Below are 121,896 nucleotides of genomic sequence, written 5' to 3'. Positions count from 1 at the left end.
AGCTGCAGCCCTCCTTTCTTTTCCACTATGAAGCTTCCCACCCCTCTGCTGCCTTTCTGCCTCTCTGCAAAATGCAAGTGATGGTGGCAGACTCCCCTGCGACAGCAAGCTTGAAGAGACTTCGCTTGCGTGGTCGCTCTTCATTTATTTCCAAAACAACTGGCTCGAGATCCCTCAGCTAGTGTGTGGCTGATGAGGGTCTGGAACCGAGACCTACCTAATTCTAAACCCAGCTCTTTCCACAGTAACCACTTGCTCTTTTAGGAAGGCTGAGCCTCTCACATGCCTTCAACAGCCTGGCCAGCAGGACACCAGTGAGAGGCAGGGGCACTGTGATTTGGCATAGTTTATTATTACAATTAGTATGCATATAAAACCATGTAAACTCCACAACGTAAACTCTTTATCCTCTAAAATAACCAAAAAAATCTGTGAAGTTCCAGCCAGCACCCTATTTTAAATATTTATAGTTTCACAGAAAGTCATAGTCCTACAAATAGAATCATAATGCATTTTTTAGGTAAAGGATTTTTTTTGGTCCACATTTTCTGTTAAACACACATTTTCCTCTTTGGCAAAAGAGGCAAATCTTCCATAGTGAACTCAAAACAAACAGATAAAAAGCAGTGAACATGAGGTACAGCTGAGGTCTGGGCTAATCTGGAATTAGAGACAGGCTGATTTTGTAAGAAACAAAATCAGTTCAGTTCCCAACCATCTCAGTAGAAAAGCTCTGTGTAGATTTGGCCTCGGTCCCTTTTGTAAGAACATATGTCAAATAACTTTGTGTTTCATAGTCACAATGTGTTATTTCCGAATAAAGTCATCAAAAGTGTGGGCGTGTGACCTCAGCAGTATTTTTAATCTGAGGTACAAAAGCATCTGACACAGTAATTCAGGCTGTCATCATATGCCACCTTCATTCAGTTTGTTGGGAAAGCAGTTTTGGTCGCCCCGGGCTTTGCAGACACTTTGAAACAGTGGATTTGCGCGGGAAAGCCACACAGGATCTGCTGGCCCCGAGGTGAGGAGGAAGCAAAGTGGGACAAGGCCAGTGCTTCCCGAGAGCCAGACCCCCAGACAGGGAGACCCCCTGCGGCCCGCAGGACCCTCCTGCCCTGGCCGGTGGGCGCCCTGACTGGCCACCGCACATCCCACCCCAAGTGGAGTCTAAGGGACCTGCAGCTGCCGAGGTGTGACATTGTGCTTTGTTGTAATCTACAATCATAATCGCTAACAACCACCGGGTGTGTTTCTCAAACTTCAAGTAATTTCATTCCTTCCAAAAGAATGTTAGCAATGCTTTTAGTTCTAGTTATCAAAGGAAAGGAAATGAGCCACAATAACAAGATTAAGTTTAAACAGACCTGCTGCAAACACATCAGATAAAATACTTAGAGTGAACATACTATTTACTACACACGTTTTTGCAACAGCTGCATTCTCCCACTTAGCCTCTGCAGAAGTAAAATCTGATAAAGCAAACTTAAGTTACTTTAATTCATGTTAAATACAACTCTGTACAGATTGCACATTTTACATCAAAGCAGCTCAATATCACAGTAAGAAATGAAAATACCATCTGAAAACTGTCATTTTCCTAGCCCAGCGAAACCCAACAGACTCTTGCCCTAAGGGCAAGAACAAAACCAGATGCACTACTTTGTAAACAGTATGAGAGGAGTCCCCAGGACTCCACCGCAGGATCCTATGAAATCGCAGGCACACCCGGGCACACACGCGCGCGCGCACACACACGCACACTCGACCCCGTCTCCCGTCTCCCTGGGCCGCACACAGCCCGCCGCTCGGTACCGCAGCAGGTTGTTTCACAGTGTGCTCACAAGAGAGCGGTCATGGCCGTGGGGCTGAGGGGTCGAAGGCAGTCTCGGGGGGCCGCGTAAGCGGCGCTGGCCGCCGGCTTCGCCCGCGGCTCCTGGTAGTCGGGGTGGGCGCGCTGCGCGGCCGGGCCGCCGGCGGCCGGCTGATCGTAACCCGGGCGCTCGGCAGCGGGCGCGGGCCGCGGCGGCGTCTGGTAGGGCGCGCTGCCGGCCGAGAGCGAGGGCGTGTGCGCCGGCCCGGGCCCCGGCACGCGGTAGCCGCCCGGCGCCGAGAAGGTGTGCGCCCGCGCCGCGTGCCGCTCCACGATGGGCGTGGCGTACTCGGGCTCGGGGTGGGGCAGGGGCAGGGCGTACTCGTGGCGGCCGGCCGGCAGGGGGCAGTCGTAGTGGCGGCCGGCCTCGGCGCTCGGCGCCGCCTCGTCCGCCTCGGTGTCCATCGGGCGGAAGGTGGAGCCCTTCCTGGTCACGGTCCCGGTGCCAATCATGAGCGGAGGCTGGTAATCTGAAATCAGAAGCGCAGGAGACACGCCATGTGCGCGGAACGCGGACCCCGGGCAAGCCGGTGCTTGCGGGGGAGGAGCTCTGCGGCACCAACTCGGCCCAGTGCCGGCCGCACAGCGGGCAGGGTGCGCCCAGCGGACGGGGTGCGCAAGCCCGAGGTGCAGAAGGCGCAGGTGCCACACGCAGGGCCCTAGGCAGCCTTACTCTGCGCATCGCAGGAACCTAGAGAAGGCAGAGATGATGCTTCCCCACACCGCGGGGTGCGAGGGAAAGTACCTCATGGAGCTCTCCAGCTGGCTCTTGAGGTGGCAGATTTTGGAGGTGGAGGTAGTACTATGAGGAACGGGAACGGTGATTAAAAACCTATTTGATGTGGGCAGAGTATGAGGGACATGGGGTGATGTAATGGAACACGAAGACCAGAATAGTAGGTTGGGGACTAATGATGATGGCAATGATAACGATAAAACTCCCATTTACTGAGTCCTCACTGTGTCGGGCACTCTTCTAAGATACTAAGATATCAATGAGTGAAGTCCTCAAAAAAAGTACAATGAGGTAGTGACTATACTCCATTTCACCAACGGGAAAAGAGAAGCAGGTTGAGATGAAGTAACTTCTCGAAGATCACACAGCTAGCAGCCAGTGGAGCCAGAAGTTGAACTCAGGTCCCAGGTGTGCGCTGTTAGCCCGAGGCTCCACCATGGAGAACACTGAGTGCCTTGCTAGCAAGTTTGGTTTACTTTTTAGAAAGCTATTGAGGATTGTAAAGAAGAGACTGGCACAGTTAGAGGTAACCCGGAAGCCGACTAAAGAGGGAAAGATCACAAAAGTGAGAAAAAAAGAAAAAGTCTAATTCACACACTAGGGATCTGGCAGCAGCCTTGGAAAGGCCACCCCTTGGAGACACGATTCAGAGAAATATATTACCAACAGTGTAGGGTGTGAGGAAAGAGAGGAGCCAAGGCCCCTTCCCAGATGTTAAGCCCAGAAGCCTGGGATACATAGTCGGGAAGCCACTTGAAAGAGAATGTATGGAGCAGTCATGGGGAGGGTGAGGAACGATGGATTCAATTCTGGACCCACTGAGGAACTGTTGACACTCACAGGTAGAGGGGTCCAGCAGGTGAGAATGGCTGACTTCTCGGGGACAGGGAGGGAAGTCTGCACTTAGCAGCTGAACAGAAAAAAAATGCAAGGAAGGGCTCTCTACTGGGCGCTCTGCAGCAGGGGATGGTGAGGCTGCTGAGAAGACAGACTGTGGCTAAGTGGGGGGAAGAGTGAGACCCAGGGGCTCCCACGGTCAAGATGCCCGAGAAGGACCACACAGTGGGGGAGGAGGACAGGCTGCACCAGAAGCTAAAGAACAATGAAAGGAAGAAGAGGCTAGACAAGGGGGTCTTCCCTCCCCTTGTTTTATCTACAAGGTAGCACTAGAATTGTCAGGGGTGGGGGGTGGGAGGAGGAATAAGAAGATGGATTTTGGGTGGAGAGATGCTCTCTTTGCCCTGAAGCGGCTCCAGCAGCCTTTCCCTGGTAGCTTCCTGACTTTGACATGCACCACCTGGGGACTTCTGGGTCGGAAGGCCCGGGCATGGCCTGAAAGCCCCCATTTCTGGCAAGCTCCCTGTGCTGCTGGCCCTCAGAATGCACTCTGGGTAGCGAGAAGCTAAGCAGTGCTCCTCAGAGTGTGGTCTGCAGATGCCTACCTATCTGAGAACTGAGACAGGTCTGCAAAAAGACAAGTACACAAATTCAGAGCAAGTGTTTAGAAACTCACAGCAATTTGGAGGTAACTTTATGTCCACTGAATCTAATAAAAGAATTAGACTTTATATTTTGTATGTCTTTTTTTAAATGTCATTATTACTCCTAATTTATACAGTGGACGCTGAACAACAGGGGCTTGAACTGTGTGTGTCCACCTACAGGTGGATTTTTTTTCAGTACAGTGTAGTACTGGAAATGTATTTTCTTCTTAAGATTTTCTTAATAACATTTTCTCTCGCTTTATTGTAAGAATACAATATATAATGCATAACACATACAAAGTATGTGTTAACTGACTGTTTATGTTATTTGTAAGAATGGAATCAACAGTAGGTTGTTCCGACCAGCAAAAAGCTATGAGTAGTACGTTCTGGGGGAGTCAGAAGTTACACATGGATTTCTGACTGTGCGGGGGGCGGGGGACGGCATCCCTAACCCCCTTGCTGTTCAAGGGTCAACTGTATTGTATTTTACAAAAGTATTAGTTCTTGATGGATTAGAAATAATTTTTTAAAAGGCAAAAACCAAATGGATCCTTCCCCAAGAACCGTTTGAGAAGCTTGACTCTCAGGGAGGGCTACTGAGGACACAGAGGCCATTCTAACACTGGGCGGCTTCTTTTATCTCCTAGCTCGTCTTCCACAAGGGCAGGAGCTGTGCTTTCCAGTCCCTCTTAGTGTCTTCACCAAAACCTTAGTGACAGATGACTTCAGGGCTTCCAGATTGTCGTGGTACCGGGGGCCACTGCTGTAGCTCCGCTCTAGCTCCTGTCGGTGACTGGCCTGGCGTGAACGGGCTTCTGAGAGAGACCTCAGTGTCCGTTTGCAACTCGGTGCAGAGTTAAGAAAGAGCACTGTGCACATCACTGACTTATGGGGCCCCAAGTGAACACAAGGGTTTTCACCTTCTTTCCCTCCTGGTCTCCCCCTCCCAGAGGCAGCACTTCAGACCCTAGAGCACCGTCCCAGCGGCTGCACGCTTACCTGCCATGTCACTTGTGATGAGGTCCAACTTCTGCGTCACTTCCTTTTCATTATCATAGCTGATGGTGAACTCGGCGGACTGGTGTCTGGCAAAGGGATACTTGATCTGCTTCCAACAGTCTGGAATAAAGATAACACAGAACAAACTAGTATCTCAGAAGCCTAACGCACATTGCCCACGATGTGTCTCTCCATGAGTCGGGGGTCAGGCTGCCTCCTGCCGGCTGACCTTCCGTGTGAAACGCGTGGCCCCGGCTCCTCAGATACAGGTGGTAGAAACAGCATGCTGCGGTCGTTACAACAGCGAACACCGTTCTGACCACGCTTTCCACCTGCCTTCGGGATGTATTTGTGTGCCCCTCACATCCCAGATCATCCCTACGTGACACACGTGGGCATGGTGTCCTCTCATCTGCACAGACACGACACTCGTGTCTCAGAGAAGTCAACGCATCTGGCTGTCGAGAGCTTGCGGAGGTGGAGTCCCAAAGTGCCCCTAAGATTCTGAGGGGTCCTGCCCCCCTGTCCTCTCTCTGGGCCGTGGCTGACTCATTGCACGGGCGTCCTGTAGTCCTAAGGATTCTCTGCAACCCGAACCTGAACCCTGCCTGGTTCCTCTTTGCTCTCCCAGGATGGGAAATACCGTGGAAGCCTGGGGAGGCACAGTGTGCTGGACAATGTACTTTGTGAAAGTGGGGCTTTTATAACTTCTCCCGGGTGACCAGCAGTGGGGTGGCCTACACAGTGGCCAAAAAAAAAAAAAAAGAATGTTGATAAATGATGGGATAAGCTGAACAGAAGTCAAAGTAACAGGCCATGAAAACTCCCAACTAAAATAAAGAGGACACAATCTTCCTTTCCTTTTAGGCTTGATAACTTAAAGGCTATAGATCTTTTTTTTTTTTTTTAACAAGTAAGTGTGGTCACAGACGTCCTTGTGCTTTTAATCAGCAGATCCTGTCCCTTCTCTAAGACAGTATAAAAACCGTAGGAAGAGTTTTCTGCAAACCAACCTGTTTTCTGGGCCTTTGCTGATCCGTATGGATTCCCTTTCTTCTTCCTCCTACAGAGACAAAAGAATCCTACTTGAAAAGGTTTCTAAGCGATAAGTACTGTTTATAGGAGAATACGTGATACTTTCTACCCCTACCCAACTTATTTTTAAACCATAAATTAACATTTTATCTTGGCCAAAGTAACGCTGCTTTTCTACACCCAAAAAAAAAAAAAAATTTTGGTTTTGTCATTATTTGCATAATTAGAGAAGAAACTTCAAAATGTCAAGTCACACACCTTCTAAGGACTGCAAAGATTCCCATTCCGGCAACCAGCAGGGCAAGGAGTACCAGTGGGATGGCAACCGCGGTGCTGTTTATTCCTAGGAAGGGGGAAAGCCACCACATTACAACGGAAACGGACGGCAGCCAGCGTTCACAGTCTGAAACTCAACACTAATTTGAAAGCTCTTCAACGGTTTAATATATGGGGAAGGTGAATATGTGCGAGGCATTTCCTGATCTCAGCACAAAGAGAGGATTCAAAATCCTGGCTCAAGTTTAGGAAAATAAATTTTATTTTTTCCAAAAAGGCAATTTTTGATGGTCCTCAGGGATTAACATTTACTCTGGGCTTGCTGTCTGGACAACATTAGACTCCAAAATCAGAATTGAGGGGGAAGGTTTTAAGCTGGGCCACCCAGCTGGCCCGGAGGTAATGAGCTCAGGGAACCAGTCCCCCAGATGGTGGGAAGCTTTGCCCGTGCACAGCAGCAGCAGCTGAGGGGAAAGGGGAGAAGAGCCCTGGGCTTCCGGTTACCAGGGCGCTGGAGCGCTGGGCTGAGAGGAAATGCAGCCTGATGACCTCGGACAGCATTTCCGCTCTGCTGCACAGAGCGCCATGTCTTCCTACTTTAAAAAAGGAAGTCACGTTAACAGCTAATAAAGCAGGCCCCAAGCTTATAGACACGATGCAAACTAAAGGAGAAATATTAGTTCGTCACCCTTCTTTATCTGTGATCCCTGAGAAGAAAACAAAGCAATGATCAGGAGTGGAAATGTGCAGTTCATGAAATGGGGGGCATAAGGACCTTCGAAAGGAACAAAAGTTGTAATTAACAGTGGCGTCGTTTACCAGAGTGGAAATTTGGGAAAAATCCAAGAACTTAAACATCCAACAATAGGGGAATGGTTAACTAAGTGATGGTATATCCATATGAAAAAATACTATAAAGCTATTAGCAGCTGTGTTTTTCAACTAATTAGTAACACTGGAAGATACTTATGATACAATGGTAAGTGAAAAACTATATGCTACAGAACAAAATATGTGGTATGCTACCATTTTTTTCTCCAAGTTACAGATAAATATAGTTGATTAGATACAGTGGAATATGGTGATTGTGGATGCTAATTTATGACTTTTTTCCATACTTATAGACCTATAATCTTTCTGAATTTTATAAAATTAATACATAAATCATCTTATATTCTGAAAAAAATAAATGTACTTTTAATGTTTATTACTCCCTCCTACCTCTGTTCCTCCTCTCAGGAAGCCAAATTATGTTTCTGACATTCTTCCAGAGATACTGGAATGATTATCTATATATATTCATTCTTTATTCCCTTTTTAAAAAAAAATATTTGTTTGAGAGAGAGAGACAGAGTGAGCACAAGCAGGCAGAGGGGCAGAGGAGGAGGGAGAAACAGACTCCCCGCTGGGCAGGGAGCCCAATGCAGGGCTCGATCCCAGGACCCCGGGATCATGACCTGAGCGGGAGGCAGACACTTAACTGACTGAGCTGCCCAGGTGCCCCTCTTCACTCCCTTTTTTGCACACATGGTAGAGTGCTCTACGGACTGTCCTGTCCTTTGTGTATTTTCTTAAGTTTGTCCCTTATCTCAGAGAGCTTCCTCTATTACTAAACACATTTGTTTTTCGCGGCCGCAGACTATTCCATTGTACAGAGAGCTATTATTTTCCCGTAAAATCTTTACGTGGTGTGTGAATACTACTTTCTCTACTTGCAATGCTGCGTCATTTTACACATATGCTGCTACCTCTCGGCCATCTGACTCCAGACATTCATACTGTCGTATGAATGCGAAATGAGTTTTTGTTGAAGCTACTGTAATAATCACGTGGAGTCCGGTCACGCTCCTGAGGAAACCACGAAACGGTAAGTGCCCTACCTGTGGGCATTTCCGGAGAGGGGACGGATTTTGTGATCGTCTCATCTTCTCTTTCAGTGGAACCGACAGTGTCTGGACTTGTTTTGCGAAACACCAACGAGTCATTACCTGCGACAGAAGAGATGGTGGAAGAATCACGTTAGTAACAACCATCTGGGACAGGGCACGAGCAGAACCGAATGACTCGCTGACTTGCCTTGTGAGATCCGGCAGCCGAAGAGCTCTACCTTCAAGGCTATCCTCTGGTGCCACGTCTGGGGGACAACCCGCACGTATCTGGCCACGATGGGAGGGATGAAATTATTCCTCACTGGATCCCGAAAATTAGAGTTGCCCTGAAACACCTGTAGAATCAAGTAACTTTTACCCGAAGAGGCTGGGCGTTCGCTCCTCCGTCCTTCCCACCCCAGTCCTACCCGGCTGTGGACATCAAAGCCAGGAACCCAGGTCTGCTGTGGCTCTGCAGACACGCTTGCTAGCGTAGATACAAGGCTTTGCCAACAAAGGCTGAGTTACCTAACGAAGGTGGTGCTGCAGATCTGTTTTCTGGAAACACACTGATAAAAATATCTTGAGACCCACTCTGCCACTCAGGTCTTTCCTCCAAAGTTTCTCTTACCTTTTCTTTATTACTCGCAATCCCTTTATAGGTCCTCCACTTGGAGTTGTTGTTTTTGAACCTCATCACGAAACTCTTAACATAAAAGTTGAAATTCGACTGTGTGGATCCTGTGGTCATAATTCCTTGTAAGAAAATATTACTGATAGGTTAGAGTTTAAAATACATATAGCATGTATTACAACCCCAGGTTTCTTTTCTCTTTCTTTTCTTTTTTTTCCCTCACTTGAAATCTTAAATCATTTTATAGGCAAATTTTTCTTATTTGCATTTAGAAACCTGACCACAGCTGAGTGTTTCCACACTGACAACATGCTATAAAAAGGTTTCTGAGTGGCTCAGTCGGTTAAGCATCTGCCTTCAGCTCAGATCATGATCCTAGGGTCCTAGGATCAAGCCCCACATCGGGCTCCCTGCTCAGCAGGAAGCGTGCTTCTCTCTCTCCCTCTGCTGCTCCCCTTGCTCGTGCTGGCTCTGTCAAATGAATAAATAAAATCTTAAAAACAAAAAAGTTTCATCTAATCCATACCTCCACACTTACAACCTGCACACAGGTTCTTCCCATCAAGATGACGTGGAGGCTTGTCACGTTTAGAAAAGACACAGAGTACTCTGAGCTAGAGAAAGAGGCGCCTACGTTGCTCAGAAACATAATTTCAACTGCCCGGCATTTTGCATCTGTGAAACCGTACCTGTTATTTTCTTTTTCTCTCCCAAATCGGTCTCCAGCCACTCGCGCTGTCTGCGGGTCTTGCTGCTGTCCCCTGAAGCCCATGACGGGTCTTGGTCCTGAAGCTGGGCTTGGCCGGGAGACCAGTGAACTTGTTCTCCCGTCTCACTGAACCACTGCCAAGAAGCTCTGATCTGTGTGTCCGGTTCCAGACTCAATGATCTGCTGCAACCTAAAAAAAAAAAAAAAAAAAAAAGCCAAGAAAGTATTTCAGATATAAACACAAAATGAAAGCAAAAAAAAAAAAAAAAAAGTACTCCATCTCACCTAGAATTTCAGTTGATTTATTTTCATTCTGATATCAAATCAACTGTTTAATCACTAGTTTTTTTAATGACCCAGACTTTTCATCTGACTCATTTATGCTGTTGTCTCTTGCAACTGCTGCCTTTCTTCTTAATGGATCTCATTGAAGTCACATCCCCTATAAATGACATCTTTGTTCCCACTATTGACTTTCCTTTCTAGACTTCTAAATTCACCCTCATTTCAGCAAAGTACAATGTGTCTTAAAGGTTTAAAATGCTGAGGATTCTTCTCACTGGATCAGAGGGGACTCTATTGTCTGTGTCCTTGAAGAGGACAGACATCCGGGTGCTCTGAAGATCAGTAAATTGTACTCAACGTCATCCTTAGGATCTTAACTTTACCATGTCCAAGACAATGTGGAGGTTAGCAAATACAGGCCACACTCCTCTCCTGGACAAAGAAGACCTGTTCATATTGTTCTCCTGGAAATATTTTACTTTATGCTGAGAGAATATTTACACAGAATATATTTCGTGATGGAGGGGCTAAAAAGCCCTTGTTTCACACACTCATGTTCAATCACTTTATTCAAGATAACCACAAATCAAACTGTAATATTTAAAAGCTTTTCTTGTTGGGGCCCTGGGTGGCACAGCGGTTAAGCGTCTGCCTTCGGCTCAGGGCATGATCCCGGCGTTACGGGATTGAGCCCCACGTCAGGCTCCTCTGCTAGGAGCCTGCTTCTTCCTCTCCCACTCCCCCTGCTTGTGTTCCCTCTCTCGCTGGCTGTCTCTATCTCTGTCAAATAAATAAATAAAATCTTTAAAAAAAAAAAAAAAGCTTTTCTTGTTAAAATCTAACAGAAAGGAGTTTATCTTCACGTAAGTGTCATTTTGAATTTTCATTCTTTTTTTGGCAGAAGTTTGAGAGAGCTTAGATTATGAAGAAAAAATATTTTCTACTTCATGCTAATTGAGTTACTGTCTCGGTATATTTAAGTTACAGCGTACTTGCTGCTGTGTGACCTGTGGGAAAAAAGAAAAATAAAATCCTTTAAACTATATCATCGGAGGGGTATGGGAGAATAAACTACCGCTGAAGACTTTAAAATACCAAATTCTTAAGGAAAGCAGGATCCTTACCATCGGAGGTAAAGAGAAATCGCTTGTCGGACAGGGAACCACTGCAAATAATAAACACAAACAGGAGGAGGTGAGTTGCTTCCGTGGATCGCACTGACTGACACAGCCCCACAGCCCAGGTGCCATGGAGCCTTCCCACACCTCATGGGATCCTCGCCGCACCCCAGCAAGGCTCTTGTCATCTTTGTCACTGGCGTTATAGAGAAACTCAGGCCCACTGAAGAGAAGCAACGTTCCTAAGGCCACCCAGGGCCAGGACTCTTGAGTCCCCGCTGTTGGGTCAAAATCTTGTGTGGTTGCCATCATGCCACATGGTGTGGGGGGGAGGAAAGTAAACATACATTCCCAGGACCGACCTTAAGACCCAATTAATTAATACCTGGCAATGGAGGCGGAAAGAATGACTGCCCTCAATACTCCCTTCGCTTTAGTAGCCGCCTTGAAGCATCCTCATCGTTGTCAATAGTCAAGGACCATGGAGAGAAATGAAAAAGACCGGCCACTTCAAGAAGAATGACCATGTCATCTGCTCGCTGCCTTTTCTACAAGCTTCGCTCCTTCCCCGAGGGGGTCCTGCTCGGGGAAGCCTCAGCTAAGTCTCTCTCCAGTCACATTCCTCCCCACTGTAGCAACCGACACCAAGCTATGAACCATCCTGCTTCTGGATGACAAGGTGCAGAGGGAGAAAACTCATGGCATCTCACTGACCTTGCCTAAGCTGGGCATCACCCCTGTGGGACAGTCCTACTGCTGCGCTCGCATTAATCCCTGGGCCTGTGGACTCTAGGATTTCTACAGCTCATGGCACTCTCATAGGCAAACATCATATTGGCCTCGTTCTGCAGTTGTCTCCTTCCGTGGAGAAGAGATTCCTAAGGCCCAAGACCATATTTACCTTTTTGTAAATCCCTTATCAACTCAACAGTGTAAAACTACGTCGAAAATTTGGAGTTCTCGAGATGAATCTGACATGCATAGTGCTCAGTACAATGATACTAGAGAAACGCACAAAGACGTAGATGTCACTGTGGTGGTCAATTACTTTACACTCTGAGAGCACTGCTTGTTGTTTGAATGTTTAACTCTGAATTCGATCTTGCAACCGTGGACAGAGGGCGTACTGAACGGTGAAATCCACGGAGAGCCCAGAAAGAGTCTGGACAAGACTGTAAGAACCTTCCCATCAAAGCTCTGTGGCTGGTGTTGTTTAGAAGTACCAGGTAGCACAACTCCTCGGAACGGACTTCTCTCACATTCGTTGTCCACTCTCACGCTCAGACTCCACGGCCCTGCCATTCCACAGAAGCTTCTGTAATAAGCTCTGCACTGAATACAAGGCAGGCAGCCAGCATTTCTCCCGTGAAAGTGCGGGCCCGCTGGGGTCACAGCACTTGCCTAAATTCACAGCTCGTGGCAAAACCAGGGTCAAGATCCAGCTCTCCTAACTTCTAAAGAAAGGTGCACACTGTTCACATCCAGAGTTTGATTAATTTATTTAGAGCCTCCATTTGACTGCTTCTTCCATTTTTTCTAACGTTCCCGCACTAAGTATTCCACTTAAAATTTTGCTCAAATAAAGCTACCTGGTATTGCGGTAACTCGGAGGGCCCCAACTCGCTCCTGCTGCCATGAGACACTAACATATTTATTTTGTTTTGGAAAAGAAAAGTTAGGGAAAGAAGGATAACTGTGGAGTTAACCCGGGGAAGACACCGCCAGGGAAGGCTCTGCTCCTAACCGCTCTCCGCCTGCCTGGCTCTTCTCCGTGATCAGGGGAATGCGTTTCTCCATTGCCCTCTATTAAACTAAATACAACCACTTCGAGAATTCCATTGGTAAATGAGCCTCCTCTCCCAGCAATGAAGACACCCCTGGAGGCTGGGGTTCTGAGGCAGTCCCACATCAGGGTGAATGAATTCAGATGACTGGAATTGCCAGCCCTCCCAGAGGGCTCCAGAAGCAAGCAAGAGGCTGATGTAAACGGAAAGAAAACCTTCCCTGCTGGTGGTGCGAGCCTTCCCTCTCGGTGTGAGGTCAGGCTCTCTTCCTGATTCCATTCTGGTCTCCTCAAATCAAGGAAGTGACCTGACCCGGATGAATCCCAGAAGAAACCTAGATATTTACTTTGGGGACTCCTTCTTCCTCAGGGGCAGCGCTTCCTTCTGTGTTTTTTCCTGAACACCAAACAATCATGTGTGGGAACAGAAGTTCAATGACCGCGCGCACACTGCGTCCCCAACAGCACACCCGCACAGATAAACACAACTGCCCCCGAAAGATCTGGGAGTCGGGAGGGGTGGAAGAGACGTGTCTGCATGTAGTTCACTCTTCTCTGCTCAGGACAAAAAGCCAGAGCAAAATCAGAGCTAGAAGATAGAAGGGACCTCGATATAATTCTAGACTTTCTCTTCCCACACCCCCCCAAAAATTGAACAGTTTGTTCAAATAACTACATGGGATGTGGACTCACACTCTTCGTGATTCATTCATGGTTGAGATTTCTGGACTCTTTGCATCAACGTTTAATTTCAAATTACATAAAGTGACTTCATCTGTATCAAGCCTGGAAGTAATTGAGAGCATCTCTACTCCTCTTCAATAGGTTAAATAATTTTTTTTGAAAGTAAAATAAAATCCTAGTAGTACAAGTTCAACTTTCAATGATTCTATTTTTCTACAAAAGAAGCATTGAAATGTTCACAAACATAGGCAAGAGATTCCAAAAAACAGATTTAAAACCAGAGGCCAATTCTTTGCTCCTATCTGGAGATGGGGCTCCCAACAAATCTAGGCCACAGCATGGCATCTTCCTGAAATAGTGCCCTGGTATCAATATATCGGACCATAAAAAATGTCAACAGAAACAGATCCTCAAATGTCAAGATCAAGCTGACACAGCTTACTGTGTCTAAGCAATCACTTTTCTTATAAATCAGGATATAATATTTATGTTCCAAAAACCTTGAGGCAAATACATAAGTGAAAAAATATATGTACAGACATATGTGTGTATGTATGTATATGTAATACATGCATGCATATATTTATATATAGTACATATGTGTACAAGCATACATGTATGTATAAAATACATGTGTGTGTATATAAACATGAATTTCTAAAACACACATATATAAATTTTATTTATTTGAATAAGGATTTTACTTTCTGAAGGTACTCTGTTACTAAGCTTTTAGATCTTACATTTGGGACTGATTTGCCTTTGAAATGTTCACATACTACGAAAAGAACACTTTGGGACCTCTCAAAGCTAAAAGTCCTTTCCAGGGGGAAAGTGGCGGGGAGTCCTATCCGTAGTGAGCAGAGAACACGAAGACAGAGCGGTGAGCCTGCCCATCAGAGTGCAGCCTGCCCCCGATCTCAGTGCATGGTTGCCTCTTGCGGATTACATATGGCATCACCTGCATGGCTTGTGAAAGACTAGGCCTGGAACACCCTCTCCCGTTACCCCACCTGCAGCCCCGACTCACATTCTGCCTTCTCTCCTCAGCCACCCACCGGCCAGGGCCCTGGACGTGGGCATGGTGTGCTGACCGCCTCAGCTCCTCTAGTGTCCCTCCCTGGGCCTTGACCCTGCTCCCGCGTCCCCATGTGCCCGGTTCCTGCCTTCCACCAAACCCAAGGCTTGCCTCCTTCATGAAGGCGACCTAACCAATTTCTCCCCCAACTTCAGTCACTGCTTCTAAATCCCCTCTCCTGCGAGCTTAACCCAACACCCCAACCCAGAAATGGGTTTTAGTCCCTATGTTTACTTAGGAGTTCGTCAATTGATTCTCTGGAACTTAAGATACATTTTCCTATAAAAATAATATGATAGCCTGGAGTCAGAATCCCCATTTGAACCACAATATTGCTAAACTAAGCTGTAATATATTTAAATAAAAAGCAGAAGGGGAAGGAAAAAAATTACTGTATGACTTTCTCAAAATGACATCAGAGTCACTATATTATGCTAACTAGGGAACCTATCAACCCCCTTATGTGGTTTCTTTTCACCAGATGAGATGGTCCACACCCTCTGCGAGAACAGAGCAGGGAAACGTGATTGTGTTCTTCCTGCACACAAGCAGGAAGCACGGCAATGGCGGGGTGGGGGGTTGTGGGGGGCGGTCAGTGATCGGCGCACAGACGAGGGAGTGGTAGAGGATACAGGCCCTGACCTCCTTTTTCCTACTTTTGGATCCTGAAATTGAAATGCCTGTAGTCTCTGTCTTGTGCCATATTCTTAGGACCAAGACTATGTGACAACCCGTCCAAAACACCCGGGGTCATGCGAGCAGGAAGACATTTCTGAGGCAGATAGGGAGGGAGCAAGAGATAGACACAGCGGCTGGAGGATCACCGTTCTTTCACAAGGCACCCACCCAAAGAAAGCCCCCTCTGGCCCACTCCAAGCTGCCTGCTTCTATGGGTGGGCTCCTGGACCACGAGGCAGGCTTATATTTAGTTCTAACAGCTCTTGTTTTCCACTCCAGAAGCTGAGGAAACCGAAAAGCATTAAAAGCTCAGGTTGAAATGTTGAAAACAATTGAACAATTGACATACTTTTTTCTCATGAAGCTGAAAGAGCAGAGGATACCAGCAAACAGAGAGGTAAATGTTAACAAAAGCCCTTTTTTTTCACTTCCCAACTATTACTCATGACTAAGAGCTTGTCTCTAGGGATCTTCCGGGGAGCTTGGTAGTTCTATGGAGGCTAATTTTAGCTCCCCATCTCCTTCAGTACCTTTGGTAATACTGCAGATCACCAGTAATTTACTTAAACTGGAAAAACTGAAAACGGACAGCCTTTATTTCCTCCGACTAACGCACCTGAGAGTAGAAACACTCCTTTGCCCCAGAACTGCAGATATGTGCCACATCTGTCGGCATAACCAGGGAGCTTTCTTCTTGCTGCACTGACCCTCCACACCATAAATGCTGCTTTAAGCACGCACACACATTCTTCCCAGCTGACAAACCCCTGGTAGCATGTGCCCGCTGTCCCTTCAAAATTGTGAGCTGACTCATTACACCTTTCCGGTTACCTTCCACTCAGAACAAAGGACAAAGTACTTACTCTTTTGAGAGCACACCATTGGCCAGGATTCCTTCGTATCGACTTATCCCTTTGCTTTGAAGCACGCGGATCTGACCGCCCAACTCGTCTGCGATTACTCCCGCGTGGATGGCGGCTTTGCACAACAAAGAGGTCTGAAACACAGCAAGGCCATCACTCACAGCTACTCAGGAACACATTTAAATATGGTGGGAGGTTTCCGTTTTGTTATAACTTGTGGTCAGGATCCCTATCTGACCCATGAGGACAGTCATGCCCCCATGTAGATCCCTCCCACTGACTGCAGTGGACCACGTAACTTGCTTTGTTCTGCTGCAGATGACATGGCCCAACCAACTGCCAGACGTGTCATCGCGGCCACCTTTGGCCCTCTGGCCCCACCTGAAGCACAGTACGACTGCAGGAGCTCTTCTAGGCAAGGGGGGATTAAGAACTGACCAGCCCAAACTGCTGACCCACAAACTCTACAGCAAATAACGCGGTGCTATTTTAAGCCACTAAATTTTGGGGTGGCTGGTTAAGCAGAAATAGATAACTCATCAGCTTCTGACATTTGGTTTCCCAGATACATGTAACAAGGCTCATCTGAGAATGTGAACCTTCCATATCACGGCTTCGTTTGATAATTAATTCAGAGATTGAACAAGGCACCAAAAACAAAAGAGTGATGTCAGCCACAGAACATTAAATGGAATGGAAAACGTCACAGAGGTCTTAGAGTTATGAGGATGAGCAACCCAGGGCCCACGGTCTCTGTCTCATTTCCTGAGTCTCTTCTGGAAGGTCAGACAGCTGGCACCTGCCCAGTCCTCCAAGACTGCTGTCTGCAGTGACAAAGCGAGCAGGAGCACCTGACCAGCCGATTAGCAGGTGGCCCTGGGATTGGAATTGGCCCACTGGACATCGGGCTGGGGAAGGACTGGAACTTTTCCACGGGGTGCCCAGGCCCCAAGGTCCCCTGGGTACAGACTGTGTGGGAAGGTGATTAGGCAGTCAGCCCAGGACTGAGGAGCTGAGAAACATCATTTTCTAAATGAACTTTAGCAATGCTTCACTTCTTCATGAGGCTAATGCCAAAATGAGAAAAGCAGCTCATGAAATCGTGTCTCAATAACTGGACTTGGGAGTTTCTCTTCGTGTTAATGACAATGCCGTTGCCTTAATCTGCCATGGAAAAATTCTCTTGGACTTAGGTTACAATATCTGGGGCACCAAGGAGACCAACCATATTTTGTAATACTTGTGGTTGCCATGAAATCGAGAACTTCTGTGATCTTTGATTTAGGGAGTGTACTATTTCCTAAACTAGATTCGATTTGGGGGAATGAGTCGGGTTTGCAATAATGGCTATCATAGCTGAAAGAGGGGAAGAGTTCCTGACGGAGAAGAAACATGAACATCCTTAAAGACAGATGCACATACTACCCTCGTTGAATTTGGAGAAAAAAAGAATTAGAAGATGAGAAAAAGATAGTGCTCTTTAAACTAAATAGGCAGTGTGTGTGTGTGTGTGTGTGTGTGTGTTTCTGGAATGTTCTTTTCTTAAATAGGTTTGTTATAATTGTTTTAGATTCTTGGGGTACACAATGGAGCTGCCAGGTGTAATGGAAAAGCCCTGAATTTAAATTCAGCAATTTAGCTCATCATCCCAGCTTTACCTCTAATTCTATCACATATGAGTAAGTCATGTTACTGCTCTGGACCCGGCTCCCCAATTCCTCTGTACAATGAAAAGGCTGGACTGCATGATGTCTGGTATCTTTTCTAGTGGGTGTCACCTTGTAATTCTAATGGGCACCCTATGTACCTACTATAGGGTCCATGCACGCCTGCCCAGCCCTCTTAGCCCCCAAATGAAAAGCAAATTGGTCCAGTGGTCTACTGGGCAGATAATCCCACTATCTCTGGGATCACTGATCTTCCTTGGAATTTGTTCTGGGGATGGAATGGTCTTTATCCAGGAGCTGTGCCTGGTGGACAGCTCTCACTGGACTTGGCATGTCCAAGGCCTCCTTGGTTACAAAAGGCCAGTTTCACAGGTCAACGAGCAATAGGACCTAATACCAGCTTCACTGGCCAAATTATGTTCCCATTTTCCACAGTAAGCAGTATTGAGGGACCCCAGTGGCATGTATATACCCTTTTTATGGAATTTGTTCAATTGCAGCTCACGTTTTTCCATAATATCCAATGTGGGCCATGGATACAACTCCAAGAGAATAGCCACCAGATCTGGCTATTACAGTATTGTGATAAAATTATTATTCGTTTCCAGGATTGTTTAAAATCCCTCTCTTACCCAACCAACTTAAATAAAATTGATGTTTACTTAAATTGGGGCTTTTTGGTATCAATTTTAAAAATTTACTTTCACTGAACTTTTAAAAATTCCCTTTTGAAGAGCAGCATAATTTATACTTTGATTTTCTAGCTATTTTTGAGGTCTAAGCCTCGTTGAAATGTAAATATAGGAAAGCCACATCACTGGCCCGTGTTAGTGAACTGCCTTGGACTCAAATGAAATAATTTAAATATAATTCTTCAGGAAAAGAAATGCAACAGAGAGCTAGAAGAACACCTGCATGGCTCGTGAAATTGCAGGTTGATGGTGTGAAACATTTCTGAAGTTCACTAAGCCATAAAAGATGGCCAAACAGGATAAAATAAGACTGTATCAACTTTCAAAGCAGTTATCACATCATCCCAGAATTGGAGCATTTTCTTAAGTCTTCCTTTAGGAAAAGCCAACTTGTATTAAAAAGTGTAGACAAAATATTAAAATAAAGTTTAATGTAAAACTAAACGCTTGAGGTTGCATTTAAGAAAACATGAATAAAGCACATGTCTTAAAATGATGGTAAAATGTTAAATTATGGGGCACCTGGGTGGCTCAGTCAGTTAGGCGTCTGCCTTCAGCTCAGGTCATGATCCCAGGGTCCTGGGATTGAATCCCGTATCAGGCTCCTTGCTCAGCAGGGAGTCTGCTTCTCCCTCTCTCTCAATCTCTCTGTCTCTCTGACAAATAAATAAATAAAATCTTTAAAAGATAGTTAAATTATAAAAATATAATTCCACATTCTATCATATGAATTGTTCCTATGTTGCTACAGTCTTTGTAATTACCATATTGACAAACTTTTCTTTACAAAAGTAATATGCATCCATTGCAGAAATGTTGGAAAATATGAAAAAAAAAAAAAAGGCAGTCATACTGCCATCACCTGGAGACAGTCATGTGCCATTATAACGTATTTCCCTCTGGCTTTTTGTGGGTGTACAACAGGCCTGGTTTCTCCCCTTCTGCTAAACCACGAGCACACTCTGTGCACTGTCTTCCTTTATTTTATAGTCCTTCTTGAATATTTGAGGCGAATGGAGAATTTACTGGAGCAAGTTATTAAGGGATGTCTTCCACTGAAATACAGATGGTGCAGTCAGCACGCTTGGGAGAAGGTACCAAGACAGAAGCTGTTCTAGGGGCTTTTTATTTCTGGTTTTCAGGTGAGGCAGATCTCAAAGAGAAGCCCATCCTACTTACCTGGCAGGGTAAGCATGTATCAATATAGATGTCAAGGAGACAGAGTCACAGAACCACCTTTAAAGTTCTCTACTGACACTTCCTGACGGTCACTTTCTCCACCCCACAGCACCTTCCCAGACGTATACGGGCCATATCTGACAAATGGTTGTAACAGCTACACTTGACACTTCCAGGGACTAGAGCTCATCATTTCTTGAGACTTCCCATCCCATTTTACGCTCCTCAATTATTCCTTATACGCAACTGAATCTGGCTTCTCTAGAACTCTCATCCTCTGATCCTAGTTCTACCTTTTGGAATAACATAGAATGAACCAAAGCCTTTTCTGTCATTGTTCTTTAAGACAGCATATCTCTTTCCTGAGATAGAGCACCTGTTTCTTCAACTGCTTCTCTAGTAACCTGTTGTACGGATTCTGTCATCCTGATCTACAGAATATGCTTTGGTTTTGCAAAGATGATTCCAGAAAGGATGTGTTGCAACTGAACACGTTTCCGAAGATGAACACATCATGGAGGACAGACTCGAGGATAACCTCCAGGAGCCCCGCCTCCTAGCATTCCCCCACAATGTAATCCCTCTGCACGCAGGTGGGAGCTGTGGTCTTCTACTAATAAAACATAGCAAAGGTGATGGGATGCCACTCTCAGGATCACATTACGTAAGGTTGTAACCTGTCTTAGTAGAAAACTCCTTCGTTTGGAAATTCTCCCCGGGGGGGCTTTGAAGAAGCAAGAAGTGGCGTCAGGAAGGCCTAAATGGCAAGGAGATGAGGAAAGCCTCCAGCCAAAATCCAGGAAGAAACTGGGGTCTCCCGTTCAACAATCCATAAGTAACTGAATGCTGCCCACACCACGTGAGCTGAGAAGCGAAGTGGAGCCTCAGATGGAATGCAGCCCCAGCTGACAACTTGGACGCACCCCTGGGAGACTGTGAGGCAGAGAACTCAGCTAAGCTACCCAAACTCCCAACCCCCGGAACAGGAGAGAGAACACATGTGTTGTTTTAATCTAAGTTTGGAGTCATAAGTTACGTAGCAATAGATATCTCCTAAAGCCACCATGTCAACATATATGAAAAGGCACTAGTGAGACTTCTTTGAAAAGATTAGTTTTCAAAATACACATTCTCCCTCCAGATCAAGTCATTCTGGAAGCAAACGATAGGAGCCCAGCTAGTCAAACAGGAAAGCTGTTTGCTAGCACCTACAAATCATGTACTCAGATCTCCCAGGCAGGGAGCCATTTATTTACTTGTCCTAAAACACAGAGCTCTGTCAAGAGGAAGCAAGATAAACAACTAAAGTAAGAAAAAAAAAATGATGCTATCTCTCTTATCACACATAATTTTTAAGTTTCTTGCATGGGATGGAAAACTAACAAAGAGACTTTCTATTGCTGGGGGGAAAACTACACCTCAACTGTTTATTTTTCATAGTTAATTTCCTGAAGTCATTTAGAAATAGCTTGTGCCAAGTATATCTCAAACTGAGGTATTATAAATCATTTTAAGATTCAAGCAATTTATAGGCCAAATGAATATCCTATGTCAATCCTGTAAATAAAGACAATACATGCAAAAGAAAACAAAGAGCAAAGGAGCAAAATATGCTGCTTCCAGAATCAGGATGCATTAAAAGCAAAAATTAAAGCCAAGTTTGTCTTCCCCCTGCTGGAGGTGAAATTATCAATCTCCTGGAACATGCATGTTGTCTTCGATGCATGAAGACACACGTCAATAACGCTTAGCAAAGTTCCATCACTACACAGATTTTCACATTTCTAATAACTCAAGCCAATTCCCTTGTACTGTAAACTCAACTATTTTAAGTAGCAATGTTCATATTCAAAAATCAGATGCCAAAGTTCCAGGGATTGAGATCTGCAAATAGTAAGACATAAAGGGCTGTGTATCTGGAGACAGGACATGTACCTTAGACAAATGACTTCTTGTGAATGTATTTTTCTCTGGGAACCATGGAGGCAACCAGAGAGTCCCAGTCTGCAGAAGAAGCTGGGGTGCAAGGAAGGAAGAATTAGTGCGTAAGTGCGGTGCCGCTGGCTTCCCTGGTCCCAGACACAGTGTTGTTACTCTGTGATGTGAATGGTCAAGTCCTTGGCTATTACACGAACCAACTGAAGCATTAAAATAAAGAAATAAATTACCAAAAAAAAAAAAAAACCCAAAAAACCCCTCTAGATGACCTTTTCTAAAAAAATAAATGAATTATACTCATAGGTGTTGAAAATGGTTTTATTTATCATTTCACTTACACCATGCTTAAGTGGAAATGCTAAAAATAGGAATGCATGCATGAACAACCTTGGTCTTTATACTTATTATTTCATTTATTCTCAGAAAAATAGAGAATTGTGCATTTATCTACAGAGTTTTAGATCTTATTTAACTTGACTTTATGATGAATTTAGGCAGAACAATAAACACTTTTTAATTTCCTCCCTGCCCTAAAATTACCCTCAATTACTTACATCCCTGTATCCATCCACCAGATTTCCAGAAATGTCTCCTGCTATGTCTCGACAACCAGCTGGGCAGAATTTGCTGGAAAAAGAAAATAAAGAATTGATATTTTTATTAAATTACACTTAAACTAAAAAGTATAAATTATACTTAAATGTACTTTTTCTCCTCCACAGAACATGCAGGAGGGAACACACTGTTTTATTTTTTTATTATTTAAAATTTTTTTAAAAAGAGTTATTTATTTGAGAAAGAGAGAGCACAGCATGCACGCGTGTGTGAGCAGGGGGGAGTATCAGAGGAAGAGAGAGAGAGAGAGAGACAATCCTCAAGCAGATTCCCCACGGAACGTGGAGTCTGACGCTTGATTCCAGGACCCCGGCATCAGGACCTGAGCTGAAATCAAGAGTCAGCCGCTTGACCGACTGAGCCACCCAGACCCCCTGGGAATATGTTGTTTTAGTGACAAATCAGAAACCTGACTTGTGAAAACACAGCTTAATCTAAAATGTGAACCTGAAGGCAAGTTTTACACAGTAATAATTTGCTTTATATAAGGGCTCGTTATAAACTCTATTAAACAATGAGCTTCCCGAACGCATCTTAATTGATTCAAAGGTATCCAAGACATATTTTTAAATTTTAAATTATTTTTTATTTATTTACTTTCTAAAAGTTTATTTATTTATTTTAGTAATCTCTACACCCAACATGGGCCTTGAACTCACAACCCAGAGATCAAGAGTTACATGCCCTTTCAACTGAGCAGTCAGGCACCCCTCCAAGAGATATTTTTTTAAAATAAAGTTTCTAAACACTATACATAGCATGATCTTGTTTTTATAAAAAGATATGTTTAAAATACATAAAATAACAACGTGTTTTTTATGAATATAAAGAAGAAAAGGAAGACTATCTCTGGATTCTCTCCAAGAACAGCATTTTGAGAAACTTTCGCTTTCTGTGCCATTTGACTCTGTAATACCTTGATTCAGCCTACTAGCACTCACTCCCCAGTAGTAACCTACTGGAAACCACATATGTAAATTTAAATATTCTAGTAGCCATATTAAAAAGGTAGAGAAAAAAAGGCAAAACTAACAATAATATATTCTAGTTAACCCAATGTATTCAAATTTTATCATTTCTACATGTAATGAACAAAAAAATTGTCAACAAGATATTTCTAGTCTTTTTTCTTTTGTACTAAATCTTCAAAATCTGCAGTTTACTTTGTACTCATAGCACACCTGAACTTGGACCAGTCACAGTTTAAGTCATTAATAGCCACCCGTGGCTAGTATTGGACAGTGGGATGGTCTACATTAGTTATAAAATGCCTTTGCAATCAGATAAAAAAGATACATATATTTTTTTTCTGTTTTACTGTGCTATAATTGACAAATTGTAAGATATTTCAAGTGTATATCATGATGATTTGGCATGTGTTACCCAACTAGTAAACTGACATATCCATCACCTTATATATATTAATATATAAATGTATATATTTAAATATATATATAAACACACATACGTAACACATATATTTTTGGTAAGAACATTTAAGTTCCACTCTCAGCAAATTTCAGTTCTATAATACAGTGTTATCTGCTATAGTCATGGTACACATTAGATTCTCAGACCTTTTTCATCTAATGGCTACATATATTGATCAAAAACATTAATAGCTCTGTAACAAATACATGACTAGTCATATTAAGTCCAATACATACAGACTAAATAGACTCAAGTTAGTTCAATTTTGCTGTCAAATGAATTTAAGGTTGCACTAATCAGGTATTGCCACCAAATGAGTTATAAAAACTTTTTGAATTTTTTTTAAAAAGATTTATTCATTTATTTGAGAGAGAGAGAACGTGAGCGGGAGAGGCAGAGGGGAGGGAGACTCTCACGCGGACTCCATGCTTGGGGCAGAGCTCGATCTCATGACCCTGAGATGATGTCCTGAGTCGAAACCAAGAGTCGGATGTTTAACTGACTGAGCCACCCAGGCGCCCCACGACCTTTGACTTTTAAAGCTTTCTACGTTTCACAATCATAGATGAGGGAATGTGGACCTGTACCAGTCACCACACCTCATCTTACCTAAACACTACGAAACAGCTGGGCTGTAGCCTAGATGATCTGGCACCTTAATATCATCCCGCGGGCCTGAGTATATTCTTCTCTGTAGGAGGACAGGAAATGACCGCTGCTGCCCAGAGGCCCTATCACCACTGAGACTCTATAGGTATGGCTGAAAAGATCTCAGAGGTTGGCAGTTGTCCATAATGAATAAATGGCAACTTTACAGGGCAAATGTAATCATTAGTCATTTTAATTTTTATTGTCTAATTATTTAAATTATTGGTTATTTTCTTTTTTGTTTCTCTACTAGACTTAATAATAGTTAACACTAGAATCGATTCTGCATTAAAATAATCTCATTTCTTAGGATGTCTGAGGTGGTCAGGACCATGGACTCCTGCGCCTGACTGTCTGCGTATACTGACGAAGTGGGCAGCCCTGGACAAGCTACTTAACCACTTTGTGCCTCTGTTTTCAGGGTAAGACAGAACCTACCTTGCAGGCCTGCTGGAACATTCACGAGGTATTTATATGCAAAGTCCAGGGAGCTATGACTGGCATGAAGAAAGCACTCTAAGGAGTTACAGCTGTTGTTAGTGGTGTTACTGACAGTCCCCTCTAGACCAGTGGTTCTCAACACGGAGTGAATTTTACCTGCCCTGGAAGACCTCTGGCAACATCTGGAGACATTTCTGGTTATCACAACTGGCACATAGAGGGTAGGGACCAGGGATACCGGTGAATATCCAACAATGCACAGAACAGCGCTTCACAACAAAGAATCATCTAACCCAAAATAACAACAGTGCCAAGGTTGAGAAATCCTGCTCCAGACTACTCTTACTTTATAGATGAGGAAATGTACATCAAAGTAAGTAATTTTTCCAGTTAAAGTGAAGCTGGAATAAAAAATTTCATCTATTCTCAGCAGGTTTCTCTTTTGTGAGAAAGACAAAATGAACTCCCTCTGAAAGTGAAGGAATTATGAAAGTCACTTCCAAATGCTGGCCAGGTAAAAAAAAACACATTCTAGATTCTGCTATGGCTCATTGGTACTGTAGTAGAACTCAGGGGTCAGCAAATTGTAGCTCATAGGCCAAATCCAGGGGGCTGTTTGTTTTTGTAAATAAAGTTTTATTGAAACACTGCCACACACATTTGTTTACATACTGTCCATGACTGTTTTTGCATCACAGCAGCAACAGAAACTATGAATAGATGCAAAAGAGACTGCACTGCCTGCAAAATCTAAAATATTTACTCTCTGGCCCTGGACACAAAGTTTGATCTCTGCTATATAAGAAACCATTTCAAGTATTCTTCATAACTTACAAATGATTTTTAAAAAATTAAATACAAATAAGGTACTTTATCTGGTTTAATGTGAAAGAAAACATAATGTCCAACATATACCTGCCACACAGCTTGGACACTGTATTTACCTGTATTCTGTCTTCAAATAATGGTTAGCACGTTCCAAGCACGTTATTAAATCTGTCATAAATAAAGACAGTTGCAGTTAGAAGACTGAATGGAAGGACACTCATGCTCAAAAACAAAAAAACAAAAAAAAAGAATTTTAAATAATTAAATAAAAGAGGATTTTTTTTTAAAAGATTTTTTATTTATTCATTTGACAGAGGTAGAGACAGCCAGTGAGAGAGGGAACACAAGCAGGGGGAGTGGGAGAGGAAGAAGCAGGCCTCCAGCGGAGGAGCCTGATGTGGGGCTCGATCCCAGAACGTTGGGGTCACGCCCTGAGCCAAAGGCAGACGCTTAACGACTGAGCTACCCAGGCCCCCCATAAAAAAGGATTTTTAAACATTTTAAAAAAGATTTTATTTATTCGAGAGAGAGAGAGTAAGCAAGAGAGCACAAGTGGGGTGGGGGGGGGTGGCGGGGAGAGGCAGAGGGAGAGGGAGAAGCAGACTCCCCACTAAGTAGGGAGCCCAGTGTGGGGCTGGATCCCAGGACCCTGAGATCATGACCTGAGCAGAAGGCAGATGCTCAACCAACGGAGGCACCCAGGCACCCCCAAAAAAGGATTTTTAAAAAGCATTTATCCACTATCTAGTTATTATCTGAATTTTTCCGTTTAAAAATAAATCAAAACTCAGAACGCTGTCTTCAGGATTTAACCAATTTCCTCCATTTCTCTTTTCTACCACTGAACCTGGTTTTTCAGCAATTGTCCCGTGAACAGTAACAGGAACTATTTCAAACAGAAAAACCAACACTGGTTCATTACTGTCCACTACATGCCTACAAAGATCCTATGTATAATAACCGCCCTCGGCAAAAGGAAAACAATTTCAAAAGCCTGACGTGGTTCATAGAGAAGGTTTGGGAACATTTTAATTTAGCAATTTAGCTAGCAGCATCTGAGTGACCGTGGAACCACATGTTTACCGAGAATACAACCTTTCCACTTTCATCAGTCAGGACCGAGAACTTAAAAAAAAAGAATGCTCTTTGGAATACATCACTGAATGAACACTCAGCAATGGGGAGGCTAAGATGCTGTGGATTTTAATGCATTTAGATCAACCGAGGATAGTTTCCAAAATATTCCACACTTGCGGCCATAGTTCTTTATTTCCTTAATATTCTCAGTAGTTCTTAGGGAGCAACATACAGTGAACACTGGTCCTGCTGGGGTCTGCTGGGATTGGCCAGATTTGATTGGCTGAGAGGGAAATGGATGGTGCACCCGCTTCCTAGAGCATTTCTGCCAGCTGGGACTGAGAGCAGAAACTCCGGGCACTTCTGTGACCCTGGGCAGACATGGAGCACATGTACAGTAATCACTCAGGAGCACAAGACGGCTGGACAGGAGGCCATGCTTTCCTCCCTCATCAGTTTTCATACTCCCCTTCTCTCCTCCTCAAGTGTCAGCTCCATGGTTAAGGCACACCATGATGGTGACTTCACACGTGACTCACACTCTCATGCGTCCCCCATGCTGGTACACTGGTGTATGTGAGTGGACGTGGGGGGTGGAAGGCAGAGGTCCCACTGGTTAAAAGGCTTGTGCCCCAGGCTGAGAAAGGTTGGGGGAGGGCTCCAGAGAATAACCAGACCTTAAGATAGCCCTAAAGATGCATCATCCAAGATTTCTATGAAAATGAGATTAACCCTCTTCCACATGGGTCAGTTGATCAAGCTAACATGCTCAATAACAGTATTTGGAGTTCAGATCTAACTGCTTATGAAGACATTGCATTCCTCTCTTCCTTCACATATTCTATACCCAATGTCACAATTCTGTCCAGAGATGGTGATAAAAGTAGCGAGAAGAATTCTTAGATAGACACAAGTTTACAGATCTGGGTTGAGTCTTCTTCTGTACCTGGATGGTCACTGCTGGCATAGGTCAGCAAAAATCCCCGCCCCGAAATGTGGGATCCACTCTCAAAGCGAACAGTAACTTCGTTCGTGTTCAATAGGAGTTCTTTGGGAACAGGCATACTTCCACAATATGGTCCTAAAAACAAAGCACACTTTTGGCACATTCAAAATTTAGACCAGCACGAAGAATTGGTATATGCTATTTTTTTCCCTTAAAGGTCAAATTTAGCAGACAACACATTGTAAGATTGCAACCTTTACCCAACTGAAATTTTGCTTGTTACTGGAACTGACAATTAGTGCCTAAATGTGGGCTCACTGACAAGCCAAGGTGGGGGGAGTGGCAAACTCTAGGTAAGCAATGGGCTGGAACTAGTTAATCGTGAACAACCCAAGAGATCGGTTTCAGTTTTTGTAAAAGAAGACTAACAAAGGTCAAATACATTAGGTAGTCAAGAAAATGTTATCACAAAAGTGATATTCTAGGGGCCTCTTAAATTTGCTAGAAGAAACTCACGAATTTTCTTTTTTCAAGGAGGTTTCCATAATTAAAAGACTGTCCAACGCATGGTAACAATCTTATTCTCTTGAAGTTTATACATTTATCTCTCTCTCCCGGTACCATGCAATTTATTTTAACTTACAAAATGAAGTTTGTAAAAAAGCAGAAGAATTTCTAAAGGCTTTTGAAGTACTGTAGTACAAATTATGCAATTAAGAGTATAATACATCATTTCTAGAATAAGTTACTTGAAAAGCAATAGAAAGTCCATGAACTTTCAAAGGACAAAATTAGATTTGGAACTAAAAAAGAAAAATAGACCTTCCTACTACTCAAGTTAAAGTTTAGTTTGTAAACTGTCATCTTGAAAATCATGTATGTAAGACATAATTCTAAGAAAATAGGGATTAGTAAGAAAGTTTGAAGACAGGTACTCTTCGTTAACTTCTCCCCAAATTAAACAGTATGGAAAGAGTCAACGGCAACATCAGGTAACAGTCAACAGTGACAGCAGTGTCGACAACAGGTTAAGGAAGGAGGAAGGAAAGAAAAAGATCTGGGAGAGGATCAGGAAACCAACTAAGCGCTCCTCTCCTGCTCTATGGGACCGGATTTCTCTTTTGTCCTGTCCAGGTCTCACATTTGGAAGATGTAAATGAATAAAAAGAAATGTTGTGTGTTTACCTTCATGCCTCAAATCTCTGTTGTTCCCTATTATTAAATTATAGTGAAATCCAAATTAAAAATGATGACTTGCCTCTTTAGAGATACTCATCTAATATAATTATTTACATGAAATAGTAGCAAACTGATTAGAATAGTACCTACCATATAATGAGAGCTGTAGAATTAGTTAGTAGTAAGTAGTTAAATAAATAAATGAATGAATACATTAAAACAAACAAATAAGTAACGTCTGTGTTCCTTTTAGACTGCATTCCATGGGGTTAGAAACGTTCTATCCACCACTTTATCCCCTGCAGCTTATACAATACCTGGCATGTGGCGGCCTTCCAAATATTGTTAGAATTGAAGTTAAATGTTCTTCTACTTGCAACAGTTTTGAAAAGCCAAGCCTGATCATAAAGATGCAGGAAAGATTTAATCTTCAAATTTTAAAATATCATAAAGAAATCAGGAAGAGAAATGTGGAAAAGCAAGAAAGGAAAGAATCATTAGTGTAATAAATGCATGGATGTTTGTGAACTTTAACAGTGCTCACAGCATGGTAGAGAAGCAGTTTACACTAAGTCCATTTCTGTATAGTAAAGTAGAGTGATAAGCATTTTTTCAAAATTAAAGTGAGTGAGGTTACTGTACTTGACTTTTCAACTTAGTTTGTTATACATGTTTGAAATTCCTTTGTTCTCTACACAGAGATGTGAGGACGCTTGCTTTGCAAATCTAAGAATAAAAATGAAATAACTAGTAACTAGCTGCTACTGGTAAATCAGAATATTTTTCTAACCACATTCATCCTTTCCAAGAGGAAATAATAACGTATATACTCCTCTCCAAAGGGTGATAATGATACTAATCTCTCCTCCAATTTCTATAGCATTCCAATGAGTCCTAAGAAAAACAGTGAGATAAGCAAGTCTAAATTGATGGTAAGTGAGAACTTGTTTGGATTTTTTTAGTGCAAATATATTTGATATGTAACACTGTAAATTTAAAGTGTACTATATATTCATTTGATACATTGATATACTTTAATATGATTGTCATTGTAAGGATAAATAGCACCTCCATCACGTTACATTAATTACTTCTTTTCATGGTTGTAATAATTAGGTTCTAGTCTCTTTGTAAATTTGGTGATTATACAGTTGACCCTTGAACAATGTGCTGGTTAGGGGTGCCAACCCCTGTGTAGCTGAAAATCCATGGATAGCTTCACTCTCCAGAACCTTTTTTTTTCCAAGATTTTATTTATTTATTTTAGAGAGAGCACAGGTCCATGCATGGGGTGGAGGTCGGGGCAGAGGGAGAGGAAGTGAGAGAATCTCAAGCAGACTCCCCACTGAGGATGGAGCCGGAGGCGGGGGGAATTCGATCCCAGGACCCCAAGATCATGACCTGAGCTGAAACAAGAGTCGGACGCTCAAGCAACTGAGCCACCCAGGCGCCCCTCTTGACTCTCCAAATCTTAACAATTAAGAGCCTCCTGTTGACTAGAAGCCTTACCAGTAACACAAGCAGTCAATTAACACATATTTTGTACATTATACGCATTACTTACTGTATTTTTATAACAAAGTAAGCTAGAGAAAATAAAATATTAAGAAAATCATAAGGTAGAGAAAACATATTTGCGATACTGTATTGTAAAAACAATTCATGTGTAAGTAAGCTGCATAATTCAAACCTGCATTGCTCAAGGGTCAATTTCGATATTGTTGTCTATATTCACTATACTGTGAATTAGATGAGGCCATATTTACTACTCACTGCAAGCTTGTACCCTTAAATAACATCAACCTATCCACCCCACCCCACTGCCGGCCCCTGGTAACCACGCCCTTTTACTCTCTATTTTTATGAGCTTGGCTGTTTTAGATTCCACATATAAGCGCTATCATACAGTACTTATCTTTCTCTGTCTGACTTATCTCACTTAGCATAATGCCCTCAAGGTCCATTCCTGTTGTTGTAAATGGCAGGATGTCCTTCTTTCTCATGGCTGAATAATTGGAATTTTTTTTTTTTTAGATTTTTATGGAACAGTTGAAAGGAATGGTTGCAACACTGCATATATCTTAAACAGAGAGATAAGCGTGTATGTCATCACGCGAAGCTGTCACGCAATACATATAATTTCCTACACCAAAAAGGCACATAAATATAGTAAAACTCTAATTTGGTTGTATCCTCCCAAAGTCATGATAGGAATGTAAATATTCCTCAAAGACAAAATGTAAACACACACACCGCTTTAATCACCTTTACCTCCCCAGGCACCAGTCTCTCTCCCATTCTTCCTGAAGTAACTGCAAAAATGTAACTAAATCCTAGACGGGAGAGGAGATACCCTCTCTGTATCAACGCAGCATTACACAAGCAGGAGGCAGCGGTAGGCCAGCGGGGAGGCTGCAACCCACTGTGGGCTGTGGCAAAACATCCAATTCTTTCCTGTCTGAAGGCCTGACAGATAGATTCCTTTACACAGAATAGAAGTTAATAACTGCATTCCTCGAGTTAAAAGGGAAAAGAGATGAAAATGGAAAAACGTAACTGGCAGTGAGAGGGAAAAATAATGAACGGGAAGGCACTGAATGATCCGAACCAGCCTGTCCCAAGCAACGTCTTCAGTTTTCAGCCAAACTCAACGGAGGATTATAGCTTTTCTCATGACAAAGCCTTCCTCCACCCACGCCGGGCCACACAATACATTTCACTGTTAGACTTGCCATCACAGCTTTTAAAAAGGGGCGATACTTACATCTACACATTCCCAAAGAGCGGTCCTAAGGAAACCCAAAGGACAGCTCGGTGACTTCTAACTTAGACCCTGGTTATGGTCTCGGTCCCAGGCAGTGTTCCGGGACGGGTAAACCTGTCTCAATTCATAGTCAGGCTGAACCCCAGTCTTTCTGGAGGGGGTCTTAAGAACTGTAGCAGAACAGTAAACATAGGACTCCCAGTGCTGGATGATGGTTGCTTCACGACCGGCCATGCTGTGTGTTCTGCCGCGCTTGGACTTGCTAACTTCCACCTTCCCTCCCCTCGAGCCTCGTCAGGAAGGCGGGTTCCTCGTCAGGAAGGCGGGTTCCTCGTCAGGAAGGCGGGTTCCATCTTACTCTGCCGTCCCCAGTTCCCACCGGACCCGGCCACAGCGGGAAGGCAGTTCATCACGCAGGCAAACAACTCAGGAAAAATAAGTACCCCCACCTTTTGTGAACTAAAATTGGTAGCCCTGGATTGTGGGAAGAGCTATCAGTGATAGCAAATGGAAGAGCGTGGTGGCATTTGGCACCACACGTGAGACGGAGACCTAGCAGACAATGCCCTGATTCCTCGGACAAAGGAAGACAAGGCCGGGAACCGTAGGAGCTGCCCTCGCTGAGCACAGTAGGCCAGTTCCTCTCAACACACCCCTTGTCTGGAGCTACTGTTCCATGAGCAGCTGAGAGGGAAACCCTTTATCTTTCCATGCGTGAATGAAAGAAAACTGTCCTACAAGGAAGAATAAACTGTCTGCCCCGAGCCAAGCCCAGAATCCTCTTGCTCCTCTGGCGACCTGACAGTCCATTCCGTACTGGGATTTATGCTGCTACGACATTCTCTGCGGACTGTGTGAGACGCCACATTACAAGGCAATGACAGTCTGGTTAATAACTGCTCCAGGCCAGGTGGGGCGGCTGTGTGCTTTTCATCTTGAAACGGATGAAACTAAGTTATTGTTTCGTCTGTGAGAGGGATGTGTTTAAAAAAATGGGGTGCATGCCATTAAAAACCAAAAACAAACACAAACCCAGAGACCCCTCCCCATCCTGACGCATACTCTCAGTGGTGAAAAACAGAGACCTGACTCTTGAGAGGTCGGTCATAAATCAAATTAAACAACGACAAGACAACCTCCTAAAAACTTTCATTAACCTTATGAACACCCTCTGAAACACACATGTAATTTCTCAGGAGAGATAAGAACGTGCTGATGAGCCTAAGCGGTCCTTCCAGGGAGTGTCCCCGCCACACGGCACACACCAGCCGCCAGGAAAGTGGTGGCTGGCGCGGCCCAGATTTGTGCTCCGAGGCGTGCTGATAAAGCAATCTGTAGAAATGCTGAAGCTGCAAATGCCTTTACACTCGTGCCTGTTTTCCATTTGTTTTCTCAATGCAGGCAAATGGCACGGTTTGTCCTTGCTCGCCAATTGCAATAGGGTCATCGTACAAAATTACAGAATTTTCAGGGCCATTTTCTTTGAAAAGGAGGGGAATTAGCATTAAAAAAGGATATTCCTAGACTATGCTATTAAAACGATAGTCACGTAAGAATGTAAGCGGTATCCCTGGAGAGTTTTGGTCTCTGGTTCCCAGGCAAAAATCAGTGACAGATGATAAATGAACCAGGCAGATTCCAAGACAAAGGTGTGGCTTTCCTTGGGGCCCCGGGACTCAGGTCAAGAAACGCCTTCACGCTAGAGCTCACAACCCACCTAGGCCATGACTTCTCTCCCAACAAAAGATGGCAGTTACTGAAACTAAATCCCGGTGTCTCCAGGGAAGGGTCTGGGAGAAAAGAGGAGGAGGGGGAGGAGGCCCACAGATTTTTCTCCTTGGGGCTTATGGTATGTCAATAGGCCATGACTTCTCTCCCAACAAAAGATGGCAGTTACTGAAACTAAATCCCGGTGTCTCCAGGGAAGGGTCTGGGAGAAAAGAGGAGGAGGAGGAGGCCCACAGATTTTTCTCCTTGGGGCTTATAGTATGTCAATGAGACACATCTTGGTTGGAAGAGTCTGGCCGATATAAGTCTAAGATGCTTTCTGAGTTCTATCATGGCATAAAAGATGAAACAAAACACGAACAAACAAATAAACAAAAATCAGTCCTTCTCAAGAGTGTCCACCCAAGTAGACCCAATCGGAGGAGAATGAATGTAATTCTGAAGCCCAAAACAACTCTGCACAAGCTAGGAATTTCTTTAAAGGCTATTTATTATTATTATTTTTAAAAGTTGTGAGAATTTTGCATTCTTCATAATATGTCTGGGAGACATAAACCACTTATAAAATAGATGCTACCAATCTTGTGTTTTTTCCCTATTTAGGATTTTTTTAAAAAAATCAACAGACAAGGCATAATGATTAGATCTTAACGCAGTATGCCAGATATGCATCTTTCTGAAAATTATCACAGCAATCTTGTTGCAATCAGAGTACTTAGTATCATTTCCTAGTTTTCCCATTTCTCTTATTCCTAGTGTAATAGAAATATTAATGGCTGGCTTCACATCGCTGTATTTCTAGGTCACTGACAATAGTTAAAAAATATTGGGAGTGGAGGTGGAAGTACAGGAAATGGAAGGGAACAATTCTTGAACTTCCTTCTCTATCTCAAATCAGGTAGCAGACCACCACCAATTCAACCAATTTACGATTAGGTTCCTGTGGCAAGCTGGTTTCTTCCTATCCCTGACCACAATGCCTCCCGCAGCATTTTGACTAAGAAGCATTTCTCTGAAACCTTAAATTTATACTAGTACTCTTCATGGGAGTGATTTCTCAGAACTCCAGCTTATTCTCAGGATACCCCGGTGGGGAGGCCTGGAGAAGTTTCCATCTCTTCCAGCAAATGACAGACAAAACTATAGCTCGGGTTTTCTTACACACAAGCCACTGGGTCTGATGGTTTCTGGGACATTACAGGGTTTAAGAATTGGGACATTACAGGGTTCAGGAGTGGAGTCTCTGGAATCAAACGCCCACACTCACATCCCAGATCTAGGAAAGTGATAAGCAAGTTACTTGACCTCTTTGAGCTTCAGTATCCGTAGGTGTGGATGTTAATAACAGGCCCCATTCTCAGGGCTATCATGACAGTTAAATGGGTTAGTCTGAAGAACTAAGCCCCGTGTACAGCATGTAGTTGAATGCTCAAGTGTAAGAGCCTTCTACAGCACTTCATGGTCTTTTCTACAGAATAAGTAGGGTCCTAAAATTTTATGTAAATCAAGTCTTTTTGTAAATGCAAAGGAGATATTTATAGATTGAGGAATCTTACTAATCTCCCTACAGTGTGAATAAAGATACTTAATCTTCTGTGAAAATCCAGATTTTTTTTTAAGAGAGAGAGAGCACGTGTGCGAGCATGGGGGTGGGGTGGGCAGAGGGAGAGGGAGAGAGAGAATCTTAAGCAGGCTCCATGCCCAGCGTGGAGCCCCAAATGAGGCTTGAGCTCATGACCCCGAGATCATGACCTGAGCGAAATCAAGTCAGACATGTAACTGAGGCATCCACATGCCCCCAAAATGTGGATTTTTAAATGTACGTTTGCCAAAATCAAGCTCCATGTAATCAGATTCATTAAATATTCAGTGAGCATCTGCAAATGCAAGAGTATGCTAAGCACCCAGGGATACTGAAAAAATGAATAAAATGCAATTCCTTGCTCAGGGAACCCTGCATCTGGTAGAGAAACTAACATATGATCTCAAACTGAGATTGGTGCTCCAGTAGTAAAGGCTTAGAGAATCAGTTTAAGCCCAACAGAGGGAGTAACTGGAGCTGCTGGACATCAGAGAAGGCTCTGGGGCTCTGGGGTAAGTAGCAATGGATCGTGTGTGTGTGTGTGTGTGTGTGTGTGTGTGTGTGTGTGCATGTGTTGTGTGTCTGTGTTAGAAGGGGTAGGAAATGCAGGGGAAGGAAAAGAGACCTACGGGAGGAATACTGTCAATAAAAATACCACTGCATGAAGCTCTATGTACGATGTGTTCAGGAAAAGGCACAGACATGGGGAGACTCAGAGATGAGGCTGGAAACGGGGATGGGGAGAAGAGTGAGTGACCCTTGAATGCCATGCTGACAAGGTTCTGCAAATAGGAGGGTACAATAAATAATTTTTGAAATAAGAAAAGAAAGAAATTATAATTATATTCAACAAGATAACCTTGGCCAGCCTGGCGGGAACAGAGACTGGTGAAAGGAGAGCGGGAAATACCAGGAGGCTCCTTCCATAAGAAATAGATACAAAGACATGGGCTGGCAGTGAAATAAGAGAGCCACACTGAACAAAACGACCTGTGAGCTTGGAGGATATGTGTTTTCTGCTCGTCTCATGAGGCTGGATGGAGAAAATCTGTCCCAGGAGCTATTTCCGGCTCAGGGAGCCCCTGCCACGTGCTTGGAACGATATGGGCAAACTCAGGCAACCAGGAACGCAGCAGGAGGGTAGGGTGCCCTGCTGCAGCTCAGCCTTTGCTTGGTGCAAGGTAAGTGTTCAGGGTACTGAGCAGGGACCAATGTGTTCTCTGCTCTTAGACCTCTTAGAGAAAGAATAAATAAACTGTGTGCAAGGCCACTGAGGAAGGGGGGAGGAAGGGGAGGTGGAGAGGAGTGAGGGTGATGATGGCTAACATTTGCTGAGTGCTTATTTTTTGCCAGCATCATTCTTTTTAAGTTATACATATGTGCCTCAATTATCCAAATACGGTAGATAGTACTATTTTGCCCACTTTATTTTTTTAAAGACTATTTATTTATTTATTTGACAGAGAGAGAGCGTGTGCGCGCATGGGGGGGTGGCAGAGGGAGAGGGAGAAGCAAGCTCCCCACTGAGCAGGCAGCCCTACAGGACCCTGGGATCATGACCTGAGTCGAAGGCAAATGCTCAACTGACTGAGCCACCCAGGCGCCCTATTTAGCCCATTTTAAAGATTGGGGATTGGAGCTAGGGAAAGATGACATAATTTGCTCAAGGCTAAGCAATTAATAAATGAGCAGTACAATAGCAACTTGAAGGCAGACAGTCTCACTCCCGAGTCTGCACTCTTAAGCACAAATGAAAAATCTCAGCAGAAATGACAGCCTTAATCTCGTTCCACACTGAAGGCCTATTTTCACTGATCCGCACTGATACAGGTGGGGAAGTCTGTGGGAACGAGGTCCTCTGAGATCTGAGAAGCCAGTACCTGGTTCCCACCCAGAATCTTCCAGCAAGTTCTTCAGCGGGTCCAGGAACAACCCCGAGCCCCACGCATCAAGGGAAAGCCAACTTTCAGAGGAAACGGTCCAGTCAATCCTCCTGAAACATCAGGAAAACAGACATGACAATTCCCCTGGGGTCCCTGAGAGCAGGCCCTTTCTGGTCAGCACGACTGGAAACAGAACTTCACCATGGGATGAGCTTTAAAGTTGAGAAGAATGGCCTTCGGTATGAATTCACAGCCTTCCCTCTTTAATGTCATAAATGAAAGTTAGATATTTCATATTTTAAATGGAGCGATTTTGGTTTGACAGTGTCTAAATCAGCATCTACTTTTTCCCAAAGTTCAAGATAGTTTACTTTTATTTTAATGTTTATATAACTAACCTGCTATTATTTTACATCATGACTATAGAAGGCCAGAGACTGAGAATCAGTACTGAGGCAGCAATCGGGACTGTACTATAGAACAATTTTAAATCTGAAGATATATTACTTGAATAGATTCTTTGTTTAATTTTTTATTTTATTTTTTTAAAGATTTTATTTATTTATTTGACAGAGAGAGAGACAGCCAGTGAGAGAGGGAACACAAGCAGGGGGAGTGAGAGAGGAAGAAGCAGGCTCCCAGTGGAGGAGCCTGATGTGGGGCTCGATCCCAGAACGCCGGGATCACTCCCTGAGCCAAAGGCAGACGCTTAACAACTGAGCCACCCAGGCGCCCCAGATTCTTTGTTCTAATCTTCAAATTCAGGCTTAAAAGTGAACCTGTTCAATCCTACGATAGCGTTGGCTCCCTCAGTCAAATCTCTATGGCCTTATGTGTCCAAATATAAGGTGAACTTCCTCTGTAAAGAAGGTGCCACCTTAAATTTGCATTTTTTCCACAGTCTCCTGTTACACTGACCTCTCTGAACAATGCAGAACTGTTTGGGGAAGACAGGTGAAGTAACTTAAATGGATGTAGTTTTGAATGCCAGAAAGAGTCCACCTGAGGAAAGCGTGAAAAGAGAAACAAAGAAAACAATGCAGACTTAGTCCACATTCCTCAGGGGACACAGGACCTCACAATTTCTAATGCTGGAAATTTTTGCAAACAAGCCTTTCAAAGATCACTTTAAAAAGGGATAATGTTCTATTTTCCAAAAAAAAAAAAAAATGCATAAACTGAATTTAATCACAAGCGTACATCGAACCAACCCAAAGCAACAGACATTCTACAGAATAAATGGTTGGACTCTTCAAACCCATGTAAGAGACAAAGTAAACCTGAGGAACTCTCCCAGGTTAAGGCAAAGGGAGGAGTCATGACAAGGAAAGGCTTCCTGACCCTAGCTCGAATCCTAGAATATAAAAGGGACATTAATGTTTCTTTGGAAGGTAGTCTCAGCTTCTTTGGTCTCCTAAACAAAAACCCAGAATTCCCTAAGTTACAGTCAAAACAACCTCTACTAAGCAAACTATGACACTTATTAAAGACTTTTTTTGGGGGGGGGGGAAGATATTAGCACACATGATCTTGAAAGTCGGTATATATATTTTAGATCCAAAATGTTTTGTGAGTTTAAAAGTAAAATTTGTGTTTAAGAATACCTTTAAGGGGCGCCTGGGTGGCACAGCGGTTAGGCGTCTGCCTTCGGCTCAGGGCGTGATCCTGGCGTTATGGGATTGAGCCCCACATCAGGCTCTTCCGCTATGAGCCTGCTTCTCCCTCTCCCACTCCCCCTGCTTGTGTTCCCTCTCTCGCTGGCTGTCTCTATCTCTGTCGAATAAATAAATAAAATCTTAAAAAAAAAAAAAAGAATACCTTTAAAAAACTTACTTTGTTCTTAAAACAACACATTTTCCAAAGTAAGGTTGATATACTTCGGCAACTTTGCTGCTTCCTGGCCGTTTCCAGGGTATTTTGAAAGGAAGAGTCAGTGCCTTCACTCAGTAATAAATATATATGTAATCCTTCTAACTGAAGTTGAATCTGAAATATCAACTATAATTACAATACCTGACAATCAGAAGACTAATAATCCCACCTTATCTGTATCAGGCCTTCTAAAAGCAATGAGATCGAGTGTATATTTTGCCTGATTACTGGGAAAGCTGGTGTGGCTTACACTTGTTTATAGTGCATTTTACTACCATGAATGTCGATTATAAAAGTATATCAACCAAACATTTAAAACAAAATTGGCATGGGGATGAATCATTATAAACGAACCACGCAATGATTAAAAGTGCACAACTCTTGCATAGTCACAATTTGTTAATGCAATCACATTCCAAGTCCTTCCATTCTTGGCAGAGCTTACAAACACGAATGCCAGAAAACATTACTCTTTTTCAAAACTTTAACTCCATATTCAAAATTCTGTTAGCGTTGAGTCTTAACATCTCTTGGCATGGGTTTTAATAATTAACTGGTTAATGAAAAAAATCGAGCTGGATAAACTACAACTCTTGGGCTATTTCAGCCACACATGGAAGGGTCAGAGCCATCGTCTATGGGGATTTCGAAGAGGTATTACACAACGCCCTTCCCCACGGCTGCCCCTCAGCAGGCACTTTCCGCCACCACCGCCTGCCCAAACAAGTGTGGTGGATTCCCGGGGACCCTGCGCTAACCCTCCGGCTCTCCCTCCTGCGGCTACACTGGCTGCAGACTGGCGTCCCACTCTCCCAGGGAACCTGGCAACAGCCCCGCAGCAACGCCCACCCTGAGCCTCGGCGCGGAATCACAGAATAACAAAGCACTCCTACCTCCTCACCCCCCCTTCGCAGATGCCTGCGCCCCTTAAGGAAGTTCAAAGTGACCAGGGGACTATTTTAACCAAGAGCACTGGTCTAGTTAGTGTTTTGGGTCAAAGGAAATCTATTTGTTCTGTATTAACATATGCTTGTTAAAGAAAAAATAGAAAGTAGAGAGGAGTTAAAAGTTCTAAAGCCTCACTTTACGATTCTGCTAAAGTTATGTTGTCTTATTTTATTGGAAGGTTTTTTTTCTATTGTTATAACATTAGCATACATTCATATTTTACCTAACACTATATCATAAGCAGCTTTCCATATTAATAGTCTTTTAAACAAATATGTGTTTAATATGCCAAGTAACTGTAACATGTTTTAGTTAACTGGTTCCTTGAACCAGTTCAATGAAACTTGTTCATTCACTTCATTAAAAAGTCATTTATTCACTGAATAGACCTACTACATTCAAATCACTGGATTAAATACTAAAAGTACGTGCATATGAACAAGTGGCTCCTCTCAGAATGCTCTCCAAAGCTACAAAAGACACAAACATATACGCAACACACACAGCATATGCATGTATACACTTTCTATATCTGGCCCTAAGCATTTAATTTTTAAAAAATATTCTTACAGGACTAAAGTATCCTAATTTTCTTTCTAAGTATTTCTTTTGTTGCTAATTTCTCTTACCCTTGTCTGCGGGGTTTGTCTTAGCATGACTGATCAGGAAATCTTTAAAGTAGCCACGAAAGAAAAATTCTGAGCATCATCAAATATTTTATCTTAAAAACATCCCTAGCCAAAAACATGAACTCCACGTGCATTTTAGACAAAACTGCTGTATGCTATAATATTGGGCTGAGAATCTGTTGTGGTTTTCTTTGAGTTGTGGGACTGGGACAGAGGAGCAGACATCTGGAAACAGAGGTCTTCGAGCCACAAAGACATGGATATAAATCCTTTCATCCCTTAACTAGCTGTGTGATCTTTGGCGTGTTACTCAAAAACAGAAACAAAAACAAAAACAAAAAAACCCCACTCACTATGCTTTCGTTTCCCTATTTGTAGAGAGGAGTTAATAACATTTACCTTCTAGGTGGATGTAAGGGTTCCAGAAAATCTATGTAAGGGTCAATCATGTGCCTGGCATTACAAGAGATGCTGACTATGTTTACTTCTACAATGAGCACAAATTCTGTTTTTAAAAGATAAACCTAACTGGTATATAGAAAAAAATATAAAAAGAAAAATTAATTTACTTGGCTTTACTGCTACAGGTGAATTGTAATTCATTACTCAATTACTAGTAAAGGGTCTAAGTCAAAAATTCGAGAAATCTAGAAATGTGGAGATCGGTGCCCTGAAGCCGACCACGATCACCTCAGAACCTAGCTCCTAGTATGTTGTTAATCCTATGCTTTTCCTCTTTTCTGTATATTCCCGAATATACATCGGAGATGATGTAGTGAACTCGCGGTGTGGTGTGGGAAGGCAACATCCATGCTCCAATCCTGCTTTGGGATGATTTGCTCCCCCTTTCTAGTTCTTCTCACCTCACCTCTGATTTGAGAGAGGCTGAAAGCAACAGAGATGACCACTCTGGCGCTCTGGGGAATGGGTGGGATTAACTGCTCATCTTCCAGGGAAGTAGATGGTCCCGGGGAGACACCAGTGTGGGAAAGCAGTCTCTGGCCCGCAGTGTTTTGCCTCACATCTTCCAGGAGGGCTCTGACACTCAACCCTCTCCTCTGAATGTGAATGACGTTTCCTGGCAGATGAGGGATTCCCTGAAGAGTGCTTCCACAAATTAATACACATGTGATCACCAGTAAGCGTTCCCAGGGGCCTTAAGCATCCCTTGAGTTCCCATTTTTCCCATCTGTTTGTTTGTTTATGAAGATGTTATTTATTTATTTATTTGAGAGAGAGAGAGAGTGTGTGTGCATGCAGGAGAGAGAGCATGAGTGGGAGGAGGGGCAGAAGGAGAGGGAGAAGCAGGCTCCATGCTGAGCACAGAGCCCCACTCCGGGCTCATCCCAGGACCCCAAGATCATGACCTGAGCTGAAGTGAGATGCTTAACCGGCTGAGCCACCCAGGCACCCCTCATTTTTCCCATCTGAATCAAACTAGAGTTAAAAAGTTGCAACCAATTATATGGAATCGACTATCTTTAATCTGTCAGAGTGTTTCAGCCATCATTAAAACAGACATAATATTCCCAGGGATACAAAAATCCTCGATTTTTTTTCCCATGGGGGCCAGATAAGCCCAGACCTCTGAGTGGTCTCCAGGCCAGTCTGGGCCTCCACGCTGGGAGGAGGCAGCTGGAGAGAGGAAACACGTCTGCGGGCAAAGGTAAGGACAACATTGAAAGTTGTGTGTGTTTGAGAAATTGCCTGAGAGCCAGTAGGCAGACAAAATCGGTATCGTTTCTGGAGCTATATTCGAAGAGAATTTCCATAAACCTCTAACCTCAAAAGAACCTGTACATAAGATTTCGTCTTTATTTTTGAACTGTCTAAACCTAAGCTGTTTCCTTGGACTTGGGATCACAGGGTCACTGTCATGCTGATTTCAGACTAAGGTGCTAACTGCACACCCAAGCACACAAAAAAGGCCTGATTTCAAAAGATTATTTTGGAAACTGTCCTCTGCATCTGCTCTTCCCTTACCCAGAAAACTCTGACCTCAGACATACGCATACAGTCCATTCCCTCGCGTCATTCGGGTCTCTGCTCACATGTCCCCATACTGGAGAAGTCTTCCTGACCACCCCACGTGAAGTAGTACGAACCCACTCTACACAGGCTCTACACAACCTCAGGATGCCTTGTTTTCCTTATTCTTAGTTGTCTTTACGAAGGAGGAACTTGGTCTTTTCGCTGCTCGGTCCCACAGAGTTCCTGAATACACAATCGCAGCGCAATAAATATGTGTCACATGAATGAATGACTTGCAGATGTTTTAGCCAAGTGCCATACATCTCCAATTCTCTTCCCAGCAAAACATGAACTCAAACAAAGCTCCTGGGACACACACGAGGCTAAGGCTAAATCTCCTTAGATGTCTTTGTTGTAGCTTAGGAAGCAAGCGCGTCCATGTGAGCTGCCCTAGGAGTTTACAAAAAGCAAGCTTCTCTTCTAATCTTCCCAGGCTATAATACTCATCAACATACAACTTGCCCTCCCTCCCAAGCTTCAAATTATTTTATGCTCACAGAAACCTAGACCTCTTTTCTTACCATACTGATCGGAACTGCTGGTGAAGAGAAGGTAGTCAGAAGCACAGGTCTGGGATTCAATATCCAAATCTCCTAACCTCAGAATCAGTTTCTTCCCTTTTGGTACTTTGATAGTCTTTTCACAAACCGTGTGATTGGGGTAAGTCCCTGGATAATTCTTAGACGTCATTGTGCCACTGTCCTGATAGGTCACTATGTGCCCACAGCCATCACCTGGTAAAGAAAAAGAGAATGAAAGAAGTAATATTAATTCTTACTGAGGATTGACAGAGTCTGTATAATCTCCAGGTCATGTATGTTATTCCTTCTTTGTAGAGGGAAAAGCTAAAAAAAAAAAAAAAAAAAAAAAAAAAAAAAAAGATAGAAAAAAAAAAGAAGATTAAATTTTTTATTATTTCAGGTTATTTCATCTTGTTTCCCAGTTTAATCATCTGAATATTTCTGACCAAAGTGTTTCATATATTAGAATGGAAAGCCCTCAGCAAACGTATCATTTAATCATACCACTTTTTCTGATCATCTACTTCTCTACCCATGCAAACGTGCACAGTAGGTCCTCGGCATTCACAGATTTACCATTTGTGGTTTATTCTAGTAGCAAGCCAATGCCGTGCAATAATTGGTGGTGGAAAAATAATGGCACTTACTTCCGAGGGTCACTGTATTGTTAAACAAGAGAACATTCGCCCTGTGCTGCTGGTTGAATCTGAGACACAGGCTGAGAGGAGAGTGAGAACCTATCATATAACTAGGGGCTTCCAGCTGTTCGACATTCATGTCACAGTTAGTGACAATCACAGACTGGAAGGTTCCTGACAGACCCAGGATGTCATTAGAGAATGTCCAGGGTCTAGTGCATTGAGCGCTTGGCACATACCAGACCTGGTACTGCTGGAGACAAAAAAGCAGCAATGGTGGCTTCACAGAACTCAGAGCAAAAGGGGAGATGGTCCCATGTTCAGCTAACTATGATACTGGGTGCTGCGTGCCATACCAGGAGCTTGAAGTGCCGAGGAAGGCAGGAAAGAACCTATTCCAGTGAATTATCACTACTTCACTAAGATAAGAAATTTTCTTAAGACTTTTCTGAATAGGGAAGTTCATCAATTGACCAACAAATTGCTCCAGCAGATTAAAGTGACTAAGTCACTCACTCAAATACCGAGTGGCCTGCACAACTGGGTGGGCTGCAAGGGAAATGAGCATACACACTGCTTTACAATCGCAAAATCCCTGTGGCTAGTACGGCTTCACATAAAGGCAAGAATTTCTGCCCTTAACTGGAGGGAGAGAAAGCAGAAATTGCTCAAAGAAGGAATTCTCTGAGTAACAAAACAAGGCCTCTGCATCCCAAAGTCTCCCACAGAGAAGCCCCAATTTGGGAGTAGTGGGAATCTAAAGCCCAAAGCAGCCTTCTTCCTCCTCCAGCCTCTTCCTGAGCTACAGGAGGACTGGCCTGGGGCTTTCCTTTATCTCACTCTTTTCTGACCCTGAGGCTTACAGCCCAAATGATAATGGAGGCTTAATTAAAAAAAAAAATTGGCAGGGGGGCAGGGCATAGAACTCCAAAAGCTACCCCATCTCAGCAGACAAGTCTTAGGATAGGAATCCACCCATATTCCAGAAACTGCCACAGATTCCCAGCAGCTCCCGCCAGACGGATAGATGGGGGATAAGAGTTAACTTTACCGAGAATACCAGCAGAAATGTAGATGGACACTAAGATAAAACTACTGGGACACCTGCACGTCTAAGGAGAAGCTGTGCAATTTATATGGAAGACTCTAGAGACCCAGAGATGTTTTTAAGAAGAGAAATAATGAAAGAAGTATTTTAAAAAGGATGATCAATCTGGATGGGCAATGCTACAGGACCTAGGATGTGGGGTGAATCCAGATCAGAAGAGGAGTACAAGGGCTAGGAATGAGGCAGCTAGAAAGGGAAGGGAAAGAAAAACAGGGAAATTCACAAGAAAGAAAAAAAAAAGCAATGGTTCAGGAAACAACAGGTGTTGGAGAAGATGCAGAAAAAGGGGAACTCTCTTCCACCGTAGGTGAGAATGCAAACTGGTGCGGCCACTCTGGAAACTGGTACAGAAGTTCCTCAAAAAGTTGAAAATAGACTACCCTGGGGCACCTGGGTGGCTCAGTCAGTTAAGAACCCGACTCTTCTTTTCAGCTCAGGTCATAATCTTGGGGTGCTGGGATTGAGCCCCAAGTCAGGCTCTACAGTGGGCCTGAAGCCTGCTTGGGATTCTCTCTCTCCCTCTGCCCATCCCCCAACTTGCACTTTCTCTCTCTCCTTCCCTCTCTCTCCAATAAATAAATAAATCTTAAACAAACAAACAAAAACAACCAGAATTACCCTACGACCCAGCAATTGCACTACTAAGTATTCATCCAAAAGATACAAACACAGTGATTTGAAGGGACACCTGCACCCCAATGTTTATAGCAGCAATGTCCACAATAACCAAAATATGGAAAGAGCCCAGGTGTCCATTGACTGATGAATGGATAAAGACGATGTATATACAATGGAATATTACTCAGTTATCAAAAAGAATGAAATCTTGCCATTTGCATCGACGTGGATGGAACTAGAGGGTATTATGCTGAACAAAGTAAGTCAGAGAAAGACAAATATCATATGATTTCACTCATCTGTGGAATTTAAGAAAAAAACAGATGAACATAGGGGAAGGGAAGGAAAAATAAACTAAGATAAAACAGAGAGGTGGGCAAACCATAATGGACTCTTAACTCCAGGAAACAAACTGAGGTTTGCTGGAGGGGAGGGGAGTGGGAGGATGGAGTAACTGGGTGACAGGCATTAAGGAGGGCACTTGATATAATGAGTGCTGGGTGTTGTATGCAACTGATGAATCACTAAATTCTATCCCCTGAAACTAATACTGCACTGTATGTTAACTAACTTGAATTTAAATAAAATCTAAAAAAAAAAAAAATCGACAGACTTGGGTTTTGGTTTAATGGGGAAGACAAGAAAAGAAAAAAAAAAAAACCCACTGAGATTCCAAGTCCAGAAATGACTGGAACACTAAGGCTAATAGATATCGAATGAGAAGCCCAGAGAGAGAGCAGGTTTGGGGGCAAAGGCTGTAAGTTTGGTTAAGGCTGAGGTGACAGCTATACTTCATGACGTCTCTGGCAGTAAGTACAAAACTGTTGAAATTTCAATGAAAATTATACTAGAGCGAAGCATATGGTGCAGAAGCACACAGTGCTCAGGGCTTTGATTTAAAATGTGAATTATTTGCCTGCTCGTAAAGGCTTTCATTAAAAAATCCAATTTACAGTTTCTCTTGAAGACTGGAAGACATGGCAACGACTCCAACAGGCATTCTCATCGGGCTAGTGATACAGTGGCTGCCCCTTTAAAGGAGAAAAATGCCCTAGCTCCCGGCCGCATCCTGGCCGCTCGTTTCTGTGACACGCCCCACCTTGGAAGGCAGTGATCTGGGGCACGCCGACAGGGCAACGCCAGGGTAACTAGTGTACAGTCACGCACACACATTGCACACGACCCTCTCTCAGCCACCAAGATACACCCTGGTCAAACATTTAAATGCCTCTTTTCTTATTACTGTGAAATTCTCTGCTTTAATAAGAGAAGAAAAAGTGAACTCTTTCTCGAAAGCACAGCTAAATATAAAACGAGGCGTAATTATATGTGAATCAACTTTCATTTGATCATTGCAGTCTCTATTTTATTTAAGTGACATGTCATGACAAAAGAAAATCCCAGGGTATCACATTTATTCAACCCTGTAATTATGCTTCTTTCCAATCACTTTTACTCTAAAGCCCAAGAGGAAACTAATTTCACCCGACGATACCAGCAGAAGGTGAGCGCGTCTGTCTTCAACACTCCCATCATTACTTTGCCTGGGGGATCTGTGCCTCCTTGGAAAAATTTCTCTGTTCCATTAACTATCAGAATGATACTCTAGGAGTCTTTGTTCTGCCGAAAAACCTGAAAGGAACTGCTGAATCCTAATTTATTAAAAAGCAAGCTGTCATCAGAAGTTTGTAATTTCACCCCTGCCTATGGAAGGAGACTATTTATGGGGTTTTCTGTGGCAAGCACTAATATAATACATTTATTCCATGGTATTAACTACATCAGGAATTTTCACCTTATTGTCCTTCCACAGTTTTGATGAATTCAAAAAAACTAGATATAATAATAGTAATACTGGAAGGTTGCTAAGAGAGTAGATCTTAAATGTTGTCACCATAAAAAAGAAATGGTGATTACGTGAGGTGATGGAGAGGTTAGCTAATGTTACAGTGGTAATAATTTTGCAATAGGTAAGCGTATCAGATTAACACATTGTAGACTTAAACTAATGCAACATCATATGTCAATTATATCTTAATAAAGCTGGAGGAAAAAAAGGACTAGAAATCTGCCAAAGGGGAGAATGGAGAACTGGGTGGGAGAGAAAATGCCCACTGTACCACGGACTGTATAAACCAGATGCACGCAAATGATTGACAGTAGGGAAGCAATATTCCCATGACCTCATCCTAATGCTCAGGTAGCGGACTCTCATCACCCAACTCTAGTGAAGAATCACCAACAAGAAAGATGCCAAAAATTCTTTAAAAATCTATCAGTTCCTGTTCCATTTCTTGCATATCAATGTCAATTTCCTGGTTGTGATTGGCAAGATGTTATCATGGAGGATAACCAGGTAAAGGGTACACAACATTTCTATTATTTCTTGCAACTGTATATAATTGACAGTTATCTCAGAAAAAGTTTAATTTAAAAAAATGTGTTAGTCTGGTTAAGTTTGGCTGACGGGGGATGAAAACTAGGATGCTTTCATTTTCTATTTTATACTTCTCTATACCATTTGGATTTTGTTATTCTGTATCAACTAAACTATGCTTAAATAAAATATTATCCACATTTGCATTGAAAAGGTATATATGGAATGACAAACAATAAAGAAGGCCACTTTTATTCTAAAAATCTCTCTGTACCAAATTCATTGCCCACATTTCCTATATTTGTCTGAGGAGCATGGGGTAATATGTCTGAGGGGGGCTCCTTTACATACTCTAGCTTACAGATGAGAAAATACAATGTATATCGGCTTTCCTTAAGGCTACTTTACTGATGGTGGGGATTTAGCAATGGTTCTAGGATTTTAAAAACATTTTTATTTCTCTTCTTTATTTGATTTTGTAATAAATTTTTGTGTTTAATCTTAAAAAAAAACATCTGAGCGGCTTCCCTATCAGACCTCCCTTTGGATACTTCCATGACATTCTCCTATTAAAATGAACAGTTCCCTAACGAGAGGTAACTGACTCCTGCCATGGTCATAAACAGATGGAGAACCACTGGGTAGAAGGTTGAGGAAGAACTTTAAAATGCCAGTACCAGGTGTGTTACCAGCTAAACTCACTGATGGATCCCAGCATGATGACAAGTAAGGTCATCAGATACTATGTGTTTCCAAGCAGGATAAAATGTGCTCTATGCACCAACACCTATGAACACTCTTGCCAAAAAGCAAAACATGAATCAATAACTGACTCCAAATCTCATCAAGCCTTTAGGTCTAACTTCCAGGCTATAGGAAACCCACAAGTTTACTGACACCACAAGGAAGCCATTAGCCACATCCGGGCTGGGACAATCTAGGTGCAACTGACCGAGTTTCTTCCATGAGGAATTGTATAAAAGAAAGTATTTATTTCAGATTAAAAGAAAGTTAAATAAACAACAACCAAGTGAATTTTGTTTGGATCCTGATTTGAAACACCAACCTTACAAAACCACTTAAAGAAGGTAAGTAGGGGGATTGCTATCAGGGAAGAAGTATTCATTTTATTAGGTGTGATAATGGTATTGAGGTTATGTAACAAATGTCTTCTTTTAGGGAGGCCAAATGACATATTTGAGCTGAAAAGACATGATGACATGAAGTCTGGGATTTGCCTTAAGATCCAAGAGTAGAAAAAGGGAGGAAGCAGGATTTAAAAAAAAAAAAAGAGAAGACAGGGAGAGGTTGATGGTTGCTGTAACTACGATGATGAGGGTGTACAGGTTTTTAAATTTTTATTTATTTACTTATCTGACAAGAGAGGGAGAGAGAGAGCCTAAGTAGGGGGAGCAGTAGCAGGAGGGGGAGAAGCAGACTCCTCGCTGAGCAGGGAGCCCGATGTGGGGCTCGATCCCAGGACCCTGGGATCAAGACCAGAGCTGCAGGCAGCCGCTTAATCCACTGAGCCACCCAGGTGCCCTGAGAGTGCACAGGTTTTTTGTTTTGTTTTAAACTAAAATGGAAAGAAATGAAGGTCAGTCTTTAGGGCAAAAAATACAACCTTGGTGTGGAGGATTAAGCTTCACATGGTGTTGGGAGCCCTGATGGGCAGTGAGGGTAGCACAGGCGAGACTAGAGTCAACTGTCACCTACCAATGTCAAAGGAGAGGCCGTGGAAATAAGGGGGAAGGAGGACGCTTTGCCACAGGGAACTTGTCTACTCTTCAAAAGTGGCTACGGTGCAATGTTTATCTTTTTCTTCCTTTGAACTGTAATTTAATTGCCAAAGGGCCAAAGCACATGATGACTAAACTATGCGTCATTTCCTCTCTCCTTAGGCTGAAAGCTCCTGTCCTCTGCAGGGTATGTGACACGTGGTCACTCCATGATGCACCGAAATCCTAGGGTCTGCTTGGAGCCAGACCTGGTTCGTGAGACTGACCAAACCCCGTCTCAAAACAACTTGCAAAAACAAAACTGGATGCAGTTTAGATTTTGAAAAAAGCTCTAAGTCCTCAGTATTTTATAGCTCCCCCAGTGATCGCTACCCACAATTTAACTATTTTAACTCTGAACATTTGACAACAATCTAAATTAGAAAAGGCTGGTCAAACTATGATATCTCCAAGCAATGTGATATTAAGGAAAAGTTAAAGTCATGTTTTAGAATTCTATTTAATTAAAAAACAGAATATCGTGTACACATATAGATATAAAGGGAAAATGTTTGAAGTGTTATGATGTAGGATTACAAGTGATTTGCATTTTATTTATACATTTATTTTCTAAATTCTCTACAATATGAAAACATTACATATAAATCAGAAAAATGATACAATTAAAAATACCAAATTTACCTAATATTTTCTGTTAACATAGGCTACTTTCAGCGTTAGCCTTAAAGTATAGACTAGAAGAAGTCCCTTTAAACCAAATCGCAGAAACTGTCATTAAAAACTCACTCAACAGGGGTGCCTGGGTGGCTCAGTTAATTAAGCGTCAGACTTCGGCTCTGGTTGTGATCTCGGAGTCCTGAGATCAAGCCCCATGCTGGGCTCCCTGCTCAGTGAGGAGTCTGTTTCTCCCATTCCCTTTGCCCCTCCCCCTGCTTGTGCTCTCTTTCTCTCTCAAATAAATAAGTAAAAATCTTTAAAAAACAAAAAACAAAAACTCACTAAACAAACAGCTGGGAACTTAGTATAATGTAGTTCCCACTCAAAAGAAGCTCACAGGCAAGAGGAGAGGGTTATGTTAACAAGGAATTCCTGAGAGTAAAGTGACAGGTCCGACACAGAGTATGGGCTCAATATCAGTTCTCCAAATGCCTGAAAGCATATGTCTCTATGCTTTTAATGTCAGCTGTTCCAGAAGTATGGATATACAAGGTATTGTCTAAATAAGCTTAAAACAAACCCTAGACGCTTGTCTCCACACATCAACTGTTTATTTAGTCTACTCTAATTCCACCCACTACGAAAGGAAAACAATAACTTCCTTAAAAGACTATTTCCCTTTTGATAAGAAATCATGTTCCACTAGCAGAGAAGTGAAATTAAGATACACCTGGTAGGAACTAAGTTCTGTAATACTACAAAGCATGATTTAGGCTTCAAAAGAACACTTTCAACTGAATTGCACTTGTGGAAAATTGTTTGGATGATATGAAATAAATAGGACAAAAATTCCTATAGTTATTAACTGATCCATACAATAAAACAACAGACTTCAAAGTTTTTAAAAAATTATGACCCATAGTTAGAACGTAGGTTTTTCATTACAGTCTAAGTAAGCACACAAGCATATGCATGAAGAAACAGGAAAAAAAGTCTAATGTTATAATTCTTTCTATCGTATGTAACGCACTGCAATATGTCTTATTCCATTTCATTTTTTAAATTGAAAGCATGCTGGTTGTGTCAACTGAATTGATTTTACTGCCTATTGATGGGTCACAACCTGCAATTTGAGAAATAGTGCTCTGACATATCACAAGAGTGAAAGCATTTCTAGAAACATGATTTCATTACAGTTGGATCCTTGCTCTTCTAATATTCAAGTTATGACAGGTCTCAACGCATATACAATCATCCACGTGTGGGTGTGAGAACATTTCTTCCCATGTCTAAGATCAAGTGAGTGCTTGATGACTACAATCTTTTCAACCACAAAGAGGAGCCTGCAATTATTACAGAGTTCTTTGTCTGATGGCAACGTGAACCGATTTCCCAAGGTATTACTAATTTCACTGTCAGTCATACTCTCTCATACACTTTGCTTGTCTCCCACTATGCTTAACTTTTTTATGCTATGTGTTGCCTGAAAAGGAAAGGAAGAACCAGGACGGCAGGGTCTACGTGGTTATGTGAGAATAAAACCAGTAAGACAGACGTTATGATGATGAAACTTCAATTATTCAAAAACGTTAGTGTTCTCAAAAGGAAAACGGACAGTATCATGCTGATAGAAATTACGACAGATGCGAAGCACAAGACCGAGTTCTGTACGACTGTTGTAGAATCTCTTTAAACCTATTGTCACCACGTATGAAGCAGATGCTAATGATGAGACTAACGATCTAATGAAGATGACACTTTTGCCTCAGCAGATGAAAGATATTTGGCAGTAAAGTAAAAGGAAACATAAGGGACTTCTTGTCAAAAGTCTCTCCATGTATACTCTCAACACAATGTTTCCTATCAGCTAAAAGTCACTTCAAATAGATACATCTGAATGCATGACAATGAAACAAGTCATTTCGAGAGGTCCTATCCAAGACTCCTTACATATTGTGAGACTCTTTACATCAGAGTGCAGAGACGTCAAAAACTGGGCACCTGGGTTCCTCAGTAGGTTAGGCATCTGTCTTCAGCTCAGGTCATGATTCCAAGGTCCTGGAACCGAATCCCATGTCGGGCTCTCTGCTCAGTGGGGAGTCTGCTTCTCCCTCTCTCTCTGTCCCTCCTCCCCACTTCTGCTCTCTCTTTCTCTCTCTCTCAAATAAATAAATAAAAATCTTTAAAAAAAAAAAGACATCAAACATTATAATGTTCACATAAGAGGCATCATTTACACCTAACGGGAAAAAAAAATCTTGAAGCCTAATGTAATGCTACCCTTGAACGTGCTGTAAGTAAAAACCAACTGGCTCTTGGTTCTTGGTCACTCTCTAGTCCTGTGATTCCTAAGGAAAAGTTAAAGATCACTGACAGGGTCATGGGGGTGGGGGAAGAGGGTTTGCACACCTATCGCTTTTCTAATTTCATAAGTTATTTCCATATACTTGGGAGGTGACTGAGCACAATGGTTATGACACTGGGTTCCTGCCCAGTACTGACTGTGTGGCCTTAGGTGAGTCCCTTTACCTCTCCAAGCTACAGTTCATTATCCGTGATAGAGAGACAAGGGTAGTGCCCCACTCACAGGCTTATCATGAGCATTAACTGAGACAATCCTAGTAAAGTGCTGAGCATAGAGACTAGCATCTAGCAAGAATTCAAAATATTTTAACTGCCATATTTTAACTTAAAACTACTATACATAATAAAGTATCAAAATATTGCTTTAGATTTGCTGACTTTGTCCAAATTCCCTCACTCGTTGGCTCTACGATCATAAGAAATTACCCATTTTGTGCATATCAGTTTTCCTCATCTTTAAAAAGCCCAACAGCAACTGGGCATGGTAGAGACGAATGAGGCTGTGTTAAGTGCTGGAAAGTCTAAGTTGTCAGAAACTCTCATTAGAATGTCCCCAGCCCCCAGTATGTATCTAGGGCCCACTCACTGCTAGGTCAGTGTCTCCCACAGTGGGCACTGTGCGCTTCTGAGTGCTAGGGAGACTTCGAAGGAAGTCAAGCCCTCATCTCCAAAAAAGATTTGCAGATAAATAAGCTTGCAGAATCTCACCTTTTTCTTCACCAGAGGACATCTCGAAGCCCTTGCAAGTGTACAGTAAAGCTCTCACAGGAGACCCAGGTGGTCATATTCCCAGGGAACCCCTCCTCAGTGGGCATCTCCTGGGTAGAGCCGTTCTGTAGGGCCCACGGGTAGGCCAACTCCTGGGCTAGGCTCTCAAAAGTGGGACACACACAGAGAGCCCATGATGGGGCTTCCGGGATTACAGCTCAGATGCAAAGAAGTGGATGTTGGCCTTGAGAGTTCTAAGAACAGTACTGAAATTATACTGTGTGAATCTGATATTCAAAAGGAAGACTCTCCCCACTTTTGTTAAGTTCCAAGTGCTTTGGGAAAATTGGTAACAAATCGGATGCCTTGTTTCAGAGAAGTTTCTTAATTTCACAGATAAAAAGGGGAAAAAAACTTGTTTGCGCAGCACAACGCGTTTAAGACAACTATTTTATCTCTGTCGAAGAGATGCTCAGGATAAGGGAGTCAGAGAAAAGCAGCCACTGACCTTTACCAGTCACGTCAGGACGCTGATGGAATGTCCAAGCTGCAATTGCTGGAGGTGAAGATAAACGCGAGAAACCTTTCCTGTCTCTACAACGTGGTATACTTTCTAACCTTGGCTCCATGTTAAATACACATAGCGCCAGGGTTCAGATAAAGTGTAACCGGACGTTGGCTTTTCCCTCTGGAGTGAAAAAAAATCCAATATTACCAAGTATAGATAAAGTTAACCTGAGTTTTAGAAATTAAAACTATAAACATTTCTCTCTCTCTCTCTGTCTCGCCCTCTCTCTCCCTCTCTCTCTCTCTCTCTCTCTCTCTCTCTCACACACACACACACACACACACACACACACACACACCTTTTCACTTTCCCAGATGTATTTTTCAAAACCTCAGTAAGAACCAAAATGTTACTGGGCTAGGAAAAAAGAACTCATAAAATTGTGAAAATGCTAACACTTAGCATTTACTAAGCTTTATTGTAAAGGGTGTATTCGAAGGGACTTTATGTTATCTTCTTCTGACGATCATATTTGACAGATAATATTAGTTTCCTTTTTAGAATTCTGAAGCATTTCATTTATACACATACATCCAGACTGACAGACAGAGAGGAGTATCTCGAACATCCAAGAATACACCCCAGAGCTCACAAGGTAGGCCACTGCCGGTACAGCACGGGTGGAGCCCGCGCTCCCTCTTCACCCCACGCCCTCCTGTTGTTACCCCCGTTCTGTGCATGAAGACATGAGGCTCTGAGAAGCCCAGTAACTCAGCCCCAGTGGCTGAGCTGCCATCTGAACCGCGCCTGAACTCCTGAGACCTCAGACATCAAACACCACGCTTAAACGCTGCAGCTGCTAAAGTCACCCAATGAGGAAGCGAGTAAACTGAGGCAGACGGCCCTACGACTTGCCCAAGCTCCCGCTACTGCTGAGCAGCATGACTAGTATCATAACCCACATTATATTTATTTTTTGATAGTCCTACTTTTTTTTTTTGTCTCAAAATTAACATGAGGAAAATAGCCACGTTTCATTCAGGGAGTCTTGTAAAACTTCTGGGAAATTCCATCACCCTCTCTTTTTAATTATTTAAGCAAGCACTTTTTTACCACGCTACGAAGGGGCAGTCTAACGCGAGGTGACTGTGCCGCCTCCGACAAAGCCGGTCCGCTGTGCTCAGCACCGAGGCGGCTCCGAAGTGTGCTCTGTAAACGGAGGTTTCAGCGGATCAGAACGCTGTTTCTCAACCTTCTGCAGGCAACATGCAGGGCCTGGAACTTCCACATGTCCAAAAAGTTCTTGGTCATGACTATTCTGCTCATCCCTGTAAGATACACTCTGAGTAGCAAGAGACTTAGACAGCCCTTATTAATGAATCCCTGGTAACAGGGATCTTGCAGTGAACCTTTTTAAAAATGAAAAATCCTTGGCAAGAGAAACAAAAGCAAAAACGAACTATTGGGACTTCATCCAGATAAAAAGCTTTGCACAGCAAAGGAAACAATCAACAAAACTAAAAGACAACCTACAGAATGGGAGAAGATATTTGCAAATGTTTTATCAGATAGAGGACTAGTATCCAACATCTATAAAGAACTTATCAAACTCAACACCCAAAGAACAAATAAACCAGTCAAGAAATGGGCAGAAGACATGAACAGACATTTCTGCAAAGAAGACATCCAAATGGCCAACAGACACATGAAAAAGTGCTCAACATCACTTGGCATCAGGGAAATACAAACCAAAACCACAATGACATACCACCACACCAGTCAGAATGGCTAAAATTAACAAGTCAGGAAATGATAGATGTTGGCAAGGATGCAGAGAAAGGGGAACCCTCCTACGCTGTTGGTGGGAATGCAAACTGGTTCAGCCACTCTGGAAAATAGTATGGAGGTTCCTCAAAAAGTTAAAAATAGAGCTATTCTATGACCCAACAATTACACTCTAGGTATTTATCCAAAGGATAAAAACATAGTGATTCAAAGGGGCACATGCACCCCAATGTTTATAGCAGCCATGTCCACAATAGCTAAAACATTTGAAAGAGCCCAGATGTCCATCAACAGATGAATAGATAAAGAAGATGTGGTACACACACACACACACACACACACACACACACACACACAATGGAATATTACTCAGCCATCAAAAAGAATGAAATCTTATCATTTGCAATGATGTGGACGGAACTAGAGGTATTATGCTGAACAAAATAAGGCAGTCAGAGAAATATAAATACCATATGATTTCACTCATATGTGGAATTTAAGAAACAGATGAACAGAGGGGAAGGGAAGGAAAAGTAAAAATAAAAAAAATAAAATAAGATGAAAATTGAGAGGGAGGCAAACCATGAGACGTTGAACTCTAGGCAGCAAACTGAGGGTTGCTGGAGGGGAGGTGGGAGGGGGGCTGAGCTAAGTGGGTGATGGGCATTAAGGAGGGCACTTGATGTAATGGGCACTGGGTGTTAGATGCAACTGATGAATCCTAAATTCTACCCTGGTAACTAACGATATACCACATGTTAACTAAATTGAACTTAAATAAAGGATGTTTAAAAATTTTTAAAAAAAGAAAAATCCTGGAGATATTGGTTTTATATGGTTTTATTTTAATATCTATTCCTAAAACTAGAACAAGTCTATATTCCCAATTCTTTGACACTGATTTTCACTCTAAATTTCATTTATAAGTCTAGGACAGCCATTAATAAATTTTAGGACCTACATTTAAGCCAGGGTATCATTTCTGACATTTGGAAAAAAGTGTCAATTTAGGAATTATTTGAGCATATGGTGGAAAATATACAAAGAAATAGGATGAGAAGGTTTCTGGGAACATACATGTATGTACCATATACAAGGAAAAAGCAGTCAATGTTTACTGATCAGAAAACAGCAACTCTCAGGAAAGATATGGCATCTTATCATGCAACTACTAAAGGATGAAACAGAAGAGCTGACGGAGGAGAAAATAAACCTTACAAAACGCCTATCACATTGCACAGTCCCCCAAATCACGCTGCCTTTGCACATGGCACATCCTGCCTCACTGAATGTATCACAATGCGATAAAATCATATGGTTGCCTACTAACTGGGATTTGCAAAGTCTTAATATTTCTGTGGCAAATGTGATCACCTCTAGGAAAAACCAAAGACTATCAATTTAAAGATGTGTGGCATAAACAACCTCCTGAAATTGTGTTCCTCCAAGGCTTCTTTTCTTTACCTTGCTCTCCCCTGGACACAAGCATCCCTCTAAGATGAAGGGCAGGAGACTATCGTAAGGCATCTAGGATGCTAAGGCGCATGCACCTGGTGTCCCACTCTAGACACTCAAAGTGTGTGTGCCCCGGGGAAATGATTCCATCTTTCTGAATCTCAGTTCTCCTCAGAGCGCTCCGAACTGTTGGGATTAAATTAGATGCGAAAACCACTTGATAAATCAAAATCCATACGAAGGTGGGGTTTTCCCTTTTTATTTACATAAAAAACTATGAGCGGACAAGCAACAGTCAATGGATGCTTAAACCACTGAATGAAATGTTGATGAGGAAGAGCAGTTTTACTGAGTAAGAGACTACTGTTCCATAGGTCATTTTCAGGTCATAAGGGGAAAAGGCAACTTCCAAATGGAGGGATAGAGTTGTCACTTCTTGAAGTCACTGAGCATTATTAGCGTGGTGAAAGTGGGCCAATAATAACAATAATATATGCATCTTGAGATACAATTAGCAGCACAAGACGCCTTTGTGGTACTTTTACAAAAAAACATTTAGCCTGAATCCAATTAAGTCTTAAGGTCTAAGTTCACGTTTATGGAGAAATACAGTGGATAGGGCACCAAGGAGAAGATACGGAACGGAGAAGCCAGTTGGTTGAATTTAAGAGTGAGCTGTGTCACACGGTAGCTGATTTCCTGCCAGGAAAATAAAACCCATGTGGGCAGGGCTTAGTGGTTCATGACAGGTGACTGAAGAGACAGAACAGCAAACTGTAACATGTGGACGTTGTTTGGATCTTTCTTTGTACAAAGCAGCAGTAAAAAGACACGTTTAGGTCAACTGAGGCAATTTGAATATGACTTGAGTATTAGATGATATTAAGACGGCACTAGTAATACTTTTAGGTGTGCTCATGGCATGGTAGTAATGTAAGAGAATACTCAGAGACACAAATGAAATATTTGGGGGAGAAATGCCATTAAGTCTTTAATAGATTTTAAGTACCTCAGAGGGAAAACATTGTTTCTCTTAAGATCTTGGCCATATAGCACAGCAACTGTAGCAAAAAGGATGAAAAAGGGAAAAGAAAGAAGATGAAAAACAGAAAGAAGAAAGAATCTTCTACCCGCAAGGCAAGAGGGTCTCAAAGATCTTTAGATCCTTTGGAGCGAGTACCAACAGTCTGTACAGGGCCAAGTCTCGATCTGTAGACTATCGTCAATTTTAGTCTGTTGGCAAAGCAGGGGCTTTTTGAGGGGGGAAAAAAGGCAAATCATGGTCCATGTAATTCTCAAAAGAAGGAGCTTCTGTTCTAACCTCCTCAGAATGGAAGCAGTCCAATAAACAGATTTCATGTCTCAGTGGTCCTATGGACTAGCAAGTCTCAAAAGTTTCCTCCTTCAGACTTTAATCAACTACATTTCAATATGAGGTAAACTTGCTTTTGTGAAAAGCCATAAAAAGGCTGAATTAAATCCACTTAGCCATTTAAAAAATTAAGTGAGACCCCCCAGAGATGTTTATCTATATTTCCTGTAGGAAGTTTTATGCACTGGTAATTCAAATTTACTGGACTTCTTAACTTTTGACATCCTGTTCTTTGTCAGAAATAATAGTGAGGGGCGCCTGGGTGGCACAGCGGTTAAGCGTCTGCCTTCGGCTCAGGGCGTGATCCTGGCGTTATGGGATCGAGCCCCAAAAAAAAAAAACAAAACTTTAAAAAAAAAAAAAAAAAAGAAATAATAGTGAAATAAAGTTTTAGGTTTTTTCCCTTTTTTCAAGAATAGAGTGCTCTATAAACAATCATTTAGGGGCACTTGGGTGGCTCAGTTGGTTGACTGTCCAATGCTTGATTTCAGCTCAGGTCATGATGTCAGGGTTGGGAGACTGAGTGCCGAGTCAGACTCCATGCTGGCGGGGAGCCTGCTTGAGATTCCCTCTCCCTCTGCCCCTCCCCTTCTCCCTCCCTCTCAAAAAAGAAAGAAAGAAAGAAAGATCACTTATATACAACTTTTAGGCACATCCACTAAACACATTTAATCATGAAATGGAGCCAGATTAGTTCTAATTTCCAAGGATTTTAATTTTGTGATGAAAGAGAGACTGTTCTTCTCCCTTCCAGTAAAATGTAAACATGCTGGACTTTGAATTAAAAGGCTACGATAGTGGTTGTGATTTGAGCTAGAAAATGATGACTATAAAACCATATAAAACAAATATGGTTATCAATAAACATAAACTCCAAGTAGTCTAATCATTGACAAGACTGACCCCTGTAAGTATAAATTAAGAATCTCATCCAAGAAGGACCAAAAACACATTTTACCTTTCTGACAGTACATTTAACGTAATAGTTTTTTCAAACATGGTATGGACAAGCAACGTCCTTCTGACTCCAAAAGCAAGCAAGGGTTATTTGAAACACACAAAAGACAAAAATCTTGACAACACCCATAGCTGGTTGGCCAAGACAAAAATTCCATTCTCCCATTAGATAATTCTCAGTAGCAATAAATGACTTGAAAATGAGTTTTCAGTTTAAAACCCAAGGCTAATCCTAAAAATAAATATAAATGTAGAATTTTTTCCCAATTAGTATGGTGAAAGCTTTTAATAAAATGTTAAGTTGAAAAAAAGCAGAATATAAAAGCATGTAGAGACTAGGTCGTAGAGCGCGTGTCCAGGTATTGTTTTATTGCTGTTCTTTACACCTTGCGCATATTTTATATATGTAATTTTGTCTACTTAATTTTTACTAGAAGAGAATAGTAGACAGTATGTAAGAGTGTGTGTGTGTGTGTATGTACATTAGTTGTGGGGATATATGTTGTATTTGTGTATGTGTATGTGTGCCAAAAGCTTGTCCTAAGTGGTTCTCTGTGCAACATCTTCCTTGCAGGATTATGATAGGTCAGTACAACATTATTTATCAATATCCTGCTTTGTTCCACAGCTGTTCTGCTTGTAAGCATTAGGAAACATGTCTGTGAAAGCAGTCAGAAAAGAAAGCCCTATCCTACGAGAAATAAAGCTAAAAAAAAAAAAGCTCCCGTGTAGCTTTATAAAAATTAGGGAGAAATTGGTAAAACAAAATCACTTCGCTACTACCTTGTTCCAATGTTATTCCTTGCAGCTTGTCCTACCAAAAAAAAAAAAAATCCACCTAAGCTAAAATTACCACATAGAAGACACAAGACATTTCTGTAAGTATTGGGTATAATTTCATACAGCATAAAAGCTCCCAGAAAGATAGTTCATAAAAGTTAGATTAATAGATCAAATTGAAATGGCAATAACAGTCAAGGCATAGATGACAATATGGCTTAATACGTTAATGTCACAAATGTCTAAACACTGTCCCCAATGGTTTTCGGGGTAAAACAGGCCCTGGATGCCCTCAATGTATAAGCAGCTGGAGATCTGGGGGGACCACTGACTCACCCGGTCCAAATCAGTATACCACCTGCTCCAATATTCTCCAGACTACCAGCACCTAATTCATGGCAGCTTTCCTGGTGTTGTCTGCAAAGGAGTCTCAGAGATTCCCCAACTTTTCAGAGTTGAATTTAGCTATTTTCCTAAATACATAGAAAATGTTTCCTAGGTCATCATGATAGTCATGTATGCAGTTCTGTTTAAAACACCTTAGTGAATATTACCCTTCACCTCATTCTCTCAAACCTCAGCCACACCATGTATGCGTGGAAACAGGAAATACTTACCTGGAGCCCTTTCTCTACCAGGCACTGTACCAGGTGCTGGTGGAGACTATAAAAGGCTTCATTTCATCTCTACTCTCCCCCATTTTCCTCCCTCTCCCCCATAAAAAACAAAAACAAGAATAAAAACACAACAAACAAAACAAAAACCTCTCTTCTTCACTGCCACTGAAAGGCAAGTTCGACAGTTGGAGTGCATTCAGCATACTAGGGCTCACAGGAGAACTTATTTCTACATTGGGCTAGAAATCACCATGTGGGTTTTTTTCCCATCAATTAAGTCTCTCCCACTCCCCCACCCCCAAGGCAAACAACTATTTTTTTATATATACAAAATAGAGAACAAACATCTGGAAAATGACATCAACATGACTCTTTAGTTGCAAAAAGGCAAAATTACACCATAGTCTAATGAAAGATAAAATCTGAAAATCTGGCAATATTTTTGCGTTTATCCTCAAAACCAAACTTCAAATATACACGAATGAATCACTCTAGTTTAAATCCATATTTTCAGACTTTTTGTCCATAAATAACAGTTGGACTAGACATATTATTTTATTACTTTGTCTTGTCCTGGGTTTGATTCTCAGCTCGAGTCAGCTCTGAGTCTGTAACAACAGGGCAGGAACTGCGTCTCCAGTGCCTTCTCCCTCCCTCCCCCCCATCCTCTCTGAGCACACATCCCCTGCTGAGTACCCATCAAGTGCTGGCCACTGTTCAAAGCAAGCTCCTCATGGGCCTTACATTCTTGTAGGGGAAGACAGACAAATTAAATAAAAGTCTAAATGATATACTCTGGTGGAAGATGGTAGTGCTTCAGGGAAAACTGAAAGCAGGGAAGGGGGATATGGAGTCCCGGGGGATAGCAGGAGGGTTATAGGTGGTTAGGGCCGTTCTCCCTGAGAAGGTAACATCTGAACAAAGATTGCAGGGGGAGGGAGTCATGTAGATCATTAGAACAAGCATATTCCAGGCACAGGGAACAGCACATGCAAAGGCTCTAAGGTAGAAAAGAGTGTCTGATGTCTTTGAGAAAGAGTAAGAAAGCCAGTATGGCTGGGAGTATAGGGAAACATGATAGAAAATGAGTCCTAGAGGCAGTGGGGAAGGCAAAACAAAGGGCCCCCATACTTGTCAAATAAATAGTAATAAATAGTAATGAACAGGAAGATGGCTGGCATTTATTGAGCTTTTACTATGTGCTAAGTGCAATTCCAGATAGGTTATGTGTATTATCTCCTTAAAAAATGTAAAACAACTGGTTATTCTAATATGTATAGGGTTGACTTGATGCTTTAGGACACACATAGTAGTAAGTCCAAAACTCTACAGGAAATATTTCCTGAACAAGTTTTTTGGTTTTGTTTTATTTTTCTGTCTTAACAAGACTAAAACCTTTGTCAAATGTTGCAATTAATTTCACCTCCCCTTGCAGCTTAAAAATAAAGCCATAATTCCTATGTCAGATATCTAACTTATTTCCAAGTTACATTTTCTATGTGATTTTTCAAATCTGTTTCAGAACCACGAGGTTAAAGAGTTCAACTTATAGTGTAAAAAGTTAATATATACAGTTCACGACACTATTCAGAGTTCAAATCCCAATGTATCCTTTGGTTTGTTTAATGAATTCTTTAACGTACCTTCTTTCTTTCCTGAACTCTATGGTGCAACTTAATGTTTCTGAGTGTTACAAACTACATCTACTAGAGCCAAAGGATATGGTACATTTTGGTCTGCTGGTACGTTCCCTTCTTTCTGCTGTTCTTTTATTTGAAATATAGATAGACATGTAGAAATAAGCAAGCTGAGAGAGCCAGGCTTGCTAAACACAATTAATTAATGGAAGCACCAAAGAACATTCATAATAAACTTCACTAGACTCTTTATTATTTAGTTTCTACTAATTAGGAAATAATTTGAAGATATCTCCTAAACATGAAAAGATTTTTCAGTTTAACCCAAGAAACATTCATTGAGCGCCTTTGTCGGGTACTAGGAAGATAAGGACAATCCCAGTCACTCCCTCAGGAACTTCCAGTTCAACAGGGAAGACAGTATCCCAGACTGCAGAGATGATGGAAAGGATGGGGCGAGTGCACACACTGATCCAGAAGGTACCAGAATAAACTTGTGCTTACTTTTTAAGAAGCCTCTCCAAAACATCAGACATCCACTGTCCCATGTCTAACCAAATATGCACGAGTGATGACTTAAGAACAGACCTTCTGATAGTAGCAAATTAGAGTGGGGAAGAATTTTTAAGGCAATTTTAAAGTATCCAATTCTATGCTTAGAAGTTTCCTTAGAGACTGAATGCTTATTTTTATTCTTCACTAATACTTAAATCACAAGGAGGCGATCTTTAATATACATATCTGAATATTTTGGTGAGTAGAGAATCAGGGATTTTTAGCACACATTCATCGCATGAATTAGGATATTTTGTTCTCAAAACTTTTAATCAAGGTAAGAAGACCTAAGTCCAAGCCTATGAATTTATACTAATTGAATTAATACTAAAGATCAATTTATATGTGATGTAATGTAAGATCAAAAACCATGTGAAACAATCTGTGTTAATCTCCAACTTTAGTTAAGTTGCTCCAGAGGAGCAAGGCATAAGAAGCAGCAGAAATCAGACCAAATTCTGCTCATCAAGTCATGGCGTCTGGGGCCTAGCAGGCTATAAACACTAGAAGTGGCCACGTTTTAAAAAATAAATTGAGCAAAAGCACCCTCGAGCAAACAGAACCCTACAAAGGAACCAGTATAGCTACTCCAGACTCTGACATAAAAAACTGGAATAATTTCATTGACTAAGCTTATAAATATTTAGATTAAATTATCACATTTGTTTCCTGAAACATAATCCAATGAATAAAAGTGTAATATTAAATTGTGACATAGATGGTAACACTTTATAATCCTAACATTATAAAATGTTTCCACCATCTCAAAGCAGATTAGAATCAGAATTACCTGGGGGAATTTTTTTTAAAGTGCTGATTCCCAGGCCCCACCCATTTGTAATTCTGATTCATAACATGGGGCTGGGGCTTTACAAAGCTTCCAGAGATAGTGGTGACGAGGCAAGTTCGGACCCAAGAAGCACTAGATTAAGCTGGCTCCAAGAATGATGAAGGTAAAAATGTAATCCATGAGGTCAACTTCTTACTGAAAACAGACTGTTATGGCTAGAGCTGCCCTCTTCTAAGCACCAAGACTGCTCATATCACTAATGACCACCATTTGACTATTGAGCCTATCTCAAGACCTAAAATGGGTGTGCCTGTTTAAATTTATGGAAACTTGCAAAATAAGTGACCAAGGGCTGATTGAGAAAACCACAGATGTGAAAAATATTCAAAAAAACCACCGACTATGGCTTCACTCGAGAAGTATCAGACCAGAGTTCCTGGAAGATTTTTTTTTTTCAGTAAAATGTCCCAAATCTAAGTTTTGCTCTTTTGTGTGATTGAATACCTCTGCCTTCATTGGTTCTTTTAACATCCGAAACACATAAGATGCTTCATAGAAACTCAAATGACATCTTCCGCCAGTCAGCTGCTATCAAGTCTCAAATCTGAAGCTCAGTGAGAATCTAAGCAATCACACTTGTTCCCAGAGAACCACTGGACAAAGCACCCAGTCAACAGCCTAGATGACCGTCCAACATCTGAAACTTCCTTTGGAAAAATGGATGACAGTTGCGGCCCAGAGTAGGGCAGAGACACGTGGTCGGACCCATTCATAGATGTCCCATCTTCTAACAGTGACATGAGAAGCATGTTTTAAACGTTTAAAACGCCTATGATCAAAATCCTACATATTTAATAAAAGCACACATTATTTATTAAAATTTTACGATATGCGTAGCATTCTGTCAGTGCCAAGGCGTATTTTGCCTAAACTTCACCTTTAAAAAGCAAGCAAGCAAGAAAGAAAAGAAACTGGTATGTAAGCAAACTTAGGAACCAGTACTAACATTTTGAGTATCCGTGTTTCAGACTGGGAATGGATACGTGGTTCAGTGAAGAAAATGCCAGCATTTGGTTTCACTGTGATTCCTGGGGTAGGGGAGGGGGAGTTGTCAAAATACTCTGGATAGTTAGTGCCATTAAATATCCTCGGTGGTATAGGGGCAAAAGTAGGGCAAGAAAAAAACAACTGAAAAAATCACAGAAAGCTGCCCTATCAGTAAAGAACTAATTTACAAGGATTTGTTGGGCTGGTAAAAACGGTTTATTACTTTAATCAGGTGGCTAGGCGGAGGTAAACTCGGTTGTGGACTCATCACGTCCAACCTGAAACCAAGGGCCACGTCCACAGAAACACCAGCCTGGTCCGGGAGTGGACTCGCTCAAACACCCAGGAAAGAGTCGAGCCATAGGACTCCAACTTGGGGCGCAAGCAGCACACAGGTGTGAAGCCGCAGAGCAGCCCTCCTCCCCAACCTCGAGGGAACCTCTCCCCCCATTCCTACAAGCTGCAAACGCACACGCTAGGGTCTCAGCCGCGCGGGGAGGACAGGGGACCCGGAGGGCCCAGCCGCCCAAGTGCCGAGCAGCCCTGTCAAAGGAGGCTTGAGAGCAGCGTCCCCGCACACACGACCCTCCAGGAAGGCGGCCGGGGTCGTCAGCGCGCGACCCCTGGGCCATGTCCCTTCTCACCGGGCCGGCGGAGTCAGGAAGTCTGGAAGCAGAGTGAGCCCGGCTGCGGGAAAAGCAGAGAGAGCGTGGGGAGGTGTCAAGTTGCTTCTGTGGAGCGGAGAAGGAAGGAGTCGGGTGGGGGAACGATCGGAATTCTGTAACTTATTCTATACTCGAGCCGCCGTCGGCCAGTAAGAGCAGGACTCCGCGGGGTGCAGGCGACGACCCCATTTCCTCCCGCGCCGGGTCCCTCCAGGCCCAGCCCGGCCCGCCCCGCCGGCCGCCCTCCACTCACCCAGCTCGCCCGCCTGCAGCCGGGGCGGGGCGGAGACCACAAGCAGGAGGGCCAGGAGGCCGCGGGCGCCGGCCACCATGGCCCCTCCGGGCGCCAGCTTGACACGCTCGGCCTCCCCTCGGCGAGCGCAGCGCCTCCGCTGCCCCGGCCGGGCCGCCTACTCCGCGGCCGAGCGCGCCGCCGGGACTGGGCGCAGCCGCGGCCCCGCACCGAATCCCATTGGGGCGGCCGGGAGCCCAGCCCGGCGGGGGCGTCGCCCGCCCCGCCCAGCCCCGCGCGCCGGCCCCCAAAGGAGGAAGTCGAGGTCCCCGGCGGCGGCTAGTCTCGAGGCCGGAGGCGTACCAGACGCCGCCCGCGGTCCCCTCTAGGTACCCAGGGCTCCCTGTTGCTTTTTTTCCGCCGCTCCTCCCCCAGTGCACGTGAACCTGGGAGCCAGGAGGGCACCTGGCTTTGAGACCTGCCCGAGCCCCGCTGTACCCAGGTACTCCCCCGAGGTCCTGAGCGCGCGGTGGGTGAGTGGGAAAGGCTGCTCTACACCAGGGCTTTGCCAGCCCCACAGGGGCGGGCATGCCAGTGATCGCAGCAATGGGGGACGCGAAATATTGTCTGATAGGTTGATGATGGTGACAAAATCCAGTTCAAGTCCTTCCATTCATTCATTCATTCAAAAGTTATTAAGGTCCAGCAGTGTGGCAGCCAGGCACAGTGCTAAGCCCTTGTGACACTTGAAGACGTAAAAAATAATCGGGCAAGTATATAATACATATTGCAATCGGTGACATGATGAGTACTGGTGGAGCACATTCAGGAAGATCTAATTGGAAGGCGGGGGAGGAAACCGCGGGGGAGGAATCAGCCAGGAAAGGCTTCCCTTAAAAAGTGTCTTCTAAGCCATGACGGGGACGGTGAGTGGGACTTGGGAAAGCGGAAGGCGGGGGACAGGAGAACAGCCGCGGGGTGCGAAGGAGCTGAGGGAGGAAAAGGCCAGGGTGTATGGAGCATGCTGTACAGACGGTTACATGGCAAGAGGTGAAAGCCCGTGCAGAGAAGGGGCCGGAACGTGGAGGGCCTGGAACGCCACGTAAAGGATGCTTAACTTGATCCTCGGACCAGCGAGCAGCCACGGAGGATCGGGACACAGGATCTGATTCCCTGGGAGTGTAGAGAAGGGCTGCGGGAAGGGCAAGCTGGAAGAGTGGCGAGTTACAAGGCTACTACCCAGTAACTGAGCAGAGAAGTGGCAGTGGAAATGAACGTGGACAGATTAAATGTGTGCTGTAAAGACTCTTACATCTTCAGTCCGCTTGCAGTTCTCCGGCGCTTCCTGCACTGGGCGCTCTGCAGTTTTCTTGGGTAACATGCAGCCACAGTTACACCAGCAGGTGCGGAGAGGAGGTCTGGGAGGCGAGGACAGCAATCCCGCAGAGGGCCAATATTCGCCGGTCACGTGCTCTTTGGATACCCGGATAGACTCTGTTCATACCTGCATTCATTTTTTCCTCTGTCTTTATTTTTTAACTATGAGGTTTTTTTTCTTTGGCGCTTTGCTTTCTCAAAGGCAGTAGAGCTCAGAGGAAAGAACTTGGGCTTTAGAAATGAGGCTGCTCCAAGGCTGAATCCCGGATCAACCACTGACTAAGACTGATTCTCTCCGGGCCTCAGTTTTGTTGGGGAGTATAATATCTAATCGTCCTGGCTGTCACAGAGACAAAATAAAATATGTATTAGAAGTTCTAGCATGGCCGAGGTACTCAATAAATAGGTTGATCATATTTGTAGTAAAAGTAAATTCATACCCATAAAAATATTGACCATTCTCACACAGAAAACATGAAAGATACTTTGGTACATTGAATTACTGCCTAACTCCAGCTTTCTCTGTTTCTTCTTTCTCTTCATTCCTTGGAAGAAGGTGAGTTGGAGCGGCTGCTGCTGGTCTCCGAGAGGCTGCCCTCCAACAGGCGTGGCTCTGTGAGCGAATGAATGAGGCAAGACAATGAGAGTATTGTTTACCAGTGAGGAATTCACAGGGTGAGCCAGGTGGGCTCCCAGAGGTGACCTTTTCCATCTCAGGTAATACCTTCATGGGAATGAAGTAATCTGTTCTACACCAGGATCCAGCGCCACATCAGAGGCGAGATTTAGGATCTGGTAACAATGAGAAAACAAGAAGGCAAGCTAGATCCTAGTGCTTTCATTATGCCATTCCTTCTTTGAAAAAATAAAAGCAAAGCATAGTGAAAGAAAAATATGAAAATACAACAAATTGCCAGTTATAATTTCGAATATAATGAAATAAATCAATCTCATTGCATTGATGTAGTTCAGCATACAGACTTTTATGTTAAGCATGTGTGTCTGTTTTACTCTTGAGAGGATTCCATTATGTTTTTTAAAATCATGCATTATGGGATCTCAGAACTTAATGTAAAGTTTGGAGATTCTGTTAAAAATTATAGTTGTTAAGACCCCTTTACAGCATCTCACATACTAAGATTAAAGAACTGCTTATCATGTGAAACCTCTCTGGAAGGGTCTCTCACAGTGCAACTCCACATTTAATCCAGTCTTTCCTTATTTTGCATATCTTACTGCAATTTGTGTTTATATTTGCTAGCTCTTCTGTAAAAGTAGAGAACAGCTGGTCAGAGCTGCCTCGTTTTATATATAAAATATGAATTCTGTACTGCTTAGGTAGGACAGAACTTAAACAGAACTGCAAGCCTCATTTTATTCGAAAGTAGTTAGAAAGCTTTAGACTATGGTTCCGTTTGATAACCTAATCAATTTTATCCTTAACATATAGTGACCCTGATGTGACTATGAAGAAGACCAAATGGGATATAAATTTGAAACCTAGGTAGGCTTCCACTTCCTGAATGCTCTCCCTTTTCCAGTTCAATAAATTCAACTCCATAAATTTATTTTAAGCCTTTCTATATGCAAAACAATGTGATGGAGATACAGTGAAAACAAATACAGGTACTTCTCTCTCTCTCCTTTATTCATAATCTAATGACAGAAACTTCAATTATATAGGTTCATAAGTACAGTGATGGAAATCCAGAGTATTATAGAATCACAGCGGAAGGAAGGGTATATAACTGGATTTCAAAAGCCTAGAAGGGTTGGGAGGGATGAAGATTGGAATTAGAAGGAAAACAATGTTTGTAAAATGAGAAGAATTTCTGAGAAAGTTCAGAAATACAGATCACAGGGTGCTCATAGGAATAAGCCTAATTCACCAGGGCTGGGACAGTGAGCGTGAGATAGGAGTGGGAGCCTGAATAAGCAGTGGGAGGCAGGAGCAGGATCTGAGGGCACCCAGGGCAATGGGAAGCAAGGAAAAGTGGAGGAACTTGTTCAGATTTGATTTCTGGAAGACCACACTGGCTGTGGGGTGGAGAATGGATTGGAAAGAGGCAGAAAGACCAAGTAGGAGTTTGTGGCAGTACTCCAAGACTAGAGATGATGACACCTGCCTCTTGTGCTCAAAGGGGCGGGGGATCACTGGACCAGCAGCATCAAAACATCTGTGAACTTTCTAGAAAGGCAAACTCCTGTCCCCACTCTGCTTGGACCTCTGAACAGAATCTGCATTTTAATAAAATCTCCAAGTCAGGATAAAGCCGTTGGTAGATCTGAGAGGTAGAGGTTAGAAACACAAACTATGATGGAGTCTTAGGACATAGGCAGTGAGAGGGAAGGAGGATTAAAGTCTGAGTGCAACAGCCCAAATAGTTGGTCTCACCCACATTATTTCCTGTCTCTAACTCCCTGCTGACTTCTGGCTGCTGGTGTTCATTAGGGTAGCTGTGTCGTCTAAGCTCTAGCACGGATTCTTAAAGGCCGCAGCTCACTGTGGCCAAATCTCACCTTCTGGTCCTCTCTTTTGCAGCCCCAGAAACTTGATTTTTGTCAATGTGCTTGAACTTGGGGATACCACTCCATGGTTAACTTAATCACAGAAATATATAAACCAGCATCAATGCCAATTTATTAATACCGAGAATTATAAAATGGTGACGGGCATTTTCTTCAGCTTGAGAACAACTTCGGTAGGTAGAAACCAACAGAGGTAGTTAGGCGAACATGAAAGAAAAAGAAGGCTGATTATTTTAGTGGTTCTAATGTTCGAAGGCAACAAGTAGGAGTACTGGATCCTTCCCATCCCTTACCCCTATTAAAGTAAAAAAAAAAAAAAAAGATACTCTGACACTTATTCAAATAGTAAGGAAGACTTTATTTGGGAATATTGCAACAGGGGTCAAGACTATGGCAATAGGAGAGAGAGATCGGGCTTCACTCTGAATACAGCAAAGATATGCAGGGATTTCCAGCCAACAAACAGATGGAAAATTATTAAGAAGAGACATCAAGGATAGAGTGATTCTTGCTAAAGCCACTTAACAGGGTTCTTGCTGAAGAAAGGTCAAGACTCATACATCAAAGGTGGAGGAGGAGAAACTTAATCAGATATCAACGGTAATCCAATATGGTGGAAGGTTCTCTCTAAACTGACTTAGTAGGCAGAAGAGAGCCCAAGGATGAGACCTCGTTGGAAAAGGAGCTCAGAGAAGCCTGACTTTAGTTTGGTCAAGGAAAGCGTCTTCATCACCTCCGTGTGGGTATTTCTGCCACCAGCACCAAACAGCTGGACTGAGCAGGCGACACCCTCTTCCAGTGGCAGAGATTATTAGTGGAGCACTGTCACACCTGCCTCCTAAATTAGCCTTGTCTAATTTCCATTTCTTCTGTAGATGTGCTAATATTATAATTGGGCCGTCTCCATGTTCCCTCATTCTGTTTCCAATTCTTTCTTTATTGATATAGTGTAACTTTCAAGGGGCAACCCTATTTTCAAGTTCTAGTTGCCTGCAATACATGTGCATAGTTTTAAAAAATCAATTTTGAAGAATGTTCGCATTCCATTTTTGTTTTCTGTGCTGTGTGTGGTGTGGGGCACAAGATGGGTAACTGCACAGTTTTTATTTTCTTTTTACCAAACCCGTTCAGTGGGGAGAGAAGAGGTATGGTGGGGCAGCTTCATTTGCCAGGCTTGCAAGAGCCCATCACTGACCAGTTGCTCATTTCCACACTCTCTGTCTTGGTGTGAGATGGAGGTGGAAGGGACGGTCAATGGTGGATACTGGAGGAGAAGTCCAGGCTTTGCTGTCATCACAGTACCCAACTGCAGCCCAGAGCCTTGGGCTGTTTGCCTGGGTGAGGAGGGGAGGGAGGCTCTCTTCCACCAGCCAGGGTCCTTGTGCTCTGGGAATATCTTCCTGGAGTTATGCAGGTCTGTAATAGCTGTCATTCAGAACCCCCAAGGTAAAGGCAGAGGGCCCTCCACTCACTCATAATAGCCACAAACTATTGACTTGAGTGTTGAAATCAGACCTGGCGGCTGAGTTTCAGGCTCAGCGAACAGGCTTCAGGTGCCGTCCCTTTTCCCCGCTGGACCCTCCACCCGAGCCTAGAACTCAGGGGAAAGAGCTGGAGAGATTACTTGGAGAGCAAAGAATGAATGGGGAGTGGATAGCAGGAGTCAGAAGTTGCCATTATGGGTGGAGGGAGTCCGGGATACAGGGCTGCAGGGTCTCCCAATACTGAGGCTGAAACTGACCTTTAGACCTTTAGGCTATGACCACTAAGAGCTTAACAACAATTGGTCAGAGCTGGGGAAGCAGAGAGGAAGGGAAAGGAGAACTGAGCAGCCCCCAGCACAGCCCACCGCTGCCCTCAAATTTTATGCTCTTGTGATATTGGGACAGCGGGGAGACCCTGGCCAAGGATCAAGGAGAACTGGGTCTAGTCCTGGCTCCACAAATTTTGTGACCAGGTAAAAGTCGCTCCCTGCCTGCCCGCCTGGGCTTTAGTTTACTCATCTCTACAAGGAGTAGGCTAGACTAGACAGTCTGTGATACTTCCTGCTTGGACATCCAGGATGCTGTCTTGATGCTAATGTGAGCTGTTGGGGAAATGGAGGTGATCCCTTGGGATCTCTGGAAAGTATTCTTGGAAGCTAAAAACAGAAAACAAAAACTTTCAAGAAGAATTGGCCCCATCTTTGGGCCTGAGCACGTGACTCTCATGTACTCAGACCCGGGGCCTGAGGATTTCAAAGAACAGGCACGTGCCGTGGATGGGGTGGGAGCGGAGCATCCACGGACACCTCCCGGTGAGGACCGGGAGGGAAATCAGGAAGCTTGGGACTAATGAGGGCTCTCCATTCAAAAGCCTGGGCCATTTATCTCAACTTTTGCTAAGAGATTAGGTCCTGATTTTTATCTTCTTTCCTCCCCTACATCCCTCCACGTGATCTGACTTTAGAGTTGGAAGAAAACAAAGACTGTTGCAGAACCTCTTAGGCAACACAGCAGGAAGACCGAGGCCCAGGTGGCTGGCCTTCCCTCAGATCCTTGCAGCCCTGTCTCCGCACAGCGGTTTGTAAATTCCGTGGATATCCCCATAAATATCTTGAATGCAGAAACTCGGAGAAGCTTAAAATAAAAAGTCCTGATGATGAGTAGGAAATGGGACTACTCCTATTAAAAACTAGTACCCACTTTTCTTTTCTTAAAGCCTTTTATCTCCTACCTTCACAAGCTTCATCTCAAGAAAAGGTCTTCATTTAGTTTAATAGGTGAAGGATCGAATTTCAGCTTAAGGGACAGGCGTTGCCTTTTCAAAGAGGATGTTTTCCCTAAAAAATCTAAATGTTTATGTCATATGATTTTTTTAAAAAGTTGTGATTCCAGACCACAGGGAGACGATCATAGGTTGGAAAAAAAGAGAGATAAAAATCTTGAAATTAAGAAGTTGAGTAATCTTTTCTGAGAACAGAAATTTCTAAGTAAACAGAGAGACTTTTATGGGTTTGATTCTGAAGTCTTTATTTAGACAACAATTCTCTAGTTAATGGAATTTTTATTTGAACAGAGAACATAGAATGAGATTGAGAGGCAGGTTAAAAGGAATCCAAAAGACTTGCCACTTTGTTAGCAGAACTGCCAGGGAGAGCCAGGCAGTCTGACAGCAGGCTGCCTCGTCTGGCCCTCCTCACCCCCTCCCTGCCCTTAGCCGCTCTGCTGTCTTCTCCAACTTGCCAGATGAAATCTTGAAGGATACAGGTTTGGCAGACTTCGGTTAAAATATTAGCTAAACAGTTTCTACCCTTTCCACCCTGCCAGTATGTGTCAGTCCGTAGCAGAGGGGCTCTTGAAAAACAACAACATCAATTCAACTTTCTCCAGCCAACATTTTCTGTCCCTACTTGAAGGTAGACCCAGTTGGCTTTATTCCTGTGGTGTACCGTGAAGACCAGAACACGCTCAACTCTCTTCCTCAGTCACAGTAGGACTTCGCATTACAGACCATTCACTAATTGATGAAGGGGAGACACTTGACAAAATTCAGCACTCACGGGGCATCTGGGTGGCTCAGTCAATCAAGTGTCTGACTCTTGGTTTCAGCTCAGATCATCATCTCAGGGTCCTAAGATGGAGCCCCTCTTCGGGCTCTGTGCTCAGCAGGGAGCCTGCCTAAGATTCTCTCTCTCCCTCTGTCCCTCCTCCCCAGCCACCCTGCTCCCTGCTTTCTCTCTAAAAAATAAAAAGATTCTCTCTCTCCCTCTGCCCCTCCTCCTACCCCTGCTCTCTCTCAAAAAAATAAATAAAGATTTTTAAATAAAGGGGCTTCTGGATGGCTCAGTTGGTTAGGCATCTGACTCTTGATTCGGCTCAGGTCATGATCTAAGGGTCATGAGGTCAAACCCCACATAGGCCTCCACGATGGGCATAGGGCCTGGTTAAGATTCTCTCTCTCTCTCCCTCTCCCTCTGTTCCTCCTCACACCCCTGCCCCTGCTCTCTTGCTCTCTCTCTAAAAAATAAAAAAACTCTCTCTCCCTCTGCTCTTCCCACCCTGCTCTCTCTCAAAATAAATAAATTAATTAATTAATTAAAAAAATTCAGCCGTCACTCATAAAAATTACTCTGGAAAGTAGAAATAGAAAGTTCCTCAACTTCATAAAGAACATCTACCAAAAAACCTACAGCTAACATCATAGTTAATGTGAAACCCTGATGCTTTCCCATTGACATTGGGAACAGAAGAAGAATGTCTGCTCTCCCTGCTCTTCTGTTTTTACTCAACATAATGCTGACAACTTTAGCCAATTTAATAAGGCAAAAAAAAAAAAAAGGAAAATAAAGGGCATACAAATCAGAAAGGAAGATATAAAACTATTCTTGTTTGCAGATGACATGACTGTCTATGTAGAAAGTCCTGAGGAATCTACTAAAACTTCTAGAACACATAAGTAAGCTTAGCAAGATGGCAGAATACAATATAAACATACAAAAATTGATTGTGTTTCCATATACTAACAGTGAATGTGGATGTGAAAATTAAAAATACAATACCATTTACAGTCACTCAAAAATGAAATACATGAGGTAAGTCTGTTAAAACATGTATAAGACTTGTATGCTGAAAACTACAGAACACTGATGAAAGAAATCAAAGAGGATCTAAATAAGGGGAGAGTCCAACAGATGATGTGCTGGGACAGCTAAACGTCCACAGGCAAAAAAAAAAAAAAAAAAAAAAAAAAAAAAAAAGCGCCTCAATCCAGGTTTTCCACGGTATACAAAAATTAACTCAAGATGGGTCATGGTCTTAAATGTCAAACATAAAAGCTATGAAATCTTAGGAAAAAAAAGAAGAGAAAACCTTTGGAATCCAGGGTTAGATAGAAAGTTATACTTGATACCAAAAGCACAATCTCTGAAAGGAAAAATTGTAAGTCGAGCTACTTTAAAATTAAAACCTTTTGTTCTGGGGGAAAAAAATAAAACTAGATAAGAGAATGAAGAAGCATGTTACAGAATGGAAGCAACTCTAGGAAACCACGTATCTGACAAAGGACCAGTACCGAGAATGAAGAAAGAACTCGTAATATTTACCAGTATAGAACCCAAACAGTCCAATTAGAAAATGGGAGAGACATGAAGACACGTTCACCAAAGAGGATATTTGGATGATAAGTAAGCACATGAGAAGATAGTCGACATCATTAGCTATGAGGGAAATGCAGGTTTAAACTATGAGTTATCAGTACACACCTATCCAAAGAGCTCAATAAAAATGGTGACACCACCAAATACTGGTGAGGACGCGGAAAGCTGAATCACTCAGACATGCCTGGTGGGATTATGAAATGGTACAGCCAGTCTGGAAGATCATTTGCAAGCTGCTGCTGCTTCTTCTTCTTCTTCTTCTTTTTTTTTTTTTTTTTAAGATTTTAGTTATTTATTTGACAGAGGAGAGGTGGAGAGAGAGACAGCACAAGCAGGGGGAGTGGCAGGTAGAGGGAGAAGCAGGCTCCCCTTCGACCAAGGAGCCCGATGCGGGACTCCAGCCCAGGACCCTGAGATCGTGACCTGAGCCGAAGGCAGACGCTTAACAGACTGAGTCACCCAGGCGTTCCTTTTTGCAAGTTTCTCAATGTACTAAACATACCACCACTCTACAACTTACCGATCACATTTCCCACAGAAAGGAAGACTTAGGACCACACAAAAACCCACACACAAATGTTGATACTATCTTTATTCAGAATAGTCAAAAACTAGAAACAACCCAGATGTCTCGCAGTGAGCGAATGGTTTCACAAAGAGTGCAACTTCCATACCACGAAATACTGCCCAGTGAAAACAGGGAACAGACACATGACAACTTGGATGAATCTCCAAGCCTCGGTCACAGGTCGTAGGATCTCAGTACTACACCATTCTTGAAATGACGAAACTGGAATGTGGAGAACACACCGACATGCACACATGGAGTCAGTGTCAGTACCTTGCTTGTGGTGGTCCCGGTAGTTGTTTGGGTAAGTTGTTACCGTTAGGGAATACTGGGGAAGGAGTATACCAGATCTCTCAGTACTATTCCTTAACTGTGTGTGAACCCACTCTTGTCTCAAAATAAAAAGTCAAACAAAACAAAGCAAAGCCAGGAAGGATAAACCTTACCCTGTGCCAAAAGTCCCACCGGGAGGGAGGGCCACAGTAAAAGACCTTGCCACTCCATGTCAATCTCTAGACTAAATGCATTTGGACCCTCACCTTCAAGATTTGGGCTTAGGCTTAATTTTTTAAAAAATATTTTATTTATTTATTTGACAGAGAGAGAGAGAGAGAACGAGCATGAGCAGGGGGGAAGAGCAAGGGGAGAGGGAGAAGCAAACTCCCTGCTGAGCAGAAAGCCTGATGCAGGGCTCGATCCCAGAACCCTGGGATCATGACCTGAGCCAAAGGCAGACGCTTAGCTGACTGAGCCACCCAGAAGCCCGAGGCCTTAGGTTTGATTTAGGGGAGGGGCTTGATTTGTGAGTTTTTGGACAGGTCCAGACAGCCCACTTCCTCTCTTCCCATTTGTTAGCTTACTGCAGAGTAATTTGGTTTATAATTCACTGTAGGATAAGAGGAATATTTTTGTTCAATGTATATTGTCATTAATAAATCTGTCTGCCCATACCACCCTAATACTAAAACAAAACAACTTCAATTGGAAGCAAAAATGTACTATTTTTATATAAATAAAATAGATTGGATGAATCTTCTCGACTTGGTTGTGTGGGAAACAGTGCCTGTGAGTGGCTTACCCTGAACTGTCCTAAGAAGTATGGGTTCATTTAGATATCAGAGAGAACAAAAGTACAACCATAAGGCAAAATAATTTAGGAATTTGATTGAAAAAAATGAAGAATTTCTATTTGCAAAGGACGTACTGAACAAAATGTAGAGGTAAGTGAAAGACTAAAGGAAGATACTTGCAACTCCTCCACAGACAAGGAACCAACATTTGGAATACATTTGTACCTACAAATCATTCAGAAAATTCCAGGGAATGTACAGAAAATGGGCAAAGGATATGACATACTACTTACAGAAACCTAAGCGGCTAATACGTGTGTAAAGAGCTGTCCAAACTTGTCAGTATTCAGAGAGAAAGGTGAATTTTGAATCGATGAGATACCAGCTGACACCCACGAGAATGGCACAAATAGAAAGGTAATATAAAATTTGGTGCGGATTTGGGGTAATAGGAACCCTCTTGCAGTGCCGGAGGGAATGTAGATGGGTGCAGCCGCTTTAGGCGGTCAACTGGCTGTGCGCCATCAGACTCGGTGCCCGCAGCTCGATGAGGCAGTCGGGACCGTAATGGGACAAGCAAGAGGTTGTGGAGGCATCAGGACGCCCGTCACGTCGGGGAATAAGGACTGAAGTGTCGCGGTTGCACATCTCGGACCACGACGTCACATTTAGAAGCAATGAACTTGACGTATGTATCATAGCACAGACAGGCCTTAAAAGCTTGGTAAGTAAGAAAAGTCACAGCATGGGACCATGAGTATGTACATTTATATAAAGTTTTAAAATATATACTCCAACAACAATACTTTTTACACAGTTGCATACAAACTCAAGAAAACATATAAGCTGCGTTAGCGTTGTTGCCTGTGGTGGGAAAGAAAACAGAGGTCGTGTATAGATAAATACGCAAAAGAGGGCTTTTTACGGACCCTTGACACGGATGAGACTTTGCCCTGGGATGAGTAGGATTAGTTCAGTCCTCCGCACCTGTGGTAACCAAAGGAGGACGAGATGAAGTAATGGAAGGCTGGTGGTACATGAAATTGAAGCTGTAAACATCAGCTCAGTAGAACGGAAAATTCATAAAGATGCACTAGGAATGCACAACTCAGCTCTTCCCTTTTTTTCTTAGGAGGGAGCCCTCATCCCACAGGTCTGCTTAGGCTCAGGGCTGTTGAAGATCGAGTGGGAAAATCTTCCTAAGACTATAATTTAGTCAGTAGACCCAGTTGGGTCTCACACTTACAACCAACGTCTATTGGCAAAGGTTCCAATTTTCCCCTATTACTCAAATTGTTTGTAGCTGGATGGGGGAGGGGGTACTATTTATTGAGATCACTCTCGGCGACTGTAGCGGTCATAGGCACATAAATGACCTGAACTGTGTTGTTTTTATTATTTGGCGACCTATTTTCCCACGATCTCACCCACCTAGATCAAGGCACAGCGTGGACTTGGCAAAGAGCAGGGCACCGACTTGAGGAGTAAAGGTAAACCACCCGAGGGGAATGAAGTCCGTATCAGGGTTTCCTATCAGAGCCTTTTGACTCAGCTTTGTGTGTAAAATTAAGTGTACAGATTAAGCAAGCTTGCTTATCAGGTTTCACTGGTTACTTTCACTTATTATTAAGTTCCTAGGGTGTGGTATATTAGAAAAAAATGAAACGGCGTGGGGGGGGGTGCTACAGGCATTCTGGGAAAAACAGACCACAGAGGAGGTAGCAAGGGAGCCAAATCGCATATAAAAACCTTAGTAATGGTGAAGTGTGTCCTGCAGCACAGCAACTGATGTCCCTGACCCTTCAGACAAAGGTGATTCTGCTCAATAGATTCTGTTCAATTAGGTGAGAAAATATCTGCTGCAATTTTCATAGATTGTTGTTAAAAATAAAAAAGACATTTGCTGCAACATGGACGGCACTGGAGGAGATAATGCTAAGTGAAATAAGTCAAGCAGAAAAAGACAATTATCGTATGATTTCTCTCATCTATGGAACATAAGAACTAGGAAGATCGGTAGGGGAAGAAAGGGATAAAGAAAGGGGGGGTAATCAGAAGGGGGAATGAAGCATGAGAGGCTATGGACTCTGAGAAACAAACTGAGGGCTTCAGGGGGGGGGTGGGGGAATGGGATAGGCCGGTGATGGGTAGTAAGGAGGGCACGTATTGCATGGTGCACTGGGTGTCATACGCAACTAATGAATCATCGAACTTTACATCAAAAACCAGGGATGTACTGTACGGTGACTAACAATATAATAAAAAAACATTAAAATAAAAAAAATAAAAAAGATATTTGAAATGGTTACCTACAGCTGTTTGAAAAATTGCTAATATGCCACACCTAATTCTCCAGTGTTTGATAAATGAGTTATGATTTGATATTACTATTTTAAAATAATTAGTAGATTTATAAAATCAAGTTCTTGTACTCTTTAAAAATGTGCACCTTATTCCTCTCTGTAGTTATCTAAGCAATAAACCCAAGTTATTATTATGGGTTCCAAGGTCTTTTCAGAAACTAGTTAAACAGGTAAGTGCTTTAAACAAAGAAGTGTCTCCAATTCAAGCCATTGTTTTGAATGCTCTATTGCTTTACGGAATGTTGTGAATTTGCAATGTGTGTGTTGTGCAGTATGTAATTTAGACTTTGATCAGAGACACACAGTTAAATAGTTATCTGTAATAATTTGTGTTACAAAGATAGCTAGGTTTGCAGAATTGCTTTCCAACTTAGAATAATAATGACTTTGAATTTCTTCAATTCCAGTTTGAGGAAACCTTGACCTTGTGAAAACTGTGGCTGGCAATAATGTTTCCACTATGGCAATAACACACATCTTCTAGTGTCTGTGCTCCGATCTCTGCAGGCATCGTATTCATTGAGATGATTATGTCTTTATGTAAACTGAATAAGAAGGAATTGATATGAATATGAGTAGACATCTTTATAACACAGACTAGAAATCTTCTGGGAATGATTTATCACACAAACTCCAGAAGCCAAGCATAAACAAAATTTTAGATTACTTTTTCTGCTTAAAATGCAAGATGCAATTATTGTGAAAAGAGAAAACATTTCAGAAGCATAGCACAGAATGTCTTCTGTCTTCTTAATTTCTTTTCCTCACCAGATAACCATGGTTACATTTTCAAGTGTATTTCTTCAGAACTTCCAAAACTGAGCCTTGATTTTTGCCATGGGAATGTTGTTATTTAAATATAATTATTATATCCTGACTCTATTGGCCATCACATAGATACAAATTTCTAAATGTAGATAAAATTAGGTTTAACCTATGTAAAATTACTATCAAGATTTTGAGAAATCCCATTCTTTTGTCCAAGAAGAGCTGGTAAGGACTGCTTTTCTCTGTTCCCACAATCTTTTACTGGCTCAGTTCAGCTTTGTGCAAAAATTGGTATACACTCAGTTAAAACTTACTTTTGCACTAGTGATATATTTTTACTTTTAATAATTCTAGGATGTTACTTTTCAACTTCTTTAATGTGTAGGGGAAAAGTCAGCTAATTATTTAGACTTTGATGAAAGCAATAGCTGCCGCTGTCAAAATAAGAAAAGCTTTTGGGATGGTTAGTTCTTTTAGTCCTGGATGGATACAGAAGCTTGACAGTTGTCATATTATACTTTCCAGTAGATTAAAGAGGTTTATAATTGATCTCTGTTGATTTGTAACCAAAATTCTTGGCATATCAAGTGGGGATGGGCAAGTATAAGTAGAACAGTAATTTTCAATTTTATATTTCTAATTCTCAATGCTTAATTGAAGAGATAAAATACCAAATAAATGGATTAAAATGTTCATTAAATAAATGGATAAATGGCTTTAACAAGGTTATAATATTTTCTCATCAACAATTGAAAAGATAAATGGTTCTAAGTTCATTCATTCATTCCTTCTCTCATTTGTTGTTTGGTTAGTGCCTCCAAGCATCCATCCATCTATTCATCTTTCCATCTACCATCCTCTCAAAAATTACTTTTTGAACACCTTCTCTGGCGATGGCATTGTGAGAGAATTAAAAAACAGACAAAAAACCCCCCAAAAATCAGTGACATCTCCAAGAAGCTAAGCATTAACATTCTAGTTAAAATTCTTAGAGTGGAGGGGCACCTGGGTGGCTCAGTCAGTTAAGCGTCTCCCTTTGGCTCAGGTCATGATCCCAGGGTGCTGATGTCGGGCTCCCTGCTCAGCGGGGAGTCTGCTTCTCCCTCTGCCTCTGCCCCTCCCTACTGTTCCTGTTCTCTCTCTCTCTCTCTCTCAAATAAATAAATAAAATCTTTTAAAAAAAAATTCTTAGAGTGGAGTTTCTGGGTAATGTTTCAAAAAAAAAAAAAAAAAGAGAGAGAGAGAGAGAGTTCAAAAAATGGATTTATATGGGCCTGAAGAGAATTACTTCAGAAATTAAAAGGAGAGGTAAAAATGTATATACCCTGTTCTGGAGGATCTTGATTATGCAGGTCTGGATCTGCCACTTATTATGAGTTCTTGACCAGATTGCTCTATTTTTCAATGCTGGATTCCTCATCTGTAACAGAGATATAATGAAACCTACCTCTCAAGCTTATCAGGAGTATTTAGTAAGATACGACACATGAGAGCCTCTGCAGTTCCAAAGTATGATAGAATTCCAAGGTATTAGTCACTTTTAATATAAAACAATGGGGTAAAAATGTTTTCAGAGGTATAGAGCCCTTTTCTTGGTTTTCACAAACACTGTTAAGTGCTAACGGCATCCGGTTCCAAGGTACTCAGTCAATTTTCATGAGTCAAGATAAATCTGTATCTAACTATTCTTTCTATTCGATTCAAGTGTAGGGTGGGGGAGGTCTGGGAGTAGGGAAGGATGGGCAAGGGAGGTGCCGGAATGTGGGGTGAGAAACCAGGACTGGGTAGTGAAAGAAGGTGGAGGGGTAGCTGTACAGAGTGGCTTTACCATGGATCGTCCTGTGCTCGTGATCCTGTTGGGGCTGACTCTCTCAGTCATCCTGAGAGCCCATGGACATTTTGAAAGTATACTTTAAAATCCTAGAATGTTAGCTCTAGAAGAGAATGCATGGTTATCTATTTTAATCTTCCCATTGTTGGAAGTGGAAGTAGTACAGAGAGGTTCAAGTGACATGATCAAAGTCACATAGCCTGGTGGTGGCAGGGACATAGGATAATTTGACATAAGATGGCTTGACCTGGGCCATTTTAGAATCCTAAAAAAAAAGTACTCAACTTTTATCCTTTCTTATTTTCAAATAATGTGTACAACAGACTTTGGGTTCATCCAATGGCCAAATCACCCTGGTGTCAGCATCAGTGAGGAGCTGGGGTGGGTGGGGTCAGGTACATGCTGCCAACACATGTGACCAGCACTAGTACGTGGACCACACTTGCTTCTCCAAGGATGGCCCTCATTCTGTGAGAACTCTCTTATCTCTCCAGTAGGTTTCAGCTCACGTTTTACAGTTTCACTGTTTATGTTACAATATTTATTTACATTTACTTTCAATTAATGAATGTATTTGTCTGTCTAACAAAGGAAACTGTTCTAATTTTCACTTGGCATTCTAATGCGTGCCTTGGATGACTGTAGGTTTCCTGACGATGCTAGCCTTGCTTAATTGGCTATGGGTAAGACAGATGACAGTCGAGAGATATCTGGATCACAGTCTCACCTCTTAGTCTCAGTTCCAGACCATTCAGAAAATCCACAATTCAACGGCCTCATTTCTCTCAGTACTTGGTAACGTATTTATACTTAGAACTATCAAACACCTCTTCAATGTTGGTTTTGGCCAAACTTTATGCAACAGATTTTTTTAAAAAGTATATTTACAGCCTTAAAAATTATAAAAGCAATAGATTTATAAAAATTCAAGCAACATAAAAATGCATAGGGCAGCGTGAGGGAAGGATAAGAGTCAGGGATATCTTTAATAAAGAATAGTGTGGCTACTATTAAAAAAAACCCACAGAAATAACAAGTTTGGGTGAGCATGTGGAGAAATTGGAGCCCTTGTGCCCTGTTGATAGGAATGCAAAATGGTGTAGCCACTATAAAAAGTCGTATGGAGTTTCTTCAGAAAATAAAAAACAGAATTACCATATGATCCAGCAATCCCACTGCTGAGTCTGTATCCAAAAGAATTGAAAACGGGATCTTGAAGAGATATACGCACACCCATGTTCATGGCAACATTACTCACAGTAGCCAAGAGGTGGAAGCGAACTAAACGTCCATGGACAGATGACTAGATAAAGAAAACGTGACGTGATAGAGGCAATAGCTAACACGACTGAAGAAATCATATCGCAATGTATAAATGTATCAGATCAACATGTTGTATACCTTATGTTATATGTCAATTATATACCATGTCATATGTCAATTATATCTCAATTTAAAAAAAAGAAAATATAGTAATACAATGGAATATTATTCAGCCTTTAAAAAGAAGGAAATCCTATCATAAGTTACAACATAGATGGACCCTGAGGACATTATGCTAAGTGGAGTAAGCCAGGTACAAAAAGACAAATACTGCATGATCCCACTGTATGAGGCGTCTAAAGTCGTCAATCTCTTAGAAACAGAAAATGGAATGGTGGTTGCCAGGGGTCGGGGCAGAAAGGAAAAGGGGAGTTGTTGTTTAATGGGTATGGAGTTTCAGTCCTGCAAGATGAAAAAATTCTAGAGCTCTGTTGCAGAACAGATCACACTACTGAACTGTTCACTTACAAGCACTTAAGATGGTACACATTATGTTATGTGCTTTTTTTCTTTTCTACCACCATAAAAAGGTAAGTAAGTGAAACCCAGGTACCTTACAACAATAGCAAAAACCCCAGTGATTTTATTTTCATGGAGGGTAAGTATTCTGTCTTCATAGTTCTAGGGCTGGGGCTACAGCTGTCCAGCTGTCTAACTTGTGAGGGGGGACCTGTGTCATGCTGCCACTCTGCCTCTTGGGGTAGAGAGGCAGGTGTTTCCCAGACGAGCCACCGTCATCCGTTGTGTGAAGAGCCCAGGGATGGCCGTGTGCTATAGGATTCCATCCAGGCCTGGGTTCCATCCACGCTCTGCACCGCGTCGCTGAGTGTCCCAGCCTCAGCTTCTTCAGCTGCCCCTGTGGATAGCATCTGCTTTGCAGTGTTGGGAGGGTTAGAAGGCTAGCCTTGTTAGTAAAGCATTCCGTAAGTGGCAGCTGTTATGACTGACACCTTCAGGCCATTCCAGTTTGACATCCAGGGCCCCTCTGAATGCAACACAGACTCTTAGTGGTCCGAGCAGGCAATGCCAGGGGGAGTTCCTGGGGACAAACCTTGATGAGTTCAGAAGCCTGGCTTTGCATTCCAGAGCAGTGGACAACAGGCAAATTATCTTAATGGGCCTTTGAAATCTGTTATAAAGGTGAGCAACCACCCCTGTAAGAAACTTCAAAGACGCAGCTCTCAAAAGCATCATTCATATCAGAAGAGTGCTTGTTCTGCCTGTTCTATCAAACAGGAAGTTATTCTATAAACTTCAGGAGCTATTGAGAAACTCTGTAAGAAGGAAGTCCCTGGCCTCTTGAAGAAGAGAGAGTCATTGGGTCAACTAAGGAGCAACCCATCACTTCACATGTGCCAGGCAATATGATGTAGACAATGTATCATTTAGCACAGACAAGACATTTTTTCAGAAAAGCAGCCTTCCTAGTCCTAGCTATACGCGTAATGCCTCAAAGAATCTCTGCAACCCAGTGGATTGCGGTCCTGGAGGCACCTGTTGATATTAACACAGTATTACAAACAAACAAAAATGACTCTGTTCAATCTAATTACTATTATTTGGTGGTTATGGTTAGGAAAGTCATAGAAGTGGACATTTAGAATCTCAAAAGTTCTGGAACAGGATAAGTATTTAAACATATACTATCCTATTCCCTCTTAGATTAGATGCCCACTGTCTGCGTGTCTGAACTTCAGCAGCTCCACGATAAATGGCTGAGTCAACATGGGCAAACAGAAGACAGACAACTCAGATTAGGACCAAAGACTCCTAGAAAAAGACAGATTCCAGCATGAAGAGCCTCTAGAGATCAGACTGCTTTAGATTCCATTGACACTGTGACCTGACATCAAAAAGGACGAGACTGTGAATACATGTCCCTAGATTCATCTTTCGACTGCATTTTCTTTTTCCCCCTTTGCTAATTTATCTTTACTCAGCTTTTGAGTCTATGGTGCCTCCTTCTTAACAGAAGGTGAATGCTAGCCCCACGTGCCAGTTAGAAACTATCACAGGAAGATTGGTTTTCTCAGCAATTTCCGTGTTTTTATGAAAAAGAAGGTGTCTTTTTCTTGCATGCAAAAGAAACTAGCCCACACTTTGCTTTACCCTTACCTTTAATGGTGTGAACAAATCATAGAACAGTTTCCAAATTTCAAGGTTGTTGCTATTTGTAGGAAAAAGCATAACTTTTCTTCCATATTCTTTTTCCTTTTTAAAGTAAGATTTATTTATTTATTTAAGGGGAGTGGAGGGACAGTGGAAGAGGGAGAGAGAATCTCAAGCAGACTCCCCGAGGAGCACAGAGCTGGAGGTGGTGCTTGATCTCATGACCCTGAAATCGTGATTTGAGCTGAAATCAAGAGTTGGCTGCTTGACTGACTGAGCCATCCAGGTGCCCCTCTGTATTTCTTTTTTAATGTGAATGCAGAAATACATGTAATTCATAAATATCAGGCCTGTAAACACTGGGTTTATGCTACTGAAGCCAATGCAAATGAAAGGTAATTGTTTTTGTGTCTATTTCCCAGAGAGGTAACTGTTGAGAACATTCTAAGAGGGAGTTCAGCATTCAGTAGAAGGTTGTATTAGAATTATGTTTTCTCAGTTTAATGGTAACATACTTGTGTCCAGATTGGGTATACACCATATTAAAGTAATTTCTTTCTTTTTTTTTTAAAGTAATTTATTTCTAAAAATCAAGTATTGAAACTAGTGAATGACTAACTTAAAAAATAAAGACTTGATATTATCCTTATAATATTCCTGTCACTCACCTAAATTTTAATAATCCTTGCTTAAGAAGAGGAAGAGGGGTAAAGTTATAATCTACGAAATGCCATGGGCATGTATAGTATCTGAAAACGTGACCTATTCAATGTTTTGTGTGTGTGTGTGTGTGTGTGTGTGTGTGTGTAAAAGGCAGAAAACATTGAATTTTGTGATTTCTAAGGCTGCTAATTCTGTAATTCTATCAGCTGCAATTAAAAAAAACTGAACACTTGAGTATCTCTGAACTATTCGATTAAATTTATATTTTTTGTCTTAAACTTATGGTTTGGGGACCTCAGTGGTTAACCATGAGGCTATTTGCCAGAATAGAACAAAGCCGTGGATCTCACGAGTAGTTGGTTGACCTTACTCATTTTCTTATAAAACCACGCAGCGCAAAGCAAAGATTCGGTTTTATTAACACAGCTTCTACTTCAATTCTATTTGGGTTTATGGGTGTCACACCGCCACCCTGTGGACACGAGGCTTTTCAGCTTTTAGGGAGGTCTTTTAATAATTAACTAGTACTCCATCTAAAAACTAAGCAGGCTTATCAATTGTAGCAAACGTACAGCTCCGATGGGGAATGGTGATAATGGAGGAGGCTGTGCACGTGTGGGGGCAGATGGTATATGGGAAAAATCTATACCTTCCTCTTTATTTTGCTCTGAACCTAAAACGGCTCCAAAAAATAGTCTTAAAAATATCATATGCAAATATATATATATATATCTCCGGCATTTTGTATATATATGCTTAACCCTTAAAATTAGCATATGTGAAATTTTCAGACATTGTTCATTATGTAGAAATTAAAAGAATAATTGTTTCCCACTAAAACAAAACTATGTAAAGTGATAGTTACTGCATAAGCCAGTTTTAAAAACTATATCTTCACCAGAAACCATTAAACTCATCTCAGAAGACAGGCTTTTCTAGAATTGCTTTCTGAACTATGTCCCAGTCTAGGAAACCAGCTGTCCTGGTTTGCCTGGAACCAATAGTTTTCCCAGGACACAGCCTTAAACTGGGAAAGTTCCAGGGAGACCAGGAAGAATGGATCACCCTAAGTATGACACACAAATTGCTGTCTTGCCTAGGGATTTTAGCCTTCTGCCTTTCTAGTAATTTGTCAGAGATTTATGGGAGTTCACAGTAACCTTTTTAGGGTAAAAGGAGAGTCTAATGAATTAAAAGACAATGGAGCCAATGTCTTGAGCATCATTATTCATAATCTCTCCAAAGTGGAAGCAATCCCAGTCTGTCAACTACTGAGCAGATTAGTGAATGTGGCGTATTCATACAATGGAATATTATTCAGCAGTAAAAAGGAATGAACTACTGACACGTGTTATAAAATAGATAAATCTTGAAGACAGTTTTCTGAGTGAAAAAAAACCAGTCACAAAAAGCTACATGTATAATTCCATTTATATGAAATATTCAGAACAGGCAAATCCAGAGACAGAAAGCAGATTAGTGGTTGCCAAAGGGGCTCGAGGGAGGGAGAACGAAGGGATAAAGGATAGGAGTTTCTTTGTTGGATGATGAAAATGTTCTCAGATTGGGTGGTGGTAATGATTGCACAACTCTGTAAATACACTAAAAGCCACTCAGTAGCACACTTTAAATGGGTGAATTGTATGGTAGGTGAATCATATTTCAACAAAGGTTCTTCTTTTTTTTTTTTTAGATTTATTTATTTAATTGAGAGAGAGAGAGAGAAAGAGAGCAGAGGGAGAAGGAGAGAGAGAATCCAAGCAGACTCCCCGCTGTTGCAGAGCCCGATGTAGGCCTCAACCCCATAACCCCAAGACCATGACCTGAGCCGAAATCAAGAGTGGGACGCTCGACCAGCTGAACCACCCAGGCACCCCTCCATAAAGCTGTTTTTTAAGAAAGGAAATAGATCCTTGCTGTCAGGCTTCTGCGGCAGCAGACTATCAGCAAAAAGGAAGACGATTGGTATGGAAATTTTGAAAAACCAATTTACATGTAAAAATTTCCATGATTAACTCCTCTCAGGTTTATAAACTATGGATCAATTAGCTTGTAAATGATTTAAGAGAGTAAAGAGGCCCCCAGTTTCCGATACAGCTTTTGCCTCTACGGACGGTTAGAGATTTAGCATCGGATACATCTGGGTTTGACTCCTGGTTCCATCATTTAACTGCTCAAGCCTCGGTTTCCTCGCCTGTAAAATGGGTTTGACCACATGTTTGCTGAGTTGAGCTGTAAAGAGTAAGGAAGTGTGGGTCTTGACGATGCGGCTGGGCTCCTGAGGTAGGATTCTCCTGGCTGTTGTTCGTGTACATTCTATCTTTCCTACTGTTGCTGTCAGCCCAGGTATGACCAAGAGTGGAGCCTTGGGGAAGGAGGGAAAGCCTCCCCTTTAAAGCCACACAGCACTTTCGTCCTTGGGTGGGGGGGGGGGCGGCTGCGGTCTGAGTATGTTGATGAGCTCCTCAGAGCCGCCGTTCATCAGAAATTCAAATCAGTAGGTTGTCCCTGGGAGAGCTTTTCACCCCAAGCTCTGGGGGGGAGTGGGGGCTGCAGGTTGCCCTGGACCTGGAAGAGCAGCTCCTGAGGCCTGAGGAGGGACAGGGTATGAAGTTCTCATGAATCTTCCTCCCAAAGGACCTTCTCCTTTCTGCTCGCACTGGTTTGTTCTTCCTTCATCCTTGTTTTCCTGCCGCCAGCCATGAGGTGGTATTTTATGATTCATACCACTATCTTTTGCCTTCTATTTCAAATGTGATTGTTTCTGCCGTACTCCCACGCTTGGGCAATTAGCAAAGATTTGTTTGTTTATTTGACAGAGAGAGCATGAGCAGGGGGAGGGGGCAGAGGGAGAGGGAGAAACAGACTCTCAACTGAGCAGGGAGCCCAACATGGGGCTCGATCCCAGGACCCCAAGATCATGACCTGAGCTGAAGACAGGTGCTCAACCGACTGAGCCACCCAGGCGTCCCAGCAATTAAGAGTTAGTAACAAGGTGTTTCGGTTGCCCTTTTTGCACCTGTTCCTATTTTTCTCAGTACCATTGAATCGCCTTTCCTTACCTGGCTTCGCTAGACGTGGGTCCGTAAGGCAGGAAGCCAGTGCCAGCGGGGCACCAACCGTCACCGAGCTGGCACACAGGGTGTGCTCTTGGATGCCTACTGGAGGCGGGCCAGCCACCCAATTTATAACAATGGACCTTTGGGATGGGTGACAGACTTCTATGCAGTATTTGTCGTGTCCCCTGTTACTGCCTCTTCCTTTCTCCTCCGTGATTTCTTCCCGCAATAGTCCCCTCAGCCACAGTCTCCGAGACAGCGAATCTCTGAGGGGACTAAAACTGAATATTTAAAAAAATGCCTTAGAATGACCTTAACTCAGATGCCTCAGACTCAGCGTCGTTGTACCACTGATGTTTGTGTTGTGCTTGAGTCAGAGGCTTTCTACAGAGTGATAAATGTTAGGGGACGTTGCAAGGCATTGCTGGAGAGGGGCTGCTGCAGGAGAGAATCAGGAGAGAAACAGTTAAATCCATTTCAGGGAGGGAGAAGTTCGAGGAAGGGCTCCTGGCCACCACCATCTATCCTGGTGCTCAGAATGGGAATTGGGGAGGGCAGTGCAAAATCTAGATCCTGGTCCTTCCACGGGTCAGTGGGAAATCATGCAGAACTCACCTGCAAGGCTCCAGGGAGCACAAGAGCTGACTATTTGAGCTCAATCTCACGGAAGGAAGAAAACTCAGATGAATAGAAAATTGACCTAAGATCAAAGCCGCAGAAGGAAACTGCTGAAGTTGTATTTCAAACAGGACCCAGTTTTGGAATTTGTATTTAGCTAAATATTGTATTTAGCTTCACAAAATCTCTGTGAAACCCAATGAAATTTTAAAAAATTAGTATAACTTAAAAGATTCTTTTAGTAACAGTTATACTGATAGCTGATCTCTCTGTCTCTGTCTCTGTCTCTCTCTCACACACACATACACACTCACACACACACACACACACACAACACACACACAGAGAAAGCCTAACACCATATGTATGGCTTTATAATGTATTTTTATTTTTTATTTATTTTATTATTTTTAACATATTTTAAAATAAATATTTATCAAACAGGTTATTAGATTGAAGCATATGAAACTGACATTTTTTAAGGTCAAGATGTTCAAATATTGTCCATTCCACATGGTTGAACCTATGGCCAAAATGTTCAGGAATCAGCAGTGAAAAGCTCTCCTATTCTCAAGAGATTTGTAATCTACTACAGAATATCGCTATTATACAAATAATTAAAGCGTAATCAATCAACAAATAATTACAAGTGTGCCAAATATAAGCAAAAACAAACAAACAAAACAAAACAAAACATTCAAGGAGCCACAGGACCATGTGATGAGAAAACCAAACATAGTCTCAGGGGTCAGTGAAGGTGCCTCTGGGAAAGTGAGATGAGGAGTGGGTAGGACAAGTCAGATGGAGAAAGGAGTGAGTCTTCCAGGCAGTGAGGACTGATGAGGGAAGGCCCATGAGAAAGAGAGGAAACCAGAAGGACTTGTGGCTGATTGGAGGGTGATGTAGGGGAAAGAAAGCAGAGGGAGAGAAGCTGAACAGGTAGGCTGAGGAGATCTTTGTAAACATGTACATTTTAAGGATTTTAGATATTTAACCATTAGAAGGTAAACTGAGGCATATTAACACTTTTAAGAGTTTACTTGAGTAAATATAGATTCTAATCAGACAGTGCCGGACTGGAAGTGGTTAGGAGCACTCTGCCCACAGGAGTTAGGGAAAAGACTCAGAGAGAGAAGGTGTACAACCAAGCAAGGGAATTATTTGATTAAGCAGTTGCCTTATTTGGGAAAAGCCTAGTTGGCCGTTTATGATTGGTTGTCCTTAAGGTTTTGACTTCTTAACCTTGAGGAATTTACAGGCTTCGGTTTGGGTTTGCTTACTTAGGCAACTAAAGCGTTAGAGCCACTTCAGTCTAATTTTTAGCAATCCCAAGGGAAATGGGAAGGCACCAAAGCAGTTTAAGCAGGAAGCAACTGAGTTTCACACTGTGTATTGGTATAGAATTCATTTCAGCTGACTGTCTTGTTGACATTTCCAAGTGCTGCAGTAAGATCTGAACAGAAAGAAATGTCCAAAGTCTGAACTGGGACTGCAGTTCCCAAGCCCTGGGAGGGCCAAAACTGCACCTGTCGATCTAGACAGAGCATCCGCTCCTGATGAGGGCAGCGCTTGTCCTGGTGAACAGGGAGGCAGCTCTCCTACCACAGTCCTCCCAGCTGGGTCACTTGAGATTCATTTACAGGCCCTCTTGTTCCTCTGAGAAACTCTGACTATTCCATTTCCAGAGGAACAGATGGAAGTAGAGATTCAGGATGGAGATGGCATAAGGAAGACGTCATAGTTCTCTTGTAATGCACTTGAAATAAATCACTTGCAGTGGATTGCTTGGCTCTTTAGAAGAAACCTAAAAAGAACTGGGCCAGGGTTTTGGAGTGAATATTTCAGTGAGAATTCTGGAAAAATTCAACTGGAAAAGCAGAATAATGACCACTGCAGCTGATATGCTTTGTGCAATCATGCTACACTCAATGTTAGAACACACAGCCATCTTGGCTGAAGACAGTACACTGTGGTTGGGTAAGACTGCTTAATATCTGGGACAAATCTTACTAGTAAATAACAGCTCTGTGTTCCTGAGGCTTAATTAGAACCTATCCTTCCCATGTGGGTGGAATAAGCAACCAGGGAAAATATAGATTTCTTAGTTTGCATTTTTGACATTAAAACTTTTCCCATTTGATACCTGTAGTCATCACCCACAAACATTTTTGTATCCCCTGCAAGGTTCTGGTGAAGCAAGGGCTTCATTTTTATCTGTTATCATTTTACATTCTTCTTACATGTATTATAGTGTATCCATTTAGAAGGTCTTGACTAAGAATCAGACTAAGCAACTGAAAATGTCTTAAACGCAAACATGATCTCAAAGAAGTCTGGAAGTAGGTGGGCCCAGAGTTCATTCAATTTTTCATTGCTTTTTATGTTAAAACTTGTAATGGAGCAAAATGCTAAACTGGCATGAATTTTAAAGCCAAAATTGGAGATACAAAGAAAATTTGAGCCCATGAGAAACTCAAAGCTCAAAACTCGAAACCTAAGTCCAGCAATGGCCATCATCCCCATCTAACTCATTAATTCTCCTTTGCTGTCAGGGTTCTCCCAGGGAGAAGTTTCAAAAACACAGGGCAGGGAGATCTTGAGAACATGGTGGTCTTCGTGATTGCAATAGAATAGACCAGTGAGATCTAGTCACTTTACACATGTTAAAGCGATTTAAGGGGATCAACTTTTCACAATTCTAGAGACCAGGGAAGAACAATCTGATTAGTTATCTAATGACATATCTGTAGTTAAATAAGAAAACCCAAGTTCAAGTTCATAAGGACAATTTTAGTTTCCAAACCAAAGCTTAGTATACTGCCCAAACCCTATTCAGTCTTCAACCTCTATTGGTAATTCCTTTGAAAAATAGGTAGCATATTTCACATATTCTGAGAAATACCTAGTACAGTGTAAATATTTATTTAAGGAATATTACTACTACAATGGATAATAATGCACTTAAAATATTGCCATTACCCCCAAGAACTTTATTAAAATAAAAAAATTGAGATATGATTAGTTACAGCAATAACTGGAACGCAATCTCCTGTAGTTCAGGGATTACTTCTCTCCTATGTTTGATTATTGTTTTTGTTTGTTTGTTTGTTTTTGGCAGGGGGTGGGGGCTACTTAATATTCAAATTGAGAGTGCTAAATAAAATATATCTCCTCCTAGAACCATTCTAGTTAGATATTCCAGTCCAAAGAGATGAATGCTTATGGTCCACTGAAAACATTACCTAGCTAAGGGCAGTTTAATGATAATGTTAAGGTCAAGGTCAAGGTCAAGGTTATGGACTTTAGGGTCAGATAAATATAGATTTTTGTCCAATTCTTCTATGTCCTATCTGTGCAAACCCAAGAAATTTTTAAACTTCACAGGCCTCAGTTTTCTCAACTATAAAATGGATACGTTAATTATTATTTTACTGTGTCTTAAGAGAATAGAATGAGATAATTAATACACATGAACCACTTCTCAGTGTGTGGTACATGAACACTACTCATTAAGCGTGGGTTAAGAGGATGCGCCCTATGTCTGTTTTACAACAGCTATGATTGTGTCAATCCAAAATGCGTGGTAGAAGAAAACAGGACCCTTCTGAATCATATATGTATTTCAAAACAGGGACATTGAACTGAGATACATAACTACAAAATTTTGGGGCGCCTGGGTGGCACAGCGGTTAAGCGTCTGCCTTCAGCTCGGGGCGTGATCCCAGCGTTCTGGGATCGAGTCCCACATCAGGCTCCTCCGTTATGAGCCTGCTTCTTCCTCTCCCACTCCCCCTGCTTGTGTTCCCTCTCTCACTGGCTGTCTCTATCTCTGTCAAATAAATAAATAAAATCTTTAAAAAAAAAAAATTTAAACAGCATATCTTCAAAACTCTAATTGCCAACTCTCTTTTCCTTAATGATTAGCTTTTAAACAGGAACCCTGGTTTAGGCTCCCAAAGCAGTTCACCTCCCTCTAATCAGGCAGGGAACAGCATGCACGCTTGCTCCGTGATGTTGCGGCTCTGCGTAGGTCCCAGTCTCTCCACGTTCTGCTACTAACGTTCTGAGGTCTGGGGTTTGAACTCACCTCCTTCTCCAAGGCCAGTCTTTGAAATAGGAAAGTTAATATTATATTATTTTAAATTATGTTGTTAAATATATGTTCACGAATACTAAATTACACTATTTAACACATTTAATAATATTTAAGTATATTATATATTATATTATTGTTACAATTAATAATACTTAATAAATTATGTTTTAATAATAATGAATTAAAATATTTTTAAAATTCAATAATTAAGAATTTAAACATAACAGCTTAAGAGTAATAATAATTTGAATAAATATTCATTATTCTAAATGTAAAATTATATTATTATAAACCCCCATTTTAGAGGGGCTTTGCAGTCATTTTGCATTGTCAAATTTCTTTCTTTGTAGCAAAGGACACAATTGGAACCTTTGTCTGCCATGTGTGTTACAATATTTGCAAACGCAGATCAGGTGATTTAATGAGGAACAGCAGACCTTTGCTAAATCCGAAGTCATGGTTTGCTAGTTCTTCATTCTCCCTGAGTTTAAATAGTGTGTCTGTCATCATTATAGCCATAAGAACTTCTTCAAGAAAGCACTTTGCTCTCAGCTGTAATCTTTACTTGTTAGTGATCAAAGTACTCTCATTGAAAGTAGGTGAAGAGATTGAGAAACCTTTTTATTATATATAAAGAAAGCAACGTTAGTACAAATGTGTGTAATTTGTGAGCAGATAACCTTTTTTTATCAGCAAAGGCTAGCTCACCATTCAAATTAAAATTACAATTTTGTATCTCACTTAATAAACAAAATTATATAGGGTTTACGTAATGGCATAGTATCTAAAATAGCAACTTGCAAACTTAGTCCTCGATCCCTGCAAACCTTCCCTTTCTTTCTCTTCAGAGTTTATTACCATATAATAACTTAGCACATGTTTTACCCGTGTGCATCTGTTCTGTCCTCCTCTGGCCCCTACCCAAATAAGGACAGGGGTTTTTATCTGTTTGGTTCACTCTTGTCTTCATAGTGTCTTGCAGGATCTTTGGCAAATAGTAGGTACCCAATAACTGTTGAGTATTCATTCAACAAATCATTATGACTAATTTAACTGGAACAACTTGAGTGTCTCAAGTGACAAAATTCTTAAACACGGAGAAACTGATTAAGAACTTACCACGTGACAGGTATTAGAATTTTGAGATTGAATCGGTTATCTGCCTCTTCAGACGAGGACACTGAGATAGGCAGAACAGCAGGACCTCCCAAGGTCACTTAGCTCACAGGTGGAGGCAGGATTGGACGTCGGGATAGCTGGGAGTACGTGTTCTAGCTACTTGACTATTTCCCGAAGACAGAGGGTGGGGGCTTTGGCTTTAGTGACGTGTTGTGGGGGGAAGAGAAATAAAGTGTGCTGGAACCTATTACTATGGCTACCACCTCATAAACTCTCCATGCGCATTAAGGGTCAAGACCCATTTCCTGCTGCACCAAGAACCTCTCTTTACCACTGCAATAATTTTTGAAGCAAAGAAATTTTAAAGATTCCCATTCTTCTCTTTCCTCCGTGAGCTCTGATATATTGGGAGGACATTTTTAAGTCTGAAGTTGGTCTTCAAAGCTAACTGGTTTTGTGCTCAGACTACTTAGTCATAAACGGTCAATAATATAAGTGATGTAATTAGCGTTTCTTTTTTCTTCCCCTGTTTATTGTTTTCTCAGTATCTGGAATAAGGTCAATGTTGGAGTTTTTCTCATGTCACTCAGTAATTACAACTATGATCATACATTTCTTAAAATGTGTGACTTCATTAGAAGAAGAAAGTCATAGGACTCGGCTCTCTTGGGTCAGAATACCTGCTTCCCACCTCTGCCCCCCTCCCCTGCCCCCATCTCCCATCCATTCCCTGCATCAGTGCCTTCCCTGACCTCTGCCCACCCTCTGTCCTTGGGCAGTTGCTTTCTTTTCTCTGTCCCAAATTTCCTGCCTGGGGTAAGGGTTTGAAACAGCAGCAATTCTAGCCCCAGAGGGTGGTGGGGATGGTGGAGTGTGGGGGGCAATCTGCAGGGTCATTGGTGATGCCTGTGATAAGGGACTCCTGGGCCTCGGTGCCCCAGGGGGTGGAGAAACTGCAGTTAAGACAAAGGTTGCAGAGCTCCTGAGGGAGGAACTGTGAAACCGCTCTATAGACTCTGGCTCCTCTACATCTGGAGGCTGGGAGAAGAGGGACATTTTAGGAGGCTGACTTTGCGTTTGAAAACCTCTGCTCTCTATTACTAAAGCAGTTTCACTCCAGGCCCGGCTTTTGGTAAAATGTCTAAGCGGTCATCCAATATCCGGTCTCAATCACTGAAAATATTGTCCAGGAAGCCCCAATGTCTTTTAACCTACGATCAGATTAAAAGTCTCAAAAATGCAAACATTTGAGAGAATTAAATAAAAAGCAATGCTTTTATTAAGAACAAGGGTTAAGGCCCTGGGTGCCTGGAAGGAGTGGTGGTGGGCTGTCCTTAATCTATATAGACACCAGGGTCAGAACAAACCTGAGGGGTGTCAGCACTCTGAACACAAATGTGAGCCTTGGAGCCTGGTGGCTGGGATGGGAGGACGTTCAGCCAGCAGCGAGTGCATCTTGGGAACCAGGAGTCCAGGAGCACATTCTTTGTGAAGATACAAACCTAGAGATGTCTATCGGAAGTTTATGGAACCCCAGACTCTGGGCAGAAGCTCAGAAGTGGGAAGTGAGTCATAAATTGACGGAGAAATCCAGCAAAAGTTAACTCCATGCAGTCCTCATCTTTGGAATGAGGGTGCCCTAAATTCTAGCCAATGGTAGGACTGAAAGCTCAACTAGGCGACACAGGTGAGTCAGCTATTGAGTGTCACCTGGGAGAAGGTGGGGACCATGGACACAGGGAGGGAGGGGAGCAGATAAGAGAGGATGATGTGAAAGGCATATGAAGAAACGTCTGAAGATCGCGGTGGAAGTAACACACCCGTATTGTAGTGGAAGACTTGCAGGCAATATGCGAAACAGAGCAAGTGTCAAGAAACAGAAGATTTTCTTAAAAAAACAAACAAACAAAAAACCAGAACACCACTCAGAGAAAAATACTTTGGTATTTCTATCCATTTTTGTTTTGTTTTGTTTTTCATAGTTGAGCCAGTCTCCAAATACATAATACAGTTTTATGTACTTCTTTCTGCCTAATATTATGGCGTAAAGTCCCTCAAGCCATTAAAAACTCTTCATTGGGCTGATTTTTAAAATGTTCTTTTCTCTAGGTTACTTTATAGTAAGAATACAATATATAATACCTATAACATGCAAAACATGTGCTAATCAACTGGGTATGTTATTAGTAAGGCTTCTGGTTAACAGTAGGCTATCGGGAATTAAATTTTTGTAGAGTTAAAAGTTATATGCAGATTTTGACTGCAGAGGGCTTGGGGTGCCCCTAACTCTCACGCTGTTCAAGGGCCAACTCTTCTTGCAGAAATCTAGGCTGATTTTGTATTTATTTATTTGAAAGAGAGCACGAGTGAGAACAAGCAGGGGGATCGGCAGGCAGAGGGAGAAGCAGGCTCCCCACTGGGCAGGGAGCATGACATGGGGCTCGATCTCAGGACCCTGAGATCATGACCTGAGCAGAAGGCAGACACTCAATGGACTGAGCCTCCCCACTGCCCCTGGGCTGATTTTTAACGACTATAAATAACTCATACAAAGAAAAAGCAACCACTTAACACCGGCCTTCTAGAATTTACGGCTTCTGAAAAAGCTCTAGACAGGCCAGTACCAGGGGAAAGATTGTGAACCAGGATAGTAACAGTAACAACAACAGTAATGAAATCTCCTAAACACTTAGAGGTAAATAAATATTTGAGAAGAGTCAAAAAAAGACCCCAAATTATACCTTAATATTGTGATTTTTTATAATAATTTTTATTATGTTATGTTAATCACCATACAGTATATCCTTAGTTTTTGATGTAGTGTTCCATGATTCATTATTTGCGTATAACACCCAGTGCTCCATGCAATACGTGCCCTCCTTAATCCCCATCACCGGCCTATCCCAATCCCCCACGCCCCTCCCCTCTGAAGTCCTCAGTTTGTTTCCCAGAACATGAGAGACTGTGGACTCTGGGATACATTGTGATTTTTATCTTTCATTATACCAAGCGGGAGGCACACACTGGTGGATCCCATTTCCATCTCAAGCCTCAGGGAAGGAACGCAGAGAACCAGAATGTTACATAGCCCACTTTTGCATTTCAAACACCAAGGTCCCAGGCTAAAATAAAATTTTAATTTCATAATAATGTAGTGAAACCAAATTGCAGACCAGAAACTGAACTTTGCGTGTTTAGCTTCCATTCCTCTAGGCTGGAACCTTGGCCCTTGAAACTCAAAAGCTAATTATTTAATATTTTCCTTCTTTGACTCTGTAGCATCATCCCTTCCCTGAGACATAAAGATGAGAAGCGCTGAGTGCAAGAGACAGAGACAAATGAACGACAATGAGAGAGAGACAAATGCCACCAAATATCCCACCAGAGAAATAATTATGGCCATGGTGATGACCAGTATATATCTTTTGGCCAACTTCAAGGTTCAGCTATGTGCTGTGCTCGACCACGATCAGGTTCCAGTGGGCCCGAGAAGCAGGAAGGGATGATGGGAAAGGTATGTGCATGAGGCAGAATTTGCTTGTATAGCAAATTCTTCAGGCCTCGAAGGTTGCCACAGCCCCTCTCCAGTCTGATAGTATAAAAGGCCATTATTGAAGGCTCCTTTCGATGACTGTACAGTTTCATTTCCCTGGAGTTCTATGATACTGATGGAATACAACTGGGTCTGAGGATGTACATTCTATATTTTAAATAACTATAATTTTAGAACTCAGATATATGTGATCATATCAAATCTAGACTGTTGCTAATGAATTATAAAACTCATTTGAATGAAGAAATAGCAGAGAAGTTCGTTCTTAATGAAATTCCTCACAGTTGATGTATTGTGGTAACTGAAGTTTAGGTGGTTTGAGGACCAGTGTTACTGAACTAAACTGTGGTAACTAAGATTTCTGCCTTTCAGGGGTGCCTGACTGGCTTAGTGGGTAGAGCATGTGACTCTTGATCTTGGGGTCATGAGTTCCAGCCCCATATTAGAGGTAGAGGTTACTTAAAAAAAATAATAATACAATTTCTGCCTCTGAGAACCAGGTGAATGCTAACTGCCTCTTTGCTGGCAGATTGTATTTTCCAAAGGTAGTGCAACAATCTTCCATCCTACCTGTTCCTCTCAAAGCTTGCTGTTTTCACACCAAGAGGTGGGGCCTATTTCCCTCTCCTCTAATCCGGGCAGTTCTGTGACTCTCTGGCAACCCATAAAAATGCAGCAAAAGTAACTACGATTTCTCAAGCTGAATCATAAAAGACAATGCAGCTTAACCCTGAACACTTCCACCAAAGCTCTAAGCCACCACGTAAGCTCTCCAGTTGCCAGTAGACCGTCATGCTGGGAGGAAGTCCAAACAAGCCCATGTGAAGAAATCACCTGGACGAGATACGTGAATTGATTGATCCAGTATTATATTATTGGACTATTAGGTTGTTTCCAATCTTTTGATATAAGTTATTCCATAACAAATATCTTTGAACACAGGCCATTTTCCACGAGTGCAACTATGTGCCAGTTAAATTCCAGAAAACAGAAGAAGCACAAAATCTTGAAATTGGAAGGATATTTCTTTTTCACATTCCACCAATAAAGCTACATCAAGAAAGTATTTAGTGGTCTATTTTGTTAGCAAAGTAAAAGTCATAAACATTATTTGTGCTCATAAGGCAAAAGATATTGATAGCACAGTGAAGGAGAGAAATTTCATTGGAATGAGGAAATTCCTTAGGCAAGGTCATTTGTTTTCTGATTTAAATGTATATTTTGTAGAAAAATGGCCATATTCCTCTGACCAAGAAATCGGACAGTTGTATATTCTTTAATCTACGATCTTAAAAATAGAGAAAATGAAAAAGATCTGGTGGACAATGGGGAAGTTTTCCATGAAACCAAGTTTTAGGAGTCAATTCTAGAGTCAGTACCATTTGTCTTTATGTTGTACGCCAGTTTTGTCAACATTTGCTCAAAGATGTTCAGCTTGAAAAAACAAACAGAAAAAACCCTATGCCTGTATTGCTCACAATGAGAACCTCATGCCAATAAGAAAAGCTGAAGTTACATTAGTATAATTTATTTAAGAAGACATGAAGTTTCTTTAATGCTTAAATCATAAAAAAGGACACCAACACAAAACTATCTGGCCTGAAAGAGTTAATCCTCAGCCATCTAAAAAGTAGCTCTCCAGAATGACTCACTTCTGTACCTTGCAGATTTCAAATTCTTAACTTAATCTTGATGCAAGGCTAACTGAAATTTGTACAATATTTCCTTTTCAAGACAGCTACACTTGTACATATCTGAGGTCCGCGGTGGCTAGTTTCAGCTCTGTCTCAATAGACTTGATAAGGCAGTATTTTGGTTAATATGTAGTGAAGTTCTCCAAGTACTCTAACAAACTTCCTTGTCTTTAACTCACCCTCAGAGTATTTGTCTATTAATTTCAGCTTTGTTTGCTTTTTAATTTTGAAATATGTACTGGGTCTCAAAGGGTTCTGTTTTTCCCTTCTGCAGCATCGTTTGACTCTGATTTTCTGATAGTTCTTCATTTTAATGGTGCCACTGTTTGCTGAAGCAGAGATGGTCAAAAACCCAGTTTCCCGCCCAGCTGAACCAAGCTCAGAGGAGTGAAGCGGTGGATGATCCGAAAGGCTCCAGCTCCAGACGGTGCAAGTGTCACATGCTGGCTGAAATGCAGTTTGCATCTTCTACGTTGTTTCCTTCCCATGCGAAGTGCACTGCTAAGATCTAACCTTTGGACAGGGGGTGCCTTTCTTTATGAGAGTAAAAGGAAACTCAATTATGAAATAGCTCTTAGGGGACTATTACATGCTATCTAGGATTCGAAGGTCTCTACTAAATGGTCTAAATATTATTTTAAAAAGGCAAAGAATCTCTAACATGTCAAATCCCCCTCCCAACTCCACCAGCCACTCTTTCAACAGAAACTTAAAAGAATTGATATAGTGGGATGGAGAAAATGAGAACAGTCATCTAAAAATCGCCATCGGTGAAGGGATGAAGAACATTTGCTGGCTGATTCTGAAACTCGTCCGTGTTGCGACTCTTGGCTGCACATGGATTTCTGTGGTACAGTGCACAGTTTTAAACGGCTGCCTAAAGTCATGTGTAACTAACCTGGTAAGTTTGCTGGTCTCGTATTTGTCTTTGTCGGAACTGGAACATGTAGAATTCAGCTTGTTATAAATGAGGGAATGATTTTCTCATGAGGAGTGGTAGCAAGGCAAGAAAGATTTTTTTTTTTTCCAAAAAATGTTAGGAACGTTTTTAATTACAGAAGGTAGGGGAGGGCTGTTTTATTTCTTTATCTGTTCATTGATTGTGTGTGTGTGTGTGTGTGTGTGTGTGTGTGAGGGGGCATAAGAATTGCATTAAAGAAGCTTACATGGGGTAAATTTTACATGCTTTAAAAATGTTTATTTAAACTCATTTATTTCAAAACCACTTATATTTGTCTTGAAGCAAGAAATAGGTTCGGCCACAGGGCAATGCCTACCAGTTGCAGACAGCAGTAGAATTTATATTGTGGATGGATGGTTGTATCGGGAGGTGGATACCCAAGGAAGCAGGTACAGATGCCATATAGAACAGCCATCTATCTGGAAAGCGAGAATTGTTTTTAAGTTCCTTTACTTCTGCCTGTGCATTGGTAATTTTTTCAGTAGTGAGATTTTTTTTTGGATATCCTTCCCATAAAAATTGTTTCATATCTTTCAGTTACTGTGACTTGATTGTGCCTCAAACAGCCACTGAATCAACTGTAAAAACCAAATACATTCTAGCCAGGGAAAGATGCACTCTTCTTATCTAGAGACAAAGGGAATAGCATGATAGCTTACATGTTCCACCACTTAGAGTCCTACTTTTTAGAATAATAGAAGTACCAAATACAGTACTCATTGTTACGCTTAAGCATTGGAGGCGGAAGTCTATGGTAGATAAAAAAGATAATTATCTGTGTTACATTCTTCTGGCTTTATTTAAACCAAAGATTAACACACTACCTAAGGTTTCTACAGGTAAAGTGCTTTTCAAAAAAGTTTGGTATTTTCTGTAAATCCCCATTGAAGACCTCATTGCTCTTAATGTGGAATTGTAGGCGTGAGGATTCTACAGTCGTCATCCAAACTTAAACATGGAAAAATAAGACTATTAAATGTATTCCTTATTGAATAATTTAAAAGTTTTCCCTGATTATAGTAAGAACATATATTCACTGTAAAAGATTTATAAGGTAGAGAAGTAGAGAAAAATAAAGAAAAAAGCACTTTCTCTTCAAATATGTATATAATTTTACATACAGTTGTGCACCCGTCTTTTTCACTTAACATGACGTTGTAAGTTTTTCCTCTGCCCTGACGTTTTTATGGAAACAGGATCTTCAGTATATTTAGAATATTTCCATCCTATAAACGCACCACCATAATTTGTTAATTTCCCCCTACTGTCAAAACTGATGTTGGTTGTTTCCATTACTGTAGTCTCCATTTTATTTGTTTTACTTTGTTTCATTTTTTAGTTGGGTTTAGTCTCCTGTTATCTGTGTGCGGGCTCCCGGGTTTCAGGCAGTAGGAGTACACGGTTTGTTCCTTCGTTGCACCGCCTTCCGCTCGCCACCTACAGACGCGGGCACAGCCGAGGCGGTGGTCACGGCCAGAGACGTGGCCCAGTGCCTGTAATCACTGTTCTCCATCTGGGCCTCCCACGCGGGGTCTGGAGGGACGAGAGCTAGGTGAAGGAACAGTGAACACAGCTGTGGATCAAGGGAAAGGATGCGTAAAGTGCTTAAGTTTATGATGCTGTTTGCATTTTTTGTGTGTGCCGTTCTTTGTAGCCTGGACGTTCGCTGTGAAGGTCATCTTTGATTTCACGGGGTGGTTCTTGATGCTGGGCCATCTTTGCTTTTTAAAAAGAAATACACAGAGTCTGACACAAAGGAATGTTCAGAATTGTTGTCCCAATGTGCACAAATCACGGTTCTCTGCTGAGCACAAGTAGTTTACATCAGTTGAGGGATCTGTAGGTATTAGTTGAAGGCACTAACTGACTTGGTATTTTTGAGTTATATGTGCCGGTGTTGCGGAGAACAAACAATAACGAATGTTCTTCGGGACACTAGTATTGTGGCATCTTTCATGAAAAAGAAACAAAAGAGACTCATGGTCAAATAGTTTATAGAAATGCTTCTTTTTTTTTCCTTTTATGGAACTGCTTCTTGCCAGCTTTGTGTGGAGTCACAGGGCACAACAGCATATTCATGGCTTTGCTTAATCATAATTTTCTGATCTGTTTGGCAACAAAACCTTTTTTTTTTCGAGTAAGTCCCAACAACTGAGAAACTAGCGTTGAGAAATGCTCTGTTAGAAGTATCAATTCAATTCAATGCAAGACTATTAGAAACGAGTTCCAGAGGTTATCCTGTTAAGAAAAAGTACAAACCTCAATACCTTTCTTGTATATCAATATATACGTTTATAGCAAGATGATAGAACAAAACCAGAACACAAAAATGTCATAAAATATCCAGAAATTAGCACAGTTTGTATTAGTATAGGAATGGGCACATGAGGGGCGCCCGGGTGGCTCAGTTGGTTAAGCGTCTGCCTTTGGCTCAGGTCATGATCCTTGGGTCCTGGGATGGAGCCCCTGCCAGGCTCCTTGCTCAGCGGGGAGCCTGTTTCTTCCTCTCCTCCCCGCTCATGCTCCCTCTTACTATCTCTGTCTCTCTCTTTCAAATAAATAAATAAATAAAATATTAAAAGAAAAGGAATGGGCACATCAGTATAACAGAATACAGTCTGGGAGTTAAACCATGCACGTAAGGGAGTATGGAGTATGATAAAGACGGCAGTTCAAACCGAAGTGGGGCTCTTCATTTAGAATGAAAAGACAACGCCTTCCTTTAGTAGGTGAATGGATAAGTGAATTGTGGCACATCCAGACAATGAAATAGTCAGAGCTGCAAAGAAATGAGCTTTCAGGCTATGAAAAGACATGGCGTGAACCTTAAAGGCATATGCTAAGTGAACGAAGCCAATCTGAAAAGACTGCATACTGGATGATTCCAACCATATGACATTTTAGGAAAGGCAAAACTATGGAGAAAACGAAAAGATCAGTGTTTGCCAGGAGTGGGTTTGTATGTGGTGGGGAGATGAATAGAGAGAGCACAGAGGATTGGTAGAAACAGTGAAAATACTCTGTATGATATCATGATGGGTACATTTGTCCAAACCCATTTGTCCAAACGTACAACTCCAAGAGTGAGCCCTAAGGTAAACTACAGACTTTGGGGATTATTATCGTGTCCATGTTGATTTATCCTTTGTAACAACTACTATTCTGGTGAGTGATGCGGATAATGAGAGAGGCTATGGGTATGTGGGAGACAGAGGTATTTGGGAAATCTCTGTACCTTAATCTCAATTACACTGTAAATCTAAAACTTCTCTAAGAAAATGAAGTCTTTTTTTGTTTTTTTTTTAAAGATTTTATTTATTTATTTGAGAGAGAGAGAGAGAGAGAGCTGAGCATGGAGCCCAGTGCAGAGCTCAATCTCATGACCCTCAGATCATGACCTGAGCCAAAACCAAGACACTTAACCAACTGAGCCACCCAGGCACCCCAAAAATAAAGTCTTTAAAAAAAGTTTAGGCAAATTTTTAAAAACCTATCTCCTTATAATACTACCAGATTCAAATAGATTCCAGGAGTTATTAAAAAATACTGTGATTTAAATAAAAACAGATAACAGAAACAAAACGAAACAAGACTTCACCCCATAAATATATTAGAATAAATTATGGGTGAATATTTCTTTTCTTTTTTAGTTAACATATAATGTATTTTTTTTGTTTCAGGGGTATAAGTCTGTGATTCATCAGTCTTACATAACACACAGAGCTCACCACAACACATACCCTCCCCAATGTTCCTCACCCAACCACCCCATCTCCCCACCCCCCTCCCTCCAGCAACCCTCAGTTTGTTTCCTAAGATTAAGAGTCTCTTATGGTTTGTCTCCCTCTCTGGTTTCATCTTATTTCATTTTTCCCTCTCTTCCCCTAAGATCCTCTGTCTTGTTTCTTAAATTCTGCATATCACGAGATCATATGATAACTGTTTTTCTCTGACTGACTTATTTCGCTTAGCGTAATACCTGCTAGTTCTATCCATGTCATTGCAAATGGCAAGATTTCATTTTTTTGATGGCTGTGTAATATTCCATTGTATGTATACACCACATCTTCTTTATGCATTCATCTGTCGATGGTCATTTGGGCTCTTTCCATAGTTTGGCTACTGTGGACATTGCTGCTATAAATATTGGGATGCAGGTGCACCTTCAAATCACTATGTTTGTATCCTTTGGGTAAATACCTAGTAGTGCAATTGCTGGGTCATAGGGTAGCTCTATTTTTAACTTTTTGAGGAAACTCCATGCTTCCAAAATGGCTGCATCAGCTTGCACTCCTACCACCAGTGTAAGAGGATTCCCCTTTCTCTGCATCCTCGCCAACATCTGTCGTTTCCTGACTTGTTAATTTTAGCCATTCTGACCGGTGTGAGGTGGTATCTCATTGTGGTTTTGGTTTGTATTTTCCTGGTGCCGAGTGATGTTGAGCACATTTTCATGTGTCTGTTGGCCATTTGGATGTCTTCTTTGGAGAAATGTCTGTTCATGTCTTCTGCCCATTTCTTGATTGGATTATTTGTTCTTTGGCTGTTGAGTTTGATAAGTTCTTTATAGATTTTGGATACTAGCCCTTAATCTGATAAGACATTTGAAAATATCTTTTTCCATTCTGCCCATTGTCTTTTGGTTTTGTTTCCTTTGCTGTGCAAAAGCTTTTTATCTTGCTGAAGTCCCAATAGTTCATTTTGCAAATTAGGGGTGACTCTTTCTACAGTCTTGGAGTGGCAATGCCTTATGAAGCCTGCTTCAAAATACAGAATCCCTACAAGAAATTACTAATAATTTAACTACTTAGAAGCTTAAACTATTTGACAATAAGCAGAGTACAAGAAAAACAAAGCCAAAAAATGGAAAAAGTATTACATATGATGAACAGAATTTTACCAACACTTATATATAAAAAAATGATTTAAAATAAGTTTAGAACATGAAGACCTACTTCAAAAAAGAAGAAACAGAAATGGCTAACGTGCGTGACCAGGGCACAGCCTCACAGCAAGCACAGGATTGCAGAATGACCCAACTTTTCTCTCATCAAATTGGCAAAGATAAAAACATTCATAGTTGGCAAAGACGGGATAAACCAGCACTCTCATGCACATCAGGAAATGTATCTGAAGAGATTCTTGCATAACTCACCAGAGATATGCCTGGAAAATCTATTTACACATAATATTACTAATAGATTTCCCAGTGCCTGGCACTGCACTATAATAATACATTATTTAACTGAATCCTCACAGAACTTTATGCACTAAATATTATCTTACTTATGTGTCAGATGAGAATACTTAGCACAGCTAACTTGGGAAATGTCACATCAGGAGCAAGTGTCCTAAATGGGACTAACAGGCAGACCATTCTGCTCTATTTCATTTATCAGGGTAGGAAGTAAAGGAATGAAATTCGTTGTGGCTGAGGGGGGCGGGAGAGACAAGCTTGTGCCAAGAGGTAGGTATGGGTTAAGAAGATGTAAGATCCAGGGTTGGGATTGTGTGTTTTCAGCAGATCATTGGAGGAGGCAGAGCTAAGGTAAACTGGCGGGGATCCTAACTGCAAACTGAGGACTGGGGATTTGGTGCAGATTACAGGAGGCATCGTGCTTTGGGTAAGAGCACAGGCTCTGGAGGCAACTCTCAGCCTCCTTTACATTTGAACTTTTGAACAATTCACTAAACCTCCCCGTGCCTCGGCTGTGCAGTGGAGTTAGTAATAATACACACCTACAAGGGCTGTTGAGAGGTTGAATGAGATTTAGAGTAAAACACCTTGTAATGTGTCTGGAACATAGGAACTATTCAATGAACAGTAGCTGTGATAATGATGAGGACAGGGGTTGACAAATCTGCTTCATCAGAACCCCGTAGACCATGAGGCTGCCTTGCCCAAGGCCACGTGGTGGCTCTCCCTTCAGCCTGTTCAATGTAATCTTGAGAGCTGCCAATGAAAGGACTCAATACTGTTACAATGTGACCTTATGGTCACCAAGGACCATCTCTGCTGGCCTACTGTTTAAAACGGAATGCAGAAACTACCCAGCAACCACCCTTTTGTTTTTATGAGCTAACAGGTTTTTGAAGGGACCTGAAAAAATTTAATTGCAAATTCACTCTTAGACTTGATTATATATGATTGTGGGTCAATCACATAAAGGGGAATCAAAAGCTTCTTTTTGAACGAAATCATGGAAACAAAGCACAGTTATGCCCATGGCTGCAAAATTAATCTAAAAGATATAGTTCTTACTCTCTAAGTGCTTATTATCTAAAGACAAAATATATTAAGCATCCTTCTCCTTTCTCTACAAATATAAGTGGGTAGGGAATGGAGGTCGGAGGAATCTTCATTCACACATCAAATGGGAGGGGAAAAGGCAACTCTGATTACTTCTTAAGTGAACCCCCACAATGCCAGGCTACTGGATGAGGCTTCCAAGAGATGAGACTTCTGGACCATTCCTATATAATAGGCCATCTTGAGTTCATGGGTTTATTCTTTCCGTATGTATTTACTGAAGACCTCTTATCCCCTCCGGACTGTTCTAGATACTAAGGATAGAGTGAAGGGCAAAATGAATGGTGCTTACCTGGAAGGGGAGAGAATGCTCAGTGAACTTAGTGATAAACCGATCTTCTCTTCCCTCTGAAAAGCGCGGGCTATTCAGAAGTCCACAAGAGATGCTTAAACCACCTGCGGTGGGGGGTGCCTGGATGTCTCAGTCTGTTGAGAGTCCGGCCCTTGGTTTCGGCTCAGGTCCTGATATTAAGTGTCATGATCTCATGTGTCATGGGATCCAGCCATACGCCCTGTGCCAGGCTCCCCTCTGGGAGGGGAGTGTGTTTCAAGATTCTTTCCCTCTGCCCCTTGCCCCCGTCCCCCCGCTTGCATGTGCACGCACCCTCTCTCTCAAATAAATAAATAAATCTCAACAAAACAAAACAAAACAAAACAAAACCAAAAAACACCTCCAGTGTTCCTTTGGATTTTCTATCATCTCCTGGAACACATCTTGCTTATAGCGCTGGGTCAGCCAAGGTCAGATGGCATGCTTCTTGCTGGATTAATCTTCTCTTCAATTCAATGGTTCAAATCCATCAACTTTTCAGGGGAGATTCTGAGCAGTACCAATTGGAGGTATAGGAGTATTCACTTAGTTATCCACTGCTCATAATTCTAAGTCAAGTGAGGCAGGCTGACGATTAGATCATATCCATGTAACACTATTCAGGCACATGGCTGATCATTGTAGGCCCAATACTGTCATCCTTTATTAGCTTTTCTGTTTATCAAGGACTCTACTCACGTAATGACCAGGGAGAGGATGAACAATTTGTAGATTCCACCCCCCCCGCCTCCGTCCCGAGCTCCTATTTCTTTTATTTTCTCCCAGCACAAAAAGTTCTTAAAATTTGTGAAAATATGAGAAAGAAACCCATAGTAATCTGATGTTTTACTATATGTAAAATTCTGAATTTGTATTTTTTTCACTATTCTTAGTAAGACTGCTTAAAAAAAAAACCTGACCATAATTCATCTTTAACCCCCGAGTCCTTTGACTTGGTGAATTGACTAAAGTCACAGGCTTATTTCATACCGTGTGAGAATCTGTCTGTTGCCCTTAACCACTCCTTACAGCCCCCCTCTTGCCTTGATCGTTTCTGCAGAATTCTTAGGCATTCCATCTTATAATTTGCATTGGCATTTTACCAGATTTCATGACTGATTTAATGACTTTAAAACATCGTACTACATAGTTAGAAAACACGGAAGAGGCGACACTATTCCAGGAAGCTTTTTTAGAAAAGGTGTGGTAGTCTCTCTGACTGTGGTATCGATAGCTGGCGTTTACGATCTCCTTCTTCACTTCAGGGCCGGCAGCTTGACATTGGCGCGCCATATAACCTGAGTGAACCGGTGAGTAATCACTTCCATTGTCAGGAAGTTTATAGTGTTTGTATTGATAAAAATGGGACAATGGTCAGGTTTTATTACAGTAAGAATAATTCCCAAGTAAAGTCTCATTTATTTGTCCTTGATGGAGGAAGTTCAATGGAAAATAGGGAGAAGTTTGAATTACAGAATATTCAAAAATGAACTCAGGCACCTTGTGCTGAAGTGGAAAGAACACAGGACTAATCCAGCTCCATGATTTTGATTCTACTTGGGGCAAATTACTTAATATTTCTGAGACTTAGTTTTATTACGTGTTATCCGAGAGGGCTGGATGAGATGGTTTCCAGTGTTTCTTCTAACAATGGCGTTTATGGTTTTATTACTTTTCTGCACCTGTATCCATTTATTCAACAGGAGTGTAGTGACTCCAAATATAAACATGAACGCACTTCCCAGACTGGGGACCCATTTAGGGTTTGGTACGCTGCCTTCGGTTGAGTCCCCAGGTTTGAGTTTTGCTTGTTGTGTAAGGACATGGCCAGGACCCACGACATGCTCGATGCCACGGTGTGCGGGACCTTACCTGCTGCCAGCCACCCAGGGGATGGGGTGCTCCCCGAAGGTTGGGTGATCTCCTGGTTCTAGGCCTGCCCACCCCGCCTCCACTCAGCAACCCGCTGCCCTGCAGTGAGTCACGCCAAGCCCCGCTCCCTCTGGAGACAGCAGAGCTCTATAGACTTCCCCGGGTCCTGATCCTGCTGGGCCACAGATTCCTGCATAGATACATTTTGGTACTAGGTTGCACTACTCAGGTGGCAAGAAAAATCACCCTTCTCCTGTCACCATTGTCTCTTAATGTCTCTCTTGCAGTGCATCCAAGGATGTCATTTTTGGAACTCTGTAGATCAGGAAAACTGTGCTTTAAAGTGTGTAAGTATTAATTATGTTTCTGTTTTGATACTAATATTTCCTTCAAGAGAAAAGTTATCTAAGAGGATTCCCATTGGAATTTGCACTGACTTTCAAGGAGTTTGCGTGACTCTAAAGGAAAAGTGTGATAGCCTGAGTGGTACATAATAATGCAGAAAAATTGAGATAAATTAATGCAACCGGAGACCCAGGGAGGTTAACGCAAACTGTGGAACCCAGGGGTGCTCAATTGCTCCATCTATAATGGCCTTTGAGTAGAAAGTCAGGTGCTTGTCAAATCTCTGAGTCTTGTACATCTCAAATGTGAAAGTACAATTATCTAAGGATCTTGTTAAAATGCAGATTCTGATTCTGAAAGCCTAGGGCAGGACATGAGATTCTGTACTTGTAACAAGCTCCCAGGTGATGTGATGCTTGTAGTCCCTGGGGACACTTTGGATAGCAAGGCCCTAGATCACGTTCGAAGTGTCTGTGCAGGGAACATGGCAGCAATCTAATCCAGAGGTCACAAACCACTATGTTTACTCCACTCTGTGTAGAAAATACATCCCCAAATACTTCATTTTTAATTTTTAATTAAATGCCACTTAGTGTGTAACTGGTTAAGGTACTTAACTTCTTGGTACTTTACTTTCCTCCCCAATAAATTAGGATAATAATAGAATTTCTCTCTTCAGGATAATGCCTGATACACTGTAATTATCCTGATCTAATGAACAAGAATTTCGTCATCTAAACATGGGTTCCTTTGTTCAGGTTGTTCAGGACCCAGGTTGAATCATGGTAATTTGGGGTAATCCTAATATTGTTTTCTATTAATGAGTGAAACTATATCATTAAGATTGAAATAAGGACATTAACTTCTCCTTCCAAATGGTGCTCAGAGCTTTGCTTATATGGTCTGTGCTCTGGCCTCTCTGACAGGCTTAGGCTTACTCTTACGTTTGTGGTTATGTGCCCCAGAGACAGAAAACAGTGGAGCAGGAGCTGTCTGCATTTGGGAACCATTACACATTTTTTAAAAATACTTTTCCCTTTCTTTGGTGCCACTTTTTACAAAGTTCAGTGGCAATCATCATTTGTCTAGCCTGTGTTTGCTGTCTTTTGCTCCGATCTGTAAGCCCATCAGCGCGGGTCTCTCTCCCTGTTCACACTGCGTCTATGTCACACAACAGGGGAGAGGCACATAGCAGGTGCTGAGACAGCACTTGCCAAGTGAATGGATGGGAGGTACCGTGTGTTGCCGGCGACAGTTCAGGCCATAGAGTGGGTACCAGAGCAGCCGGTCTGCGCAGGGGAACCTACGGGCCTTTGCTAGCAGAGCTATTGGTGGTTGTCACGTCAGGTTCTGTCTGCCGGGGCACTTGCCCACGCCTCTTCATTCTCTAACCCGGTCCACAGATTACCTCTTAGTTGCCTGGGATTTTCTAGCAGGCATCAAACTGCACCATTTTTCCAGTGAGGCAAACGTAATTTCTTTCTCTCTCTCTTTCTTTTTTTTTTTTGAGGGAGAGAGAGAGATAGAGAGAGCGAGCACGTGAATGGGGAGGGAGAGAGGGAGAAGTCGAGAGGGAATATTTATGCAGTCTCCAGCTCGGTGCAGAGCCCGACGTGGGGCTCCATCTCACGACCCTGTGATCACGACCTGAGCCGAAATCAAGAGTCTGTTGCTTAACCAATGGAGCCACCCAGGCGCCCTGCAAACATTATTTTTATAGCTGTTCATACAGTGGCGTGCCTGGGCAGAAGGCCCAGCTCTGGGCTCTTTGATTTTGATTGTTTTTATTGGTTATTTGTCAATGGTGGGGCAAGAAGTTAATTTGAAAGAAATATATAACGAAGTGTCATTACAATTATTTACAGCCTTAAGGATTTTAAGTAATTTCACTTTTCTTTTTTCGTATGCAGAACGATACCTATGCCACTGGTTGTGAGGTGAGTTGACAATCACAAACAAGATGTCATCAAACCCCATGTCTTTATCTCTCATATTTAAAAAAGCTATTAAAATAAGAATGAAGAAGGCTGACTAATTCTCAGTGTACAAAAATCTTCCTTGTGGGGGTGCTATTAATTCGGGTACAAGAATGACCGTAAGATTCCACTTTTGACACAAATACTTGCTGTTTTATATACCTGTGTGCGTATATATGTGTATATGTATACACACTTATTCATACAGATACGTATAAACCACTCTAATCTGATTGGACAGGTTCTAATTCTGGAAGCCTGGTGGGGAGAGGGTGGGGGAGGGGAGAGAGGAGGGGACCCATCTAGGGATACACTTAACTCTGCTGACTTCATCTTCTTCCCCATAAATCACAGTGGTCTATCATTAAATATGTATATTAAAAAGAACACTGTAGTTGCAATTTTCTTCCTTATTCAACAAACTCCTTTGACAACATTTTAAAGCACAGCTTTCAAGATATTTTATTTTTTTTCCCCCTGCTATGATAATTAGTGTCTTCATGCTGACTCTGGCTGCTCAGGTCTCTTTTCTCAGCTCCCCATCCCTATACTGGCCCCTCCCTTGCTCTGAATTTTCTCCTCTTTTTCAGAAAGACCTTAAGGATTTTGATTTTTTCCAACTTGATCTTCTTCAACTGTTCTGGATTCTGTGGCCCTCAGAATTAGTTTTAGTTTGACCATAGAGGTTTATGAAGAAAATTTAAAACCTATGTTGTATTCTCTTTAAGTGTCCTTGAAACCAAAGAACAGAATAATTTTACTCTGCCTGGGAAAGGAATATAACTTACCATCCATTAGTAAAACAGAAAAATTTCTTTTTACTAGAGAGTAAAAATAAACAACAAAAATGTTACATGGAACATTTTCTGAATAGTCTGTGCTTACTCTGCCCCTGAGTGATTTTCCCTGGGAATAGATGGAGAGGTCAGGGCTGGCTAAGAAGACGTAAAATGGGGTGTTGGGGGGGGGGGCGGGAAGGATTCACTCCATACGTAAAAAAACAATTACAGGTCTTTCCTGATTGACATTTAAAAAAACAAAAAGTGCCTGGGAAACTTTTTATGTGATTAAAGTAACATCAGCCTCTCCCCGCCCCCCACAAAACCATCCCTGGGAAGATTGTGTTAAGAAAGTCAGGGATGGTTCAAGCCTCTTAAGCACCGAGGCAGCCGGAGATTGGATTTCCAATGTGTAGCTCCCTAGCGATCAGAGCACTGCCCCGTGTCTGTGTCTGTATGACGTGCAGCTTTTCTCTCGGTGTTATAACTTACATAATTATTCTGTTCTTTTCATTGTATACTTGGCTATTTCACACTTTAAGTAAAGTAGAACTGAACAGCAATGCATGCTACATAGGTGTAGAGACTGCGATAGATACATGGATACATAGCCGTTTGAGCTCAGCTACCCACACCAGCAGGAAATCAAACTCTTCAACCATGAATGCTTCAGCCTAGGAAGCTGGGCACTTCTGCACCTGTTCCTTGGAGGAAAGAGTGTTGGAAGAGGTAGTTTAGCAAACTGTAACTTGGAAAATGATGTTAGCCAGTGAGATGACTCATCCCTGATAATTAAAAATGTAAATTAGAGCATATTGTTCCTAAAACCCTTTCTAGGGCTTTGCGTTGCCATTTGAGAAAGCGTACGAACTACCTTTCGCTGGCTCCCCTGCCTCACCTTACACCCCTTCTCCCTCGTTCTCTGTGCCCGCCACACCTGCCTTGGCCTTTCCCTCTTCGGAGTATAGGAGGCAGGAGTATAGGAGGCACATTCCTGCCTCCTAGCTTTTGTCCTTCATGAGCCCAGATTCTCGCAACCGCTCAGGTCCTGCTCCAGGCTCCTCTCTGCATGGTTTTCCTGAGCACTCTGATGAGACGAAGTCTCCTGCCTGCCTGGTCATGCCCTATGCCTTTAACTTGTTTTATTTTCTTCATAGCACTTCTCATCATCTGAATGTACTTTGTTTGATTTTTTTTTTAACTCAGTTGTTGTCTGTCCTCTTCTAAGAGAATGTAAATTCCATGAAGGTGAGGAACTTCACAGTCTTGCTCGCTGCTGGATCCTTAAAGCCGACACCAGGGCTTGGCACACACACAAAATATGTACTCAGTAATTTTCGAATGAATGAATGAGTAGTTTTTGAGGAAAGGAAGCCACAATTCGTATGGAGAGGCTGTACTAGGGGCACCCCAGGAGGGTGGTGGGTACGTCCTCCTTGTGTTACAGGAATAAGGAAAGGCATTGCTAGCATGTGTGCCCATCTGATTAACACAGGGACGGAGCCAGAGGGATGATGAGAAAGGTGGTTTCACTACTAGGGGAGAAACGGGAGTGTGGACTAAAACGGAGACAGTAGATTGATGTAGTCCTGGGAAGCACGAACTTGGCTTCTGCGTGGGAATGGTAGTTCAGGAGCCTGGCGTACACGGTCTACATGCCTCATTGCGGGGGTCTGGGCTCAGATTCTGTGAATTCCTTAAATCTGACCACCTTTTGATTCTCTCTAGGCAATTCGAGCACTGGATAATGTCACTCTAAGTCCAATGTTAGATGAGAGAGAGAGAGAGAATCTAATTTATCGTGTTGTCTCCACTTGATAGAACATTTAAACTCCTTAGAATACGAACTTCCATTTTAATGTGAAGAAGTTCTGGTGATCTAATGTACAGCATGGTGATTATAGCTAATAATAACTGCATTCTATACCTGAATGTTGCCAAGAAAGCGGATCTTAAATGTCCTTACCACAAAAAAGAAATGGTCATTATGTGACGGGATGGTGACATTAGCTAATGCTATAGTGGTAATCATTTTGCAATATAAAAATGTATCAAGGGGCCCCTGGGTGGCTCAGTCAGCTAAGTGTCTGCCTTCGGCTCAGGTCATGATCCCAGGGTCCTGGGATTGAGTCTCCCATAGGGTTCCCTGCTCAGCAGAGAGCCTGCTTCTCCCTCTCCCACTTCCCCTGCTTGTGTGCGTTCTCTCTCTCCTCTCTCTCTCTCTGTCAAATAAATAAAATCTTAAAAAAAAATATATCAAATCAACATGTTGTATACCTTAAACTTATACATTTTATATGTCAATTATATCTCAATAAAGCTGAAAAAATACAAGCTTCACAAAGTAACAAAACATTTAAACTCCTAGATAGATTGGAATTTTATTATCTATTTTCCTCTGAAAAGATTCAGGTAAAATAAACCCACAATGTACTGGTTAGTCAGGACTAACAATATTTCCAAATAAACACTGTTCTATTTCCTTTCTTCTTCCTTGGTTTTAATTCTTGGGAAAAAATTCCATGTTACATGATAATTTTGTTGCCATTTGGTATATTTATTCTCTGCAGTTAATGAACAGGTTGAATGTATTTTACTGAAACCTGCAAAAAGAATGTGAAAAGTATACTAAGCACTTAAGTTAAATAATCCTGAGCCCAGACTGAGGTATTTAAATTAATCCTTAACTAAGCAAACCGGAGCTTATCAGTCTGCACTTCCCTTGAGTGAATAGGTCAAACATTGTGCAGCTAGTATTTGCAAATTACCTGCAATGTTCAGGGCAAATGTATTGTGTCATGGTTTCCACTATCACCAGGAGAAACAATAGCATGTTGTCCTGGGTATTATAAATGCAAATTGAATGAAAGCAGGAAGATGGATCATGATTGTGTTATAGTCTTAGAATTTGTGCCTTTTTTCTGAAAGTTTTTTTCTTTTTTCTTTTCTTTTCTTTTTTCTTTTCTTTTCTTTCTTTTCTTTTCTTTTCTCCTCCTTCTTTCTTTCTTTGTAACGAATGCTAATGCATCTGTTAAGAGTTGCAGTTGTGTCTGGGTCACGAAAATGTTTACCGTTTTAAGTTAATGAAGGAAAATGCTAATCATTGTTAGGTTTTTGTAGAACCTTAAAATTTAATGTTAGTATTAAGATATTCATAAAACGTTCAAGTTACTATAAAATTTAGTCAGGTTTTAATTTCTGAAGGAAAGCATGGATATACAAAATAAATAGGCACCATTTTAGGCTAGAGTTTTAGGTTATTAACTCACTAAAACTTTGACCAAGACGGCAAACATACAATTGCATTGTTGAGCTCAGTGCTTTCTCACACTGTGGGATGTCACTCATTAGAGGATCATGAAATCAATTTAGTGAATAGTCACTACAAACAAAATGAAAGAATAGACTAGAACAGAACATGTATGATTGCATCACAGGTGTGGGATTTCTTAATGGGACGAACTTGTTCTAAAATTAGATTGTACTGATGACTGCACAATTCCATGAATATATTAAAAACCACTGAATCGTGTACTTTAAATGGGTGCATTTTATGGCATATGAAATATACCTCAATAAAAAAGGAAACAAAAGTAAGTACTGTTTCAAGATTTCTTTTCCCCAACATGTCTGTGTGCACTAGGTTGTTTGGTTAGATGTGTTTTGAAATTTGGGACATGGTAAAAAAGTTTGAAAGGTGCTCTTCTAATCCCACTAGCAAATGGAAACTTAGAGTATTGCAGTTGAAATAATTGATATACAGGAACACTTACATACCAGGCACTTGAAAGTGACAATGTAGTTGAAATGTATCAGCAACAGCAGGAGCGAGGCTGCACTGACTGGGACGCCACCTGTCTCCACAGCGAGAATCCTGTGAGGTCGGCTGCAGCAGCGCGGAAGTTGCCTTCGAGGAGGAAGTGCTAGGTAAGCAGACTTAACGCGACGATTATTAAAAATACTCGACATCCACTCTAGGAACCCGTGCTTATGTAAGGAGAATGAGCCATCTCTTAAAATATTTAGACTTCTGTATCTCAGCATTATAAAAATATATATACGTATACAGAAAAAATAATTTCAATTGTGAAAGCCATTGTGATAGAAACTCAGCAAGACTCTTCTTTCAGAGCAAAACAGGGGAAACGCAGCACCTGACTGAGGTTTAGAATTTGAGGTTTTGCCCACAGTTCAGTAAGTGAAATCACTTCTATCTTAATGAAAGAGATGACTATGAATAGCTAAGCAGACTTGATGTCAGGAAATGCCACTATTTTAATGAACCGAAAGCACAGGAATATTTTATTTAATGTGCATTTAATTATTCAGCTGCTAGCTAGCCAATAGAGTACCTATGATGTGCATGGCTCCCAACAAGGCTCTGGGAAATTTACTGAGGGTATAGAAGCTATATGCTTCTTGCTCTTAGATTTTGAGTAAGTGGGGAACTTAGCTGTATGTCTCCAGCTCCCTCTGTCTGATTTCAGAGCAGGTTAGGTATGTCTAAGTGGCTTTGTCCTAGTGCGTTAATTCTCTAGTGGTTTCTGAAGGACCAACTGTTTGATAAGTCACATCCTGGATGTTAGTAGCTTGCTTTTCCAGAATTTCCAGGGTCTTTCTCCCACTAAGAGATGGATAGTTCCTTCCAGACTGGGAATTGATTGATTCTTCCATAAGTTGTAGTCTTTGTTTCAATGGCTTGCTCCTTGCTCTCAGTGGCTGATGGAAATTGGGAGGATCTTCCCTTGCTGTCCTGATTTGCTTCTGTCCTTTAGACAGAACCCCGTTGACATTTCTGGGGAGAGACAGTGATATTACATTCTTTTCCTACTGCATAGTGGGAGTTAGCTGTGAATAAAATTTATATTCTGTGCACCGAGGTACCCCAGTGCATTATATCGACCTCATAGGAAGGCACGGGGCATTTTGAACATTCAAGGGAAACACAGGATAGCTGACATCTTCCGGACATCATTGGAAGTGCTAGTTGGAGATAGTTCATGGTATAAACAATGAAATGCACTACATTCCTTTCTATAGTATATCTGTGCAATGCTGAGTTTTTTGGTGATTGCTGCGATATAAAGCAAGAAACTCAGTGTGGAATAGGATATGGGGATGGTGGTGCCCAGTGTGATTACAATATTGGAGAAATTGTGCTGTCCCCAGTAGGCACACAGATCCCATTAGTGTGCAATTATTTTTATTTGAGGATTGAATACATATATTGTCTTTTAATTTATGTGTGTTATTTCTTTCAAACATCTACTAAGTTGAAAGGTCGTGCATACTTAAGTTATAATACAATAAATGGTGTTGTTAGGCAAGTCTTTTGGTCCAAGGAGTTATGAAATAATTACTGAGAAACTGAAGATGCCAGAACTGAGAAAGTTTGGAAAACTTTGATTTACATTCTTTTCTTGTATTCCAAAGTTACACTACCAACTTAATTATATATTCTGTTAGAATACAAGTTAATCAATGCTTCATTTAAAATTTCTCATTGACTATGGGTCATTGTCTATAGACTATTAACAAACGAGATGTACCAAGTCTAAATAAAGGCAATTGTGCTTATAGACCATATCTTTAGTTTGTTAGAATGAATCTTTTTGGCCAAACACCTAAGATCGTGTTTGTCTCTAACACATTTAGTCCTGGTCCATTTATCTGTGAGTCTGCTACATTATTCTATTTTAGATACCATCCATATCTCTTTTCCACAGTGGAAAAGGTATTGTTAAAAATATATTAAAATAAAAAGAACTATTATTTATTAGACATTAATGAGTCAGGCACTGGTAAAAGTAATTTATAGGTATTAGTCTTTTTCAGCTCAGAGGGATAAATACTATTATTATTCCCATCTTACAGATGAGAAAAAGGAGGCACAAAGTATACATATTTGCTTGGGGCCACACAGAAGGGGATGAACTTGAAGATGAACTAGAAGGGGAGTAACTTGATTTTAACCTTCTGAGTTGATTTGAGAGCCTTTTCTCGCCCATTCAGCAATGTGTTGAAAGTAGTATACAGCTCAGTTCAGCTTCCCTTTCTCATGTAGTTACTTCTTGTCCTGATATTTTAGAACAAACCTACTTAACCTCTGATTTTCCATACACATCGCCATGGCTTTGAAACACATGTCTCCAGTGAGCTGTGAGGTTTACATTCACTGGCACTTACTCATAGAGCACTGGTCCCTTTTGCCAAGTTCTCAACTTACGTTCTTTCTGATTCTTTGGATCTTCTTCCTTACTCTGCTGACAACTCCACACTGGACCCTTATTTATTTATTTATTTATTTATTTATTTATTTATTTATTTATTATTTTATTTATTTACTTGAAAGAGACAGACAGAGCATAAGCAAGGGGGAAGAGGCAGAGGGAGAAGGAGTAGCAGACTCCCCTCTGAACAGGGAGCCCAATGTCGGGCTCAGTCCCGGGACCCTGAGATCATACCTGAGCGGAAGGCAGGAAGCTTAACCGACTGAGCTGCCCAGGCGCCCCTGGACCCCTCTTTAAAGTGTCAACCTTCAAAATAAAATAGCCAGTTATCTTACTAGCAAAATGAGTTTATTTGGGAATAGTAAAGGAATTGCAATTCAGGACAAGCAAACTATGGCAAACCATAGGTAAGTCTGGAGAACATAGGGTAGTTCAGCTTTTATAGAGGAAAGGAGGAAACTGGGGAGGGTTGTTCTGAACAAAAGTTCACTGGAGAAAAACAAAAGCTCAAGGTTGTGGCGGTTTCTCATCGGCTGCGAGCGGTGGTTAGTGCATTGTTGCTGGAGCTTGGAGAGATCTTCCTTCTTTTTCTTAAAAAGAAAAGATGAAATTCCCATGTGAAAAATGTCCTTCTTGGCAAAGTAATTCTTTGCGCTGGTTCTGCAGGCTGAAACGAGTGGTGTGTGTGTGAGAGCTCCCCTTTCAGGGCTTCCTGACTCCATTTTAAACCAGGAGTCCTTTATTTTTTGACAAAGGTTTCCCACAGAATATTCCGATCTCTGCTATTAAGTGTCTCACACCATTAAACGGGGGGAAAATGGAACTGTGCTCTGCTTGTATAGTTATAATGGCTAAAAATGAACCATAAATAGAAGAATCAGGCTCTCTGTGGGCTAGCTGACCATGGCTTTCTTTTTTCTGGGTCACAGAGTATTCTGGTGGTGTGGACTACAATTAGTCCAGATTCAGTATCTATAGTGATCCCAGTGGTGTCAGCTTTTAACCAGAAAGAGAGAGGTCATGGAAGTTTGTATTTAGCCATTTTAAGCTTTTTACAAAAACTTATTATGTTTTCTCGACCAGAGTAGTCGTTGTTTTAAAAAAGAAAGCTTATCCTGTAAGGTCAGGAACAAGGCAGGGATGTCTGCTTTTGTCACTTGTATTCATCATAGTACAGGAAGTCCTAGCCAGAGCAATGAGGCAGGAAAAAGAAATAAGCCATTCAAATTGGAAAGGAGGAAGGAAGATTATCCTTGTTTGCAGATAGTATGATTTTATTAGTAAAAAATGCTAAAGACTGCACAAAAAACTGTTGGGACTAATACATTCAGCAAAGTAGCAGTATACGAAGTCAACACGTGAAAATCAGTTGCATTTGTTTGCTAATAATGAACAATCTGTAAAGGAAATTAAGAAAGCAATTCCATTTACAATAGCGTCAAAAAGCATAACATACTTAGGAACCAACTTAACCAAGCAGGTGAAGAACTTGTAAAATAAAAACTATAAAACACTTATGAAACAAATTAAAGAAGACATAAGTAGACATCCCGTATTCATGGATTGAAAAACAATACAGTTAAGATGTCAATGCTAACCCAAAGCAACCCACAGATCTAATGTAATCCCTATCAAAATCCCAGTATCTTTTGCAGAAATAGAAAGATCCATTTGAAAATTCATATAGAATCTCAAGAGACTCCAAATCTTAAAAAGAAGAACAAAGGTGGATGACCCACACTTCGGATTTTAAACTTATTACAGTAATAAAGACAGACATACAGACAAATGGACCAGAATAAAGAGTCCAGAAATAAATCCTGTATAGATGGTCAAATGATTTCTGACAAGGATGGCAAGACTATTCAATCGGGAAAAGACAATCTTTTCAAGAAATGGTGATGGAAAAACTGGATATCCACATGCAGAAGAATGAAGTTGGACCCTTACATAATATCATGAAAAAATTAACTCAAAATGGATTCATGACCTAAATGTAAGACCTAAAACTATAAAACTCCTGGGAGAAAAATAGAGCAAAAGCTTTGTGACATTGGATTTGTCAATGACTTCTTAGATATGACACCAAAGGCACAGGCAATCAAAGAAAAAAGTAGACGAATTGGACTTCATGAAAATTAAAAAAATATATGCAACATCAGACACTATCAACAGCGCAAAAAGGCAACAATAGAATGGAAGAAAATATTTGCAAATCATATATCTGCTAAGGGATTAATATCTGGAATATACAGAAACTCCTAAAACTGAACAACCAAACAAACCAAACAATCCGAGACAAAAATGAGCAAAGGACCTGAATAGATATTTCTCCAGAGAATATATACGAATGGTCATAAGCACATGAAGTGATATTCAACATCACTAACTGATTAGGGAAATGCGAATCCAAACTACAGCTAAATACCACCTCACACTCATTAGAACTGCTACCCTGAAAAAACCCAGAAAAATAAAAGTTCTGATGAGGATGTGAAGCAGTTGGAATGCTTGTGCACTGTTAGTGGAATGTAAAATGATACAGCCTCTGTAGTAAACAGCAAGATGGTTCCTCAAAAAATTAAAGACAGAATTACCATAGAATCTAGCAATTACACTTGTGTGTATAGACTCAAAGTAAAGTGGGGTCTTTCTTTTTTTTTTTTTAAGATTTTGTTTATTTATTTGACAGAGATAGAGACAGCCAGCGAGGGAGGGAACACAAGCAGGGGGAGTGGGAGAGGAAGAAGCAGGCTCATAGCAGAAGAGCCTGATGTGGGGCTCGATCCCAGAACGCCGGGATCACGCCCTGAGCCGAAGGCAGACGCTTAACCGCTGTGCCACCCAGGCGCCCCTAAAGTGGGGTCTTGAAGTGATATTTATACACCGATGTAACACACTTCTTGTTGAATTCACAATAGCTAACACATGAAAGCCATCCGAGTGTCCATTGACAGATGAATGCGTAAGCAAATTTGATATATACATACGATGGAATGTTATTCAGCCTCAAAAAGGAAGAAAATTGATACATGCTGCCACATGGATGAACCTTGAGGACGTTATGTGAGGTGAAATCAGCCAGTCACAAGAAGACAAATGTTTGGTGCCACTTACATGATATATTAGAGTCGTCAAAGTCGTAGAGACAGAAAGTAGAATGGTATTTGCCAGGGGCCGGGGGCGGGGGGAGGCAGAATGGGGAGTTAATGTTTAGTGGGTAGAGTTTCAGTTTTGCAAGTTGAGGAGAGTTCTGGAGATGAATGGTGGTGATGGCTGCACAACTATATGAATGTACTTAATACCCCTGAACACACTTAAAAATGGTTAAGATAGTAAATTTTATGTCATGTGTATTTTACCACAATAAAAAATTGGGGGTGGGGGTGGGGAAAGCAAGCTGAAGCATATCGGTCACAATTTTGGAAGACAGGAAAAGCAAAGTAAACTAACCTCATCCCAGTGGAACATACCAGTCCAAATTCTAGCCCCTTGTGCAGGGCCTGAAAGTAGCAACAGTAAATGTGTGTTGCCAGTCGTAATGTTGAGGTAGGAAGAACGTCAGGGTTTGAAGCTGATGGCCAAGAAAGAACTCTTAGGACATCTTTGGTGCGAAAAGGTGGTTTTATTAAAGCAGGGGGACAGGACCCATGGGCAGAAAGAGCTGCATTGGGGTTGCGAGGGGTGGCAATTTACATACTTTCAAGGGGGAGGGGGCTAGGGTTAGCGTAAGTCTCTATGGAATTTTGGAAGCAAGGTTTCCAAGACCTTGAGGAGGTTAACTATTGTTGGGAAAAGGTCATTTATTGCTGTCCAATAAAACCTTAGTCATGAGACCCTTCAGATGTATATCAATGGGTCATATGCTTGGGGGATGATTGCCAACATGTATCTTGGGGAATAGAGATAAAGGAAATTTCCA

At 41.9% G+C, this 121,896-nt stretch overlaps 2 protein-coding genes across 3 annotated transcripts in view; one reads left to right on the top strand and one right to left on the bottom strand.

Moving 5' to 3' along the window:
* Positions 1-328: 328 nt before the first annotated feature.
* DCBLD1 (discoidin, CUB and LCCL domain containing 1) lies at positions 329-65,493 on the bottom strand. 2 transcript variants are annotated; one of them, XM_040627691.1, is made up of 16 exons: positions 65,336-65,493; positions 42,706-42,918; positions 27,569-27,703; positions 25,662-25,713; positions 22,137-22,209; positions 16,107-16,240; positions 11,027-11,067; positions 10,895-10,909; positions 9,598-9,807; positions 8,906-9,030; positions 8,483-8,630; positions 8,287-8,394; positions 6,389-6,473; positions 6,109-6,158; positions 5,096-5,215; positions 2,350-4,911 (listed from the first exon to the last, which is right to left on the bottom strand). In XM_040627691.1, exons 1-16 carry the CDS (start codon positions 65,412-65,414, stop codon positions 4,733-4,735), a joined length of 1,767 nt encoding a protein of 588 aa, XP_040483625.1. In that variant the 5' UTR covers positions 65,415-65,493; the 3' UTR covers positions 2,350-4,732. The 2 variants fall into 2 exon arrangements, with proteins under 2 accessions (XP_040483624.1, XP_040483625.1); XM_040627690.1 differs by lacking the exons at positions 2,350-4,911; positions 10,895-10,909 and adding an exon at positions 329-2,343.
* A 34,476-nt stretch (positions 65,494-99,969) lies between these two features.
* The window catches only part of ROS1 (ROS proto-oncogene 1, receptor tyrosine kinase), a 118,218-nt gene continuing 96,291 nt past the window's right edge, over positions 99,970-121,896 (top strand). Inside the window, exons 1-5 of the mRNA XM_040627483.1 lie at positions 99,970-100,092; positions 108,038-108,082; positions 108,932-108,991; positions 110,900-110,926; positions 115,611-115,671. Of these exons, the coding sequence (XP_040483417.1) occupies positions 99,970-100,092; positions 108,038-108,082; positions 108,932-108,991; positions 110,900-110,926; positions 115,611-115,671 (316 nt within the window). The remainder of the gene's footprint in view (positions 100,093-108,037; positions 108,083-108,931; positions 108,992-110,899; positions 110,927-115,610; positions 115,672-121,896) is intronic.

This window comes from Ursus maritimus, unplaced genomic scaffold (genome assembly GCF_017311325.1).
Source record: "Ursus maritimus isolate PB19 unplaced genomic scaffold, ASM1731132v1 scaffold_13, whole genome shotgun sequence".
NCBI classification, from domain to species: domain Eukaryota; kingdom Metazoa; phylum Chordata; class Mammalia; order Carnivora; family Ursidae; genus Ursus; species Ursus maritimus.
Note: the sequence above shows the minus strand (reverse complement) of the source record. Positions and strands in the feature narration are given on the sequence as shown.

Coding starts and splice junctions, on each gene's coding strand:
- DCBLD1 (XM_040627690.1), bottom strand. CDS start 65,414: ATGGTGGCCGGCGCCCGCGGCCTCCTGGCCCTCCTGCTTGTGGTCTCC. Junction 8,395..8,482: donor CGGCTGCCGGATCTCACAAG/GCAAGTCAGCGA, acceptor CTTCTGTCGCAG/GTAATGACTCGTTGGTGTTT. Junction 2,344..5,095: donor CATCACAAGTGACATGGCAG/GTAAGCGTGCAG, acceptor TTCTGATTTCAG/ATTACCAGCCTCCGCTCATG.